This window comes from Equus asinus, chromosome X (genome assembly GCF_041296235.1).
Source record: "Equus asinus isolate D_3611 breed Donkey chromosome X, EquAss-T2T_v2, whole genome shotgun sequence".
Lineage (NCBI taxonomy): Eukaryota > Metazoa > Chordata > Mammalia > Perissodactyla > Equidae > Equus > Equus asinus.
Genome location: NC_091820.1, coordinates 35833221 through 35977399, shown reverse-complemented (window position 1 = coordinate 35977399; position 144179 = coordinate 35833221). Strand labels below are relative to the sequence as shown.

General features: G+C 42.4%; 2 protein-coding genes, 1 long non-coding RNA gene and 1 other non-coding gene across 8 annotated transcripts; 2 read left to right on the top strand and 2 right to left on the bottom strand.

Moving 5' to 3' along the window:
• The first annotated feature begins 44436 nt into the window (after window positions 1–44436).
• LOC139042759 (uncharacterized) lies at window positions 44437–60106 on the top strand. 3 transcript variants are annotated; one of them, XR_011499875.1, is made up of 5 exons: window positions 44437–44791; window positions 45230–45483; window positions 51702–52061; window positions 58292–58353; window positions 58490–60106. It is a non-coding gene; the product is annotated as an uncharacterized lncRNA (long non-coding RNA). The 3 variants fall into 3 exon arrangements; XR_011499876.1 differs by lacking the exon at window positions 45230–45483; XR_011499874.1 differs by having other exon boundaries at window positions 44437–45483.
• Window positions 60107–60248: 142 nt separating this feature from the next.
• MAGED2 (MAGE family member D2) lies at window positions 60249–68666 on the bottom strand. 3 transcript variants are annotated; one of them, XM_044763347.2, is made up of 13 exons: window positions 68470–68666; window positions 66897–66968; window positions 66039–66530; window positions 65099–65407; window positions 64915–64978; window positions 64572–64651; window positions 63925–64019; window positions 63137–63216; window positions 63001–63043; window positions 62626–62688; window positions 61384–61498; window positions 60572–60984; window positions 60249–60383 (listed from the first exon to the last, which is right to left on the bottom strand). In XM_044763347.2, the coding sequence occupies exons 2-12, from the start codon at window positions 66939–66941 to the stop codon at window positions 60580–60582; spliced, it is 1791 nt and encodes a 596-aa protein (XP_044619282.1). In that variant the 5' UTR covers window positions 66942–66968; window positions 68470–68666; the 3' UTR covers window positions 60249–60383; window positions 60572–60579. The 3 variants fall into 3 exon arrangements, with proteins under 3 accessions (XP_044619282.1, XP_044619281.1, XP_070358984.1); XM_044763346.2 differs by lacking the exon at window positions 68470–68666 and adding an exon at window positions 67850–67951; XM_070502883.1 differs by lacking the exon at window positions 68470–68666 and adding an exon at window positions 67095–67185.
• On the bottom strand, window positions 61673–61802 carry LOC123282781 (small nucleolar RNA SNORA11). The gene has a single exon (XR_006523019.1). It is a non-coding gene; the product is annotated as a small nucleolar RNA SNORA11 (small nucleolar RNA).
• A 136-nt stretch (window positions 68667–68802) lies between the features above and the next one.
• ITIH6 (inter-alpha-trypsin inhibitor heavy chain family member 6) lies at window positions 68803–112455 on the top strand. The gene is given in 17 exon segments (XM_044764043.2): window positions 68803–75532; window positions 76634–76785; window positions 81414–81524; window positions 82360–82417; window positions 82419–82608; window positions 82890–82894; window positions 84786–84950; window positions 89654–89770; window positions 95229–95400; window positions 96142–97457; window positions 97460–97803; window positions 97805–98201; window positions 100025–100119; window positions 101174–101205; window positions 101389–101502; window positions 102707–103089; window positions 104014–112455. Coding segments are annotated over 17 exon segments (3963 nt in total). The 5' UTR covers window positions 68803–75430; the 3' UTR covers window positions 104224–112455.
• Window positions 112456–144179: the final 31724 nt, after the last annotated feature.

The following is a 144179-nucleotide window of genomic DNA, read 5'->3' as shown; positions in this document are numbered from 1 at the left end:
AGACATTTTTTCAAAGAAGACATACAAATGGCGAAAAGGTACATGAAAGGTACTCAACATCACTAATCAGCAGGGAAATGCAAATCAAAACCACAATGGGATATCACCTCATACCAGTTAGAAGGGCTATCATCAAAAAGACAAGAGATAAGTGTTGGTGAGGATGTGGAGAAAAGAGAAGCCTCATGCACTGGTGGTGGGAATGTAAATTGGTGCAGCCACTATGGAAAACAGTATGGAAGTTCCTCAAAAAATTAAAAATAGAAATACCATATGATCCAGCAATTCCACTTCTGGGTATATATCCAAAGGAAATGAGAACAGGATCTCAAAAACATATCTGCATTCACATGTTCATCGTAGCATTGTTCACAATAGCCAAGACATGGAAACAACCTAAGGGTTCATCAGTGGATGAATGGATAAAGAAGATGTACTATATATAATATATATATATATAATATATATGTACATATAAATATTATATATGCATACTGTGGAATATTATTCAACCATGAGAAAGAAGGAAATCTTGCTGTTTGTGAAAACATGGATGGACCTGGAAGGCATTATCCTAAGTGAAATAAGTCAGAAAAAGACAAATACTGTATGTTTTTACTCATATGTGGAACCTAAAAAGGCCAAACTCAAATAAATAAGGAGAAGAATAGTGGTTGCCTAGGGTTAGGGTATGGTAGAAATTGGGAGATGCCGGTGAAAGGGTAAACTTCCCATTATAAGATGAATAAGTTTGGGAGATCTAATGTACAGCATAGGGACTATAATTAACAATAGTGTACTATATACTTAAAGTTGTCAAGAAAATAAACATGAAAAGTTATCACCGCAAAAACTGGTAATAATGTGAGGAGATGGAGGTATTAACTAACCTTATTGTGGTAATCATGTCACAACATATACATGTATCAAATCATCATGTTGTACACTTTAAACTTACATAAGTTATATTTCAATAATATCTCAATAAAGCTGGAGAAAAAATTTTTTTAAAGGAAAATGACAGAAAAAGATATACCATCTCAAAACTAGTCAAAGAAAGCTGGAGTTGCTATATTAACATTGGGAAAAATAGACACCTGTCATAGTCCATTCATGCTGCTATAACAAAAATACCATAGACCAGGTGATTTAAACAACAAAAATTCATTTCTCACAATTCTGGAGGTTAGGAAGTCCACTAGATCAATGCACCAGCAGATTTGATGTCTGGTGAGAGCCCACTTCCTGGTTCATAGATGAACATCGTCTCAATGTATCCTTACATAGTGGAAGGGGCAAGGGAGCTCTCCAGAGTCTCTTTTATAAGGGCACTGCTACAGTGTGAATGTTTGTGTCCCCACAAAATTCATATGTTGAACTGCTAAGGCCCAATGTGATGTATTAGGAGGTGGTGCCTTTGGGAAATGATTAGATCATGAGGACAGAGCCTTCATGAATGGAATTAGTGCCCTTATAAAAGAGTACCCAGAGAGATACCCTTACCTAGGTGGAGGCAGCCATGTCCCCTCGACCTGTGAACTCTGCACAGTGGCAGACACAGTACCATGTGGATGCCACCAAAATTTGCTGCCTACACCCTCCAGAGGGGTGGCCGCTGTGGCCCATTCCACTGGGGCTCACTGGAGCTGTACCTGGAGCAGCCAAGGAGTGCAGCACCACAGTTAGGGGAGCAGAGCCCACAATATGAGGTGGTTCCAGGCTGGGCACACTGAAATACCATAGGCGCTGGTGGCCTCTCTTTTGAAACCACTCTGCCTTCTGGGGCCTTGCACTCTGGGCCTGTGATGAGAATGGCAGCTATGATGATCTCTGAATCATCTTTGGGGTCATTATTCCACTGTTGGAGAATAATTCCTGGCTTCTGTTAAGATGGTTTGTCCACATTAATCTCCTTATCAAATGGTCACTTGGCTACATCTTTAGTGTTCTCATTTTTGCAATATGGATAGGCAAAGACTTTTCCAAATATTTAAGTTATGCTTACTTTTTGCTTAACAAATTCATCTTTAAGTCATTTCTCTCTTCTCACATTTTATTATAAACAGTTAGGAGGAGACATGCCACTCCTTCAACGCTTTGTTTAGAAATTGCTTCAGCTAAATATCTGATTTCATTACTCATAAATTGCGCCTTCCACAAAACCCTAGAACACAAACACAATCCAACCAAGTTCTTTGTTGCTTTATAACAAAGATTGCCTTTCCTCCATTGTCTAATAACATATTTCTCATTTCCATCTGAGACCTCATCAGAATGGTCTTTACCATCATATTCCTACCAACATTCTGTTCAGGATTACTTAGGTATTTGCTAAGAAGATTGAGGTTTTCTCTACAGCTTTCTTCTTTTCTTTCTGAGCCTTCACCAGAATTGCCTTGAAAGGGCCATTCGTGGCAATGTCAGCTTTTTCTGGCATGCACCTCAAAACTCTTTTAGCCTCTACCTATTACCTATTTCCAAAGCCACTTCCACATTTTTAGGTATTTGTTACAGCAGCAGCCCACTTCTCAGTACCATTTCTGTCTTAGTCTGTTCTGGCTGCTATAACAAAAACACCATAGACTGGACGGCTTAAACAGCAATCCCCTATTTCTCACAGTTCTCGAGGCTGGGAAGTCCAAAATCAAAGCACTGGCAGATTTGGTGTGTGGTGAGGACCTGCTTCCAGGTTCGTAGATGGCCACCTTCTCACTGTATCCTCACATGGTGGATCTCTCTGGGGTCACTTTTATAAGGGTAGTAATCCCATTCGTGAGGTCTCTGCATTCATTATTTAATCACATCCTAAAGGTCTCCCCTCCAGATACTACCACATTGGGGATTGGATTTTAACACATGAATTTGAAAGGGGAACACAAACATTTAGTCTATAGCAACATCAAAATAAGGAATATTCTCAGGGATAAAGAGACACATTATATAATGTTGAAGGAATCAATTCTTCAAGAAGACCTCACAATACTAAATATATATGTACCTAACAATAGAGCTTTTAAATACGTAAAACAAATTGATAGAACTAAAAGAAGAAATAGACAAATCTATAGTTATAGTTGGAGACCTCAACACTCCTATCTTATTATAGAACAAGTAGAAAATCAGTAAGGGCATAGAAAAAAATGAAAAACACTATCAGTTTACTGGATCTAATTGACATTTTTTTGAACACTCCAACCAACAACAGGAGAATATACACTTTTTCAAGTGCACATGAAATGTGCACCAAGACAAACCATATTCTGGGCCATAAAATGAACTGTAACAAACAAAGCAATTGCTGTTATGCAAAGTATGTTCTCAGACTATAGTGGAATTAAGTTGATGCATTTTATTACCAATTAGGTTATGTTATATGGCACAGTTGATTTTAATAAAAGATGACCCAAGTGAGCTTGACCTAATCATAAGAGCCCTTTAAAAGTAGAGCGTTTTCTCTGACTGGTCAAAGAAGAGGAAGTCAGAGATTGAAAGCACAGGAAGGATTTGACACACTGTTTCTGGCTTGAAGATAGAGGAGGGCATGTGGAAAGGACCTGAGAGTGGCATCTAGGAACTGAAAACAACCCTTAGCCTACAGCCAGCAAGAAAATGGGAACCTCAGTCCTACCACCATAAGAAACTGAATTCTGCCAAAAAGAAAGAGCTTATGGATTTCCAAAAAAATTAAAGATAGAAATACCATATGACCCAGCTATTCCACTACTGGGTATGTATTAAAAGAACATGAAATCAGTAATTCAAAAAGCTATATGCACCCATAAGTTCATCACAGCATTATTCATGATAGCCAAGACTTGGCAGCAACCCAAGTGCCCATCAATGGAAGAATGGATAAAGAAGATGTGGTATATATATACAATGGAATACTACTCAGCCATAAAAAAGATGAAACCGTGCCATTTGCAACAACATGGATGGAACTTGAGGGTATTATGTTAAGCAAAATAAGTCAAACAGGGAAAGACAAATACCGTATGATTTCACTCATATGTGGAAGATAAACACATATATAAAGAGAACAGATTGGTGATTACCAGAAGGGAAGGGAATGGGAGGAGGGCGAAAGGGGTAAAGGGGCACATATATATGCTGATGGATAAAAACTAGATTATTGGTGGTGAACTCAATGCAGTCCATACATAAACTGAAATATAATAATGTAAACCTGAAATTTACACAGTGTTATAAGCCAATATGACTGCAATAAAATAATTTTTTAAAAAGAAGAGATTGGAAGTGGACTATCTCCCCAGAGCCTCTAGATGAGAACTAAGCTGACTGATGACTTCATTTAAATCTTGTAAGATTCTGAGTAGAGAACCCAGCTGCATTGTTTCAGATTTCTGATCTACAGAACTGTGATCTAATAAATAGGTGTTGTTTTAAGCTGCTAAATCTGTGGTAATTTGTTATGCAGTAATAGAAAAGTAATACAATGTAGAAAAAGCCTTCCTCAAAATGGAACCATGCATGATAAAAAAAAAAAAAAACTTCAGCAAGTTAGAAATAGAGGGAAACCACCTCAACCTGATGAAGGTCACCTACAAAAAAAACTAGATCTGACATCATACTTTATGGTGAAGGATTGAATACTTTCTACCATAGGTCAGGGCAAATTCTCAACCCAACAGTCACTGGATACAAGGTCAACATACAAAAATCAGTTATATTTTGATATACCAGCAAGCTACAATTGGAAATGTATTGAAAACAATTGAAATTACTTAGGAACAAATATTTCAAAATACAACTTCTGAATGCTGAAAACTACAAACACTTGAAGAAATGGAAAGATATTTCATGTTCATCAATTGGAATATTCAAAATCGTTAATATATCACTTCTTGCTAAACTGATCTATAAGTTTAATGCCATTCCAATCAAAATCCCAGCAAGATTTTTTGTAGAATTTGACAAGCTGAGTTCTATAATTTATATGGAAAGGCAAATGGGCTAGAATAGTCAAAAGAGTTTTGAAAAAGAACAAAATAGGATTATCACTATCGCATCTCCAGACTTACTATAAAGCTATGGTAATCAAGACATCATGTGTTGTAGAAAGCACAAACAGAAAGATCAGTGAAACAGAATACCGAGTCTGGAAATACATTCGTGCAAATATGGTCAATTAATTTTCAACAAATTTTCTCACACCTTATACAAAATTTAACTCAAAATGGATCATAAACCCAAATCTAAACATAAAATTTCTAGAAGAAAACATAGTAGAAATTCTTTGTTATCTTGGTTAGACAAAGATTTCTTAGATATTACATGAAAGTATGAGCCAAGGAATGCAAGGAGTATAGCTCTAGAAGCTGGAAAAGGCAAGAAAGTGGATTTTCCTCTAAAGCCTCTGGAAGGGCCACAGCCCTGCACATATGTTGATTTCAGCCCAGTGAAACTGATTTCAGACTTATGACCTCCAGAACTGTGAGAGATTATACTTCTGTCCTTTTAAGGCAACAAGTTTGCAGTAATTTGTTACAGTAGCAATAGGAAGCTGATACATTCACGTTCACCAAACCATTTCAGGCCTACTGTAAAAGCTGTGCCTGGGTACTGACCTCAGAGGGTCTGCAAGGAGGCAAACTATAGAGAAATCCAGGACTACAACCCTGGGGGTTTGCCCTGTGGAACCACTGTCCCTATTACCACTATCAAAGCACTATCACTAACCCTGAAAGACAATAAACCAGGATACTAGATGCCCTTGGGCAGGTCAGATCCTGAATATCCCCCAAAATCCAGGGAAAGTACCTAAAACCACATTCATCATGGCCAGCCTGCCCAAAGAGGCTTCCAATGGCTCCTGAGCTCCATGTTACAGTTCCATCCCTGTGAAACAACTCAAATGTATCTGGGAGGGGGATTAGTGAGTTGATGAAATCACCTTTTGGGAACACTCTATGACAGGGAAAAGGGTAGGAATGGAAATGGCTGAGCTGAGCTGATTCTCAGCAGCTAAACATCAATTTAGTTCAGTATGTGGGGAGGGGTTACCATGGCTCATTTCTCCCACTCAGCCTCTCAGGACTCCTCCAAATCTTTCTTAATGTGTCACGGTTTAGCAGCTGCTTCCATGAGCTAGGGGTCCTGCTTATGGTGAGGCAATGACAGTCATACTATGAAAACAACCTTGCACACTCTACAGTTCACTTTAAACACCCAGATTTGGGGATTTCCTGGTGACGTTTCTTAAAACTTTAGTCGGTTGCCTGTGAATTTATTTGAGGGTATTCAGTCTTGCCCTTCGAATCCCAAAGTCAATAAAAGGGGACATCCAGGATGAGACCATCCACTTAAAGCCAGTGTTTCTTTGAAATATTTCTGATAGCTCTCCTTTAGCTCTCAATTTAACATTATGTGCCTTACGATATGAATCAGAAATAATTAGCTAGAGTGGTATTTTTAAAAAATTAGGATCAGATTATAAATGCATTTCTATGTATTGCTTTTTTTTTTACAGTACATCACTGAGATTCTGCCAAACCAACTGATACAGCTTTAACTCACTTTTTAATGATGACATAATATCCTATAAACAACAGCTTATTCCAAATTTACTGATTTTTTTAATCAGGAATTAGTGTTGACTTTTGTCAAAGACTTTTCAGCATATGTAAAGATAAGTATATGATATTTCTCTTTTGCTCTATTAATATGGTATTTTGTATTAACAGATTTCTTAATATTGAACCCAACTTGCATTCCTAGAGTAAATTCAGTTTGGTCACACAGATGTTGGATTCTGTTGTTAATATTTTATTTAGTATTTTTGCATCAATTTTCATGAATGATTTTTTTCTATAATTTTATTTTGCTTTTTGTACTATTTTTATCATGTTTAGGTATAAATGTTATACTTGCTTTGTTAAAACAATGAAGAAGACTTTCTTCCCTTTTTTAGACCTTCTATTTCTCTGCTAAATCTTTCTATCCTTCCATTTGTCCCACAATTTTTTACACTTACTACTTGGATCATGGTTATAATAGCTGCTTTAAAGTTTGTGATAGTTCCAACATCTGTGCCACCTCAGGGTTGATGTCTTGCTTTTTCACCTTGTGAAATGTTGAAATTCTCCTTTGTATGTCAAGTAATTTTGTATTGAATCCTGGACATTTTATATAGTAAAGGACTCTAGGGCTTGTTTAAATCCTATGGAGAATGTTGATTTTTGTTTATATGTTTTAACACAGATTAACCTAATTATTTTCAGGTGGCAAGTTCCTGCCTACATTTTGTAATTCTATGGACTGAATATTTGTGCCCTCCCCGATTTCACATGCTGAAATCTTAATCCCCAGTGTGATAGTATTTGGAGATGTAGCCTTTGGGGGTGATTAGGTCGTGAAGGTAGAGCCCTCATGAACAGGATTTTAGTGCCCTTATAAAAGACATCCCAGAGAGCTCTCTCATCTCTTCTGCCCTATGAAGATACAGAGAAGACAGCCACTTATGAACCAAGAAGCAGGCCTTCACCACACACCAAATCTGCCAGCACCTTGATCTTGCACTTTCCAGGCTCCAGAACTGTGAGAAACAAATGTTTGTTGTTTAAGCCACCCAGTCTATGGTATGTTTGTTATAGCCTCCTGAAGGGATTAAGACATATGATCTGTGCTTCCAATATAAATTTAGCTTTCAAAGTGCTATTCCAACCTGCCCTGCACGTGTGCCATCCAGTGGCCATTCTGGGATGTGGGTGGTGATCTACGGCAGTTTGGTTCTCAAAGTCCTTGGTAAGCTATTTAGGGTCAGAAGTTCAAACACAAATTTATGAGACTCTTTTACTGAGCTCTTTCATCTCCACTATCTCTATGATTCTTTCTGGTTCTCGGGAGACCTTCATCATGGGCTTCTGGCTATAAAACCAGGGCTTTAATTTCCCCCACTCTGCGGTGAACTTCCCATGACTACATCTGCCTCTGGAATCAAGTATCAAGAGGAAAGAGAAATAGTAAAAGCAACTGGGATTACACCTATGTTCTTTGGACAATAGATATTCTGGTCAGAGAGAAGGGTTTACCTCCCTTGGAGTTTTGTTGCCTGGCCAGCCATTGCTACCATTGCTGCTACAGCTGCCACAAAATTTCCTAGGATATAGAGTGGGAGACTATGGAAAAATAAACAGAGGATTTCACCCACTGTCTCTGACCCATAAGGATCCCCTTTCCAATTTTTCAGACCAGAAACAGAGGGCTTCCCTTCAGCCCTTTATTTCCACACCAGTACAGTTTTAGGCTGTCTTTGAGTCCAGGCTGGGAGATACTGAAGGAAAAAAATGGGAAGCTCACTACCAGTTCAGTTATACTTTGAGCTCTGGTTTTCTTCCCCAATCTGCTGCTTACCATTTACTTTAAAAAATCCTTAGATAACTGATAGTTGCATTCACTGGGAGAGACAGGGTGTAGTATGCCTACTCCTTCTTGACTGGAATAGAAACACTCTCCTTTCCTTTGCAATGATCTGAGACAACTTATAGAGAATTTGACCTAGCTGGTCTTTGAAATTTTGATTGAATTCCCCTGTGAAACCATCTGACTTGGTGCTTTTTGCTTTGATACCTTTCTCTATTTCCTCTATGAAAATTGAATGCATTATAACTCTAATGAAGTCAATTTTAATAATCTGTGCTTTCTTGGGAAATTATACATTTCATCTCAGTTTTCTAATTTAGTTGCATACATATATGTAAAGTAGTCTCCAATTTTTTTTACTGAGTTAAAATTCACATGAAATTAATCATTTTAAAGTATACAATACAATAGCATATAGGGCATTCACATTATGCAACCATCACCTCTATCTAGTTCTACATTTTCATCAACCAAAAGGGAAACCCTGAACCAGTTTAGAAGTCACATCCTATACCCTCTCTCCAAGCTCCTGGTGACCACTAATCTGCTTTCTATCTCTAAGGCTTTATCTTTTCAGGACATTTCATATAAAAGGAATTGTGCAATATGTGTCTGCCATCTTTCACTTGGCACAATGTTTATGAGGTTGATACATGTTGTCACACATCAGTACATCATTTTTATGGCTGAAAGAATATACCACATTTTGATGGGCATTTAGATTGTTTCCACATTTTGGCTATTACGAATAGTTCTGCTATGAACATACAGGTACACATTTTTGTTTCTACATCTATTTTCACTTATTTTGGGTATATACCTAGGTGTGGATTTCCTGGATCATGTGATAATTCTATATTTAAATTTTAAGGTCCACTGAACTGTTTCTCACAGCAGCTGCAACATTTTACATTTGTACTAGCTATGTACGAAAGTTCCAATTTCTCCACATCCTTGCCAGCAATTGTTATTTTTCATTAGAGCTATACTAGTAGACGTGAGGTGATAGCTCATTGTGGTTTTGATTTGCATTTCCCTGATGATTACTGATGTTGAGTATCTCTTCATATGCTTGTTGGCCACTTATATATCTTCCTTGGAGAATATTTGAATATGTCTATTCAAGTCCTTTGCTCATTTTTAATCAGATTATTTGTGATTTTTGTTGTTGAGTTGTTCTCATAAACCTTTATATCTCTGTTGGTATAGGTTGGTAGCAATATTCCTACTTTCATTTCTGATCTTGATTATTTTTGTCATCTCTTTTTTTCTCTAAATGTTTGTCAATTTTGTTAAGCTTTTAAAAGAATCAACTTTTGGTTTTATTGATTTTCTCTACTGTTTTCTATTCTCTATTTTGCTTATTTTCAGCTATGTTCAATATTTCTTTCTTTCTGATAGCTTTGGGTTTATGTTTATCTTTTTTTTCTAGTTCCTTAAGGTGAAAGTAGGGTTATTGAGCTGAGATTCTTCTTTTCTTTTTTTTTTTTTCTGCTTTTTCTCTACAAGTCCCCCCAGTAAATAGTTATATTTTATTATATTTATATAGTATATTTTATTATATTATATAGTATATTTTAGTTGTGGGTCCCTCTAGTTGTGGCATGTGGGATGCTACCTCAGCATGGCCTAACGAGCAGTGCCGTGTCCGCACCCAGGATCCAAACCAGTGAAACCCTGGGCCACCAAAGCAGAGCACGTGAACTTAACCACTCTGCCAAAGGGCCGGCTGGAGATTCTTCTTTTTTAATGTAGGCATTTACAGCTATAAATTTTCCCCTCAGCCTTGCTTTTGCTGCATCCCATAAGTTTTGATATGTTGTATTTTTGTTTTCATTTGTGCCTAAGTATTTTCTAGTTTCTTTTATAATTTTGTATTTAACCCTATGGTTATATAAGACTGTGTTGTTTAATTTCCACGTATTCATGAATTTTCAAGTTTTACTTTTGTTATTGATTTCTACTTCTATCCCATGGCGGTCAGAGAAGATATTTTGGTTTTGTTTGTTCTTGTATTTGTTAGTGATTTCTAACTTTGTTTCATTGTGATCAGAGATGTTCAAAATATTTCTACATTATGGAACTTATTGAAGTTTCCTTCCCTAATATATGCTCTAATTCTTTTACACTAGCAAATGTTTTTATACATTTATACATTTATACATTCTTTTAAAGTTAAAGGACAGCTTGCCTGGATATAAAATCCTTGGTTCATAATTCTTTTATTGAATTTTTGAAAAACTCTGCCCAATTGGTGCCCTGCTTTGTATGAAGTTTTTGAAAAGTCTAATACCAGTCTAATCCTTTTCCCTTTATAAGTCATTTGATCATTTTGCCTGCAGGCCCTGGGAATTTTTTCTTAATCTTTGAAATTTAATAGCTTTATTAAGATATGTCTTGCAGGTTGTCATTCATGATTAATTTTCCCAGGTACCCAATGGGCCCTTTAATGTGTAGATTCATGTCCTTTTATATTCCTATCGTTTTCTTTAATTATATTTTAAGTGTTAGTTCTGTCCCATTATTTTGTTTTTCTTCTTCAGCGGCAACAATAACATCAATGTTATATGTTCTCTGTCTCCCATTTTGGAGATTTTTCTCTGACCTTTTTTGGTTTTTACTTCTTTCTTTATCTAATTGTTATCTCTTCGTTATTTCACTGCCTTTATTCAATTTCCCTTATTAAATTTTATCCATTGGGCACCTTGTATTTACTATCATTTCTGAAAAATGTTTTTTTCTTTCATTTTTATCTTGAATTTAATCAATATTTTTTACATTTATTGCTGTCTTTGTCCATTTTTGTTGTTAATTTTTGAATTGATATTTCACAGATGCTTTGCCTAAATTCAAATGCATGTTTGACTATGTATAATATTTTTTAGCATGTTGACATGGTTTTCCCTTTGCTTCATGGCTGCTTATCAAAGGAAATTTTCCTCAGTTGGTGTATGTTGAATTTCATTTCTAGTTATTTTTGTAAAAGCCATTTATGAATTGTTCTTTGCTTTCTTGTTTATTTTGGTGGTAATGGGCTGTTTTAAAAGATTCCTAGATTAAAGGTGTTCTCTTCTGCCGGTATAGCAAAGTCTATATACTTCAGTGGATATTGTTTATTTGTTCTGGGGAAGAGTGGCGTATCCTCTGATTTTTTGTTATTGTTATTTTTAATTTTACAGTAACCTAATTTTGCTTATTTTCCTTCTTTTGCCCTTCACCATCTAATTGCCAAAGGCTGCTTCTCCCTCCTGTTTTTCCTTTCTTTCTTCCACAGAATTGTGTGTTTCTAAGACAGTTCAATTCATGCGTACATTTAACTTCCTTCCATATCGTTTGTACTCTCGTCCATCCATATTTTTTTTTTCAGGCTTAGTGTAGATTTAGAGTATCTGACACTGATTTTAGATCAACCTTAGGCAGTTATTGCTTCTCTCCTTTCTTCCTTAAAGTTGTTCCAACTTGCCTTTGCATGACCAGAAAAAGCCTTGTGGAGGGGTAGAAGTGTGGCAGAAGCATGAATGATCATACACTGGAATTTGGTGACTTTCTTTTTTTATATATATAGTAATTCTTAATTTTAGGCATTTTTTATCTTCAAGTTATGATGAATGTGGGCTTTGTGTAGTTGTATTTTTCCCTTCTTTTTGTTTCTATTGCTTTTGGATGAAATACTGGGAAGCAGGAACCTAGGATGTCATCATTGTTTCCAATGAATGAGAAGTAATTTACACTTAAGGATGTCTTTTTTTTTTAAGACTTTATTTTTCTTTTTTCTCCCAAAGCCCCCCGGTACATAGTTGCGTATTTTTAGCTGTGGGTCCTTCTAGTTGTGGCATGTGGGACACCACCTCAGCATGGCTTGATGAGTGGTGCCATGTCTGCACCCAGGATTCGAACCAATGAAACACTGGGCCGCCACAGTGAAGCCCGCAAACTTAACCACTCGGCCATGGGGCTGGCCCTTAAGGATGTCTTTTGATGCTTAGAAGTTCATTGTTTTATGAATTTGTCCTTTTTAAAATTGTATGATTAGTGATTTATGTATATCTGTAATATTTAAGAATCTTTCCAATACCCAAAGATATTTACTGTTTCCTTCCAGAGGTTTTATAGATTTTAGCCTTTACAGTTGTATCTACGATCCATTTGGAACTAATTTTTGTGCATGAAGTGAGGTAGGGGTCAAGATTCATTTTCTTCCATATAGGTATCCAGTTGCTTTGGCAACATTTGTTGAAAAGGTAATCGTTTCTCCCCACTGAATTATATGCTGCCATTTTCTTAGATAAAGTGACCACATATGGATAAGTCTATTTCTAGACTCTATTTATTTACATTGGTGAATTTGTCTTTCTTCCTACCCATAATAATAGTGTGAGTCCACCAGCTTCTCCTTCTTTGAGATTTCTTTGGCTATTCTAAGTTATTTACATTACTATATAAATTTTAGAATCAAGAAGTTAAGTTTCACCATAAAATAACTGCTTCAAATTTGATTGCAAATACACTGACTTGATAGAACAATCTAGGGAAAATCACATCTTAAAATTGTCAAGTTGACTTCCAGCTTCTAGACAAACAAGTAAAGAGCTTAGAAGTCATCATTCCCATCCTCACAACAAGAAAAAAGCTGAATAAATGGAAAATAATTAACTTCTTACATCCATCAGAGAATTGAGGACATAGGGCAAGCCACTACCCCAAAAAGTGGAAAGACAGGCTAATACAGAGAATCATAACTTACTGAGAGAAGAAGCCTAGGAGCAGAAACCCACTGCTAGAGTCAGAGCAAATAAGAAAACTTAAACTATGATTGAGGAATTTCTGGAGGCTCATTGTGGATGAGCATGACAGTTAAAAACTCTGGACGCTAGAGAGCTGAGTCTTAGGGGTGCCCCCACACTGCTATGAGTTTTACTTCCAAGATCCCCATGAGACTCTTAGGGCAAATATCAGAGAAAAAGTCCCTCATACTTCCAGTAGGGAAAGAAGAAAGGTAGCCATTTTGAAATACATCCAGAACATTATGTTATACTTTATAAAAGCTTGATCTCAAGGTAAACAATTTTACCAGAATCTGTCTTGAGTTTTACCAGATTTTGACCAACCTGAGGGAAAGGAAATACCCACCTAAAACCCCTCCAGCCTTCCATGTGGGGCAAAGGAAATACCCAATTCCAGCATCTTCTAGCCTTCTTGTATCAGCTGAGGGGAAAAAATAAAATTGAGAAGCACATGTGAGGGTCAAGGACAATGGGCACAGGGTGAGTAAAGACTGAGATTTAATAATAGGACTATAGAATGCCTTGCTCCCCCAACAACTTCACCTTATCACCACATCCATTGGGATTCTGTATAAAAGATGACTACTGCTGAAATAACTGCAAGCCTCAAACTCTATTTGAGAACTCTCTCAGATGACCAAAATACAGCAAGAGGGGAAAAAACAAGGATATTAGAGAAAATTTTAGCTTCTGACAAAAACAGCTACAACAAACAGAAAATACAACCTAACTCCTAGCCAAATAAACAGAACATCTCACAGTAAAGGCCTATTTACCTCAGTTACTTTTACCTAATACATTATGTCTAGCTACTAAAAAAAATTATGAGGAATACTAAAAGGCAAAAACCATAGTCTAAAGAGACAAAGCAAGCATCAGAACCTAACTCAGATATGGCAAAGATGTTGGAATTATCAGACCATCAATTTAAAATAACTATGACTAATGTGCTGTGTTATTTGGGATTCTTTAGAGAAACAGAACCAATATGAAGTGAATATATATATATATATATTTGTTCATCATACATTTATTATATCAATTGGGTCACATAATTACGGAGGTTGAGAAGTGCCAAGATCTGCAGTCAGCAAGCTGGAAACTGAGGAGAGCCAATGATGTAGTTCTAACTGAAGTCCAAACGCCTGAGAACCAAGAGAGACAATGGTGTAAGCTCCAATTTGAAAGCTAAAGGACTTAAGACCCAAGAAGAGCTGCTGTTTGAGCTTGAGCCCAAAGGCAGGAAAAGACCAATGTCCCAGCTCAAGGCAATCAAGCAGGAGGAGTTCCCTCTTACTCAGTGTATTTGTTCTATTCAGATCTTCAACTGATTGGATAAGCCCAACACACATTAGGGAAGGCAATCTGCTTTACTCAGTCTAATAGTTCAAATGTTAATCTCATCCAGCAACACCCTCACAGGCACACCTAGAATAATGTTCAACCAAATGACTCACCACCCCATGGTCCAGTCAAGTTGAAACATAAAATTAACCATCATGTATGTTAAGGGCTTTAATGTGAAAAAGGACAACATGCAAGAACAGATGGGTAACCTAAGCAGAGAGCTGGAAATGCTAAGAAAGAATCAAAGAGAAATGCTAGAAATCAAAAACACCGTAGCAGAAATGAAGAATGCCTTTGATGGGCTCATCAGTAGACTGGACACAGCCAAGGAATAATTCAGTGAGCTTGAAGATAAGTCAATAAAAACTTCCCCAACTGAAAAGCAAAGAGAAAAAAGAATTTTTAAAAATGGAACAGATTATCCAAGAACTGTGGGACAATTACAACATTGTAACATATACATAATAAAAATACCAGGAGAAGAAAATAGAAAAGAACATGGCAAATATTGAAGTAATAATGACTGAGAATTCTCCAAAATTAATGACAGACATGAAAGCAGAGGTTCAGGAAACTCAGAGAACACCAAGCAGGATAAATACCAAAAACATCTACACAGGCATATCATATTCAAGCTGCAGAAAATCAAAGACAAAGAGAAAATATTGATAAATGCCAAAGGAAAATAGCACCTTACTTACAGAGGAAAAAGGATAATAATTACATTGGAATTCTCTTCCAAACCATGCAAGCAAGAAGAGAGTGGAGTAAATATTTATAGTGTTGAAGGAAAAAAATCCACCAACTTAGAATTCTGTATCCAGTAAAATTATCCTCCAAAAATGAAGGAAAAGTAAAGACTTTCTCACACAAACAAAAGTTGAGGGACTTTGTTTCCAGTAGACCTGCCTTGCAAGAATGTTAAAAGAAGTTCTTCAGAAAAGGAAAATGATATAGCTCAAATATTTGAATCTGCATAAAGAGCATTACAAAAGGAATACATGAAGATAAAATATTTTGCTTTTTCTTATTCTTAATTCATCTAACAGATGAATGTGTTCAAAATAATAATAACTACAATGTATTTGGTGATTATAGCTTATGAAAAAGTGAAATTAATGACAGCGATGTTATAAGGAATGAGAAGGAGGAATTATAAGGTACTTTCACTACCTATGAAGAAGTATAGTGCTATTTGAAAGTAAGCTTGGATTAGTTGTAAACATATTTTGCAAACCCTAGGGCAACAAATTTTTTTTAAATTAGGAAGCGATGAGTTTTGAGTATTTATTACCTCTGTTAATATAATGTATTTAATTGTAAGCTTATATGATTTAATTTTTTTATTGAGTTAATGATAGGTTACAGTCTTGTGAAATTTCAGTTGTACATTAATGTTTGTCATTCGTGTTGTAGGTGCACCACTTCACCCTTTGTGCCCACCCCCCACCCCACCTTTCCCCTGGTATCCACTAAACTGTTCTCTTAGTCCACATTTTTAAATTCCTCATATGAGTGGAGTCATACACAGATTATCCTTCTCTCGCTGGCTTATTTCACTTAACATAATTCCCTCAAGGTCCATCCATGTTATTGCAAATGGAATAATTTTGTTCTGTTTTGCAGCTGAGTAGTATTCCATGGTATATATGTACCACATCTTCTTTATCCATTCATCTGTTGATGGGCACTTAGGTTGCTTCCATGTCTTGGCTATTGTAAATAATGCTGCAATGAACATTGGGGTACATAGGACTTTTGGGATTGCTGACTTCAAGCTCTTTGGATAAATACCCAGTAGTGGGATGGCTGGATCATATGGTAGTTCTATTTTTAATTTTTTGAGGAATCTCCATACTGTTTTCCATAGTGGCTGCACCAGTTTGCATTCCCACCAGCAGTGTATGAGGGTTCCTTATTCTCCACAACCTCTCCAACATTTGTTACTATTAGTTTTAGATATTTTTGTCATTCTAATGGGTGTAAGGTGATATCTTCGTGTAGTTTTGATTTGCATTTCCCTGATGATCAGCGATGATGAACGTCTTTTCATATGCCTATTGGCTATCCGTATAGCTTCTTTGGAGAAATGTCTGTTCATGTCTCCAGCCCATTTTTTGATTGGGTTGTTTGATATTTTGTCATTGAGTTGTGAGAGTTCTTTATATATTATGGATATTAAGCCTTTGTCAGATATATGACTTGCAAATATTTTTTCCCAGTTAGTGGGTTGGTTTTTGCTTCAATCTTGTTTTCATTTGCCTTGAAGAAGCTCTTTAGTCTGATGAAGTCCCATTTGTTTATTCTTTCTATTGTTTCCCTTCTCTGAGAAGACATGGTGTCCAAAAAGATCCTTTTAATACTGATGTCAAAGAGTGTACTGCCTACCTTTTCTTCCGGAAGCCTTATGGTTTCAGGTCTCACCTTTAGGTCTTTGATCCATTTTGAGTTTATTTTGGTGAATGGTGAAAAAGAATGGTCAATTTTCATTCTTTTACATGTGGCTTTCTAGTTTTCCCAGCACCATTTGTTGAAAAGACTTTCTTTTCTCCATTGTATGCCCTCAGCTCCTTTGTCGAAGATAAGGTGTCCATAGATGTGTGGTTTCATTTCTGGGCTTTCAATTCTGTTCCATTGATCTGTGCACCTGTTTTTGTACCAGTACCATGCAGTTTTGATTACTGTAGCTTTGTAGTATGTTTTGAAGTCAGGGATTGTGATGCCTCCCGTTTTGTTCTTTTTTCTCAGGATTGCTTTAGAAAGTCGTGGTCTTTTGTTGCCCCATATGAATTTTAGGATTCTTTGTTCTAATTCTGTAAAGAACGTCATTGGGATTCTGATTGGGATGGCGTTGAATTTGTATATTGCTTTAGGTAGAACGGACATTTTAACTATGTTTATTCTTCCAATCCATGTACACGGAATGTCTTTCCATCTCCTTATGTCGTCATCCAATTCTCTCAGAAAGGCCTTGTAATTTTCATTATATAGGTCCTTCACTTCCTTAGTTAAATTTACCCTAAGGTATTTTATTCTTTTTGTTGCAATTGTGAATGGTATTGTGTTCTTGAGTTCTTTTTCTGTTAGTTCATTACTAGAATATAGAAATGCTACTCATTTATGCAAATTGATTTTGTACTCTGCAACTTTGCTGTAGTTGTTGATTACTTCTAAGAGTTTTCCAATGGATTCTTTGGGGTTTTCTATATATAAGATCATGTCGTCTGCAAACAGCGAGAGTTTCACTTCTTCCCTCCCTATTTGGATTCCTTTTATTCCTTTTTCTTGCCTGATTGCTCTGGCCAGGACCTCCAGTACTATGTTAAATAAGAGTGGTGATAGAGGGCATCTTTGTCTCATTCCTGTTTTCAGGGGATGGCCTTCAGTTTTTGCCCATGGAGTATGATGTTGGCTATGGGTTTGTCATATATGGCGTTTATTATGTTGAGGTAGTTTCCTTCTAAGCCCATTTTGTTCAGAGTTTTTATCATAAATGGCTGTTGGATCTTGCCAAATGCCTTCTCTGCATCTGTTGAGATGATCATGTGGTTTTTATTCCTCAGTTTGTTGATGTGGTGTATCACGTTGATTGATTTGCGGATGTTGAACCATCCCTGTGTCCCTGGTATGAATCCCACCTGATCATGAAGTATGATCCTTTTGATGAATTGCTGAATTCTGGTTGCCAAAATTTTGTTTAGAATTTTTGCATGTATGTTCATCAGTGATATTGGCCTGTAGTTCTCTTTTTTTTTTTTTTTAAAGATTTTATTTTTTCCTTTTTCTCCCCAAAGCCCCCCTGGTACATAGTTGTGTATTCTTCGTTGTGGGTTCTTCTAGTTGTGGCATGTGGGACGCTGCCTCAGCGTGGTCTGATAAGCAGTGCCATGTCCGCACCCAGGATTTGAACTGACGAAACACTGGGCCGCCTGCAGTGGAGCGCGCGAACTTAACCACTCGGCCACGGGGCCAGCCCCTGTAGTTCTCTTTTTTCGTGGTGTCCTTGTCAGGTTTTGGTATCAGCGTGATGTTGGTCTCATAGATATTGGCATATCAATTATATTTTTTTTAAATTTAAAGAAATATAATTGATATGCCAATAGAGAAGAGAAGATGGAATCATATAAAATTCTCAATTAAACCAGAGAAGACAGAAAAAAGGGGAAAGCAAAAAAGAAACAAATAACAAGGGCTACAGAAAGAAAAGAGGTACAAATATGATGGATGTTAATCTATGTCAATAATCACCTTAAATATCAATGTCTTAAGTATATCAATTAAAATGCAGAGATTTTCAGAGTGGATGAAAAAGTAAAACCCAACCGTATGTTGTCTACAAGAAATGAACTTTAAATGTAAAGACACAGATAGATTCAAAGTAATGGATGGAAAAATATATATCCTGCTAACACTAATCAAAGGAGAGCTGGAGTTGCTATTTAGCTTCAGACAAAGAAGACTTCAGAGCAAAGAAAATTATCAGAGATAAAGAGGGACATTACAGAATGATAAAAAGATTAATTCTCCAAGAATACATAGCAAAACTTAATGTGCATATGCTAACAGAACATTAAAATATATGACACAAAAAATGATAGAACTGCAAGGAGAAGTAGATGGATCCACTATTATAATGAGATTCCAACACACCTCTATTAGGAATTGACAGATCCAGCAGGCAGAAAATCAGCAGTTGAACTGAACATCACCATCAATCAACTGGATCTCATTCACATTTGTCAACACAAATAATCCATTGTCAATCTATAAAACAAAATTGGAGTGAATTTATTATGAATCAGATCTGAGGACTGCCTGGGACCTTCCTTACCCAAAGTGGGGTGTCTAGAGTGGTAATATACCATCTTGGAACAAAGAGTATACACCACATATGACAGGAATGTCCCTTTTACAATTGTCACAAGATGCTTAGCTGGCACAGTAGGTCAGTGGTCACAAGGTGAGCATAGCAGGTTGGTAAGTAATCCTTAGGTTTCAGGAAGAGATGCTTATCCTTAAAGAAATGCTGATATGGGGGAAGCTACATCCTTATCATTAAGGGCATCATTCTTATCTTTGGGACATAGTAAGTATTTAAAGCAGATGTATAATGCAGGCTCAACAGGCCATGTCATGCCCTTTTGGAAAAACAAGTTCAGGCTGAATTAGTTTTACACCAAATGGCTTCCTCATATGCTCCAATATATCATATTGCTTTTCATTGATTTATCACATTTCTAGACTGCTTCATTCAACAACAGCAAAACACACATTCTTCTCAAGCTCACATGGAACATTCATGAAGATAGACCACATTGTGGGCCATAAAACATCTCAACAAATTGTCGACGAAAATAATCCATAACCAATCTATAAATGAAAATTTGGGAGAGTTTATTCTGAGCTAAAATCTGAGGACCATGGCCCGGGGCCTTTCTTCCCGAAGGAAGAAAGGGCACCGAAGAAGTGGGGTGCACAGAGTGGTTATATACCCCCAAACAGGATGTTTCACATATGATTGAAATTTCCCTTTTACAATAGTCACGAGACTGCTCTGTCGTCACAGCGATTGATGGAAACAGCAGGTAGGTCTGCTGTCTTGGTGAACACAGCAAGGTGGCAGGTCTGTTGTCCCGAGCTGGGTGATCACAGGCAGCACAGCAATCAGTTCCTAGCCTAAGGAAAGATTCTTATCCTTAAGGAAATGCCAATGTGGGGGGGAGTTGCACCTTTATCTCAAGGGCCTTTTTCTTGCCATAGGAAATGTTTTAAAGCAGATAGGCAATGCCTGCTCGATGGCCATGTCAGGCCCTTTTGGAAAAAACAAAGTCAGGCTGAATTAGGTTTACACCAAATGGCTTCCTCGTATACTCCAATATATCCTATTGCTTGCCATTTCTATTTGTCAAAATTTAAAAGAATAGAAATCATACAAAGTTCTCAGACCAAATGGAATTTAACTAGGGTTCCAGTCCAAGATGGTGACATAGGAGGCTCCTGAACTCTCCTCTTCCCACAGATGCACCAAATCTACAGCTACATACAGAAAAAAAAATCCTTCTGAAAGAAATCCAGAAACCGAGTGACTCCTACACATCAGGCAAACAAGAAAAAACCCATGTTGAAATGGGTAAGAAAGGCTGAGACACACTCTTACCACAAACCGCACCTTCAGCACAGTGACATACAGTGAGGAGAGAACTCACAACTCCCAGATTCTCCCCGAGGAGCGAAAAGTTTGGATGCAATATCCAGCACCTCAAATCCTAAGACTTCCTCCATAGAATTGGGCCCCCAAAATACCTAGTTCTGAAAGCCAACAAGACTTGTGTCCATGAGATCTACAAGTCTATAGAAAACAAAGAAACAGTCCTTAATGGACTCACTCGTGAGGATTCCCTGTGGCTATGCCCTCAGGGCTCAGGATAGAGGCAACAGACAGAAATGCCCATCTCCCAGTCTTTCCCTGAAAGATGTCTATTTGCATATCTTAAAGGCTGCAGAGTGAGGATAAGGCTCCTAATTTACCACATATCTAGAGGCTAACTGCATCCTCCTTGGAGACCGGGGAGGCTGGTGGGAACCATCTTTGTAATCTCTCTCTGCCCCATGCCAGGTTGCTGGTATCTCCCTGAAAGGAACTTGTGCACACATCTGGCACCTTGGCTTATGCAGCTGTCACCCAGAAGACACACTCCTTGATTGCCTGGCTTTAGTGGCCAGTGGGGCTTACATTCATTTGTGGGTGCCATGCGACTGTAGCAAACAAACAGTTCACCAGCTATCCTCCCAGGGATCAGCACAACACCTGTCTCCCAGTCTTTCCCTGAAAGAAGCCTATTTGCATACTTTAAAAGCTGTTGCCTGAGGATCCAGCTTCTTCTTCTTCTTTTTTTTTTTTTGAGGAAGATTAGCCCTGAGCTAACTACTGCCAATCCTCCTCTTTTTTTCTGAGGAAGGCTGGCCCTGAGCTAACAACCGTGCCCATCTTCCTCTACTTTATATGTGGGATGCCTACCACAGCATGGCTTGCCACATGGTGCCATGTCTGCACCTGGGATCTGAACTAGCAAACCCTGGGCTGCCGAAGCATAATGTGCGAACTTAACTGCTGCACCACCCAACCGGCCCCAAGGATCCAGCTTCTAGTTAAGCACACATCTAGGGACAGACTGTGATTTTCCAAAGACCAAGGAAGCCAGCAAGCACCATCTCCACATTCTCCCCATATACCAGTCCAAATCACCAATATCTCCCTGGGAGGAGCTTGTATACGTGTCTGGTGCCCTAGGTTTTGTGGCTGCGACCCAGAGGATGCAGCCCTTGATCACCTAGCTCTCATGATCAGTAGAGCTTGCATTTGCAGGTCCCACAGGACTAAATAAAACAAACAAACAGTTCTTATCAGCTATCACCCCAAGACTCAGCTGAGAGGGAGCAGACAGAAATGCCCATCACCCACCTTTTTTCCTGAAAGATGCCTATTTGCATACTTTAAAAGTTGCTGCCTAAGGAGCTGACTTCCAATCAGCCTAAATCTAAGTGCCCACTGAGGTCCTCCCCTGTGGGACACTGACAGGTCACGGCACACCCTCAACTACTGGGAGCCACTAAGAACAAAGAAGTAGTTTGGATCATCACAAAGGTTTGAGAGACAGCCAAGAACTTGGGCCAGGCTGAAAAATAAGTTTCATCCCCTACACAAGATCACTTCATAAAGACTGGGAGAGGTGGCTGTTCTATCTAAGGTATAGAAACCAACACAGAGAGCCAAGGAAAATGAAGAAACAAAAGAATATGTTCCAACAAAATAAAACTCCAGAAATAAACCTAATGAAAGGTATTTACCTGATGAAGAGTACAAAACAATGGAGATAAAGATGCTCACAGAGGTCAGGAGAACAATGCATGAACAAAGTGAGAATTTCAACAAAGAGAAAATCTAAGAAAGTATCAAACAGATATCACAGAGCTGAAGAATACAATAACTGAATTGAAAAATTCAGTAGAGGGGTTCAACAGCAGACCATATCAAGCAAAAGAAAGGATCAGCAAACTTAAAGAAAGGGCAATTGAATTCATCCAATCATAGGAACAAAAAGATAAAAGAATGAAAAAGAGTGAAGGCAGCTTAAGGTACTTGTCAACGAAAATAATCATAACCAATCTATAAATGAAAATTTGGGTGAGTTTATTCTGAGCTGAAATCTGAGGACCATGGCCCAGGGCCTTTCTTCCCAAAGGAAGAAAGGGCACCAATGAAGTGGGGTGCACAGAGTGGTTATATACCCCCAAACAGGGTGTTTCACATATGATTGAAATGTCCCTCCCACAATAGTCACGAGGTTGCCCTGTCAGCACAGCACTTGATGGACACAGCAGGTAGTGGGTCTGCTATTTTGGTGGGCGTAGCAGGAGGCAAGTCTATTGTCTCGAGTTGGGCGGTCACAGGTGAGCACAGAAATCAGTTTCTAACCTAAGGAAAGATGCTTAATCCTTAAGGAGACGCCAAGGAGGTGTTGGGAGGGGGAAGGGGCGGGAAGTTGCACCTTTATCTCAAGGGCCTTTGTTCTTGCCATAGGGAATATCTAAAGCAGATATACAATGCATGCTCAACAGCCACAGTCAGGCCCTTTTGGAAAGACAAGGTTAGGCCGAATTAGGTTTATACCAAATGGCTTCCTCATATTCTCCAATATATCCTATGGCTTGCCATTTTTATTTGTCATACCTATGGGACACCATCAAGCACATCAATATTAGCATTATAGAAGTCTGGAAGGGGAAGAGAGAGAAAGGGGCAGAAAGCATATTCAAAGGAATAATGGCTAAATCTTTCCTAACATGGGGAAAGAAGCAGACATCCAGTTCCAGGAAGCCCAGAGACTTCCAAAGAAGAATCATGAGAGATTCACATCAAGATACGTTATAATTAAATTGTCAAAAGTTAAAGACAAGAAGAGAATCTTAAAAGCATTAAGAGAAAAAAATTGTTATATACTAGGGAACCCCTATAAGACAATCAGTTGATTTTTCAGCAGAAACTTTGCAGGCCAGAAGGGAGCTTGATATATTCAAAGTGCTGAAAGAAGAAGAAAACTCACAACCAGAATACTCTACTGGGCAAAGTTGTCCTGCAGAATTGAAGGGGAGATTAAGAGCTTTCCAGAAAGGCAAAAGCTAAGGGAGTTCATCACCACTAAACTGGTCTTACAAGAAATGTTAAAGGAACTTCCTCAAGCAGAAATGAAACGATGCTAATTAATAACAGTGAACATATGAAAGTATAACTCTCATTGGTAAAGGTAAATATATAGTTAAATTCAGAATACTCTAATGTTGTAATGGTGGTGGGTAAATTACTTATAAATCTAGTATGAAGGTTAAAAGTAGTAAAAATAACTATAGCTACAATAATTTGTTATTGAATACACAAGGCAAAGGTGTAAATTTTGACATCTAAACTATAAAACATGGAAGGGGGAGTAAAAATATACATCTTTAATATGTATTCAAAATTAAGTTGTTATCAGCTTAAAATAGACATATAAATATAAGATGTTTTACATAAGCTTCATGGTAATCACAAAGCAAAAACTTATAATAGATACACAAAAGATAAAGAGAAAGGAAACTAAGCATACCACTACAGAAAATCATCAAATCACAAAGGAAGAGACAAAGAGAAGAAAGGAGCAAATGAATTACAAAACAGCCAGAAAACGATTAATACAATGGCAATAGTAAGTCCATACCTATCAATAACTACTTTAAATGTAAATAGACTAAATTCAGTAATCAAAAGACATAGAGTGGCTGAATGGATAAAAAAACAAAACCCAACTATATGCTGACTACAAGGGACCCACTTCAGTTTAAAGGACCCCATACACACACACTGAAAGTAAAGGGACGGAAAAGATATTCCATGCAAATGGAAACCAAAAGAAAGCAAAGGTAGCTATGCTTACATCAGATAAAATAGATGTTAAGCCAGAAACTGTAATAAGAAACAAAAAAGTCATTATATAATCATAAAGAGGTCAATCCAACAAGAGGATATAGGAGTACCTAAATATATAAAGCAAATATTAACAGATCTGCAGGTAGAAATAGACAGCGATGCTATAATAGTAGGAGATTCCAATACCACACTTTCAACAGTGGATAGATTACCAAGACAGAAAATGAATAAGGAAACATTAGACTTAAATTATACGTTATATCGGATGGCCTTAACTGACATTTACAGAACATTCCATCCAACATCAGCAGAATACACATTCTTCTCAAAGGCACATGCAACATTCTCCAGGATATGTCATATGTTAGGCCACAAAATGAGTCTTAATAAATTTAAGAAGATTGAAATTATATCAAGCATCTTTTCCAACCACAGTTGTATAAAACTAGAAACCAATTCCAAGAAGAAAATTGGAAGATTCACAAATATGTGGAGATTAAACAACATGCTACTGAACAATCAATAGGTCAAAGAAGAAATCTAAAGACACTTTGAGACAATGAAAACGGAAATACAATATACAAAAGTTTATTAGATGCAGCAATAGCAGTTCCAAGAGAGACGTTTACAACTGATACCACAGAAATACAAAGGATCGTAAGAACTAAAAACAATTATAAGCCAACAATACGGACTACCTAGAAGAAATGGATAAATTCCTAGAAACATACAACCTATCAAGACTAAATCATGAAGAAATAGCAAATCTGAAAAGACCAATTACCAGAAAGGAGTTGTATCTGTAACCAAAAATCTCCCAAGAAAGAATTCTAGTATCAGATGGCTTCATAGGTGAATTCTATCAAACATTTAAAGAAGAACTAATACCAGTCCTTCTCAAACTCTCCCAAAAAGTACACGAGGAGGGAACACTACCACCTCATTTTACAATGTCAGCATTACCCTGATACCAAAACCAGACACAGACACTACAAGAGAAGAAAATATAGCCCAATACCTCTAATGATATAAATGCAAAAATCTTCAACAAAATATTAGAAAACCAAATTCAACAATATATTGGAAGGATAATACACCATGATCAAGTGGAATTTATTCCAGAGATGCAAGAATAGTTCAATGTCCACAAAGCAATGTGATACATCACATTAACAAAATGGAAGGTAAAAATCACATGATCATTTCAATAAATGCAGAAAAAGCATTTGACAAAATTCAACATTATTCACCATAAAAACTCTCAACAAAATGGGTATAGAGGGAATGTACCTCAGCATAAAAAAGGTCATAAATGGCAAACTCACAGCTAACATTGTACACAATGGTGAAAAACTGAAAGCTTTTCCTCTAAGATTAGGAACAAGATGCCCACTCTCAGCATTTTTATTAAATATAGTATTTGAAGTTCCAGCCAGAGCAATTAGGCAAGAAACATAAACAAAAAGCATCCAATTGAAAAGAAGGACATGAAATAGTCTCCGTTTGTCAATAACATATTATATATAGAAAACCCTAAAGACTCCACCAAAAAACTGTTAGAATTAATAAACAGATTCAGTAAAGTTGCAGGATACAAAATCAACATACAGAAATCTGTTGCATTTCTATACACTAATAATGAATTATAAGGAAGAAAAATTGAGAAAATCCCATTTACGACTGCACCAAAAACGAACAAAATATCTAGAATAAATTTAACCAAGGAGATGAAAGACCTGTACACTGAAAACTAGAAGACATTGATGAAAGAAATTGAAGAAGATACAAATAAATGGGAAAGTATTCATGCTCATGGATTGGAAGAATTAATAATGTTAAAATAGCCACACTACCCCAAACAATCTACAGATTCAATGCAATTCCTATCAAAATCCCAATGGCATTTTTCAAAGAAATAGAACAAAAATTCTAAAATTTGTATGGAACCGCAAAAGACCCTGAATAGCCAAAGCAATCTTGAGAAAGAAGAGCAAAGCTGGAGGCATCATGCTCTCTGATTTCAAACTACATTACAAAGCTATAACGCATCATAATCAAAACAATACGTTACTGGCTTAAAAACAGACACATAGACCAACGGAACAGAATAAAGAGCCTAGAAATAAACCTAAGCATCTACAGCCAACTATTCTTTGACAATGACACCAAGAACACACAATGTGGAAAGGATAGTCTCTTCAATAAATGGTGTTAGGAAAACTGGATATCCACATGCAAAAGAATGAAACTGGACCCTTGTTTAACATCACTCGCAAAAAGTAACTCAAACTGGATTAAATACTTAAACGTAAGACCTGAAACCATAAAATTCCTAGAAGAAAACCTAGGGGAAAACTCCTTGACATTGATCTTGGCAATGATTTTTTAGATATGACGCTAAAAGCACAAGCAACAAAAGTAAAAATAAACAAGTGGGACAATGTCAAACTTAAAAGTTTCTGTATAGCAAAGGAAACAATCAACAAAATAAAAAGACAATGTATGGTATGGGAGAAAATATTTGCAAATCATGTATCTTATAAGGGGCTAATATCTAAAATATACAAGGAACTCATACAACTCAATAGCAAAAAAAAACCAAACAAACCCAAATTATAAAAATGGGAAAAGGAGCTGAATAGACATTTTTCCAAAGAATACATACAGGTGGCCAATAGATACTTTAAAAGGTGTTCAACACCATAAGGGAAATGCAAATCAAAACCACAATGAGGGGCCAGCCCCGTGGCTGAGTGGTAAAGTTCACGCACTCTGCTTCGGTGGCCCAGGGTTTCGCCAGTTCAGATCCTGGGTGTGGACATAGCACCGATTGTCAGGCCATGCTGAGGCAGCATCCCACATGCCACAACTAGAAGGACCCACAACTAAAAATATACGACTATCTACCGGGGGGCTTTGGGGAGAAAAAGGAAAAATAAAATCTTAAAAAAACAACAACAAAACACAGTGAGATATCACCTCACACCTGTTAGGATGGATATTATCAAAAAGACAAAAGATAACAAGTGTTGGCAAAGACATGGAGAAAAGAGAATCCTTGTGCACTGTTGGTGAGAAAGTAAGTTGGTAGAGCCATTATGGAAAACAGTATGAAAGTTCCTCAAAAAATTAAGAATAGAACTACCATATAACCCAGCAACTCCACTTCTAAGTATATATTCAAAGGAAACAAAGTCAGTATCTTGAAGAGACGTCTGCACTCTCATGATCATTGCCGCATTATTCATGATAGCTAAGATATGGAAACAACCAAAGTGTCCATTGATGGATGAATGGATAAAAAATATGTGTGTGTGTGTGTGTGTATATATATACACACACATATATAATAATATTCACATATATACATATATGCATATATACATACATACATAATACATATATAATAATATTCATATAATATATATATGAATATTATTCAGCCATGAGAAAGAAGGAAATCCTGCCATTTGTGACAACATGGATGAACCTGGAACACATCATGCTAAGTGAAATAAGCCAGACAGAGAAGAACAAGTACTCTATGACCTCACTCATAGGTGGAATTTTTTAAAAAGTCAAACACAGAAACAGAGTAGAATTATGATTACCAGCAGTTGGGGAAATGGGGATATGCTGGTCAATGGATACAAGCTTTCAGTTATAAGATTAATAAGCTCTGGGAATTTAATGTACAGCATGGCGACTATAGTTAATAATACTGTATTGTGTACTTGAAATTTGTGAAGACAGATCTTAAGTATTCTCACTACAAAAAGGTAAGTATGTGAGGTGGTGGATGTGTTAACTAACGTTGATTGTGTTAATCATTTCACAATGTATATTTGTATCAGATTGTCACACTGTACACTTTAGATACAGTTTCATTTGTCAATTATACCTCAATAAAGCTGGGGAGGAAATAAAACCCATTTTAACATGAAAAAGAAAGGATTCTAGGTTGACCGTTGTTTTTCTTTCAGCTCTTTAAATATGTCATTCCACTGTCTTCTGGTCTCCAAGGATTCAGCTGAGAAATTGATGATTTTATTGAGGATTCCTTGTATATGATGAGTTGCTTTTATATTGCTACTTTCAAAATTCTCTCTTTGTCTTTAACTTTCAACAATTCAATAATATCTTGCACTATAGATCTCTTTATGTTTATCTAACTTGAAGTTTGTTGAGCTTCTTGGATTTTATACAGTCATGTCTTTCCTCCAATTTGGCAAATTTTTAGCCATAATTTCTTCTAATAATCTTTTTGTCCTTTTCTCCTCTCTCTTCTCCTTCTGTGACTCCCATAATTCTTATATTGGCCTGCTTTATCATGTCCCATAAGTCCCTTAGGCTTTTCTCACTGTTTTCATTCTTTTTTATTTCTGTTCTTCAGACTCACTAATTTAAATGTCCTATCTTCAAGTTTGTTGATTCTTTCTTTTGCCTTCTCACGTCTGTTGTTGAGCTTCTCTAGTGAATTTTTTGTTTAGTTATTGTATTTTTCAGCTCCAGAATTTTGTTTGCTTCCTTTTTATAATTTCTATCTCTTTGTTGATATTCTTATTTTGATCATATATCATTGTCCTGATTTCCTTTAGTTTTTCATCTTTTTTTGTTTTCTTAGCTTTATGAGCATACTTAAGTCAGTTGTTTTAAAGTCTTTGTCCAGTAAGTCTGATACCTGTGTATCTTCAAGGATGGTTCCTATCACTTTATTTCCTCCCTTAGAATCAGTCACGTTTTCCTGAGGTTTTTTGTACATCTTGTAATTTTCTTCTTGAAAATTGGGCATTTGAAAAGACTGCCAACTCTCTGAGTCTTTGCAGACTGGCTCTGCTGGGTAAGTCCTTCACTATTTAGCTGGGCTTCAGTTCTGAGCCTTGGGATCAGCATGAGGAGAAAGCTTAATGTCTTCTCAGGCTTTTTTTGATCATGTTCCTTGCCTGGGCCTGTGTGTGGCTTTTTCAATTTCCCCATATACTTGGTTATTTTTAAATATCACAATTTATGAAAGAGTCTTTCCTTGAAGATTTTGATGGTCTGTTGCATGTCTCCACTCATCAGTGTCCCTGCAGCCTTACCAAGGTTTTCCCACTGCTTCTCTTGCCTAACAACAAAGTTAGGCAAAACAGAGAACAGTCCTTTTGACAGCCTTGAGATGGGTCAAATTGTGCCAAATAAAGTCTGTTCTGATTCCACCAGTTTAAAGGAGGAAATTGGGAACTGGGCTGCTGTTTTCTCTAGACCAGGACATTGCCATGCCAGGGAGGGGGTGGCATACAGGGAAACAAACACACCATGAAATTTCCTGCCATTTTAAATGTGGTTTCTTGATTGGGCAATCACTTGGTTACTGTAGACATTTGAATGTGTTCCAGAGCTCCTATAAAGACATTTTAGCCAGTCTCTAGGGTTTTTTTAGTGTTTCTGTGGGGGAAACCAGGGCCTGGAGCTTCCCAGTCCATTATTTTCTTGACATTACTCAGGCTTATGTCTATTAAGGAAATTGGATGAATAATTCATAACCTACAAGAATAGAAAGCACCAGGCCCAGATGGTTCACTGGTGTATTCTACTAAATATTCAAGGAAGAAATTATACTACTTCTCTATAATCTCTTCCAGAAAATAGAAGCGTAGGACATACTTTTGAATTCATTCTATGAAGCCAGCATTACCGCAATACCAAAACAAATCAGACACTATAAGAAAGGAAAACTATGGGGCCGACCCAGTGGTGCAGCAGTTAAGTTCGCACGTTCCGCTTCTCGGCCGCCCTGGGTTCACCGGTTTGGATCCCAGGTGCAGACATGGCACCGCTTGGCAAAAGCCATGCTGTGGTAGGCATCCCATGTACAAAGTAGAGGAAGATAGGCACGGATGTTAGCTCAGGGACAGCCTTTCTCAGAAAAAAGAGGAGGATTGGCAGTAGTTAGCTCAGGGCTAATCTTCCTCAAAAAAAAAGAAAGAAAAAAAGGAAAACTACAGGGGCCAGCCCCATGGCCGAGTGGTTAAGTTCACGTGCCCTGCTTTGGCGGCCCGGGGTTTCACCGGCTCAGATCCCTGGCATGGACATGGCACTGTTCGTCAGGCCATGCTGAGGCGGCATCCCACATAGCACAATCAGAGGCACTCATAAGTAGAATATACAACTATGTACTGGGGGGCTTTGGGGAGGAGAAAAAAAACAAGAAAGGAAAACTACAGACCAATATATCTCATGAACATAGACTCAAAAATCCTCAACAAAATACTAACAATAGAAACCAACTATGTATAAAAAGAATTATGTGCTGTAACCAATTGGAATTTAAGTATAAAAGGCTTCTTCAACTAAAGAAATCAATTAATGTAATTCATCACATCAACTGGCCAAAAAAGAAAAATCACAATCATATCAATAGACACAGAAAAAGTATTTAACAAACTTCAACTCTAAGCAAACTGGGAATAGAGACTAACTTTCTTAACTTGATAAAGAATATCTCCAAAAACACCTACAGTTAGCATCACATTTAATGGTGAGAAGCTAGATGCTTTCCCCCTAAAAATCAGGAACAAGGCAAGGATGTCCTCACTCACCACTTCTAATCAACATCATATTCGAAGTCCTAGATAATGCAATAAGACAACAAAAATAAAGGTGTACACATTGGAATAGAAGATCTAAAATTGCTTTTGCTTGCTTGTTTGTTGTTTTTGCAGATGGCACAATTGTCTATGTAGAAAAACCCAAAGAATCAACAAAAAAATCCTCCTGAAAATAATAAATGATTATAGCAAGGTTGCAGGACAAAAGGTTAAGATACAAAAGTCAATTGCTTGTCTGTATACCTGCAGTGAACAATTGGAATTTGAAATTAAAAGCACAATACCATTTACATCAGCACCAAAAGAAATGAAATATTTAGGTATAAATCTAACAAAATATGTGCAAGATGTATATGAGGAAAACTACAATACTCTGATAAAAGAAATCAAAGTGAGAAATTAAGATGTAATCTGTAGGTTGTTTATATATATCTTTTATCAGATTGAAATCAAGTTTGCCAATAGCTTTAATCCTGAACAAGTGTTAAACTTTATCAATGCTTTTGGTGCATCCATTGAAAGAGCATTTTTTGCTTTATTCTAGTGATGCAGAGAATTACAATTATTTAGTTTTTAAGACCAACTTTATTGAGTATAATTTGCATACGAAATAATGTAGCCATTTTACATTTACAGTTTAATGAGTTTTGACAATGTACACACCCATAAAAAATCCACCACAATCAAGATATAGAATATTTCTATCACCCAAAAAAGTTCCCTCATGCATCTTTGCAGCCAAACTGCCAGTTCCAAGCCCTAGGCAACAACTTATCTGTTTTCTGTCAAAAAAGGTTATTTTTGTCTTTTCTAGAATTTTATATAGATAGAATCATGCATTATATACTTTTCTGAGAATATCTTTTTAAACTAATCCTAATATATTTTAGATTTTTCTATGATTTTGCACACATAAGTTTAGTCTGTTTATTGCCTAGCAGTATTAACCATATGAATATACCAAAATATGTTTATCCATTCACCTGTCAGTAAGTATTAAACTTGTTTCCAGTTTGGGGCTATTATGAATAAGGCTTCTGTGAACATTCATGTACAAGTCATTTGTGGATATGTTTACTTCTCTTGAGTAAATATCTAAGAATGAGATTGTTGGGTCATATAGTAAGTGTATGTTTAAACTTATGATATTTCCACTGTTTAAACTGTTTGCCAATGTAGCTACAACATTTTGCACTCCCACTAGCAATGTATGAAAGTTCCACTTGTTCTGCATCCTCACCAGCACTTGGAATTTTCAGTCTTTTAATTTTATTCATCCAGTGGTTGTGTAGTGGTCTATTAGTGTGGTTTTAATTTGCATTTACCTGACAAGTGGTGATGTTAAACATCTTTCACATGCTTCCTGAACATTTGTATATCTTCTTTTGTGAAAAGTCTGTTGAAATATTTAGCCCAATTTTTTATTTATTTTTAATTTACATGTGGCAAATTTTATTTTTTGGTATACAGTTCTGTGGATTTTAACAAATGCATAGATTCATATAACCACAGCCAAGATCATGATACAAAACAGTTGTGTCACTCCTAAAAATTCCCTCACACCATCCCTTTGTAGGCAAACTCTCCACACACCCTTAATCCCTGGCAACCCCTAATCTGTTCTCCATCCTGTCATTTTGTTTTCTCAAAATGTCATACTGTATGATTTGGAGTCTGGATTCTTTCACTTAGCATTGCTTATCCCAGTTGTTAGTTGGTTTCATGTGTTCTTATCATTGATTTTAAGAGTTCTTTATATATTCTGGATTCTATTCTTTTATCTAGTACATATTGCAAATATATTCTCCAAGTCTGTGGTTTGCCTTTTCATTTACTTACATTGTCTTTCAAACAGAAGTTTGTAATATTGATGAGGTCTATTTCAGAAAGTTTACCTTTTATAATTTATGCTTTGTCTTTGCATCAATAACTCCAAGTTCCTGAGGATTTTCTCCTGTGTTTTCTGTATAGATGTTTTAGAATTCTAGCTTTTACATTTAAGTCTATGACTCATTTCAAGTTCATTGTGGCAGATTGAGTGAGATAAGGGTCTAAGTCAATTTTTTTTCCAAATGGATACCCAGTTGCTCTGGAACCATTTTTTTTAAAAGACTGCTATCCCCCTCTCATTGAATTACCTTGGCCGTTTTGTTGAAAATCAATTGATGATATATGTGTGGATCTAATTTTCAAATCTCTATTCTATCCTATTGGTCTATATGTCTACCCTTATGTAAATATCACAGTCTCTTGACTATTTTAAGTTTTGAAATAATGTAATGTAAGTTCTTCATCTTTGTTCTTTTTCAATATTGTTCTGAGCCCTTTGAATTTGCATGCAAAATTTTTAATTGGCTTATCAATTTCTATCAAAGACCTAATGGAATTTTGATAAAGTTTGTATCAAATCTATTTATATTAGTTTTGGAGAGTTGTCTTTTTAATTATATTGAGACTTTTGATCAATGGACATGGTATATTTCTGTATTTCTTTCAGCCTTCTCTAATTTCTCTCAATAATATTTTGTAATTTTTAGTGCACAAGTCTCATACATATTTACTAAATTTATCCCTACAATTAACCTATTTTAAGGTGCTATTGTAAATGGCACTTTTAAATTTTGTTTTTAGATGGCTTATTACAGGTATATAGAAATAGTTTATTTTGTATATTAATATTGTTTCTTGCAACATTTCAAGTTCCACTTATTAGTTCTAATTACTTCTTTGTATATTCCTTAGGACTTTCTAGATATATAATTTTGGCATCTTTGAATTAACAATTTTCTTTCTCTTTCCAATCCATATGACTTTTATATTTTTCTTACTTTATTGGACTGGCTAGTACCTATAGAACAATGTTAAGTAGAAGTGGTGACTGTGGACAATCCTGCTTTGTTCTCAATTTTACGGAAAAAAAGAGGAGACATCATCATTACAGTGGTGTGAGAGTATCCCTTTCTCTCTCCCCTTCAATCTACAGTGAGTAAAACATCCATAACCCAAAAAGGCTACATTGTACAACACACTAGGATGCCAGAAAGATCTACATATTGATACATACAAAGGTGGATTAATTGGAGCACACAGAGGAAACTAAATGAAGAAACAGCACAGGCAGAGCCCAGGAGCCTGGATCCCCAGCTGCAGCAACTGAGGCAGCCACCCCAGCCCCAGAGAACTTGGCAGGCAGCAGCAGAGGCACATGTGCAACTCCAGACAAGGGCAACTGAAGCCATGGAAAACAGAGCAGCAGCAAAGGTAAAACTCCATGATCTCCGGCCCCCCAGCCATGGCCTGGAGCCTGGTAGCAGTGGTGAAGGCATGCACAGGACTCCTACATCCCAACTGCAGCACCCTCTGTGACCACTAAGTAACAGGCAACAGCTGAGACAGTACCACATGTACTCAGCTTCCTCCCTCCTCCCTCCCCCACCACAGATGGAGACCTTCCAACCCAGGTGATATCAGACATGGCTAAGGCATCGGCCATCCCTGTGTCCATGGCCATAAAGCCAGTTACCACAGTGATTCCAGCAACAGTAAGGCATCAGTAACCCGCAGAAGTGCAAGTGGCAATGAGGAGGATACCATTAACACCTCAAGAGAGGCAGTGGATGGTGGAACATGCAGATTCTCAAATATAGTCAGAAGTAGAACAGGTAAGAAAAATCATGAACTATCACTATAGCACTACTTACTGAAAATCAAAACAAAGGCTTCTAATCGACAAGCAGTTGAAAAGTTTGAATCAAAAAAACAAAGCTATATGTAAATCCAAAAAGTGTTTGTTACAACAAATGTACTGGCAGAGGAATAATTCAGCAAGCACCACAAAAAGCCCTGGCACCATGGCATCACAAAAAGAAAACAAGTGTCCAGAAACCAAACATAAAGTCATGGAAGATTGTGATCTAACTGATAAAGAATTCAAAATAGTTGTCATGAATAAACTCAATGAGCTACAAGAAAACTCAGAAAGGCAGTACAATGAGCTAAGCAATAAAATCAATGAGCAGAAAGAAAATTTTATCAAAGACATTGAAACTCTAAAAGAGAACCAAACAGAAATTCTGGAGCTGAAGAACTCCATAAATCAGATGAAGAATGCATTAGAAAGTATTGAAAATAGAGCAGACCATATGCAAGAGAGAATTAGTGACCCCAAAGGTAGAAATCTAGAAACCCTGCAGGTAGAAGAAAAGAGAGAACCAAGACAAAAAAATGTAGAAATTCCATTAGAAAGGGCAACATAAGGTTAATGGGTATCTCAGAAGGAGAAGAGAGAGAGAAAGGAGCACAGAGCTCATTTAAAGAAAGAATAGCTGAGAACTTCCCGAACCAGGGAAGGAACTGGATGTACAAATCCATGAAGCTAGTAGAACACCCAATTACATCAATGTAAAAAGACTTTCTCCAAGACACATGATAATAAAATTGTTAAAAATCAATTACAAAGAAAGAATAGTAAGGCATCCAGGGAGAAAAAGAAAATAACCTACAAAGGAATCCCCATTAAGCCATCAGCTTATTTCTCAGCAAAAACCCTACAGGCTAGGAGAGGGTGGAAAGATATTTTCAAAATATTGAAAGATAAAAACTGTCAGCCAAAAATATTCTATCCAGCAAAGTTATCTTTCAAATATGAAGGAGAAATAAAGGCTTGCCAAGACAAACAAAAGTTGAGGGAGTTCATTGCCACTATACTTGCCTTAGAAGAAATGTTGAAAGGAGCTCTCCTACCTGAAACTGAAAAGGCAAAGGTATGCAAAGCTTTGAGCAAGATGATAAATAGATAGACAGAATCAGAAAATTGCAAATCTACATCATAATAGAACAGTATATACTTACTTATAATATAAAGTTTAGAGGGAAAGGAAGCGTTAAAAATAACTATAACCACTTCTTTGGCAATGAACTCACAATACAAAAAGGGATCATTGGTGACAACAGAAAGCATAGAAGGGGAAGAGGAAAAGGATGGAATCTGCAGAGACAAAAAGAGATAAGATGCTATCACCAGAAAAAGAACTAACTCATCTATGAGATCTTTTATACAAACCTCATGGCAACCACAAAACAAAAACCCAGAGCAGAGTCACAAGACACTAAAAAAAGAGGAAACTAATCAACATATCACAGAAAACCACCAAACTGAAATGACAGACAGAAACACAAGGGAAAAGAAACAATAGAAATATACACCAACCAGAAAACAAAAGATAAAATGGCAATATTAAGTCTCATAAATAAATATTACCCTAAACGTAAATGGGTTGAATTCACCAATCAAAAGACACAGAGAGGCTGGACAGATTAAAAACAAGACATGACAATATGATGCCTCCAGGAGACCCATCTCAGCTCTAAAAAGAAACATAGGCTCAAAGTGAAAGGATGGAAGCTAATACTCCAAGCAAATGGCAACCAAAAACAGTGGGTGTAGCCATAATTATATCACACAAAATAGACTTCAAACCTAAAATGATAACAAGAGACAAAGATGCACATTATATAATGATAAAGGGTATAATCCATCAAGAAGACATAACATTTATTAATATATATGTACCTAACATAGGAGCACCAAAGTATATAAAGCAATTATTAACAGATGTAAAGGTAGAAATTGACAGTAACACAACAATAGTAAGGGACTTTAATATCCCACTCACATCAATGGATAGATCATCCAGACAGAAAGCCAACAAGGAAACATCAGCCTTAAATGAAACATTAGACTAGATAAACTTAACAGATATATATAGAACATTCATTCTATCCAAATGCAGCAGAATATACATTCTTCTCAAGTGCACATGGAAGATTCTCAAAGATAGACCATATGGTGGGAAACAAAGCAAGTCTTAACAAATTTAAGAATATTGAAATCTTTTCCAACCACAATGGTATGAAACTAGAAATCAACTACAAAAATAAATCTGGAAAAGTCACAAATATGTGGAGACTAAACAACATGCTACTGAACAACTATTGGATCAACGAAGAAATCAAAAAATACCTGGAGACAAATGAAAATGAAAACACAACATACCAAAACTTATGGGAGGCAGCAAAAGTGATACTAAGAGGAAAATGTATAGCAATACAGGCCTACCTCAAGAAACCAGAACAATCTCAAATAAACAATCTAATATTACACCTAAAGGAACTAGAAAAAGAAGAACAAACAAAGCCCAAAATCAAAAGAAGGAAGGAAATAATAAAAATAAGAGCAAAAATAAACAAAATAGAGGGGCTGGCCCCGTGGCCGAGTGGTTGAGTTCGCGCGCTCCGCCTCAGGTGGCCCAGTGTTTCATTGGTTCGAATCCTGGGCGTGGACGTGGCACTGCTCGTCAGACCACGCTGAAGCAGCATCCCACATACCACAACTAGAAAGACCCACAACGAAGAATACACAACTATGTACCAGGGGGGCTTTGGGGAGAAAAAGGAAAAAATAAAATCTTAAAAAAAAAAGAAATAAAATAAAATAAATAAACAAAATAGAGGCTAAAACAACAATAGAAACTATCAGTGAAAGTAAGAGCTGATTCTTTGAAAAGATAAAAACAAAATTGACAAACATTTAGATAGCCTCATTAAGAAAAAGAGAGAGAGAAGGCTCAAATAAACAAAATCAGAAACAAAAGAGAAACTGCAACAGATACCACAGATATACAAAGGATTATAAGCGAACACTATGAAAACTTTTACACTAACAAATTGGATAACCTTAGAAGAAATGGATAAATTTGTAGAATCATACAACCTTCTAAAACTGAATCAAGAAGAAGCAGAGAATTTGAATAAACCAATCACCAGTAAGGAAATCAAAACAGTAATCAAAAACCTCCCAAAATCAAAAGTTCAAGACCAGAATACTTCTCTGGTGAATTCTACCAAACATTCAAAGAAGATTTAATACCTATCCTTCTCAAACTCTTCCAAAAAATTGAAGAGGAAGGGTTGCTTCCTAACTCATTTTACAAGGCCAGCATTACCCTGATATCAAAACCAGATGACAACACAAAAGGGAAAATTACAGGCCAATATCACTGATGAACATAGATGCAAAAATCCTCAACAAAATATTAACAAATCAAATACAACAATCCATTAAAAGGATCACATACCACTATCAAGTGGGATTTATTCCAGGGGAAAAATATTCAGTTTTTCACTGTTAAGTATGGTGTCACTTGTAGGTTTATTGTAGATGTTCTTTATCAGGTTGAGGAAATTCCCAGCTTGCTGAGCATTGTTGTTACGAATGAGTGGTGACCTTTGCCAAATGCTTTTTCTGTATCTTTTGAGAAGATCATGAGTTTTCTGCTATTAGTCTGTTAATGTTCTGAATTAAGTCTATTTTAGCAATAGTGTGAATTTTAGTCTGTTAATTGTTTCAATTTTGAATGTTAAACCAAACTTGCACTGATGGGATAAACTCCATTTGGACTGATATGTTATCATTCTTATATATTTCTAGAATATGTCTAATATTTTGTTAAGAATTTATGCATCCAGGAAGTGAAAACACTAACTCAGAAAGATATCTGCACTCCCATGTTCATAGCAGCATTATTTACAATAGCCAAGAAATGGAAAAAATATAAATGCCCATCGAGGGATGAATGGATAAAGAGGTTGTGGCATATATATACAATGGAATATTATTCAGCTATAAAAAATGAGGAAATCCTACAATTTATGACAACATAGATGGAGCTTGCAGACATTATGCTAAGTGAAATAAGACAGACAGAGAAAGACAAACACTGTATCATCTCACTTACATGTGGAAGCAAAACAAAAAGAACCCAGTCTCACAGAAAGAGATCAGACTCATGGTTACCAGAGGTGGAGGCTGGGGGGAGGGAGAATTGGAAGAAGGCAGTCCAAAGCCACAACCTTCCAGCTATAAAATAAGTAAGTACTAGGGATGAAATGTACACCGTGATGACTATAGCTAACACTGCTGTATGATATATAGGAAAGCTGTTAAGAGAGTAAATCATGTGAGTTCTCATCACAAGGAGAAATTTCTGTCCTTTTTTCCCTTTCTTTTCTTTTTATTGTATCTGTATGAGAAGATGGATGTTAGTTGAACCTATTGTGGTAAGCATTTCACAATATATGTAAGTTAAATCATCATGCTGTATGCTTTTATCTTATACAGTGACATATGTCAATTATTTCTCAATAAAACTAGAAAAAAAAAAAAGAATCTTCATGTAATGTTCATAAGGAATATTCGCCTCTACTTTCTAAGGTAGTTTGGTAATGCTACCCTTATAAAATGAATTGGAAAGCGTTCCCTCTTCTGATTTTCTGAAGAAGTTTGTGCAGGTTTGGTGTTATTTCTAGGTTAAGTGTTTGATAAATTTACCACTTAATATATCTAGACCAGGAGCTTTCTTTGTGCTTTGAATTTTTTATTAGGAATTTAGTTTTTAGTAGATAAAGGGCATACATATCTTTTACTTCTTTTAGTTCCACTTTGGATAATATATGTCTTTAAACAATGATTAGTTTTTAAAAATTTTATTTGATTGTAGCAAGAATACATAACATGAGATTTACTCTTTTAACAAATTTTTAAGTGCATGTTATTGCTGACCATAGGTACATGTTGTACAGCAGATATCTAGAGCTTATTCATCTTGCTTAACTGAAACTTTATGCCCTTTATTAATGACTCCCCAGTTCCCCCTAATCCCAGCCCCTGGCAACCACTATTCCATTCTCTGATTCTATAAATTTGAGTATTTTAGATATCTCATGTAGGAGAAACCGTGCAGTATTTGTCTGTCTTTGGTTTATTTCACTAGCATAATGCTCACAAGTGTCATCCATGTTATCACATATTTCAGAATTTCCTTCTTTTTTAAGGCTGAGTAGTATTCCATTGTGTGTATTTACCACATTTTCTATATCCATTCACCTGTCAATGTATATTTAGGTTGTTTCCAAATCTTGGTTATTGTGAAGAGTGCTGCAATGAACATGAGAGTGCAAACACCTCTTCAAGATAGCGATTTTTTTTCCTTCAGATGTATACTCAAAAGCGGGATTACTGGATCAAATGGTAATTCCAATTTTAATTTTTGAGTAATCTTTATACGGTTTTTCATAGCAGCTGAAACATTGCATTTGCAATAACAGTATGCAAGGGTTTTAATTTCTCCACATCTTTGCCAACGTTTGTTGCCCTTTTTTGTGATAGCCATTCTGACAGGTGTGAGGTGATATCTCATTGTGGTTTTGATTTGCATTTCCCTGATGATTAGTGATGTTGAGCATTTTTTCATATATCTGTTCGTCATTTGATGTCTTCTTTGGAAAAATGTCTATTCAAGTCCTTGACCCATTTTTTAACCAGTTATTGGCTTTTTTTGCTGTTGAGTTGTAAGAGTTCTTTGTATATTTTGGATATTAACCACTATCAGATATAAGGTTTGAAAACATTTTCTTCCATTCTGTAGGTTGCCTCTTCACTCTGTTGATTGTTTCCTTAACTTGCATTCCTGGAATAAACCTCTCTCAGTCATGATGTATTATCCTTTACATATATCTATCATTGAGGTTCAATTTGCAAATAGTTTATTTACAAGATTTGCATGTTCATGAATCTTAATAACCTGTATTTTCCTTTACTTGTAGCGTTCTTGTCAAGTTTTGATATCGGAGTTAATCTGGCCTTATAAAACAATTTGCAACATGTTTCATCTTTATTGAATTATCTGAAAGAGTTTATGTAACATAGGTAAATATTTCTTAAATGTTTCAAAGAATTTGACAGTGCATCCACCTATATCTGAGTCTTCTTGGTAGAAAAGTATTCAGTTACATATTCAATTTATTTAACATATAAAGAATTATTCACACTTTTAATTTAGTCTTGTATCTGTTTAAGGAAATTGTATTTTTAAAGAAATTTTACCACTTCATTGAAGTCACCAGTTCTAAAAACATAAAATTGCTCATGGTAAGTACTTTTTATTCACTTACTTTATTTGAATTGTGTAAAAGTTATTATTTTTGGTCTATAATTCTATGACTTTGATAAATGCATATAGCCATGTAACCCAAAAACAAAGAAAGATACAAAACTATTCCATCACCTCAAAAAACTCTTTGTTTTGTCCCTTCATAGTCAACTCCTCCATCCCTCACCCCCGGATTCTAACAACCATAGATATATTTTTCAGTAACACTGCCTTTTCTAGAGGGTCATATGTATGGAATCATATAATTTGTAGCCTTTGGAATCTGTAATTTTTTCTCTTAGGATAACACATTGGAGATTCATCCATGTTGCTGCATGTATTAGTAGTTTGTTCCTTTTTGTTGCTGAGTAGCATTCTATTGCATGGGTGTATCACAGCTTGTTTATTTATATCTATCCAGGTTCTGAAAATTATGAATAAACTTGTTATATTTGTGTATACGTTTTCATGTGAACATGAGTTTTCCTTTCTAGGCTAAATACCTAGCATTCCATTGTATGGATCTGTTTATTTAATCATTCAGCAGTTGAAGGACATTTGAGTTTTTTCCTTTTAATTGGTGATTATGAATAGAGCCACGAAAAATATTCCTTTACAAATTTTTGTCTGAATTTAAGTTTTATTTTCTATTGAAAAAAATATCCTAGGAATAGGATTTCTCAGTTATAGAGCAAGTTTATTTCTAAATTTATATGAAACTCCCAAACCCCTTTCCATAGTGGCTGTATTATTTCGCATTCCCAGCAGCAATATATAAGAGTTTCTGTTGTATCCTCACCAGCACTTAGTAGTATGAGTTTTGTTTTGCATTAGTTTTGTTTTGTTTTTATAAATATTCTAATAGATGTGTAATGTATCTCATTGTGATATTAATGTGAATTTCTAAAATGAAAAAACAAATGACGTATGCCAGAATGTGGTCTCTTTTGGTAATTGTTCCCATGTTCACTTAAAAAGAATGTGCATGGGGCCGGCTCTGTGGCCAAGTGGTTAAGTTCACGCGCTCTGCTGTGGCAGCCCAGGGTTTCGCTGGTTCAGATCCTGGGCGCGGACATGGCACTGCTCGTCAGGCCACGTTGAGGCAGCGTCCCACATCCCACAACTAGAAGGACGTGCAACTAAGATATACAACTATGTACAGGGGGGCTTTGGGGAGATAAAGCAGAAAAAAAAAGAACGTGTATTCTGCTATCATTTGGTGTAGTGCTCTATAGATGTAATTTATGTCAAATTGATTAACATTGTTCAAATCACCCATATCCTTCGTATTATTTTTAAAGATTTTATTTTTTTTCCTTTTACTCCCCAAAGCCCCCTGGTACATAGTTGTATATTCTTCGTTGTGGGTCCTTCTAGTTGTGGCATGTGGGACGCCGCCTCAGCATGGCCCGAGGAGCAGTGCCATGTCCACACCCAGGACCCGAACCAACGAAACACTGGACCACCTGCAGCAGAACGCACGAACTTAAACACTCGGCCACAGGGCCAGCACCCAATCCTTCGTATTTTTTAATTAAATGTTTTATTAGTTACTGAGAGAAGTACATTAAAATCTCTACTTATGATTGTGAATTTATGTCTCCTTTTATTTCTATCAATTTTTGTTTTATATATTTCAAACCTGTGATAACAGGTGCATAAAATTCTATGTGTTATATCTTTCAATTGAATGAATCCTGCTATCATTATAAAATATTCTTCTTTACCTTTGGTAATATTTCTTGATTCAAAGTCTGTTTTGTCTGGCAAATGTTTTTGTCCCCATTATTTTTTATCAGTTTTCCCATGTTGTATCCGGGGTAGTTTTCTTTGCATTTTCCCTAAGTGGTACTCTCTGAGCTATTAGAATCCATAGGTTAATATAGTTCATCATTTGACTTTCTGCCACATGTTTCTAATGCTTTACTACATTATTTTCATTACTTTTGGTCTCTTTATCTCAGTTAGGATACTTTCTATTGACCTAACTTGAATTCACTAACACTGCTCTCTAAAACTAAAAAATTCAATACCTGAAATTAAGTACTCACTATATAAATTTAACAGTAGACTGCTTAAAGCCGAAGACAAGCGTAGTCCAAAGATACTAGAGTTCAGGGGCTGAAAAATCGCTATGGCCCTAGGCTACCTAGGCTTAGAGATTTAAGGGTATATGAGGTCAAAGACTCCTGATTTTCCAAATTATTAATGTCCAATGACTTCCTAGGGCTTAAGAATCCAGGTACCCATAATGCTAAAATTCAGTGGATCCTGAATCCTGTACCTTAGCGCCCAAGAGCTCTGTGGTTCAAAGCTTTAACGTGCAAAGGCTACAATGTCTCAGGACACTTGAACCTTATAATTCTAGAGCCCCAGAATACTATGGTTTGAAAATGCTGCTTCCAGAACTTTACGATTCAGGCTCTAAAGTCAAAATCTCCTTGGTCTAAGACTCAAGACCTGTTTCGAGGGTGCTCTAGTAGAAGACCTACAAGATTTAAACCCAGATGGATCCAGGTCTCTATGGTTTCTAAGCACTCTAATGCTAGTGCACCATATTTTTTTGGCTTTGAAGTAAAAACATAAAACATAAAAAACAAAAACCTGTGGCCTCTCAAAGTTTCAGAGTCTGAAACGACTAAGGTTTTATTTTTTTGACACAGCTTTTATGATACCAGAGTACTCTAGCTCAAAGGTTCTATGACTCTGGGCCCCTATGAGACCTGGAGTTTTGGGGCTGAGGGTCTCAATTGTTTCAGGCTCCATTATTCAATGTTTCAATGTTCTTAGGATTCTTCTTCTTTTTTTTTTTTTTTAAGATTGGCACCTGAGCTAACAACTATTACCAATCTATTATGTTTTCTTTCTGTTTTTTTCTCCCCAAATCCCCCCAGTACATAGCTGTATATTTTAGTTGTGGGTCCTTCCAGTTGTGGCACGTGGGACACCACTACAACGTGGCCTGATGAGTGGTGCCATGTCCGCACCCAGGATCCGAACCAGCGAAACCCTGGGCCGCCACAGCGGAGCGCTCAAACTTAACCACTCAGCCACGGGGCCGACCCCTCAATGTTCCAAGGACTCTGTGGCTCCAGGTCTACATGGCTCCTGACAACGAAGGTACCAGGACCCTAAGGTAGGCTCAGGCCTATAAGATCCAAGGGTGATGGTCTCTGTCCCCAGGGAACCACTGTTTCAGCACTTTCTGCTTTCTGAGCCTTCTAGAAAAAGAGTTATGAAAGGTCCCAAAGGTCCTTGTTACCTGTTTCATCTTGATACCAAACATGGAGCCGCCCACGTCAATAACGAACACCACGTTTCTCTCGACAGGTGGGAGGCCTCTGGGAGCAAAGTAATGAATAAAATAGCCAGTGTAAATCTGGACAAAACGAAGTGAAACCAACAAGAACCGTGAAAGCCAGTCTAAATCAGACTCTCTTATTCTCCCGCATAACAGCCTGCTCTTTTCCTTCCTAGGCTTTATCACTGTTTCTAGTTAAACAGGCATTTGTGCAATTGTTTGTTCAACGTCCATCTCCTCCACCAGATCTGTATCTCTGCTGTTCAGGCTGTCAGCCCAGGGCCTGCCTCAGAGCTGTGGAGTGAATGAGACTGGCTGGTGGCCCAAGGCTCCAAGGATCAGGATCTCTGTCATACTTGAGTTCCTGTCCATGAGGGCTGGGCCTGCACAGTCTTGAGGGCCTCTGGGGACATTTTGCCTGGGCTCCAGGAACTGTAAGTATTGTTTTGACCTCCCTCTATAGAGTGAGCCTGGGGCCCAGCTCCACTGCTGCCAGGGGCTGGGAGTTTGCAGGGCCTCCCTCTCCTCCTTAAACCTCCTTTCTGCTGTTGCTGGGCAGAGCAGGGAGGGGAGGAGGGAGTAGAGGCTGGCTGAGCTGTTTGTTCAGAGGGGATTGGTTAGACCAGGTGCAGATGCCTTGGGCCGTCCAGGATGTGATTGGCTGCTGACCCCCTTCCCCACTCCATCTCACCCTCTGCAGAGCCTGGGGGCTGGGACAGCTGAGGGAAGGGGAGGGGGAGCTGGGAGGGCCCCCAGGACCAGTGGCAGCTCAGCCTAGGGAAGTATGGGCTTGCTGAGGGTCTGTGCGGCCTAGTAGCCTGAAGCAGGCTCTGCCCTGCGATAACCAGCTTATTCTCCTCTCTGCCATTCAGGCACTCTCTGATCACAAGGCTGCACACACTCTCTCTTCCTCTCTCGGTGGGGAGAGAAGGAGATGGGAGGGCATCTTTCTCTTCTTCTCGACCCCAGCCTGTGATTTAGTTCACAAGTGCAAGTGCAGCCTCAGTCTCCACTTTCTCCTGGCATTCTACAGCATTTCCCAAAGGCCTGGGTCGAGCATCCTGCCACTGCCCAAGCCAAAGGCAGAGTCCGGCTGCCGTCCTCTGTTCCTCCCACACCTGGGCAGGTGAGAGTTTCTGGGAACATCACATGCCTACCTCTCCATGGTCCCTCCCTCTCGCCGGTGGCCCCAAACCTCATATCCTATAAGCCAGAGGCACGACCCAGGTCACCAACCTCTCACACTCCCCTCAGCTGTCACGCCACCCCACTCTAGGAAATGTCTCTCTTCCTTCTTCATGAAGAAAATTAAGGGCCCCAGGCCCTGTTTCTTGGACTGCCCGCCCCACCCTTGCACAGGGTCCACATCCCCATATACCTCTTCCTCTACTTAAGGACAGCACAGTCCTGCCCTGGACTCCATGCGCTCCGAGCCTCCAGCACCTCCTCCACCAGTCAGGCCCCTTCTCTCCAACCCACGCCACACTACCTACTGGGACTTCCTTAGAATATAAAAATGTTTGTGTCTTTTCCATCCACTAGGGCAGCCGCCATTGATCCCAAGCACACCCAAACTTCAAAACAGCTTCTCTCCTCCCTGTACCATGCCACAGTAATGAAATCGGCACCCGCAGTGGTCTTCTTACCTCCAGTTCACTCCTCCGCCCACCACAGACTGGCTCCCCCCGCCACCACGCACTGACCCTTCTCTCACTAGAGGCAACAATGACTAGTTGGTTTCCAAACTGCATGGGTGTGTTTTGATTGTCACCGGACTGCACCTCCCTCGTGCATTTCACAGCTGGTGGTTGCTTCTGGTCCCCAGGAAATCTTTTCCCCTGGGATTCTGAGATGATGAACTCTCCTTATTCTCCTACCAGCTCTCTGGCCCACCTGATTCAGTTGCTTTTCTGGGTTCCATTTTCTCTCCCTGTCCTTTAAGCAGTGCTTCCCAATATTTTTCAGTCATGGCATGCAGAGAAAATGATCACGTTTTTGTAGCACAATGGAGGGAAGTGGTGGGGATTTAGAGCTCTGAGCAGGCTGTCGGCAGTTGGTGGGGCCAGACAGCCTGAAGGCTGAGGAGCTCCGGCTCCCGCACTGAGAAGCTCTGCCTTAGCAACTGCCATCCTGGATCTGTTCTTCTGGCTCTACACATTGGTCCTGGGTCACCTGCCTGGTTCTCTCGGTTTCAATCCATGGGTCTCCCCTGATGACTCCACATCTCTTTCTCCAGTGCAATGCTCTCCTCTCTTGGCCCTCCACAGCTGCATACCCACTCACTGTTGGACCTGTTCCCTTGGATGTCTGAAGATGCCTCCAACGTATCTTACCCAAACAAGAAATTCATTCTCTTCTCCCCACCCCCCATCCTGGCCTTGTGTGCCTTTGTCATTTAGAGGTACCATCATCCACGTGGCCACTCCAGATACAAACCTGAGTGTCACCCCTGAATCCTCCTGTGCACCTCACTCTCCACATCCAACCAACCACAGATTCCTGCTGGTCTTAGCTGCTGGATATGTCTCAGGTCCATGTCCTCTCCACCCCAAACTAACAAAGCCCAAATTAGGGACTTCTTTCTCTCCAGTTTCCCTGCTTCTATTGCGGCCCCTCCTGTGCATGCATCTTTGCAGCAGCTGCTCAGTCTGGTCTTTCTAAACGCTGACCTCATAACGTCATTCCCTCTCGGGGTTCCCCGGTCACTTTCAAGACAAATTCCACGTTCCTTATCATGCCCCTGCAGCACTCACCGCCTTCAGACTCACCTCTCACCATTTCTTGTGCCTCAAATTAACGCTCTAGGAACTCCAACCCACTGGAAGCTCCCTAGACACCCAGGATATTTCCAGCCTCCATTCCTTGTATCATGCAGCCCCTAGTTTGCTAGAATACCTTTCCCTTCGCACAGCACCCCTCCCAGCTTGGTACGCTTCTTTGCGTTCTCTAACACCCAGGTCGGTCTTTACTTCCTCCAGGGAGTCTTCCCGAAGTTCCTTTCCCCTCGTGATGGCTTCCATCATCCTTTGTGCTGTCACTGAAAGAGCACTTCTCATCTCGTGTCATTATTGCCTCTTTCTGTTTCACCCGGAGATAGTGAATAAAGTCTGTGTGCGATTCACTTCGGGCTGCCCGACATCAGCCAGCACTGGGCACGACACAGATTAGGTGCCCAGGGAGTCCTGACTGAGTGAATGAAGGGGCAAATGTGCTGGGCTTTGAAAGGTGGGCGTACTCACGCAGGAATGGGAGGTGAATTGAGGGGTTCTGGGTGGGAGGACGCAGGAGGCAGGGCACACAGTGGATGGGATTATCGATCATGCTATTTAATGCCTCATTCCATCTGTTCTATCTGTATTTCCACTCCAGGCAAAGGTGGCATAGGTAAACAAACAATGGACAAGCAGACAACTACCTCAACTAACACACACGTGGCAGAACACTAGGTTAAGGCCCCTGCTGCCACCTGCTGGCAGGATACCCTCAGTTCCTATTCTGAGAGGGTGAATTACTTTTATTCCTCCTACGCAACAGGCTGTGCCATACCTCTCTGTCTCTGCACATGCTGTTCCCCCTCTCTCTGCATGCGTTTCCCTTCCCCCTCTTGGCCTAGGTGGAGGTAGAGTCTACTCATTTTTCCCATGCTAATTTAAAGGATGCTCCTTTAGGCAGGCTTTCCTGAACCCTTCCTCAGGGGATCCTCACGTAGCCCGTTACAGATTTGTACACAGCACTTAGAACTTTTTATGACTGCTCGGCCTCTATGTATCTGACTCCTTCAGGACTGGGACATTCCAGAGGGAAATTAGGGGCTGTGTCCCACTCATTTCTGAGTTCTCAGAGTCAATGAGGACAGGAGCGGGCTAGAGTTACTCTGCTCGGTGGAGATGTGTCCATGAATGAATGAATGAGTAAGTGCACCGGGGGAGGTGTAATGAAAGCAGTATACCAGCCCAGAGCAGAGAGAAGAATTGTCAGTGGAGTGGGGTCACCAGGGTGGTGGCATTTGAACAAGGTCTTTAAGGACGAGGAGGACACTGACCAGTGAAGAAAGGAGGGAGAAGACATTCCCAGGGCAGCAGATAGTATGAACAAATGCTGAGACATGGATGAACGGCAGGTTTGGGTATTCGGGGAGAAAGGGGTGTGGTGTGATGTGGTGTGGGACAGCTGGAGGGTGGTTTGTGTGCTCGAGGTGGTGAGAGGTGTGGCGGGAAAGGCAGGCTGGGACCAGACATCTCAGGCTGCCGTGCAGTCACTGCCGTCAAGCCCAGGGTCTTGGACCAGTCCTCTACCCTCCTGGTACAGCGTGGGACCTCGCTATGTTCTCCATGAGTGTGTGAGCTCAGAGTTTAAGGGTTCTCTGTTTAGGCAGATGGCTCACTCAGGCAAAAAGAATTTCTAAAGCTTAGAAACAGCAAAAAAGTCCAAGAGAACGTGAGAATATCAGAGCTGTCGAAAGTGTGAGAGACCAATTACTGGCCATCGGTTCACTTTCCAAAAGGACTGGTTAAGAGTGGGCTATGACCGGATTCAAGCAGGAACGGATTCATTTGGAGCTTGATTCAATTTACAGAGTTCCAGGTCTCTAACCCTTTGAGGGCGCACATGTGCCTCCCAAGGTGTGAAGTCATACGTCGTTACACGTCATCCTGTCCGGGTTCGCTAGTTCTCACTGATCCCTAGGAAGAACCAAATGAGCAACTTGGGGAGGCCAGATTATTGCCCAGGCCGGTCTGACTCCAGAGCCCGTGCTCTTTCCATTCCCCTAGCCCCCTCGCCTGCACATCTCCCGTGACGTCCTCCAGGACTACGTCATACTGGACTGTGAAGTCGGCCGTGATGCCTGAGCTGGAGAAGGCAGACTGGTCTTGCAGTGTCGGGTAGAAAGTGATTCGGACACGGATCTCTGCCCTCTCAGTCCTGGTGGATGGGGGCGAGTCAGCCTCACCCGTGTGGATGCGGAGGGTTAGGGTGGGGTGGCAAGGAGGATTCACCAGGCAGAAAGCCAGGTAAAGGGACCTCAAAGGGGGCAATATCTGGGGAGGGTGAGAAATAACCCCCACACCACCTGCTGCTCCTCCTGCCTACAATGCCCTTCCACTTGCGCAAACGCCACGCTCCTCCGGAAACCCTACAACCACCTCCTCATGCTCTGCCTCTTCCAGCAAGCCCAGCCTGGCAGACCCAGCCCTCCCCTCAGCTCCCAGGCTCTGGCAGTCTGCCCCTCACTCACGACCTCGCCCTGGCTCACTTGCCATCCGTCCTGGGGCCCAGTCTCTGGAGGAGTGTCACATTCCCAGGTCGACCAGGAGCCTGGGTCTCCTCCCAGAAGGGCCGTGTGGGATGTGTTGTGGAGAGATCCAGACACACAGACAGGGCCTAGGTCTCCTCCCATGCCCCCTTACTGCTGTGGGAAACTGCAGTCTAGCAAGGTTCTCCTCTGGGATGGAATTTCATGTGTTCTCTTCCCCCGCTGCCTTCCGACTCTCAGAATCACGTGTGGGAATAGGCCTTTTAGCGCCTCATGAAATCGCAGATGAATTTCTAGTCCCGGATGTTTGCTGAGCTGGCCACAAGATCAACTCCTCTGGAATTTCAGTCCAAGACAAATGTCCATTTAGACATGTCTCTGTGCCTCCTTTTTCCCAGAAAATGGAAACTTGGGAATTCTGCTCCCCTCCCCTTCCTGCTACAGCTGTCAGGAAGCTTAGGGGCAAACTGAGCCCCCATACTCTCTGAGGCGCCTGCTTCCATACGTTCCCTTGGCTTCCTTCCTTTCAGAGGTCTTTGTTCTGTTTTATCCCCACAGGATTGGCTGTACCCTCTGTTTTAACCTTTAAGGAGAAGGGGGAGGGAGCTGCCATTTATAGCTTAGGGCTTAAGCGTGCGGGCTCCAAGGACTCAGATGCTGCCTGAGGACAAGTTACCCACACTCTAAGCCTCAGTCTCCTCGTCTGTAGCACAGACATGATAATCGCTCCTACTTCATAGACAGTGTTTGTGCGGATTAAATGAGACCATTCATGTAAAGCATTTGGAACCATACTTGGCTCTGTCCACTTAGTAAGTGCTCGATCATGCTCATGATTACAGGTACCATCTAATCTTCATTACTCTCTACCACTGATTCGCAGGGAGGAATTTTCTCAAATTCTCACAATGGTCCTGAGCCATGGATGGCATCTCCCCATTGTACGGATGGGAAAAGTGAAGCAGAGGATTGAGTGATTTGCCTGTGGTCCCACCTTAGGAGAAAGTCAAAGCTGGGATTTGAACCCAGATCTGTGTGTCTGTTTCTCTCCTCTACGTGCACCGCACTGTCTCTCTGGGCCAGCAGGGTCAAATTAGGCAGGACCTCCAAAGCAAAACAGTTTGGCGAGGGTGGCCACGTGACATGAGTGATTTCTCTGTGCCTGTCCACTCATCTCTCAGAGGAGGTGGGTAGGCCAGCTCAGTGGTTCTCCAATCTGGCTGGACATTGCCCTCTCCTGCAAACTGGTCAGAAACAGATTCTTGGGCGCCTCCCCAAGGTACCGAACCAGAAGACTCCAGAAGGGTCGGGTCCAGGAATCTACATTTCCAACAGTTCACATAGTGAGCCTGATGTGGCCACTCTGGCCTTCAAACACCTCTAGAAGAAAATTTGAAGCACGGCTGACAGACAGGACATCTCTCCGGCCTACAGGGCCTGAGATGGCATCCTCCAGGGCAGCCTGAACTTCACACTGTCCTCCCATTGCCCTTCCATTCTCAGTGGTGATTCCAGAGGAAAGCAAGATTTGGCCAGTGTGGCTTCTACAACCCTTAGCAGAATAAATAGGGCAAGTTTACAGATCAACTCATTCAGTCATTAATTAACTCACACTTACCTACTGATTCATTCATGCATTTACTCCCATTCTATTCACCCACTCTTTCCTTTACTCACACATTCACTCATTCCCTTTTTCACTCACATTCACTCTGTGTCAATCAGAATATTGTCAAAAAGCAGATGGCACACTCAATGTGCAAACTTAAGAAAAATTAGTGAAGAAACTATTTTCAGAGGTGTGGGCAGGGTTAAGGGAACCCACAAGAGATGGTCAGCTACCCAAGGACTGCATCAGCTCGAAGCGATTACCACCCCAAGAATGGAAGGGTCAAGGAGACAGAGCAGTTATAAGAAAGTGGTGAGATTTATAACCATGGAAGAGGGGCTGCCCACAGGAGCTTATGGCCATGGTTAGGGAATTTAGACACGGCCAAAGCACAACCCAGCAGATAGGGAGGCACGGGAACAAGTACCCAAACTCTCCCTCTGACCACCCTCCATCTCATGCCAATGTCTCTTGTTTTCAGAACTGGGGAGCCCAGAGGATGCAATCAATGAAAGTCAGCGTCCTGGGGAACACCGTGGGATGGACATGGGTCTAGAGGTGCAAATGGGGAATAACAAAGAGAGCTCCCCACCAGCCCCTGAGCTGCCCTGGTTCCTGCTTGGGCCGGCCCAGCTGCCCGTCCTACATCAAGATCTTCAATGTGGGCACGTGCTACATGGTGAACCGAGTGCAGGATCACATCCAGAGTCGCACAGTCTACTACCTCATGAACTTCCACATCACACCCCGCTCCATCTACCTATGCCAGCACGGTGAGAGTGGGCTCAACCTCAGAGGCCACATCGGAGGTGACTCTGGCCTCTCAGCTCAAGTCAAGCAGGTAGGGAGGGCCGCATGCACCCAGAGGAGCTGGTGGAGTGGGTCCAGGTTGGCTGCTGGTGGGCGGGCAGCCGCTGCCTGGGTCCTGAGAATGGGGGAACTCACCAACAGGGTAAGAGCAGGTTCTGGTCACGCCTGCTCTTCCACCCCATCAGCCACTCAGTCTTAGCCTGTCCTTGAATGGCTCCTGTGTGCCAACAGCATCTCCAGTCTGATAGCTTGGTCCTGGCACTCCAGGCCTGCCCAGATCTGGCTGCCCCTTCAACCTCATTACAGTGAGCACCCTTCGCCCGTGCTTGACTGGTCCCCTCATCTTTCTCACTACTCTATGCCTGCGCTTGTGCAGTTTTCCCCACCTAGGCTGGCCTCCTCTGTCAGCTGGTGGGCAGGTATCAGTTGCACAGACAGCTGCCCTGAAGCGCCCCACCCTTGAATCCACCATTTCCTCCCTTACTCAGGGCTGATGCTACACCCCTCACCCCCACTGCAGGTCATCGTAGTGTCAGCACTCGTCCCCCACCAGTTACAGCTTCTTTCCTGCTCCCCCTCCCCTATCCCTTACTGGGGCCCAGCTTCTGCTCCACGGTCTGGTCCAGGAAGCCTTCCCCTGTCCTCTCCTGCCCTCCCAGGCAGGTCATCATGCCCTGGGCTCCATCTCTCCCAGTTCTGGTCCCTCTCTGACTCTATGGCATGGGTCTCTTCTCTCCAGCCAAACATAGTAAACTGCACATTGTGGGTCCTGGCTAAACAAAGGGACACATTTTCCCCTGTGTTTGGCCCTGTGCCTGGGCTTGTTAGTACAGGTATTGTTCTTTCTGGGAGGATGGCTTGCAGTGAGACAAGTGGGAAATGGGGTGCAGGTGGGAAGGAGCACCCTCATTTATTGGACATCTGTGCACAGTCATGGCACCATCTGCTTCCACGTGTGTGGCCTCATTTAATCTTCACAATAGCTCTGAGGGGTGGGTATTACCGTCACCAGTTTATGGATGAGGAAGCTGAGGCCAAGACAGGAGCAGAGGGAGGCCCCAGGTCACACAGCTGGTAAAGGACAGAGCCAGGACTGAAAACCAGGCCTTCCTGATGCCCCTCAGCATCCCCCACTGCGGAGGTGGTGGAGTTCCAGGCAAGGCAGCCCGCTGGAAGGCCCAGTTCTTGTGGCTCCCTTTCTGTTACCTTCAGACTGCCAGCCTGCTCTCGGGGTGGACTCTGACCTCTGACTTCCACTTCTCTTGCTCCTCAGAGCAGGGTCAGAGGCCGCTGGAGGTGTGACCCCCTCCCCATGGCACCACCTGCAGCCAGGGGTCTCCCCGTTGGAGCTGGCCACAGCCCTGCCCGCACAGCTCAGTGCCCAGTTTGAAAATGTGGCCATCTCCACATAGCAGGCCTCCCTTGCACACAAATGTGCACATTTACACACTCATGCCTGGCCCCAACCTTCACACTCATGAGCACAGTGCAACATGCATGGTTTACAAAGCACTTTCCCACTGACTGTAACCCACAATCAATCAAAATAGCTCTCACCTACTTTGTGCCAGGGAGCACTCTGGGTGCTCTCCATCCGCTATCTAACGTGACATTCAGAGAGACCAGGCTGGGTGAGCTAATGCTGTTCGCATCTTACAGGCAGGAGATGGGGCCAGAGAGGGGCAAGGGCTTGTCCCGGGATACAGAGGGACCATGTAAAGGAGCTGGGGCAGTTTAACCCCTCTTGCCTACCTCTTAGTCAAGGGTTCCTTCCACCAGAGCACTCGCGCTCATCATAACTGGTGCTCACACTGACTGCTGACTCATAATCCATAATTAGAATGTGTGTATGAAATGTCTGTGTTTGTACATAAAATAGCGTGCCTGTATCTACACATTTGTGCAGATATTCCTCACACACCATCTGTGATTAATAACATGCCTCTATGCAGAAGAAGAGCCAATCACTTGCTCATCTGGGCTCCCCCAGCCCTTCATGGTTCCTACCAGTGCTGTCATTGTTTCCCTCACTGGACAGGCTGTGTCTTGAGAACAGGCCACCCCGGTACCCAGCACAGGGCCAGGAACACTGTAGTCACTAATACATGTTTGCTGAATGAACAAGTAAATGTCTTAATGAGTTGAGTGTCTGTGGCAGATTGGGACGCTGTGTGGGGCCTCTGACAGAGAATCAAAGCACAAGCCTCTGGAGTTTTGGAGCAAAAGCCATGCTCTTTGTCAAATAAGCACCCTCCTTTAGAGAAACAGCTCCTGGCACCTGATGATTAATTTAACGAAGTCAAATCACTGGCCCTGGTAGAGTTTGAATGCCTAACCACGTGACCCCAAGTGACCATGCAACCTGAGCTGGCCATCCTGGCCTTTGTGCCATCTGATCCACCAAGCTCTGAAGTTGGCCAGGCAATAACAACACTCCATCACCAAAGGGCAGTGGTATAAACAAAATCAGTCTGGAGCAGGTCCTGAAAGCACAAGTGAGTTACAGGGACTCACACTCCCACAGCACCTACCCCCACTACATTGCTTGCTCTCCCTCAGCTCACACCTAGGTTCTTGTGGGCAGTTCCCAATTACCAGCTTAGTGAAGAAGAAAAAAACCCCAGGAGCATGATTTGTAAATGATGCTGCATAATAAGCAGGAATTAGCTGGAAGTTGACAGCTGTGGTGTTACAGCCCCACTCAGGTGTGACCCTGATGGGAAGTAAGGAAGGGAAATCCTCCTGGGAGGCAAAACTCGGAGTCGCGCATCTGGTTGATCTCTTTATCCAAAAAGTGACCTGCCCAGGGGCACTGATCAGTACCGATTAACAGTCTGGCCAGGTGGTCAGAGGCTGGGAAGGAACAAGATTGGAGAAGTGATAGCAATAACAATAATGCAACAAAATATTTAGAGAGTGCTTATTATGTGCAAGGCACAGTCGAGTTACTTTGCCTACAGATATCTGAAGAGTAAGTGAACAGATCTCTCAGAATGTGCTGAGTGTGAGAATATTTGTGTCCCATGTGAATGCCTACTGAAAGGAGCATGATGATCCGGCCTCTGGAAATCTGTCAGCCTTTTTCTCCAGACATCCCAGTGCTTGTTTGGTGAGCCAATGAACAAAACTGCCATAGTGGAAGGGATGGATGTTATGCAGGGGTTCAATATGGATTTACCTTCACTTGGGTCGACTTGGCTATCAACACTGTTGACTGTCCACTTTCTCAACCGCAGAAACCCCAATATGTCACCATTCCCTGCGGGGACCAACAAGTCCTTGGGTGACAGAGGAATTACGTTGGACCCCTTCCGTCATGGAGTGGGCATCAATCTATCCTTACTGAAATAATCACATGTTCTGGCATGGATTTGCCTTCCCTGCCTGTAGTGCTTTTACCAGCACCACCATCCTTGGATTTTCTAATTACTTTATATACTTTACACACCGTGGAAATATCTTATACAATATTTTTTCTAGTAAGGGAACACATTTCACAGTGAAAGAGGTAAGACAATGGTCTAACAACTACAGGCTTCCCTGTTCTTGTCACATGCACCATCACTCGTAACAACTGCCCTTCCAAGAAGGGCAGGATGGTCTATGGAAGATTTAGTTATGGCGACAGTTAGGAAGCACCACTTTGTGAGGTCTGAGGGCCATCCTACAGAATTCAGTGTATTCTTTGCATCAACAACCAGTATGTGACACTCTTTCTCCCATAAACAGAATACACAGGCCTAGGAACCAAAGGGTGGAAATGGGAGCGACACCTCTCTTAGTCTCACTTCACTTAGTGAAACTCTTCCAAAAATTTGATTCACAAGAAGTTGAGACTTCCACCTGGCCATTTGGAGCTCCTCGTGACATTGAACCGACAGGTAAAAGGGCTGGGATGAGTGATCCTAATTATCAAGGGGAAATAGAGAATCTGCTACACGATGGGGTAGGGAAGAGCATGTCTGGAGCCCAGGAGAGTCACTGCACGACTCTAGCACTGCCATGTCCAGTGGCAAAAGTTCAAAGCAGATTACAGCAAACCAATAAAGATAGGACATCTGAGAGCTCGGATTCCACACAGTCATTGTGGAGGCACCCTCTAGGGTCCTTTAGGAACCTAATGCACAACTTGCTCCTACAAGGCACGCTCAGGATTGCTGGAACCCCTGGAGCAGGGCTTAATCTACCTTCTATATATGAGTCCCAGGAAATCCCCTGGATGCTTTCATCCACATCATGTCCAGTGATAACGGTTAGCCAAAAAATACAATAGCCATATACACACAGGACCACCAAGGGCCTTGCACTACCAAGCAAATAACCATGAGCAGTTCGGGTACTTGTTAAAGGCAGGGGGCACACATAGATTCAAAAGAGAGAAAAGGAAGTCAGAAATACCAGCTCTGGTCTCTGGACTAGTTTCAGTAACAAAGACTATAACCATTCTCCTTATTTCCTGCCATGACCTGTGTGTGTGTGTGTAAGTTATTTCCATCCTCTTCCTTCATCTTCACCCCATTGTAGAATATAGTGTGTGAGTTGTGGTTCAATGTACAATTTAGCTCATTTCTTATAGCATATCTAGCAGGGATTGCAAGGTAACTAGACAAGTAAAGGATATCACCTCGAAATTCCTGGACTTGGAGTTAGAGATAGTAGGTGATAAGATTTGGAGTAATCTCCTTTTGGAGAAGGGGTGGTTGGAACTTATACTTGGATTAGTAGCATTATGTTGGACCAACATACACTTGCATTTTTGCAAGCGTAAGTTTGGAGAAAAGCTTGTTACTCATTCTGTTCTCACAAATGGTTGGTCTCCAGTAAACATTTCTTGCTTTCTCTCTCTCTCGGCTACCCAGCACTCTCATTCTACCTTGTTTTGTTCAGTCCAAGTGAAATATTACTCTAGGGCTTACATTCTCAAGGCGGAGGTGGGGGGCGGATGGGGTGATGGGTAATCACTCCAAAGAGTGTAAAAATTGTCCTTGGGGGGGGCAAATAAATCAGCTATTCCAATAGTTTGTGGCTCTCTAAGGCTCAACTTTACCCAAGAAAATCTTATTCCTTAGTTTTTAATTTCTCTTACTGAGTTTTTCTTGGGTATCACATGAACAGCAAAGATGCTGAGGTCATAGGAGATACACAAAATGTATGCAAGATCAGTGCTATAAAACCATGGTCAATAGATGGCTACATTTGGAGGACTTTCAACCCATCACTCATTCTCACAGTCATATTGCAAGAAGTGGCCTGTGTGTGCCTATTGGCTGCCATTGACTGCCTTCATACTTGATCTTCAGTGCCTCTGTGTGTTATTTGTGCTTTGAGAATTAAATTTAAAAAGCTTCTATTTAATTCTACAAAAGTTATTCAATCCATCATTAATTATGTCAAGTACTGAAAAGAAAAAATGTTGACAAGATCTGAATGAATATTGAGCAGCTAGTTAAAAGTTATTTTTTCATATCAAGTAAAACTTGTCAACTAAAAATAATTAAGAAATTAATTTAAATTTTCAAGTGTTTTACTTTTGCTAGGAAAATAAGTTTTGAATAATTTTTTAAAAATCTGATTATACTATCATCACATATTTCTGTAAATTGCCAATTTTCATTATGTAATTTGACACAGTGTAATGTAAATAAATTACATTTAAAGTTGCTCAGCAAAGAGTTATAAAGGTAAATGTTAATAGCTTTTTAAATTTTTAAACCTTTAACTTCAACATTTTATCTTTAACTTAAACCTTTAACTTTAACATTTTAGTCATTATCAACCCTGTATTGAATAAAAAATCTTACGTATAAAGCACAAACACACATGGTTATTAAATATACAGTATATCTGTGGTACTCAAATTTCATGGGGGGGGCAATTCAGTCAAAAATGTCTAAAAAGGCTTCTTAGGGGGTGATAATGAAAAATAGGTGGAGAAACTGCTCTAGGGGTCCTTCTCCCTCCTAGCCAAGAGGAAGATAAATGGTACAATCTAGAATTATTTGGAATTTAATTAATGATATATTGAAGGAGAGACTGAAAATTGTGGTTCATTCATTACAGTAGTGGTCTCCAAGCTGGTAAAGGTGGCAAAAACATGAACCAGAGTCTGTCCCCATTTCCTCTGCCACTCTCTCTTCCCAGCTCTGGCCACCCCCACTTGCCTGGAGTCAGACTTGATCTCTTCTTCCCTGCCTTCTCTGTCTTCAGTCCTTACACTTAAGAAGTGAGGAAAAGCCAACCTTTTGTCCTGTCACATTGTAGGCCTTGTAGAAAAGGAAGAAGAGGAGGGGATCCCTGCAAGCCCAGTGGTCTGCAGAGGGAAGGTAAGCGGGAATGGCAATTCTTCATGTCTATGATTCACCATTATCTCTATTAAGCACTTTAAACTCAGTTTTTATTAGAATCACAGCCCCCAAGTTCCTTGCCACCCCCCACCATCCCTATCTATTCCATTTTCAGATGGACATCACCTGGGAATCTGAAGAGGCCCTGGACACAGTACCCACTCACTAGAGTCCTTCCTAGGCCTAAGCCACCTCTGCCCTTGTCTACCTCTCCCAGGTACTACTCATCCCCTGCGTAGACCATGGCCTATAGAATCAACAGAAGAACTTCTGCTTCCAGTGAAAAACGCCTCAGCAGGGAAAGATGGTCTCAATTCACGGCCACAGGCAAGGAACTACCTTGCTCTGGATGGAGCTTTCTCTTTTCTTCTTTAGATGCTGTTCCCTAAGCAATAAACATTGTTCCTTTATAGTTTATAGTCTACAGGAGGGGAGAGGCAGCCATTACTAGGGTCTCACCCATTAAGACTCTGTACCAGTGACTAGAGGCCTGGTAATGTGGGGATTAGATGGTAAAGGATTCCTGAAGAGAAAGGTCCAGGGAAATACTCCCCAAAACAGGGTGAAAGTGGATCTCTAAGTGGCTGAGGGCCCTGTGCCTTAGTGGGCAGTGTAGCTGGGAAGACACCTTCAACCACACGACGGGATTTTGGCACCTGGCTCACAGCACTCCTCTCTACCCCAACTCCTGCCACCATCCTGGGTCATTTCACTGTCCACATGGATAATACAACTAACACCTTGGCCTCCCAGGCCATTCACCCCTCATCTCCAGGAACCATCATCTTCTCTACCCATTCCTTGGACCTTATCATAACCCAGAGCTCTCTCTGCTGTTTTCTTAAATACAATCATCTCACTGTCTGACCATCTGACTAATCTCCCAGTTCATCCTTCCTGTTCTCTCGATACCCCTTCCCAGTCACCTAGAACACTGCCAGACATATAGCAGGCACTTGGTATATTCATCTAACATTCTGCCCTGTTCATAGACTTCACTGAGACTCCTATGCACACACCCCTACACTGCCTCTCAGTCTGTCACACAATCTCCTCATCTTCCACCTCAAGCCTGCCTGGGTCCCGTGGTCCATCTCTTCCACCACTCTGTGTACCTACTATGTGTCAGGCACTGTGGACACAGTAAGGAAGATACAGATTCATCCACTCACTGCCCTTGGTCTTGTGTCCTTATTCCAGAACCAAAACCTTGGAATAAACCAACACTCATTTTGATTCCTACAAGATTACTGAGCACCTTGCCATGGGGAAGGGGTCTCCCAAAACTCGTGGACTCCATCCTCTACTGGGGCCTCCTCACTGCCTGACATCCTTCTACAGTCCCCTCTTCAAGTCCTTTCTGGACAGTTCCTTCTCCCAGGCCTTCCACTCCCACTTCCTCAGGGACTGGACTGCATGAGTCAGTCTTCAAAGTCTCCTTCTGTATTGGCTGTTGCCTGCTCAAGTCTCTCTCTTCTTTCTCAAGAAAATCCTCACTTGTTCTTGTATCTCCCTTAGCTACCTACCTCTCTCTCCTTCCTGTCTCATCCAAATTTCTCAAAAGGTGAGTGTACACTTGATGTCCAGTCTCCTCTACGTCTGCTTTCTGCTCCAGACTTGCCCACCTCAGGGCTCTCCTTCAAAGTGTGTCCTCTGTGCCTACAATCCCCATGACTTCCCACCCCACTGCAATCCTGCCTGCCCTGTATGCTAGAGATGGGGCTCAACCTATCCCAGAGAGACGTGCTAATTCTGCTCCCCTGAATCCAACAATGTCACCTCAAACTAAACAGATTGAGGTGGAAACTTTCCTAATCCATTTTTAAATGTGATACCAAAATGTGAGAGCCCACCACAAAAAAAAAGCAATAAACTCAGAAATGGCAAATAGATTTAATGTAGAGTGTCAACTTCAATTGATTGATAGTGGCTGCCTAGAGTGCTGTGTTGAGTAGGTTTCTGAGGATGCACCCTGGCTCGAAGAGAAAGACTGCTGGGATTAGCAACATCTGAAAACACAAGTGAAAGAAAATCAAAAAGTCAAATACATCAACCAAATAGGAAGGAATAAAATGTCAAAAGCAGTGTTTTTCCCACACTCTCCACATGGTCCTCCAACGGTGGCCTTCCTATAACCACCTAGCTCCTCATCCCATCCCAAGAGCCCTGGCTACCCCCACTAAATCCAAGTAGATACCTGAAATCTCACTTGTAGGAGAAACCACAAGCACCAGAGCTGCCACTGGCGCTGGCACCAGCTCCACCAAGGCCTGCAAAGAGCCCAAACGTGAGGGTAGCAGTCAGGCTGGCGCTGGCACCAAAGCCACCACTGGCACTGGCACTGGCACCAGCAGTGGCACCACCACTCTCCTGGGCTTTGGCTTTAGCTTCAGCTCCTGCCTGGATCCGGGCTTTGGCCCAGGGTCCAATATCAGCCTCATCCCAGTTGCAGGGCCCAGCAGCATTCTCAGAGCCGAGCCCAATGCCCATTCGAGCTCTAATCTCGGCCCTCGCCTTGGCTTCAGCTGCAGCCTCAGCTGCGGCCTTCATATCTGCTTCCATCGCCTCTCGGTACTGAGCTGCCCATTCCTTGGGATCCTTCTTTTGTACCTGAAATGGAAACAATAATCATCAGAAGGATCAGAATCCAAGAACTGAGCACCTACCATACGCTAAGCACCATGCTACATGTTGTATACAATATTAATAATACAATAAATACTACTAGTAATCACACACCTAATAGTCTATCCCTGCTCTGAGACTGACTAGCTCCGTGACCTTGGACATATCACCCAACAACCTCTCTGGCCCTGAGTCTTCCCATCTGCAGCAGGGCAATGACATGTTAGTTCTAAGGATTAAGTGATTCAGATAAAAGTATCTGGCACATTAACAGAGGCTTCAGAATGTTCACATTTAAGCTGCACGCTGCTCTGCACCCAGCCTGCCCCAGGCAGCACTATCCCATGCTCTTGATATGCCAAGCTTGGACCGCTCTCCAATTACCTTGCAGGCAAACTTGAGGACTTTCATCTTGCTCGTCTCATAGTAGGAGCGCAGGCCCCAGAAGAATTCATACTCAGGGGGATTGCTGTTAGGGACTCTGGCATAGTCCAGATACCTTGAAAAGAGAGGTTCAAAGCCTTTATGTCTAAGACATCCCTGGTCCACCCCATGCATGAACTGGACAGACTCTAGGTGGCAACCTCCCCACCAAATACTGCAGCTTTTTTTCCAATATTGAGTCCTGTCCTATTGATTGTGCCCAGTAGCCACATGGAGGTATAGGGGGAACACATGTAGGGTATTTGCTCATAGGAAGGCCACAAGTTTTGTGCCCCTTGTCACAATGAACCCAGATTCCTGTTGGGTGTGTTGTAAACAGAGGAGCCATTTCTTCAGGTCCCCTGCTCTGAGCACACCCCACCACAGGGGCCTTGATCATGGTCTGGCTAAGTTCTGGGACAGTCAACCATAGACAACGACTGTGAAGGGAAGACACAGTCAACCAAGAGCAGTCTTCTCTGTGCCTACTCCCGACCGTGTGTGTGTAGGTGTGCGCGTGTGTACATGCTGCTGCACCTGTGTGAGTGCACGTGTTCTCCCACAACCAAGGATAGGGTGACCTTGGCCAGAAAATAAGGAGGGCTGGGCTTCAGGCCCAAATGGGCTCCTTACCAGCTGGGGCCATGCTCAGGCTTCCGCTATCTGAGCCCCAGGTCCCTTAACTGAGAATGGGGATGGGATGACACCACTTATCCTGCAGAGTAGTTATGAAAATGAAATGAGATGTACAAGTCAAGTCCCCAGTATGGTACCTGGCTACCCAAAGCTACCATTCTATGTCATTTCTTTATGGAAATTAATTTCTATGAAGCCCTTGTTAGCATAGTAAAAAGAACCAAGGCACTGGGGCCAAGATCTAAACATAGACTCTTCATTTTCTACCTGTGTAACACCCTGAGCAAATGACTTCACTTCTCTGAGCCTCAGTTTCCTTACACGTACAAATGTTGATAATGACAATCCCTCCCTTGCAGAATGGTTCTGAAGGTAAATGTGAGAGTACATATAATAGGTCAGGAAATGTGTGCTCCTGTTTCTGGTCACTACCTCAGGAATAAGCTACCACCTGCATACACACACATCCACATGCACAAGCACACACACACACATACCACAGTGTTATAACTCAGTTCTGAAACAGGCAAAATGCATGGAACACATCAACACCAGACAGACACCTACTTCTGCTTCACAAACTCATCAGTAATGAGCTTCTTCACATCCCCAAAAAGCGAGTGATGTATCCTGACAGCAGAGAAAGAAAAACAAATACAATCAGGACTGCGGCACTTCCCAGATGTGGGCAGAGCTATTTCCAACATGGATAAGAAGTTTGCAGCATAAGAAGGAAGCTCCATAGAAGCCCAAAAGACAGTGAGACAGGGAGCAGAGAGTTCAGGACCATTTCCCCATCCACCAGGTCAGAACCCTGGGCCCTCTACCCAGTCCAGCACTCCCGCCCACTCCACCAGACCACCAGGCTGATGCAATCCTGGGACCATCCTCTCTTGCCAAAGGACAACATGGACAGCAAGCACGGAGAGAGCCCAATCATACCCAGGGCGCAGCCCCAACTTGCGCAGCACCTCCCAGATGACAGCTGCAAGGGGAGGCAAGAGGAGACAGGGACAGAAAATGAACACATGGAATTCTGACCATGGCCACCCACTCAGCTGCGCACCCAGCCACTCACCCTCACTGGACCGATTTCCATTCATGAAGATGATGCTAAGAAGCACCATGAGGAGACCCAACTTTGGTGAGTCCTTGGTCCTAGGGGAATAATAGGACATAGAGAAGGTTTACATCCAGTAGCTATCTACAAAAAACACACTAGCCAGCTCACTAGGCTAGCCTCTCCAGATTCCTCAGATAAGGGAGACTTCTGCCCAGTCTATGCTTCAAGCTCTATGTGACCCTGGGCAAAGCACGTAGACTCTTGAGCCTCAGCCTCCTATTCAGTAGAATGGGAAAATCACATCCTTCCCTCCCTGGGTTGCCAAGAGAATGGAAGAATTCTCTCAACCTGGTACAACCCAGGCACTTAGTCGATGTGAGTCCCTTCTTTCTCTCCCACATCCTTTAGCCCCAAGAGAATTTAGGCACAGCCCCACTGATGCCCCTGCCCTTACAGCATCATGATGCACCCAGACCAGGAAGCCCTCCCTTGAGAACCACTCAACCAAGGCTAGTAGGAAGAGACAAGCAACAAGAGGCGTTCTTTCCTGGGAAACTTCTGGAGAAACAGAAAACCTGACAGTAGGAATGCCCCACCTCAGGCTTCTATGCCTTTCAGCCAATCATAAATCAGGTACCACTATTGTGTGCAGGGCTCCAACTACAGTCGGGAGCTGCAACAGGAGCTTTATAGGCCGTCTTTCCTGGCTCTCTAAGGGGATGTGGGGAGAGAGAACAGGGATGGGGTAGTACCATGGAAAAGAGCAGAAGCCTCCCTCCCACCCCAGCCCTTTCCCAGCTTACGTTCCCAGTATGCCTGCATCAGTGGGCTCTAAGGTGCTGAGAAGAATGTACAAGTGGTCAGTCTTATCAATTTCCTTCAATTGGATCCCAAATACCTGTGGATGGGGAGAACAGCTTGTGAGATCACAAAATTCACCCTTCCTGAGCATCCCACAGTTCCCCATGTACCTAGGGGTGTGTGCATGTGTATGTATGTGTGTATGTGTGTGTGTGTGTGTGTGTGTGTGTGTGAAATCAGTGAGATAATGCATGTAAAGCACTTAGCTAAGTGGCCAGCACACAGCATACAGGTAACAAACGTACTATTGTTATCAACATCATCTTCGTGATTAGTGGGAACCTAGGGAGACAGAGAAGGGGGGAACGGAAGGGAGAGGTGAGCATCTGAAATACATTACAGGACGTGTCCAGCAGTGGACAGAAGCCTGGACTAAGTCAGGCGGCTTGGATCCAAGCTGTGCTTTTACGACTGACTTGCTCTGTGACTCTGGGCTAGTCTGTGCCCCTCCCTGAGCCACCATCTACCCATCTTCACAGGGACGGGGCTGGATTAGGGAGTCTCTGTGTTCCCCCCAGAAGGGACATGTACACCTTTGTTCAATTCAAGGCTTCCCCATTGCGCCCATCCCCCAGGACTGCCCCTTCACCTTCTCCAAGGAATAGCCTGCTCGTTCAATGATCTCTGGGTACACATCAGTGTATTCTTTGATGATGTCCTTCAGCATGTCTGCAAGGGGAGAGTGCTGTGAGCAACTGGTCTGAGGCGAAGCCAGGTGGCCCCCATACCCAAGCTATAGACCCTTTGCCAACCCTGCTGTGGGTGATACAACATGTTCTGAGCTAATGAATAGAGATGCTAGTGCTACCAAATTAGAACTTTGGGAGGACAGAGGTAGAAGCAAGGAATAAGAACAAGGAATGTCCCTAGCACATGGCGGAGAGAGTAATGGAGGGCAGAACTAGGGGTAGGGAGGGCTAGCAGGACTCTACCTGAGCGTTTGATGGGAATCTTTGTCTGGTCTTTAACCAACAGGTACTTCACCAAATCATTTGCCTGGGAGAGGAGGAAGAGATGGAAAGATCAAGATATGTTCACAGAAGACTTGAGAGGATGGCAGAGAAGAGGGCAGGCAAGGTGGTGGATAAGGCAGAGTTCAGCGAATAGCATTCTTACCCTCCCTTGCAAAAGGGCCACATCTCGAGGTGGTGGTGCTTCAGGCTCTTGGGATGACTGGAGCTTGGCAGCTCTGCGGCGAGCCTTGCCCCTACGGGCCTTAGGTGACCTCAGGGAGAGCAAAGCTCTCCGGGCCCAAGCAGCCAACCGAGTCCTTGATGCCCTGCGGGCCCAAAAGGCTATGGGACCCCTTGAAGCCCTGCGGGCCATTGAGGCCATTAGGGCCTTCGAGACTCTTCGGCCACCTGTGGTTCCAGAAGCCTGACTCTGATCACTGCTGCCATCCTCTTCCCCATTCAGATGCTTCACCTGCATCAAGGGAAAGAGAAGGACAACATCGTCAGATGAAGCAAATGGTCCTTTTTCCCCTCATCCTATCTCTTCCAGGAAGGCCCCTCTAATCCCACCTCTGTAGTAACAGCCTGACTAACTAGACATTGGCCATGTTTGGTCTTGGGTTTGTCTTTCCACAGGCTTCCAAGTAGGAGTTTCATCTCCCCACCAGGCCAGGAGCAACCCAAGGGTAGGGTCAGAGGCTTCTTCTCTTCCTATCTCCACCACTAGCTCTGATTATACCACTCTAGATAAATCACTCAAGTCACTTTACTTCTCTGGGACTCAGCTTCCTTCTCTATAAAACTGGATTGCTTTCAGTATTTAACGAGATAACCTGTGTGAATGTGCCCAGTTAAAGGCCAAACACATGGTAGCTACTACGTAAATATAAACTGTATTACATTCAGACTGCAGCTATACATGTTCCTGTCTCATCTCCCTGCCAGTCTGTGGGCTCTCTGAAGACAGGAATTCTATCATATTCCTCTTAGTGTCTCCCACAACCTTGAAGAACACAGTAAACTGTCTAGATGTTTGCAGAATAAATGAACCAACTAAAAGAAGAGAAGTGGAAAGGCAAGGGTGATGATTGCAGAGGTCTTACCTTTCGGGCTTTCTTGGTCTTGACCTTGGGCCGAGTATCCTGATTCTCTCGAGCCTGGGCAGCTGCACCCTCAGGCTCAGGTTCATCTGCTGGAGCCTGAGAGGCAGCAGCCTCAGTCTCCAGGGCCTTTGTATTGACCTTCGTATCAGCCACACAGCTGACCTTTTTGGTCTCAGTGGCAGGCACTGTCACAGCCTCAGGGTCAGCATTCTGCATCTTGGTGTCAGCTGCTGGACTCTTCTTTTCAGCTGCCAGAACCTGGGTATCAGTCAGCTTAGTGGTAGGTGAGGCCTGGGTGGCAGCTGCCTCCTGGGCCTCTGGAGCCTTTGAGACCTCTGTGGCCTTTGAGACCCCGGCAGCATTCAAAACCTTCACAGCCTCTGAGACCTCTGGTGCCTTTGGGGCCTTCGGTGTCTCTGAGACCTCCAAGTTCTGGGTTACTGTCAACAGGGTCTGCATCTTCAAGCCACTGTCCTTTTCTGAGGCTTCAGCCTGCAAGAGAAAGCAGGGAAGCTCACAGACATTCCCCCAACCCCCAACTAGGCAACCGGCTTCAAAATTCCAGATCCTCACTTCTCTGACCTATACTAACTCCTCGCAGCATGCTCTGACCACCTCGGCCCTCCCCTTCCTCAGAGCAGGAACTGATGGCAGAAGAGGGGCGGGCCTTCCCTCCCTCCCTTCCTCTTTCCTTCCTCCCTCCCTCTCTTTCTCCTTTTCTCTACTAGGGGAGGGGGTACCCAGGCAGGGAAGTGGGTGGAGAAGGACAAGAATGGGAGGGGAGGTGCCAACGGATTTGGGGCAGCAACAGGGGCTGGAGAGGAAAAGAGCTAAGAAGAGGGCAGAAGGAGGCCTTACCTGGAAGCCGGTTGGGCCCGTACCACTCTCACTCGTGTCAGACATGTCTCGTTGGCCTGGCAAGCGCTGAACCTGAAGGAGAGAAGGCCTGGGTCAAGCAAAGAGCCCACTGAACGTCCTCTCTTCTGTTCTAACTGGAGGCTGATCTTTACTTTCCCCAGGGCCCCAATCCCAAACCCCTCCCCCACCCCCACCGACTCCGTTCACAGATTCAGTAATCCAGAGCGTCTAGGTCTCAATTCTGTGCAACCGCACCCTCCCCTCCTCCAAGAAGATGTGCCAGCGCGGCAGCTCTAGGGACCCCGCCCCTTTTCCCAGTGCACTCCCCCCAGCCGCAGGTCTACACTGCGCATGCGCGTCCGCTGCAGAGCCCATCTCAGCCCCGCCCGCTTTCCCAGCACAAGCCTTTTCTTTGATGTTCACTGTGCACATGCGCATTCAGCAGCTGGCCCGCCCCTCTGCTGGCCCTTCTCTACACGCCCCTTTCTACCGATCCATAGTACGCATGCGCAATAGTCACGGACTCAGTCCAGCACCAGCTCACAACACACGCCCCTCTCCAGGTTCGCAGCACCGCTGGGTCCCGCCCCCTCCCCAACAAGCCTCCCTCTCAAACTGTCGCAGTGTCTGGTGGTCCTGGCCCCTCCCCTACTCACACCCACCCTACCAAGTCCAGAGTACTCGCCCGGTCCCGCCCCTTTTCATAACACGCCCCCCTCCAAACAGGGGCAAAGCGCATCTTGGTTCCGCCCCTTCCCTAATACACCCCCGCCTCAAATCAGTATTGAGCTAGTGATTCCATCTTGGGCCCAGCCAAGCCGGGTCCAGTCCCCTCCCTTTCCAGCCGGATGGATCCGGTACGATCCGGTCGCTACAGCAGGTTTTCTCCAGATCCCAGAGGGTGGGGCCGACCCCTACTGGGCTCTGATCCAGAGCTGGGGCCTGCTGCTCACCTCGTCCTTCTACAATTCCCGAGTGCGTTCACTCTCTCCAAGCCCCTCCGAAACTCGAAGACTACCCTCCCCGGTCCAGGCCGGAAGTGGTCCCGCCCCTTTCCGCCTCCCTAGGGGGCCTCCGTCCCAGCAAGTCTGCCCTTCCCCCGCTCCCTGCTCCTCATTCCTTATCCCCGCCCCCCTCCGTATTCCCTCAGTCTTGCTCCCTACTCTCTCTTCCCCCATCGCATTTCCTATTTACCCCACCGAATTCCCTATTCCCCTTCCTTACATCCTCCTTCCCTTTACCTCTGCACGCCCTCCTCCAATATTCCTTAACCCTTCTCTCCATCCCGTATTTTCTTCTCTGGATTTCCACTTCCCTTCAGTATTCCCCTTCCCCCTCATATTCCTCGTCTGCCACCCAACATGCCCGGTTGCCCATTTTTCTCCCCCTCCTCCTCCACTAGTCTCTGCTCCCCAGTACTCTAAGTCGTCCTCCTTGCCTACATCCCACTCCAGGTCACCTCTCCCTCAGCTGCAGTGGTGCAGTAAGAGTTGCCCCCTTGCCTGGCTATAGGTTCGAGGGGGCTGGAACCACTATCTGGCTGCGAGGAAGCCCCAATCTTAACGCCCCTCACCTTCTTCTCGAGTGAGTCCGGGCTGCGTCTGCCCTCTCTCAGTCCCTCTGGAAGTCTCAGCCTCCTGGACTAGAGCTGCAGCCAGCCCAGCCCAGCCCATCCCCTTTCCGCAGCCCCCTGCCACCCCTCCTCCTTCCTTGGGGGTGGGGCAATGGGGCCCCGCTCAGGGCCGTCTGACGCCAAAGTCCGTGTTTATGCCACTGTACCAGACTCGGTCTGAAGCCCTTCCAACCAAAACCACCCCCTCAAAGCGATTTATTCATTGAATTTATTTATTTTTATATCTTTATTTTTTCGTATTACAAAGGTAATGTGTTGTGAAAATTCAAATAATGCAGAAATATGTAACATACCAATGAAAGGCCACCCTTATCTCATCCCCCAGAAATAACCACTATTAACATTTTGACATACATTCCTCCAGAATTTTTTGTATTCATAAACTGATTATTCGGGTTTTCTCCCCACCAATGGTACACTATACCTACTGTTCTGCAACCTGGTCCAGTTATATAATCTAAACAGCTTTCCATAGTGCATATTTTTCTGAACAGCTGCATTGTGTTTTCTTGTGTAGATGTCCCATAATTTATTTAACCAGTCCAGGATACATGGATATTTAGCATTGTTTCCATTTTTTTTTTACTATTAGTGTCCAAACAATATTACAAGGAGCATCCTTGTATCTGTATTGGGCTTTTTGTTGTTGTTGTTATTTGTTGTCTTTTTTGCTGACTCAAATGCTACAAAAAAGCCTTCCGTTTTGATACAAAATTTGTCAGCTTACTCTCAAAAGGTATATGGAATAACATTCCCACCAACAATGCATCTCAAACGTTTGTGTGGCATATATTACAAATATTTTTCACGTTATTTATTATAATCTTTGCTATACAAAAGGATTTCATTATTATGTAGCTAAATGTATCAGGTTTGCCTTTATCATGACTGGATTCCGCCTCATGCTTAGCGATGCTTTCCACATTACTATGCTATAACAATCCCTGGCTTTTTTCTAAGCACTTTTATGGCTTTATCATTTACATTTAAATGTTTGATCATTCCAAAATTTCTTTTGTATAAGGATTCAGCTTAATTATTTTCCAAAATCGTAGTCTCTTATCCTTACACCATGTGCAAGTTAATCCATCTTTTCCCCCACTGATTTGAAATGTCACCTTTATCATAATAAATTCACATAAGTAATTGGGTCTATTAAAGAAAACAAAATAAGATGTATAAATAATGGAAAGTAGACAAAATTATCATTAATTACAGAGTATATTAATGTAGACTTGGACAACCCAAGAGCATCAAGTAAAAATTATTAGAAACCATAATAAAATTCAGTACAGTGGTCAGTTACAGAAATTATATTCAATACCTTTCCTACATCCAAAAGTAATTCAAGTGGTCATAAGTCTTCTGCTTTATGAGGTCACCTTTTCCTTTACTGAGCAAATAAAATATCATGAATCCGTATGGTCTATAGATAACTCAGTGCACACACACACACACACACACACACATTACACACACTTCGTAGATATTCAAAGTGGGTTTCTGTTCTCCTGACTCCTCTCTTTGTCTGAACTGTTGCTTCCTCTAAGTTTGTGATATCAGCTCAACACTTTCTTGCCTCCTAGGTTCTCTCTCTCATCTGTAGGGCTTTATTTCATGCTAAACACAGCCTCTCCTTTTCTTCTACTTCTAGCGCCCCAAATTCCCATCCCTTCCAAATCATGGCACGCCTTGAATGCCAAGATAAGGACTTTGGTCTTGATCCTGAGAGAACTGAGAAGTTATTGAAGGGTTCTATGGTTGGATACAACATACATTTGTGTTTTAGAAAGAACGCCCTGGCTGCCTAATCCATAAGGAGTATGGAATAGATGTCTTCCTGCAGACAGAGTAGTCATCCAGGAAAGCAATGATTGTGGTTTAGTCTAGAGAGGGAGCAGTGGAGATGGTGAGAAGTGACTGAATTCAGAAGATATTAAAGAAATAAAAAGCAACAAGACTTTATGAATAATTGGATGTGGGGAAGGGGTGAGGAGGAGGAAAGTGTCAAAGGAAACTCTTGGGGATCTGATTTGAGAGATCAAATATGTAGATGGTAACCCCTTTCACTGAGATATGGAATACTAATGGAGGGGAACTGAGCATCAATTTTGAGGTACTTGTTGGACATCCAAATGGAAATGTCTCACAGGCATTTGGATATACACATCTGAAGTTCAGGAGGGAAGTCTGGGCTGGGGTTATAGATCTAGGAGTCATCAGTGTGTGAATGGTTCTTCAATCCATGGGAAAGGGCAAGAGCACCTGGGAGGAAGGTCAAGTCTTAGAAGAGACGAGGCCCAGGGAAGAACCCTAGAGACCAGTGACTATGGGTATAGGTGGAAGAAAAGGAGACCATGAGAGAGACGAATAAGTAGTGACCAAGGAGACAGGGAGAAAAGCGAGAGAAAGTAGTGTCACAAAACAAAGGGAAGAGAATGTTTCAAGAGGAGGGAGGGGTCAATAGTGTTGAATGCTACCAAGAGGTCAATAAAAGGCCTGAAAAAATGTCTAGGGATTTTAATAATCAGGTAGTGGTCTGGTCCCTGGTGACCTCAGAGGGGATAATTTCAGTATAGACATTTGTGGCATAGATTACTAATTGCTTATACCGATATCCATTCTCTTCTTCTTCCTTAGTAATAGACCATCTGATTTTTAGCTGGACACATAGCCTCCTGGAATAAAGGTCATAAGGACAAGGGTCACACCCTAAGGATAGTGGAGCAGTAAACTAAAAAGAACTTGGATCTCTAAGAATGTCATAGTGCCACGATAGCAACTTTGGACTGCATACCTCCGGATTTCTTTTAAGTGAAATAAATACATGTATGTCTTATTTAAGCCACTGTTATTTGGAAGTCTATGCCATGCAGCAGTTTCAAGATTGTAGCGAGATGAGATGTGAGTGGCAGGTGAGGTATTCATGACATGATTACATGACAATGACTACTCTTTCAAGAAACGCCTGAGCCTGATTTCGAGGCTCTCCCAAAATTTAGCTCTAATTACTTTTCCAGCCTTTTTCTTGCTATTTTTCTGAGCACTTTCTGTATTCCAACCAAACAAAACACTTCACTATTACCAGATGTGCCCTGCTTTCTCCTGCTTAGGGGCCTTGGCTCATACAATTTCTCCCCCATGGAACACCCTCTGTTACAACCTCAACCGTTTTAAATTCTACAACGTTTTAAGTCCAATTTGTGGCCTTTGGGATCCTGGAGTAACTTTAAAGGAATACAGGGTCAGAACCATAGGAGATTCAAGGGACTATGGAAAAATCTCATTCCAAATCCATCAGAGGCATTCCCAAAGATTTTCAAAGCCCAACTTCCCCAGTCCCCTCTCAATACCACCACCTTCATAACACAATACCATAACCACCCTTTCATAAGACCTGGGGATCAGAGGACAAGAGAAAACCTTATCAGGAAAGAAAAGACAAATTCGTTCACAATCTTCACCCTTTGACCAGACAGATTTCCTCTCACCTTCTTCTTGTGAACTCTTGGAATCTTTTGTTCTTTAACATCTACCCATAAACTCTGAAGAACCTAGGTCACTGGGTCCCAGACCAGTTTCCATCATCTGTAGATCAGCAGGTAAATACCTGAGATCATGTAGATCCTGCATATCAACTAAGGGTAAAGATGAAAAGCTGAGTTATCATCAGGCATATCTGTTCAGGAGATGAGGAAAGGCCGAAAGCACTAAAGATTGCTTTTAGTGCAGAACGTCAGGGGATAAAACTGCCTAATCCCAGAACATCCAAGATTTCAGACCCCTGAAGCTTAAATGGGAAGCCCAGAATATCCCCACCACCAATTTTGTCCTAGCACATTTCCCTTCCCCTAAACTATACAAAATCAGTACCTCTGAATTTTACAAAATTTCCAAAATTTGGAAAATTCAGAGGTAAGGCTGAGAGTAGGTGGCAAAGGTTTCCTTCCAAAGCCACCTATCACCTCTTTAGCCGTCTAAGTCGCACAGCACAGCATAGCAAACAACTTAAAATTGGACATCAGACGTTCCTGTTCTTCACGCTTCCACAGCCATTCTCACCACTGGGAAAAGCCTTATCCTGGGGCCCTACTCCCCACCGCTGTTGGGCCCTTTCTGTCCCCCAACATACAGAGGGGGCAGCTCCTCTCCTTTCCATTTCCAGGTTCCTATCCTATATCCTCTCTCTTGAGCTGCTAGTGGAATACGATTTTTTCTTCCTCTTATTTACAGGGCAATTTAATTCATTTTGTACCACTCTAAGCCCTGAGGGCTATCTTTCCACAACCAAAGTAACCAAATTTTGTTAAACCAAAGCAAATTTCCCATAGATGAGGAAACCAGCTACCCAAGTGGATACCTGGGGAAAGAACATTTCAAACAGAAAGAACAATCAGTGCAAAGCCTCTGGAGTAGGACCATGCCTGGCATTTTTCTTCTCATGCCTGCTTTTTTTTTTTTTTTTTTTTTTGAGGAAGATTAGCTCTGAGCTAACATCTGCTGCCAGTCCTCCTCTTTTTGCTGAGGAAGACTGGCCCTGAGCTAACATCCGTACCCATCTTCCTCCACTTTATATATGGGACGCCTGCCACAGCATGGCTTGCCAAGCCATGTGTATGTCCGCACCGGGATCCGGACCAGTTAACCCCGGGCCGCCAAAGCAGACCGAGTGAACTTAACTGCTGCACCACCAGGCCAGCCCTCATGCCTGCCATTTTTGAAGGTCAGTGTTGCTAGACTGGTAGAGGAAGGTGGGGAGGGAAGTAATAGGAAATGAGGTCAGATAGGTAATAGAGGCCTAATCTTATAGGGCCCTGTAAGCCACAGTGGGATCCACAGGAGGGTTTTGAGCAGAGGTGGGAGAGGATCTGACTTGGTTTTAAAAGGATCCCTCTGGCCATCGTGAAAATATATTGGTGGGGGATGAGGTGCAGATGATAAAGGGGGAAGCAGGAGAACAGTGAGGAGGCTGCTGCAGTAATCACTTGAGTTGGATTCACTGTTTCCTGGGTTCACTGTTCTGGGCATCCTTCTTCAGCTTTGGAAAATTAACTTCTAATACGTTTTTGATAAATTTTTCTTCATTTTTTTCTGTTCTTTCTGTCTAGGACTCCTATTATGCAGATATTGAACGTTCTGGATTAATCTCTCTCTCTTAAATTTTCTCTCATACTTTGTGTTTCTTTGGGGTTTTTTGCCCTACATTCTGGGAAATTTCCTCAATTTTATTTCCCAGTCCTTCTGTTGAGTTTTTTTTAATTTCAGCCACCTATTTTTCCATTTCTAAGGAGTCCCTCTTTCTTCTGATTGTTCCTGTTTTGTGTCATCTAGGTCTTGTTTTACTCATGTTACATCTTCTTGAATTTTGCTGAGAATATTACCATTTTTTTCTGAAATTCTCTTTTGTTTCCAAATTTTCCAGATTGCTCTGGTGTCATTGTTCCATTTGTTTATTTTAGGTTTTCTCTTTCATGATGCAGTTTCCCTTAATTTGCTTGAGGATCTTTGGTTATCCATTCTTAGTGAAGGGAAAAGGACTGGTATCTGATGTGGGTTTCTCTGTTGTTATATAAGCAGGGCTATTTTCTAGCTAGGGCTCTCCTCCATAAGGAAATTCTGACAGGAAACTTCATGTGGACTTGGGGGAGGTGGCAACCAACAGGCTATGGGTTGCCCAAATACTGAAATCAGAAAGCTTTTTTCTGTAGTACCAAATGCCATAAGACAAGTCTAAGTGTTCCCTACACAGTTCGTAAAACACCGTGAGAGATTTTGCCTAAAGGTAAGTGCTGGAGCTGCATGTGCTCTATGTGGGTGGAAAGGGCAGAGAGATAGGGGTTCTGAGTGATGCCGATATCCCATGAGCAGACCTTCAAGTAATTTCCTTTTTCTCAGCTCCACTCCTCACTCTCGCCCTCCACAGTACCTGCAGACACAGTCCAGAGCATCTGCGGGTTCCCACAGACAGAATGACAGCCATCAACTTGGCATCTCCCCAGCCCTCCCACACAGGTCTTTGGAGGGACAGGAAGCTTCCCATACTTTTGATCTCAGTCAGGCCTCATCCCGCTCTGGTTCTAGCAGCTGATATTTCCTGAATTCTTACCATATGCCAAGCATTCCAAAAGTACAACCTCACTCAATCTTCATAGCAACTTTATGAAGCAGGTACTATTATTATTCATTTTATAGATGAGGAAACTGAGGCTACAGAGTGATTAATTAACTTGCTCGATATTACACTGTCAGTAAGTGGCAGAGCTGAGATTCAAACCCAGATGGTCTGAATCCAGTAGTTCTATTTTGAACCGCTATGTTATATTTTCAGTCCTGCCCTAGCCTGTCTTGGCCTCTGACTATTCTGGAGATTGTCTCATATCTGTGGGACTCCTAATTTGTTCTGGAACCCTAAGTAAGTCTCTCCTGTCTCAAGGCTAAAAAGTCAGTGCCAGAAAGGACCAGGATTGGGCCCTTGTCCCACCAACCCCTCTCTCATATCTGCTACCTCTTTAAGATGATCAATGCTAAGTGACCTTTCTTTGGCTTCAGTTACTGGGCTCCTGTGGATGTTTATAGGAAAGAAAAGCCCCACCCTGAGCCAACATAGCAAACAGACAGACCCAGCACTCTAGTATGTTTGGTTTCCATTCATTTTACAGCTGGATGAGGGGAAAACGGGAGGCATGGAACTGGCCCCTCTCCAGGCAAGATGCCACCCCCAGCTCTTGGACAATCTTGGCTTGTGTGGGCCTCAATGCCACATTCAGAGCCTTCTCCACCCTTAAGGATAGTCCCTCCCTCTCAAGAGAAGGGATACCTCGAGGTTTAAAAGAGCAAGAGTTTGGAGATCGGGCTCAGACCTTCTGGACGCAAACAACAGACCCAGGCCAAAGGCGGCATCATGTCTGAGTGGAGGTGCCTCATCTGTGTCAGCTTTTTGCTGACCATTCTACTTGAACTGACATACCAGGGACCTCCAGGCTGCCCCTGATCAAGCACAAAGGTCAGTTCTGGGATGAGGGAACAAAGCTCTAGGATTTGTGAAAAAATTAGCTCCTTGGGGGGAATAGGGGAAGGTTATTTGGTCTGTTTCCTCAGTCCCATGACTGAGAAGCTAGGGCCAAAGAAAAGAGTTACTGTTTGCTGAGCACATGTTAGGTGCTGCACCAGGGATTGTAGAGTTATTGTTCCATTTAGTCCTCAAAGCATCCCTGTGAGCTAGGCTCTATTATTATCCTCATCACATAGGGAGGAAACAGAGGCTCAGAGGTTAAGACACAATTAAGTGGGAGAACTAGAATTTGAACCTAGGTCCATCTGATCCAAAATGCCCTCATTTCCCACTGCCCCACACTGAGATTGAACTAGATGTACATTATGTGTGGGTAAATGGAGGGATCATGGCTTCAGAAAAGGTGAGGAAGAAGATTGATATCTTGCTGTGTGACCTCAGGCTCTGGGTCCAGTTAACACGTCCATAAAATGTGGACAATAATAGTATCTAGCTCATGGAGCTGATGTGAGGATTCAATAAGATCATGGATGCCAAATGGTTACCGTGCTTTCAGTGCATGATTGCACTTATCAAGTGCAATTCTGTACACTTGAGATCCTAAAGAGGAAAAAATATGTATATTTATCACAATGCCTTGTGCAAAGTAGGGCTCAGTGAATGACAGGCACTCTGTTATATTCTAAAGCCTTGCTGCTCAAAGTAAAATCTGTGGACCAGCAGCATCAGCATTACCTGGGAGCTTGTTAGAAAGGCACAATTTCAGGCCACACCCAAGACTTGCAGAATCAGAATCTGCATTTTAATAAGATCTCCAGGTGATTTGTGTGCATTTGGAAGTTGGAGGAGCACTTGTCCAAAGTTCCCTTGATTTGTGATCTTCTGTGAGTCTTTGGTTCTGAGACTTGGTAAAACTCACTAAAATATTAGGCAGATCCATGTAACGGATGATGGAGTCTGTTTTCCCTCTGTGGGCCTCAGTTACTCCACCTGTAGCCTGAGGCCTATCCAGGAGTCCTGGGTTCCCAAGTACTAGCCCATCTAAGTGAAGGATAGAGTCTACCTAACCCACTTCCCTATGTTTTCTCTCAGCTGTTGATGACAAACTATTCACAGTGTTCTACTGTGGTTTCCCGCTATGCCCACACCTTGGTCACCTCTGTCTTGTTTAATCCACATTCTGAGGCCCATGAAACTGTCTTTGACCTGGATCTGGCTCGCCTTGCCTTTATCGCAATTTCACTGTGTAGGTCTGCTTCCAAACTTACGGCTTCATCCATGCGTGCATACATTCATTCATTCTTTTGCTCGTTCTTTCAACAGAACATAGTGTTGAAGAACATGCACTCTGAGATCAGACTTCTTGAGTTTGAAACCCGGCTCTGCCAGTTATGGGACTCAGGACAAGTCACTTCACTTCTCAGTCTCATTTTACACATCTGTAAAATGGGGATAAAATTAGAACCCATCTGCAAGGATTAAATTAGTTAATGTATGTGATGATATATGCTAAAATCAGTGTCTGGCACATAGTAAGTCCTTGATAATGTTAACTTGATTATTTCTTTAAGAAACATTTCCTGATGCTGACTGTGTGACTTACACTGTGCTTGGTACTACAGAAAGAGGAAGATGAATCGCACAAAGGTCCCTGCTCCCAAAGAGATCACAGTCTAATGGGGGACATAAAAAAAGAAACAGATAATTTTTAAAAAGTATGCTTGGAGGAAAGAGAAGTGTGTGGGGGGAGGGGGTGGTGGGAATGGTGAGGCCTACCAGGAGACATTGGTCAGTTCCCACCCCTAGTCAGCATGAGAAAACCTCACAGAGATGACACCGCAACTGAAATATAAGATGTTCACCAGGCAAGCAGGATGAGGGCAGGGCTGGGGAATCTGGGCAAAAGGAGTACAGGAGCCAGTGTTCCCTCATTAGGGGAACTGCAGGTACTTCAGTGTCACTGGAGTGTAAAGTACAAGCAGGGGTAGAAGAGTGGTCAGAAATGAGGCTGGAGAGATAGGGAAGGACTGAGAAGTAGAGGGCTGCCAATGCCAGGGCACGAACCTGGCCCTTACTTGATGGTCTCCAAATCATCTTAAGGGTTTGCACACCCAGGAGGAAAAACTTGACCATGTACTCCCAAAATATGGCTATTTATTAATTTATAAATTATATAAATATACTACTGAACAAGTATATGAGGTACAGTATGAAGCATATGCAAAAATATAAATAAAGGATGAGGAAAAAACTCCTATAATTACAGTGTTAATATTCTTTCCACACTTCTTCAGGATTTGTCTCCAGCACCCCCTGGAGAAAATACATCCTACTTTAGAAATAACTGTGGCCATAATAAAGAGACATGGCAAGGTTTTAAGCAAGGAGTGACAATAATGAAGTGGGGGTGGGCTGAAAGGGCCAGCCAGGAAGCAGGAAGAGCAGTAAGGAACTTGGGGCAGCATCCATATGAGGGATGCTGAGGGTTGGAGGAGTCCAGTGGCGGTGGGATTTGAGAGACTATAAAGAAGGATGTGGGGAGTAAGTACATATGGAGGATGCCATCATGGCTTGTCTGACCTGGTGGATGAGAGGCCTTCTTTGAGATGGTGAACGTGGGAGGAGGAGAAGATAAGGGAAAGCTTAGCGGGGGCCTCATTAACCCATATAACACCTTAGTCTGAGTTAGAAAAACACCCCTGGCTTTGGGGAGAGGGACTCAGATTCAGCAGATGAGTGAGGATGGCACAGGCAGAGTTTCAGCCTTTGCTCAGACCCCCTCACTGGAGTGGGGCCTTGTGCTGTAAACAACCTGTAAGCCTTGGAAAAGCAGTCCTAGAGCCTGGGCTTCGTCATCAGAACCCTTCCTGGCCTTGATGGGCAGATGGCACTCCCCTGGAAAGAGGAAAGGCTAGAGGAGATAAGAGGTGTGCTCCTGGCCAAGGAGTTCAGGGGAGAGGTGCTGAGGTAGTCAAGGAGGGCTTTCTGGAAGCAGGATTTCCATATGGGTAAGTTTTGAAGGGGCCAGGCCCACTTCATGTGGGAAGCCCAGGGAGACCAAAGGCAAAAGAGCAGGCATGGGTTTGGAGTACAGGGGCTAACCAGAGAGGTTGTTGGTCAAATGATCCAAGGGCCAAGCAGTCAGACAGAATTTGGATTTTTATTTCAATAGAAAAAACACCAAAAGAAATTTTTTTTTAAAAATTAAGCAAAGCAGGCTGGAGGAAATGTTCTTGGGCAGACTCTGTGGAAAGTATGCTGGCTGGAGGCAGCACACACACAGAGGCCCCAGTGTGCTGCTGCCAGACCAGCTCCACCCTAAACCCCTACACCCCCTAGGAGATTTTGGGGCAGTGCCAGCTCGGCCCACCCCCACACTAGCCCAGCCACAGTAATAGTCTGTTTCAGCTGCCTAGAAACACTTCTCACCTGAGTGGTCTCTTCTTGCAGGCTGCATATCCTCAAGTGTTCCTGGAAGCTGCTGCTTTGGTCAAGTAACTCCCTTCCCCCAATATTTATGCCTCAGTTTCTCAATTTGTAAAATAGAGACTTGTTCCTGCCTCTTACAGAGTTGCACTCACGTCCCCTAGGACACCGAGCTATCACTCCCTTCAAAGGCCAGCTGTGACCCATCCCTGCACTTTTCAAGATTTCTCCATGACTCCCCATTCTCCATAGGAAAAGTCTTCACTGCCATATGAGCTCATTGAGTCTGGTCTTCAAAGCCCTTTATTCTCCTTTATTCTACCCAACCACTCCAAGCTTCTCTCTATACCTCCTTGTCCCTGCCCCTCTGCTCCAGCCCAATCTAACTAACTACTTGCAGTTTCCTGAAATGCATTCTGTGTTTTCCTGCTGTGTGTCTGGAACGCACACTCCACACATAATTGTTGAGTGTCTGCTGTGTGCCAGGCCATAGTCCAGACACTGAGGACATAGCAGCAAATAGGGCAGAACAGCTCCCTGCCCTCAAGGAGCTCACAGTCCATTGGAGACGACAGGCAAGGAAAAAGCAAACAAGGAAGCATATGTCAGTTTGTGTATAAGAAGTGCTACCAAAAAATAGAAAGTAGAGTAAGGGGGGTAGAAAGTGAGTGGGCAGGTGCTATTTTAGAGTGATCAAGTATATCTCTCTGAGTCAATGACATTTGAGCAAAGACCTGAAAGAAGAGGGGGTATAAGTCTTGAAAGATCTGGAGGAAGAGTGTTCCAGGAAAAGAGAACAGTAATTGCAAAGGCTCTGAGACAGGAGTGCACTGAACAAATTCAAGAAACAACAAGGTCAGTGTGGCTGGAGCAGAATGAATGTGGGAAGAGTAGGAGATGGGGTTAAAGAGGTGACAGTGAGCCAGACTGTGTATGGCCATGGGGGCCCTGGTAAGGACTTTGGCTTTTACTCTGAGTTGAGATGGAAGCCACAGAGTTTTAAGCAAGAATGGGACATAGCATGACTTAGGATTTAACATGACTGCTCTGACTTCTATGAAGAGAACAGATAATAAGGAGGCAAGGCTTTACAGAGGGAAGTTAGTAGGCTACTGCATTTATCTGAACAAGAAATGTTGGTAGTTTGGACCAGGGTAGCAATTGTGGGAGTGGTGAGAAGGAGTCAGATGGTGGATGTATCTAAAGATAGAGCCAAAATTCCCAGATGGATTAAATGTGGAGTGTGAGAGGAAGAAGGGAGTCAAGCATGACTTTAAGATTTTCAGCTGAACAACTATGTCCTGAGATAAGGACAACTAGGGAAGGAGCACATTGGAGAAGTGGGGGAGATACCAGGAACTTAGTTTTGGATATATTAAGCCTTAGGTGCCCTTATTGGACATTCTAGTGGAAATGTCAAGTGAGCAACTGGATATATAGACCTGGATTTCAGGGGACAAGTTCACATTGAAGATACAGATTTGGGCATCATATGTGTACAAATGATATTGTAGCCATGGGGATAGATGACCACACCTAGGGAGTCACTACAAAGAGGAGAGGAAGGAGATGTTGAAAACAGAGCCTCGGAGTGTCTCAAAGATTTAGAAGTCAGGAAGGGAAGGAGACTGAGAAGGCATGGCCACTGAGGATCATGTATCCAAATCCTCCCTGTCTTTCAGGTCCAGCACAAAAGCCACCTCCTCTAGGACCCTTTCCTGAAGACTTGGGCAAAAGTGCTCCCTCCCTTCTTTGAACTCCTTTGCCTTTTATTACCTTCCTTAGAGCAATGGAAAAATGGGTGTTAGCAAATCTGAATTAGCATCCCATAAGTCTCTGAGCTCTCTGAGGTCACGGCCCCCACCTAATCAAGCTCAGGTGCTTTTTGCATTCTGCTTTCACAATTTTTATCACCTGTACCACCCACCATGTTATTTACTTAATATGGTTTCTTTAAATAGGTACACTTTTTAAGATTACCTAAGTTAGTCTTATCCTAAGCAACAATATCTGTGAGTTCATGGGTTCAATGTGCTAGTTATATTTTTAATACACATTACTTACTGTAATGTTTTCACTAAACATAACAATTATAATAAAAACGTTCAGTTGTGTCCCACCTAAAATTATTTTATATTCCAAAACATGGAATTCATTCAACACTTGGGAAACATAAAGTCCTAACACAAGGTCTACCATATGCCAACTGTGTGGTCTCTATCTCCCATCTTACAAATGGAGATAATGATAACTGCTTCACTTGGTTTTATCTCCCTCACCTCTCCTCTCTTCTCTTGTTCCTTCTCTAACTCTGGCTTTATGGTACTATTTTGCTCTTTCTCCCCATCTCCCATCCTCCTCCTCCTTCTTTGTATGTCTCTTTCTCTCTGTCTCTGACCATCTTCTTTTTCTCTGTCTCTGTCTTTCCTCTTTGCTGTTCCATCAGGACCATCAACAATGAAGTCTACATTGCAGAAGTCAAAGAGAAGCATCAGGCAAAGAAAATCTATAAGGAAGCCCATCAGCAGGGAAAGATAGCTGCTCATGTAGGCATCATGTAAGGCTCCATCCAGTCTGAAACACAACAAGTTCATCTTAGCCCTGTGATCAGGGGCTTACACATTGTTTTCTCTGGGCCTCAGTCCCTATCTCTGTAAAGTGGGGACAATGATCTCTACTTCATAAGATTACATGAAGATGATGTGGTTAATGAATATAAGAGAGTAGGTGCTCAACAAATGGGAGTTTACTTCCCCATTTCCACTTTCCTCCTCCTAGCAGGATGAGGCTTATTTGAGAATTGGTACCTTCTGGTAAGGTTATGTTCAAGGGAGGTTTTTCTAAATCAAATATTTTTTACTACCTGAGTTCCATTCTGCTGGCAGAAATGTATTGTCTTCTTTCAGTGTTTTCTCCCAGCTTCCAAGAATTTCATTAAGCACATAAACTTTAGGTTTGGGTACTGCATGCTGAGGAATTAATGCCACATAAACAAGGTTAATCTAAAGCATGGGGGAGGGGTGGGCGTGAGGGACTATTTGAAGGGGAAAAGGCATTGTGTATAAATTGAAAACCCTTTTTGTAAAACAAATCATTAGCCCCTTATTTTTCTATTCTGGATTCAGATTTTCACCAACAGAGTTTCTTTATGGGTAAGCTGCCTGTAATAGAGTTTCTCAGGCAAAACATTTAGGAAGGTGAAAGAGGAAGAGAGAGAGATTAATGAGTGGATGAGTGGATGACCAACTGTGGGCGAGAGACTTAGTTGAACTAGAAACCTGGTCAGATCTGGTGGGGCCAGGGTCAGGGTGGGAAGAACTAGGTAATCTAGCAGCTCCCCTCCCCTTTAAAATATCCCATCCCCTTCCCACTCTCCTCCCTTTCATGCCCAGGGACCCGGAATCCGAGAAGTTCCACATGTCCACCAGCCCAGCAGCAGGCACAGAGGTGAGAATTTTCCCTGGCCTATGAAGAGCTGCTACAAAGGCACCAGGGTCAGTATCAGCTGATGGTGAGCCTGAGGCCCAGCCAATTGATGAAAAGGCTGAGTGTAGAGGTCACACTGTCAGAAAGGATGGGCACTGGCTATGTTCACAAACCACCTTTGAGGACCAGTCGCCTGCACACCAACATCCATACCAGTATGTGGACAGCACTAGGGGTGAACCATCAAACTGACCTTCCCTGAATGGAAACCTACCTGTTTTCCCTGAGCTTCCCTCCGGTACTACTTCTGCCCTGTGCTCACTGCCAAGATCATTCCCCATTCAAACAATGGAAAGAGGACATGTTTGGAGTTGAAGATATTTGGTTTACAAACTTGGTCTGATCCTGGCAAGCTGTATGAAACCAGCAGTTCAATAACTTCCCAGAGTCATGATTTCCCTCAGGAAAAAATAAGGATTTGGGGAGGGATTACTAGGTGAGGTCCATGAAATCATGTGTTGAGAATGCAGCAGGTTTCAGAAGCCACACTGGCCAAATCTTGCTTTCCTCTGGAATCACCACTGAGAATGGAAGGGCAATGGGAGGACAGTGTGAAGTTCAGGCTGCCCTGGAGGATGCCATCTCAGGCCCTGTAGGCCGGAGAGATGTCCTGTCTGTCAGCCGTGCTTCAAATTTTCTTCTAGAGGTGTTTGAAGGCCAGAGTGGCCACATCAGGCTCACTATGTGAACTGTTGGAAATGTAGATTCCTGGACCCGACCCTTCTGGAGTCTTCTGGTTCGGTACCTTGGGGAGGCGCCCAAGAATCTGTTTCTGACCAGTTTGCAGGAGAGGGCAATGTCCAGCCAGATTGGAGAACCACTGAGCTGGCCTACCCACCTCCTCTGAGAGATGAGTGGACAGGCACAGAGAAATCACTCATGTCACGTGGCCACCCTCGCCAAACTGTTTTGCTTTGGAGGTCCTGCCTAATTTGACCCTGCTGGCCCAGAGAGACAGTGCGGTGCACGTAGAGGAGAGAAACAGACACACAGATCTGGGTTCAAATCCCAGCTTTGACTTTCTCCTAAGGTGGGACCACAGGCAAATCACTCAATCCTCTGCTTCACTTTTCCCATCCGTACAATGGGGAGATGCCATCCATGGCTCAGGACCATTGTGAGAATTTGAGAAAATTCCTCCCTGCGAATCAGTGGTAGAGAGTAATGAAGATTAGATGGTACCTGTAATCATGAGCATGATCGAGCACTTACTAAGTGGACAGAGCCAAGTATGGTTCCAAATGCTTTACATGAATGGTCTCATTTAATCCACACAAACACTGTCTATGAAGTAGGAGCGATTATCATGTCTGTGCTACAGACGAGGAGACTGAGGCTTAGAGTGTGGGTAACTTGTCCTCAGGCAGCATCTGAGTCCTTGGAGCCCGCACGCTTAAGCCCTAAGCTATAAATGGCAGCTCCCTCCCCCTTCTCCTTAAAGGTTAAAACAGAGGGTACAGCCAATCCTGTGGGGATAAAACAGAACAAAGACCTCTGAAAGGAAGGAAGCCAAGGGAACGTATGGAAGCAGGCGCCTCAGAGAGTATGGGGGCTCAGTTTGCCCCTAAGCTTCCTGACAGCTGTAGCAGGAAGGGGAGGGGAGCAGAATTCCCAAGTTTCCATTTTCTGGGAAAAAGGAGGCACAGAGACATGTCTAAATGGACATTTGTCTTGGACTGAAATTCCAGAGGAGTTGATCTTGTGGCCAGCTCAGCAAACATCCGGGACTAGAAATTCATCTGCGATTTCATGAGGCGCTAAAAGGCCTATTCCCACACGTGATTCTGAGAGTCGGAAGGCAGCGGGGGAAGAGAACACATGAAATTCCATCCCAGAGGAGAACCTTGCTAGACTGCAGTTTCCCACAGCAGTAAGGGGGCATGGGAGGAGACCTAGGCCCTGTCTGTGTGTCTGGATCTCTCCACAACACATCCCACACGGCCCTTCTGGGAGGAGACCCAGGCTCCTGGTCGACCTGGGAATGTGACACTCCTCCAGAGACTGGGCCCCAGGACGGATGGCAAGTGAGCCAGGGCGAGGTCGTGAGTGAGGGGCAGACTGCCAGAGCCTGGGAGCTGAGGGGAGGGCTGGGTCTGCCAGGCTGGGCTTGCTGGAAGAGGCAGAGCATGAGGAGGTGGTTGTAGGGTTTCCGGAGGAGCGTGGCGTTTGCGCAAGTGGAAGGGCATTGTAGGCAGGAGGAGCAGCAGGTGGTGTGGGGGTTATTTCTCACCCTCCCCAGATATTGCCCCCTTTGAGGTCCCTTTACCTGGCTTTCTGCCTGGTGAATCCTCCTTGCCACCCCACCCTAACCCTCCGCATCCACACGGGTGAGGCTGACTCGCCCCCATCCACCAGGACTGAGAGGGCAGAGATCCGTGTCCGAATCACTTTCTACCCGACACTGCAAGACCAGTCTGCCTTCTCCAGCTCAGGCATCACGGCCGACTTCACAGTCCAGTATGACGTAGTCCTGGAGGACGTCACGGGAGATGTGCAGGCGAGGGGGCTAGGGGAATGGAAAGAGCACGGGCTCTGGAGTCAGACCGGCCTGGGCAATAATCTGGCCTCCCCAAGTTGCTCATTTGGTTCTTCCTAGGGATCAGTGAGAACTAGCGAACCCGGACAGGATGACGTGTAACGACGTATGACTTCACACCTTGGGAGGCACATGTGCGCCCTCAAAGGGTTAGAGACCTGGAACTCTGTAAATTGAATCAAGCTCCAAATGAATCCGTTCCTGCTTGAATCCGGTCATAGCCCACTCTTAACCAGTCCTTTTGGAAAGTGAACCGATGGCCAGTAATTGGTCTCTCACACTTTCGACAGCTCTGATATTCTCACGTTCTCTTGGACTTTTTTGCTGTTTCTAAGCTTTAGAAATTCTTTTTGCCTGAGTGAGCCATCTGCCTAAACAGAGAACCCTTAAACTCTGAGCTCACACACTCATGGAGAACATAGCGAGGTCCCACGCTGTACCAGGAGGGTAGAGGACTGGTCCAAGACCCTGGGCTTGACGGCAGTGACTGCACGGCAGCCTGAGATGTCTGGTCCCAGCCTGCCTTTCCCGCCACACCTCTCACCACCTCGAGCACACAAACCACCCTCCAGCTGTCCCACACCACATCACACCACACCCCTTTCTCCCCGAATACCCAAACCTGCCGTTCATCCATGTCTCAGCATTTGTTCATACTATCTGCTGCCCTGGGAATGTCTTCTCCCTCCTTTCTTCACTGGTCAGTGTCCTCCTCGTCCTTAAAGACCTTGTTCAAATGCCACCACCCTGGTGACCCCACTCCACTGACAATTCTTCTCTCTGCTCTGGGCTGGTATACTGCTTTCATTACACCTCCCCCGGTGCACTTACTCATTCATTCATTCATGGACACATCTCCACCGAGCAGAGTAACTCTAGCCCGCTCCTGTCCTCATTGACTCTGAGAACTCAGAAATGAGTGGGACACAGCCCCTAATTTCCCTCTGGAATGTCCCAGTCCTGAAGGAGTCAGATACATAGAGGCCGAGCAGTCATAAAAAGTTCTAAGTGCTGTGTACAAATCTGTAACGGGCTACGTGAGGATCCCCTGAGGAAGGGTTCAGGAAAGCCTGCCTAAAGGAGCATCCTTTAAATTAGCATGGGAAAAATGAGTAGACTCTACCTCCACCTAGGCCAAGAGGGGGAAGGGAAACGCATGCAGAGAGAGGGGGAACAGCATGTGCAGAGACAGAGAGGTATGGCACAGCCTGTTGCGTAGGAGGAATAAAAGTAATTCACCCTCTCAGAATAGGAACTGAGGGTATCCTGCCAGCAGGTGGCAGCAGGGGCCTTAACCTAGTGTTCTGCCACGTGTGTGTTAGTTGAGGTAGTTGTCTGCTTGTCCATTGTTTGTTTACCTATGCCACCTTTGCCTGGAGTGGAAATACAGATAGAACAGATGGAATGAGGCATTAAATAGCATGATCGATAATCCCATCCACTGTGTGCCCTGCCTCCTGCGTCCTCCCACCCAGAACCCCTCAATTCACCTCCCATTCCTGCGTGAGTACGCCCACCTTTCAAAGCCCAGCACATTTGCCCCTTCATTCACTCAGTCAGGACTCCCTGGGCACCTAATCTGTGTCGTGCCCAGTGCTGGCTGATGTCGGGCAGCCCGAAGTGAATCGCACACAGACTTTATTCACTATCTCCGGGTGAAACAGAAAGAGGCAATAATGACACGAGATGAGAAGTGCTCTTTCAGTGACAGCACAAAGGATGATGGAAGCCATCACGAGGGGAAAGGAACTTCGGGAAGACTCCCTGGAGGAAGTAAAGACCGACCTGGGTGTTAGAGAACGCAAAGAAGCGTACCAAGCTGGGAGGGGTGCTGTGCGAAGGGAAAGGTGTTCTAGCAAACTAGGGGCTGCATGATACAAGGAATGGAGGCTGGAAATATCCTGGGTGTCTAGGGAGCTTCCAGTGAGTTGGAGTTCCTAGAGCGTTAATTTGAGGCACAAGAAATGGTGAGAGGTGAGTCTGAAGGCGGTGAGTGCTGCAGGGGCATGATAAGGAACGTGGAATTTGTCTTGAAAGTGACCGGGGAACCCCGAGAGGGAATGACGTTATGAGGTCAGCGTTTAGAAAGACCAGACTGAGCAGCTGCTGCAAAGATGCATGCACAGGAGGGGCCGCAATAGAAGCAGGGAAACTGGAGAGAAAGAAGTCCCTAATTTGGGCTTTGTTAGTTTGGGGTGGAGAGGACATGGACCTGAGACATATCCAGCAGCTAAGACCAGCAGGAATCTGTGGCTGGTTGGATGTGGAGAGTGAGGTGCACAGGAGGATTCAGGGGTGACACTCAGGTTTGTATCTGGAGTGGCCACGTGGATGATGGTACCTCTAAATGACAAAGGCACACAAGGCCAGGATGGGGGGTGGGGAGAAGAGAATGAATTTCTTGTTTGGGTAAGATACGTTGGAGGCATCTTCAGACATCCAAGGGAACAGGTCCAACAGTGAGTGGGTATGCAGCTGTGGAGGGCCAAGAGAGGAGAGCATTGCACTGGAGAAAGAGATGTGGAGTCATCAGGGGAGACCCATGGATTGAAACCGAGAGAACCAGGCAGGTGACCCAGGACCAATGTGTAGAGCCAGAAGAACAGATCCAGGATGGCAGTTGCTAAGGCAGAGCTTCTCAGTGCGGGAGCCGGAGCTCCTCAGCCTTCAGGCTGTCTGGCCCCACCAACTGCCGACAGCCTGCTCAGAGCTCTAAATCCCCACCACTTCCCTCCATTGTGCTACAAAAACGTGATCATTTTCTCTGCATGCCATGACTGAAAAATATTGGGAAGCACTGCTTAAAGGACAGGGAGAGAAAATGGAACCCAGAAAAGCAACTGAATCAGGTGGGCCAGAGAGCTGGTAGGAGAATAAGGAGAGTTCATCATCTCAGAATCCCAGGGGAAAAGATTTCCTGGGGACCAGAAGCAACCACCAGCTGTGAAATGCACGAGGGAGGTGCAGTCCGGTGACAATCAAAACACACCCATGCAGTTTGGAAACCAACTAGTCATTGTTGCCTCTAGTGAGAGAAGGGTCAGTGCGTGGTGGCGGGGGGAGCCAGTCTGTGGTGGGCGGAGGAGTGAACTGGAGGTAAGAAGACCACTGCGGGTGCCGATTTCATTACTGTGGCATGGTACAGGGAGGAGAGAAGCTGTTTTGAAGTTTGGGTGTGCTTGGGATCAATGGCGGCTGCCCTAGTGGATGGAAAAGACACAAACATTTTTATATTCTAAGGAAGTCCCAGTAGGTAGTGTGGCGTGGGTTGGAGAGAAGGGGCCTGACTGGTGGAGGAGGTGCTGGAGGCTCGGAGCGCATGGAGTCCAGGGCAGGACTGTGCTGTCCTTAAGTAGAGGAAGAGGTATATGGGGATGTGGACCCTGTGCAAGGGTGGGGCGGGCAGTCCAAGAAACAGGGCCTGGGGCCCTTAATTTTCTTCATGAAGAAGGAAGAGAGACATTTCCTAGAGTGGGGTGGCGTGACAGCTGAGGGGAGTGTGAGAGGTTGGTGACCTGGGTCGTGCCTCTGGCTTATAGGATATGAGGTTTGGGGCCACCGGCGAGAGGGAGGGACCATGGAGAGGTAGGCATGTGATGTTCCCAGAAACTCTCACCTGCCCAGGTGTGGGAGGAACAGAGGACGGCAGCCGGACTCTGCCTTTGGCTTGGGCAGTGGCAGGATGCTCGACCCAGGCCTTTGGGAAATGCTGTAGAATGCCAGGAGAAAGTGGAGACTGAGGCTGCACTTGCACTTGTGAACTAAATCACAGGCTGGGGTCGAGAAGAAGAGAAAGATGCCCTCCCATCTCCTTCTCTCCCCACCGAGAGAGGAAGAGAGAGTGTGTGCAGCCTTGTGATCAGAGAGTGCCTGAATGGCAGAGAGGAGAATAAGCTGGTTATCGCAGGGCAGAGCCTGCTTCAGGCTACTAGGCCGCACAGACCCTCAGCAAGCCCATACTTCCCTAGGCTGAGCTGCCACTGGTCCTGGGGGCCCTCCCAGCTCCCCCTCCCCTTCCCTCAGCTGTCCCAGCCCCCAGGCTCTGCAGAGGGTGAGATGGAGTGGGGAAGGGGGTCAGCAGCCAATCACATCCTGGACGGCCCAAGGCATCTGCACCTGGTCTAACCAATCCCCTCTGAACAAACAGCTCAGCCAGCCTCTACTCCCTCCTCCCCTCCCTGCTCTGCCCAGCAACAGCAGAAAGGAGGTTTAAGGAGGAGAGGGAGGCCCTGCAAACTCCCAGCCCCTGGCAGCAGTGGAGCTGGGCCCCAGGCTCACTCTATAGAGGGAGGTCAAAACAATACTTACAGTTCCTGGAGCCCAGGCAAAATGTCCCCAGAGGCCCTCAAGACTGTGCAGGCCCAGCCCTCATGGACAGGAACTCAAGTATGACAGAGATCCTGATCCTTGGAGCCTTGGGCCACCAGCCAGTCTCATTCACTCCACAGCTCTGAGGCAGGCCCTGGGCTGACAGCCTGAACAGCAGAGATACAGATCTGGTGGAGGAGATGGACGTTGAACAAACAATTGCACAAATGCCTGTTTAACTAGAAACAGTGATAAAGCCTAGGAAGGAAAAGAGCAGGCTGTTATGCGGGAGAATAAGAGAGTCTGATTTAGACTGGCTTTCACGGTTCTTGTTGGTTTCACTTCGTTTTGTCCAGATTTACGCTGGCTATTTTATTCATTACTTTGCTCCCAGAGGCCTCCCACCTGTCGAGAGAAACGTGGTGTTCGTTATTGACGTGGGCGGCTCCATGTTTGGTATCAAGATGAAACAGGTAACAAGGACCTTTGGGACCTTTCATAACTCTTTTTCTAGAAGGCTCAGAAAGCAGAAAGTGCTGAAACAGTGGTTCCCTGGGGACAGAGACCATCACCCTTGGATCTTATAGGCCTGAGCCTACCTTAGGGTCCTGGTACCTTCGTTGTCAGGAGCCATGTAGACCTGGAGCCACAGAGTCCTTGGAACATTGAGGGGTCGGCCCCGTGGCTGAGTGGTTAAGTTTGAGCGCTCCGCTGTGGCGGCCCAGGGTTTCGCTGGTTCGGATCCTGGGTGCGGACATGGCACCACTCATCAGGCCACGTTGTAGTGGTGTCCCACGTGCCACAACTGGAAGGACCCACAACTAAAATATACAGCTATGTACTGGGGGGATTTGGGGAGAAAAAAACAGAAAGAAAACATAATAGATTGGTAATAGTTGTTAGCTCAGGTGCCAATCTTAAAAAAAAAAAAAAAGAAGAAGAATCCTAAGAACATTGAAACATTGAATAATGGAGCCTGAAACAATTGAGACCCTCAGCCCCAAAACTCCAGGTCTCATAGGGGCCCAGAGTCATAGAACCTTTGAGCTAGAGTACTCTGGTATCATAAAAGCTGTGTCAAAAAAATAAAACCTTAGTCGTTTCAGACTCTGAAACTTTGAGAGGCCACAGGTTTTTGTTTTTTATGTTTTATGTTTTTACTTCAAAGCCAAAAAAATACGGTGCACTAGCATTAGAGTGCTTAGAAACCATAGAGACCTGGATCCATCTGGGTTTAAATCTTGTAGGTCTTCTACTAGAGCACCCTCGAAACAGGTCTTGAGTCTTAGACCAAGGAGATTTTGACTTTAGAGCCTGAATCGTAAAGTTCTGGAAGCAGCATTTTCAAAACATAGTACTCTGTGGCTCTAGAATTGTAAGGTTCATGTGTTCTAGGCAGTGTAGGCTTTTTACCTTGAAGTTCTGAACCACAGAGCCCATGGAACCTAAGGCTCACTGACTTGTTTTACCCGAGTGTAACCTAACTGGGGGAAGGGAAATATTGAAAACTGTCTCCCTCTAGCCTTCAGTGTAGGGGAAGGCATATATCCAATTCCAAATTTTTCTAACATTTCCATCTCATCTAAGGTGAGAAAGAAGCTGGGGAGCACTCGTGAAGGTCATATTCCAGGGGCACAGGCACCCTAAAAGACTGAGACCTAATTATAGATCTAAGGAATGCTTCCCCTCCCCCTACACATTACCACCACATCAACTGGCCTCCTGTTTAACCAGGAGGTTACAGCTGAAAGAACTGGAAGCCTAGATTCCGTTTAAGAAAGAGTCTCTAGGGAAACCCAAGACAATAGAGGAGACAAAAACAAGGACCCTAGAAGAAATTTAACTTCTGACACCTGCAACTGCAGCAGCCAGCAAACACAACCTAACTCCTAGGCTGATAAACATAAAACCTCACACTAAAGCCTACTTACCTCAGTTACTTTTACCTCATACACCATGTCTGGCTTTCAACAAAAATTTACAAGGCATGCTAAAGGGAAAAATCACAGTCTGAAGAGATAAATCAAGCATCAGAACAAGACTTATATGGCATAGATATTGGAATTATCAGACTAGGAATTTAAAATAACCATATGCTAAAGGCTCTAATGGGAAAAGTGAACAACGTGCAAGCATAGATAGGTAATGTAAGCAAAGATGGACACACTAAGAAAATCAAAAGGAAATGGAAGAAATATAAAACACTACAACAGGAATGAAGAATAGCTTTTTTGGGCTCATTAGGACACTAAACACGGGCAGAGAAAGAATGAATGAGCTTGAAGATATGTCAATAGAAACTTCCCAAACTGAAAAGCAAAGAGAACAAAGGAATGAAAAAAAAAACACAAGAGAGTATCCAAGAACTGTGTACAATTACAAAAGTGTAACATACGTGTAATGGGAATACCAAAAGGAGAAGAAAGAGAAAGTAACAGAAGAAATATTTGAAGGAATAATGGATACAAATTTTCCAAAATAAATGACACCCACCAAACCACAGATACAGGTAGCTCAGAGAACACTACGCAGGATAAATACCAAAAAAATCTACACATAGTCGTATCCTATTCAAACTACAGAAAATCAAAGACAGAAAATCCTGAAAAAAAATCCAGTAGCAAATAACACCTTACTTATAGAAGAACAGAGATGAGTTACATGGGACTTCTCTTAAGAAATAACGCAAGCAAAAAGAGAGTGGAGTGAAATTTTTAGAGTGTTGAAGGAAAAAGCCACCAGCCTAGAATTCTGTATAGCAAAATTATCCTTCCAAAGTGAAAGAGAAATAAAGACCTTATTAGCCAAACAAAAATTGAGGGACTTGTCAGTAGACTTGCCTTGCACATGTAAATGTTAAAAGAAATTCTTCAGAGAGAAGGAAAATGGTTAGTTCAGATACTTGGAACTACATAAAGAAACGAGCAGTGTTAGAGAAGGAATAAATGAAGGTAAAATAAAATATTTTATTTTTTAATTACTTTATGTAACAAATAATTTGTGCAAAATAGTAATAGCAGCAATGTATTCAGTGACTATAGCTTATCGATCAGTGAAATTAATGACAGCAACGTTATAAGGGACAGCAGGGAGGAATTGGGAGATTCTGTTACAAGGTATTTGTACTCCGCATGAAGCTGTATAGTGTTATTTGAAAATGGGCTTGGATTAGTTGTAAAAGCATATTGCAAACTCTAGGGCAACCACTAAGAAAAGTTTTTTTAACAAAATGGATATGCTAAGAGACGAGGGAAATGAGATCACATAAAACACTCAACTGAAACCAGAGAAGGCAGAAAAAGAGTGGAAGATAAAAAAAAAAAAAAAGAAAGGACAACAAATAGAAAACAGTTAAATATGGCAAATTAGTAATCACTTTAACCATGAATGGTCTAAATACACCGACTGAAAAACAGAAACTGTCAGTGTTGATTAAAACAAAACAAAACATAAACAAGACCCAAGTATATGTTGTCTACAAGAAGCCCATTTTAAATATAAAGACACAGATTAAAAGTAATGGGATGGAAAAAAAATATACCATGCTAACACTAATCAAAAGAAAGCTGGAGGGGCCCGCCCCGTGGCCGAGTGGTTAAGTTCTCGGGCTCCGCTTCAGCGGCCCAGGGTTTCACTGGTTTGGATCCTGGGCGCAGACATAGCACTGCTCATCAGGCCATGCTGAAGCAGCATCCTACACAGCAGAACCAGGGGCAGTCACAACTAAAATATACAATTATGTGCCAGGGGGCTTTGGGGATAAGAAAAAGAACCATAAAAAGAAGATTGGCAACAGATGTTAGCTCAGGTGCCAATCTTAAGAAGAAAGAAGGAAGGAAGGAAAGCAAGCAAGCAAGCAAGCTGGAACAGCTATATTAATTTTAGACAAAGTAGACTTCAGAGAAAGTAAATTATCAAGGATAAAGAGGTGCATTATATAATGATAAAGGGGTCAATTCTCCAAGAAGACATAACAATCCTTAATGCGTATTCACCTAACAACAGAGTCTCAAAATACATGAGGCAAAAACTGATAGAACTGCAAGGAGAAATAGATGAATCCGCTATTATAGTTAGAGGCTTCAATTCCCCTCTATCAGAAATAGACAGATCTAGCAGGCAGAAAATCCATAAGGACATAGTTGAACTGAACAGCACTATCAATCAATTGGATGTAATTGACATCTACACAATACTTCATCCAACAACAGCACAATACGCATTCATCTCAAGCTCACATGGAACATTTGCCAAGATAGACTACATTGTGGATCGTAAAACACATCTTAACAAATTTAAAAGAATATAAATCATACAAAGTATGTTCTCAGACCAAACAGAATTAAACTAGAAGTCAATAACAGAGAGATAGCTGGGAAATCTCAAAATAATAGGAGATTAAACAACATGCTTCTAAAAACCTAATCTGTCCCTGGTTAACAGGAGCTTCTCAGGAAAGGCCATCCTCTATGTCTCAGCCCTCTCAATGAAAACAAAAATATGGTGCTTAGCTACCTATCCTAGAATGTGCGGCCTATCCCTGAGTTCATCCTATGGCAGGAAAGACTCTGATCCACTTAGAAGCATTTGAAGCATTTTCTATCAGTTTCAGATATAGAGAAAGGTGGGCCACAAGTGCCCTTCCTGTGGTCTCTGGAACTCATACCTATAAAAAGGGTTGAAAGTATAATATTGTGCTTAAAATAACTGGATTTAATATCTCTAAAATATGGATTTCAGTCCCTGAGCCATCAGTGACTAGCTGTGTGACCTTGAACAAGTCATTCCACCTGTCTGAGCCTCAGTGTCATCACCTGCAAAATGGGGATAATATCAGTACCTTCTTCATTGTGTTACTGTGAGGATTAAATGAGCCGATGCATCTAAAGTATTTAGCACAGTGCCTGGAATATAGCAAGTGTCCTATAAATAATGTTCTAATACTAGAACCTATATACCCTATTCTTGGAACCTCCTACATGTCTAGCCCTATGCTAAGTATTGTCATGGAGCAGGGAGCCAAGAGGAAGAAGCTTTCTAAGTTCTGTTCTCAGAGAGCTCAATACCTGGATGGAGAATGAAAATATTCTACATAAGACAGTCAGTGAACAGCTTGGGAATGGGAATGTGTGGGTGCAAAGGGCATGGGTCAGAGTAGGCAATGAAGGAGGGTCTGCCCAGAGAAGGAGCAACTGAAGGAACAGTGAAGACATGAACAAATAAAAAGGAAGTAGGAAAGTCTGTTATCTACAGGACACAATAAGAGTAAAGTTGTGGAGACGAAATGGAATCTGGGTTATCTGGGGGCTGGTAACAAGACCAGCCTGCAAGAAACGTACGGTGAGTAGAAGAACAGATTAGATAGAACAGAACCAATGCATGCAAAGTCATTGAAAGGCAGCTATAAAGATCCGGAATCATAAAGCTCTTAAACTTTAGAGATTTGGAATCATTGAATCCTGAGTCATGGGTTCCAGGAACCATGGAACACATAGAGCCTACTGCTCTGAAAGCATAGAGCTTGAACCTTCTAAACCACTACTGTCCAAGAGAACTTTCTTGATGATGGAAAGGTTCTAAAATTCTGAGGTCTCCAATACAATAGCCACTGGCCACATGTGGTTATCGTACACTTGAAATGTGGCTACTGCAAGTGAAGAAACAGAATTTTAAAATTTTAACTAACTTACATTAATATTTAAATAGCTATAGTTAGCAGCTCCCATTGGACAAATGCAGTTCTAGGCTTTGGGCCATAGAGCCTCTAGAGCATTTTGATTTGAGAATCCTAGACTTATAGAGTGCTGGAGTCAGAGAGTCTTAAAATCATATAATGCTTAGACTTTAGTCCCGTATATACAAAGAGCCTTTCAGTCTTCAACAAGACCTCAAGTCTTGGTCCATCTCCTTCACTTCATCCAAATCCCACAGACTAAAACGGCCATGAATGTGATCCTTGGTGACCTGCAGGCCAATGACTACTTCAACATCATCTCCTTTTCTGACACAGTTAGTGTCTGGAAAGCTGGAGGCTCCATCCAGGCCACCATCCAGAATGTTTATGATGCCAAGGACTACCTGGGCCACATGGAAGCTGGTGGCTGTAAGTGTCAGACCTACCTACCCAAATGAGCAGACTGTGGTTATATGGGAAATTCTTGAAATGCTCCCTCCATTCCCCCATCCACCTCACTTATCACAATGCCTGAAATATCACTATTACATTTTATACAAATATGTCCCTTCATCTGTGTTCCTTTTCCTAGTGGAAAGAGCACAGCTGATTCTCCATGTATTTTTGGTCACACTTCTCTTTGGGCCTGAGTTTCCTCTTCTTTAAAGCACATACTCAGAAGAATTTGTTAAGAGTTTTTCAAAATCAATAATCCAGATATTTATTTCCAAGATCTGTTTCCTAGATATTTATTTATTTGAGCAAGCTACTGCCCTGATTCTGGTTTTTGATCAATCCTCTCTCAGACAATTACTGAAATCTTCCCCACCCACCACCTCTTGTCAACTCAGCCCTTTCTTCCCCTGTAGCATGGAGGTGGGGGTGCTATCTTTGGGGAGCTGCCATTCTGACTAGAGAATGAGACTTTCCCCCAGGAAACTGGCAAAACACAGTCTGAGACAGGGAGTGCTAAAAGCTAAGGACATATGGGCCCCACTGTTAGATCTCTGTGTGGGGGTAAGGGAGTTGGGAAGGATGAGCAGTGGAAATAGTCTGAGCAAAGATGAGGAGATATGACTGAGCCTGGGAGGTTGGTGAGATGCCCAGTGTGTCTGCAATGGGGATAGAAGTAACTAGAAAAGATGGTCTCACAGTCTACTCCCCAGTTAGGGACCGACATCAACACAGCTCTGCTGGCAGCTGCTTCAGTGCTGTACCCTAGCAACTAGGAGCCTGGGAGGGGCCCCAGTGTGGGGAGAATCTCTCTTATCATCTTCCTGACAGATGGGGAGCCCACAGCCGACATGATGACCCCCAGTGTGATCCTCTCCAACATCCTTCAGGCACTGGGCAACAGGGTGAATCTTTTCAGCTTAGTTTTTTGGGATGATGCTGACTTCCCACTGCTACGTCACCTGTCCCTGGAGAACTGGGGAGCAGCCTGGCACATATACAAGGACACTGATGCAGCCCTACATCTGGAGGGCCTCTACAAGGAGATCTTCATGCCTCTGCTGACAGATGTGCGTCTGGACTACCTGCGGGACTTAGTTGGAGCCTCCCCTTGGGTCCTTTTCCCCAACTACTTTGGTGGCTCAGAGCTGGTGGTGGCAGAACAGGTGCAACCAGGTGAGCAGAAACTAGGCATCTACCTGGCAACCCATGGCCCCAGGGGTCAGCTTCTCATGTCCCGCCACAGTGAGGTGGCCACCAACAGCAGCCAGAAGGCCTTTGTTTTCCCAGGGGAGCCAGTCCCCAGTGTAGCCCACTTCATCTGCCACCTCTGGGCATAGGTCACCATTGGAAAACTGCTGGAGGCACGCTTCCAAGCCTGTGATGCCACCACTTACCTGTTGGCTGCCGAAGTCCTCAACCTGTCACTTGAATACAACTTTGTCACACCTCTGACTTCACTGGTCACGGTGCAGCCCAAGGAGGCTGGTGAGAAGGCCAGGAGACAGACTCCCACCACAGGTGGACCAGGCACCATCATGCCCTCATCCACCAGCAGGCATGGCCTAGGGGCAGGCACAGCCTGACCAGCTTTGGCAGCTAAGTTCTCTCCCAAATCAAGTCTTGTGAAACCAAAGTCCTACTTATCCTCAACTACTCCTGCCTCTACAAAGAAGATGCCTAGTTCCAAGGAGTTGGAGCCACTGGGTCAGAGCCGTAGTACTCTATCCACTCTAGCACAGTCAAAGCCCAAAATTTCAACACAACAGGATTCTGGAACCTTGGCTCAGCCAACTCTCAGGATGAAACTGGCTGCCCTTGTGCCTTCAAATTCTGGTGCTCTATTGCTTCTGAAGCCTAGTACATCACCACACCAGAATCCTGGTACCCTATTACCCATGAATTCTAAGACACAAGTCCCACCTCTGAATCCTGGCACTCCATCCCAACCCAAAGCTGGCATTATGAAACATGTTTCTCCACTGCACTGCAAACATGGTGCTCCATCACAATCTAAACTGGATGCCCCAACACACCCCAACCTGGGGTATTCACATCACAGTCACCCAAAAGGCTGCCACAGCCCAGGCCTGAAGTCTCCACACTTCAGATCCCCAAATACCCACCACACACCAAACCAAGAGTTCCTCCTTCCAAGAGCCCAAATAACCTGCCGCACTCTAGACCTGGGATCCTCTTACCCAAGACCTCTAAAATTCTGTCACCTCTTAAATCTAGTGCCCCACCTCACCAAACTTCCCTCAGTTTATCACTTTCCAAACCTAGGACCTCAATCCCCAACAAACCCAAAACCCCATTACCCACTAGACCTACCAGATCCAGGCCCCTACCTCCTCAGAGCCTAAGCACATTCCCAAGCAGTCTCAAGTCCTACAAGTCTCAGCAGTACCATAACCACCTCTGTTCTTAGAGAACCCCTCCCTACTCCCTTTCACCCCACTCTGCCCTCTCTCCTGCCCCCTGGAAGGCTCTGGCATCAGCATAACCTGCTGCCATAACTCCAAAACACCAGGCAAATTCTGAGACCATCTGTGTCAGGAGTCCCAACAATGGGCCTACCCAACAGCTCCAGCCCTATGCCAGAAGGCAGCCCCTCAAACCTGCCAGTCTTGACTTCTAGCATCCTCCCTGAGGCAGTCAGCCTGCTTCTTCTCCCTGAGGAGCTAGAGCTGCTCTCTGAGTCAATGGTGGAATCCAAGTTTGTGGAATCCTTGAACCCACCAGCTTTCTATATTTTCCTCACTCCTGACAAAGATGGTGAGTGCCATGGGCAAGAGGTTAAGCCACGATGGGGAGATATGAATGGAGAGCACCAGGAACTGGGCATGTACAAGACTTGTGCAGATTCTAGTGATAGTACAGCTGCTTGCTTACCTGCTTTGAGACTTTAAACCAGCTACTTAACTTCTCTGGACTTCAGTACATAGGCACAGAATTAGAGACCCTTGGAGGGGAGGAATGTTAAGACTGGGAAGGCTGAACAGATACAAACCGGCCAAGCTGTGGCTTTGACATTCACTTTGTTGGACAAGAGAATTACTCATGCTTCCCAAACAGGGGAAAGATATGGGGTTATAAATGGGAGCATCACTGGGCAAGGCAAGTCTGCTTGATTCTTTTGTGCTCTGTGAACAGCCCTACTTAATGAGAGAAGTATAAAAATTAGGGAAGATGATGACAGTTATCTTTAAATTTCCCAAAGACTGAAATAACAACAGTAAACAGTTTTCAGCTCTTCCTATGTGCAGGAACTTCTCTATATATTGTAGTTGTAGTCCCTCATTTAATCCATTCAAGAAACTGTTAATATCTGCATTTTATACATGAGGAAACTGAAGCACAGAGAAGAAACTTGTTCCATGTCACACAGCTAGTAAGAGATTTGAACCTACATAATCTGGTCCCAGACTGAATGTGGTTCACCAGTCCACTATTCCGCCTTCCTGAAAGGAGCAACATTTTGGGAATGACCTTATAGGGCAGGATTAGAACCAGTTGGCCGTGGCAGTAAGTCACAGGGATACACATTTGGGCATGACATCCTGGACATGCGCCTCTCCCTTACCACCTCCCCTCCCAATATCCCATCCATCTTCAATTCCTAATAATGTTACCTCTAATATATTTTCCCAATGCACTCACTTCTCACCACCCCAACTGTTATTATCCTAGGGCATACTACCATTGTGTCTCACCTAGAAAACCGTTCCAGCCTCCTCACTGGTCTCCCTGCTTCCTCTCTTAAGAGATTCTCTTGGCCATTCTCCCCCAGCAGCCAAAGGGATCACTTAAAAACATAGATCTCTTCATGTCCTTTCCCTACTTAAGTACCCTCAAGGGTTTCCCATCATACCTAGAATGAAGTTCAAAGTCCTCTTTATGGCCTACCATCTATCCCATACCTCTCTGACCTCACCTTCTCCCAGTCACTCTCTGAACTCTAGCCCCAGTGGTCTCCTCTCTGTTTCTTCAATGGGCCCTTCCCCCACACCCACCCCCACTCAGGGACCTCTGTCAATCTATTCTCTCTGCTTGATAATTGCTCTGACCTGCCTTGCCCTGCCCTCTTCCTACCACCTTCATCTCTTCCACTGCCACTGAAACTCCAGCTCATAACTTAGATCTCAGCTCAGATGTCCTTCCTACCCTCCCCCCTCACTGCCCAAGACTACCTCAAGTATCTGTAACTCCCTCAGTCACTCTATTATTTTTTTCTTATAGCATTTGTCACCATTGGTAATTATGATTTCATTCATGTCTGCCTCCCTGACTGAAATACAAGCTTCATCAGGTCAGAAATCACGACTGCCATTTTCACCACCATATCCCTGATGTTTAAACAGTACCTGAATGAATGAATGAACAAATGAATGTGTGCATAAATGCTATTAGGAAGAACTTTGAACATAACTGAGCTTGAAAGACTAAGATACTGCAGAGAGCATAAGGTCCCAGTCTTGGAAATATGCAGGTTAGATTGGGAAGCCAAAGAGAACTCTCCTGGTCAGAAGGAAGGTGGGCCAGGGCATCTTTGCCCTGGGAGTGTGAAGGATTTTTCTTATTTCTTTTGTGCTTGGTGGGGAATCCACACTGGGATGGCAATTCTAAAGACATCCTGGGAGGAGCTGGAAGTAGGATGGACTCTCAGGAAAGCTCTACTGGACTAGCAAAATGGTGAACAAGGAGCTCCCCTGACAAAGATCCCTAAGTTTTTATTTCCATTCAATTAGAATTCTCATAGGTGTTGTGTGAGCACAGAGGAGGGGCAATGTATTAGTTTTCCATTGCTGCACAGCAAATTACCACAAACTTAATAGCTTAAAACGACACCTATTAATTTTCTCACATTTCTGGAGATCGGAAGTCTAGGCACAGGTTAATTAGGTTCTCTGCTCAGGGTTTCAGAAGACTGAAATCAAGGCGTCTGTAAGACTGAGTTCTTGTCCTCTTCCACGCTCATTCATGTTTTTCGCAGAATTCAGTTCTTTCTGTTTGTAGGACTGAAATCCCTATTTCCTTGATGGCTATTGGCCGGCAGTCACTCCTAGCTTCTAGAGGGCATCTGGGCCACTTTCAGATCCTAAGGGGTTTTTTGCATTCCTTGCCACCCAGTTCATTCTATCTTCAAAGACAGCTATGGAGAACTCCTTCATGTCAAATCCTTCTCACACTTAAAATCTCTCTGACTTCTCTGTCTCTGACCTCTAGACTCAGATTCAAAGGGCCCATGTGATTAGATCAGGCCCACTTGGATAATCTTCCTATTTTAATGTCAACTGTACCACATAATATAACCTATTTATGGGAGTGATATCTCAGTCCTGGGGATTTTACAGGGTGTGTACACTGGGGCATCATGAAAGCCATCTTAGAATTCTAACTACCACAGGCAGAGAGCAAGAGAAAAAAGCATTAGAGTTGGCCTCAAAAGATAACTAGAAATTGATCTTTGGTCGCTAAGGAAAAGGAAAACATTCCAGGTGGAAGAAAAAAAAGGGTTACTAGCAAGAGAAGGCAGAGCACTCATAAGAATAGTCAGTTCAGTTAGGCTGGAGCATGAAGAGGAGACTGGAGAGCTAGGCAGGGGATAGATTTGAGAAAAGACTTAAATGCTAAGCTCAGGAATTTGGCCTTTATCTGGGAGGAGGTGACTCAGAGGCCGGGGGTGGGTCCCAGAGTTTTAGAACTATGATAGATCAGTCACTAACACACTCTCCTTTGTAGGCAGGTTTCCAAACGGCTCCACCTTCTCATCCTCAGGTAAGACAGCCACCCTCACTTTCCTGTTTGAGTGTAGGAGAGCTTGTGCATGGGCACTGGGGCTGGGCTCTCTCTCTGGGGAAGTAGACATGGCCTCCTACTGTCCTCTTCTCTCCCCTTCCCTCTCTCCCCTCCCATGCCTTCTAGGGCCATAACTTCAGAGTTGCATCTCCTACCTTGCAGTGGATGGGGACACCCACTTTGTAATTCACATGCCACGCTCAGAAGAGAGGATCTGCTTCACAGTGGATGGGCATCCAGGGGACCTGCTACAGCTCATAGATGACCCGAAGGCAGGTGAGAGGTCCAAGGACTCTACCCCACATAACACCACAGCCGGATATATTCATGTCAACACCCCCAGACATTTGTGGACTGATACTTAAAAACATATAGCAGTGGCCCTCACTAACACAAAAGTACACACTCAGACACATGAAAACACACATGAATACACTGTAACACCAAGACACTCACAGATATGGACACACACACACCAGAGCATATAGTAAACTCACACAAAGACATACCCACGCACACATATTTTGACACTCTCCACACCCACACACAGTAACATACAAATATGCACCCAGATACACAGTGACACACCACATATGCCCAGATATATACAATGACACATACATCAACACACTCAGACACACATCACAGATACCCCCAGATTCACCCCAATATCCAAGAATTCAACACACATGGGCACACATACTCTGCTAGTCTAGACATACAAAACTCACTGATGCACACAAATACTCACCGTGACACACACTCACATGCATTCACACTGACACCCCCAGATACACATCAATATGTACCAACACACAACCAGACACACACAACATAAACTATTCATCAAGATGTATAACACAGGGGCTGGGCCCGTAGCCCAGTGGTTGGGTCCACATGCTCCGCTGTGGCAGTCCAGGGTTTTGCCAGTTCGGATCCTGGGCGCAGACATGGCACTGCTCGTCAGGCCACGCTGAGGCAGCATCCTACAGGCCACAACTAGAAGGACATGCAACTAAGATATACAACTATGTACCGGGGGGATTTGGGGAGATAAAGCAGGAAAAAAAAAAAAGACATATAACACCAACATATCCAGAGACACATATAAACATAAAAAAATATGCTAGCATAGCAACTTCTCCAAATATGCAGATGCACTGATATGCCCAGAGATACTCATATGAACATGATCAAACACACACATTTACACACTCAGAGGCAAACACATACATGCAAATAGCCCCACTAGGGTGAGCACGCACACACATACACACATGCCCACACACTGCACAGGAAGGAGCAGCTGGATGGGCTGTGGTAGAAGCACTTTCCTCAGGAGCTAGCTCTCTGACCACAAACCTGCACTACTTCATCTGGACCCTGAGCCCTGAGACCTCACCCCTGTCAGTGCTATGGGTGACCATGTGAATAACCATGTGAAAGCCTGTGCTCCAGGCATGCACTTTCTTCCTTCCAGGGCTGCATGTACATGGACAGTTGCTTAGGGCACCACCAAGGCCAGGCCACAAGGACCAGACCCGTACCTACTTTCAGATCATCACAGTTACTGCAGACAAACCCCAGGCCTACACTATGATCATCACTTGCAGTTCTATATCTGTGCAAGGCAAGTGTACCTTGCTCCTGTCCTGGGACCAGCCTGCCCTACTGAGGAGGCCCCAGTTGGAGCTCCACGTGGCTGCTGCAGCCTGCCTCACCATCCACCTTGGGCCCCACCTCAAGCTCCTAGTCCTCTGGCACCACTACAGGCACCCCAGCACTCTGAACCTACCCCATCTGGGGTTCTATGTGGTCAATGGCTCAGGTCTCATCCCCTCGGCCTGTGGCCTGCTTGAGTAAGTGCTGCTGAGGATGAGAGGGGCCAGGGAGAACCAGTCCAAGAGAGACCCTGCCAGGCTGAAAGGCCAGTGAACTCCCAGCACCTCAACCCCCCAATCCACAAAGAGGAATAAGAGTCAATCTCTGCCCTTGGAGAGTTCCTGGTCTTGGGAGAGGATAGACTCAGACATGGATAGTGATCACAGGAAGTTATCAGTGCTAGAAAGTAGCCCAGGGAGCTGGAGGAACCCAGGATGGCACACCTCACTCAGCCTTGAAATTCAAGAAAGATCTCCTGGAGGAGAGAGATCCACACTGAATCTAGAAGGCTGAGCAAAAGTGTAGAGTAAAGGAATGGAGATTGTAGGAGATGGAGCTGGAGTGGTCAGAGTAGAATTCCAAGATGAGAAATTAGACTTTATCCTAAAGACAATGGGGAATCATGAAAGGTTATAAGCAGGGGAAAGACACAGTCATATATGGGTATTATGAAGATCCCTCTGGAAGCTGCTATAAAGGGGGATTGCAGGAAGCCAGATTGTAGGTCAAGAGATACTAGCAGAACTTGAGGCAGAGGCCCACACCAAAGAGTTTGGGCAGTGATGGTGGATTGGACAGATATTTTTACTTCCTCTGGGCCTACCCACTCCTCTCCTCTCCTTCCCTCCAATCTACCCTGTCTTCTCCTCCAAGCAAAGCCTGAATGTCCCCCTTCTGCTGCCATCTCATCTACTTTGGCTCTCTACTTCCATACTATACTCCTGTCCCATCTGGCTCCTCCACATTTTCTACAATGTCCAGCCTCTCGCCTCCTCCAGGTCTTTGCTGCCCCTCCTCTCTTCCACTTTTTCTTCTAGGTTTCCTGCTTTAGGATCTTCTCAGAGAACTCACTGGGGACTCAGGCCACTACTCTGACTGGCACTGAATCTTTCTCCCTCAGGGAAGTTCCAGCACACAGACATCCGGTTGGTGGCAGGGCCCACGGGACCAAGACTGCAGAGGCACCAAGGCCCAGATGTGCCTGTGGTTCTAGGCAAGAGGCTGCTGAAGGATTCACCAGGGATGCTGCCCTGCTGGGCTTCCTGCTGGCTGGTGAAGTGCTCTCATGTACAGCAGCTGCTGGGCCACCCTTACCTTGCCTATGTCCTGTTATAGTCCCTGAACCTCAGAGCCAGGAGATCTGAGCTTGGGAGATCCAGAGGCCAGGGCAAGAAGTGAGCCAGAAGCAAAGACTTAAGGACATGGAGACCGACACAGGGATACACACTCTCAGACATGTGCTAAGTGACATATATACAAGGACACACAGACATGCAGACCTATCCACCTAGAGGCTTAGGGACTTCTGCCTCCTCACAGTCCTTCCTGTCTCCAGTCTCCACTCTCTTCAACATACTCCATACCAGCCTTAGAAGTGACTTTTTTAAAACAAAAAACTGACTGAGTCACCAGTCATACTCACAACCTTCTCTGGCTCCCATGGTATATTTAAGGGTCTTGGAGTTCCTCTAACAAACCGTGCTCTCTACCACTGCTAGGCCTTTCCTTCTACATGGGATGCCCTTTTTTGGTTTCATGTAGGTAGATTTTATGCATCCTTCAAGTCTTACATGTCACTTCCTCTAGAAGGCCTTCCCTGACCTTTCTCCTAGATTGAGTTCAGTTCCCTCTGTGTTCCAATAGTCCACCACACCCCATCCAAACTCACAGAATGTATCATACTGTGTAGTAGTCATCTATTTATTTGTCTGGATCTCTGGCTTAGATTGAGCTTTTTGAGGGCAAGGACCTTTACTGAATCATTTATGTATCTCCAGTACCTGGTACATAGTAGGTGCTTAGTAAATATTTGCTGAATGAATGAACAAAAAAAGGAACATCAGCAGACACACATGTATACATACTTACAACCAAAGATACAGGACCATACACAGAAAGACAGCAACAAGGACACAGACGTGGATGGGGAAATAGAGCAATAGAGACACATGAAAACACAAGGCAGAGGGATCTCAAAACAAAGAAAATGGATGTAGGGACATGTAGACATACAAAGAGGGGTTCAGGGAGCCAGAGTGACAGCATCAGGGACATACACCCAGAGAAACAGATGCTCTCTTGCTGGGCTTCTGTATCCCCATTGTAAGGTAGTGTCTCTGTCACAAAGAGGCAGGGAGACAAAAACAAGGTCACCAAGAGACAGTCACACAATGACTAATGTGAAGACACTGAGACATAACAACGTACAAACTAAGAGATAGATATGCACAAAGATTCAGACACAGGAGCAAAAGGGTCAAGACACATAATGACACACAGAGACACAGGGACACAGAGGTAACCAGGGAGATATTAGTCAAGACTAGAGTCCAAGACACTAAGGACAGAGAGTTAGAAACACAGAGACATACTCACATGCTGACTTGCAGACATTGAGTGGGAGATGAGAGGAGAACACAAAGACACAGGACCAGACACCTATAAGGATATAGAAACAGAGACGTTACACAGACCCAGACTTGGTGACAAAGACCCAAGGACACAGGCACATGCGGAGGAACACACTAAGAGTGACACAGGAGCACAGACTTATATATTTAGAGATCCAGTGATGAAGACATGCGGATACAGGCACCTGAATGGTGACAAACACCAGCAAAGAGATAGGGGTCAGGTCAGGTAACAGAAACATAAGGACAAGCAAGGTAGAGGCCCAGGTGTAATGGGGACATTGTGACACAGTGACAAGGACACAGGAATTCAGAGACAGAGATCCCAAAACAAGTAGACATAGGGATATGAACCCACAAATACAGTCATATAGATACAGGCTAGACATAGGGACAGAAACACAGGGACACATCTGGAAGGATCAAGATAGGAACAAAGAAACCTAGACACATAGAAACAGACACACAGCCATAAGCAAATGGGAAGAGACATGGTCACAAGGAAATATATCCAGAGAGGCAGGGATGAAAAAACACAGAATCAAGATACACCTGGGGACACCCAGAAATAGAGACACACAAATAGGCAACCAAGACCACAAAGGAAGGGATGGGGACAGTGAATCAGACCCAGGGACACAGAGATAGTGGCTCAAAAATAAAAAGACATGGATCTAGAGACCAGACACAAACAGAGAGACAGGGACACAGAAATGGTGAGTCAGATCAAAATAAAACCAGGGACAGAGGAAGACAAAAAGAGAAACAGATGCAGAGAGACACTCTGACAAGCGGACCCATAGAAGCAGCACCCCCCCCCACCGCCATCGTGGGGACCCAGAGAAAAAGACCTAGGGACTGAGAAAGAGAGTTATTGAGTCACAGGACAATTTATGACACAGCCACACCAACATTAAGAAACAATAATATAGAGACATTCGTAAAAGCTGGGGAAAATAGAGAAGTAGGATAAATACCAAATGCTCACCAACAAAGGGCACATGGAAGGAGGCGTATGCAGATTCATGAGCACAGACACTGAAACACAGAGGCTCAGAGAGAGACACTCAGACCCAGGGAACACAGAGAATCTGGGACAAAAATTAGATCACAGAGGTTCAGGGACATGCAAAGACTTGGGGATACACAGAGATAGGAACACACAGACACTGGAACACAAAAGTTAATGGGCGCCCAGATGCAGAAATGAACAGACACTAGATCACATGCAAAGACTCAGGGACCTTTAAAGGTTCAGGGACATGCAGACTCTGAGATGGACAATGACTCAAGGACACATAAAGACTCAGGAACATGCAAAGATTCAGGAACATGTAAAGAATCAGGAACACACAAAGTCTGAACAATGCACAGAAAAAGAGATGCACAGACACTTGAACACAGAGGCTTATTGGATGCCCAGATGCTGAAACATGGAGATCCATGGGAACACAGAGAGAGGGAGACACAGATTCCAGATTGCAAAGGCTCAGGATGTGTAAATATTCAAGTACATTCAAGGACAAGTATTCACAGGCACTCAAACACACAGATCAGGGACACAGAAAAACAAGGACATAGAAGCAGGGGAATACAGATAGAGACTTAGGGACACCCAGAGATAGGGATATACATACGCTGAAACACAGAGACTAATAGGATGTACAACACAGGGATGCATAAAGAATGGAACACAGAAACTCACAGACTAACAGGGGGCCAAGGACATGCAGATACTGACCACATTATCCAATGGAAACCACAGACACCAGAACATAGAGACATTGGGACACAGAAACTTTGGGAAACTGAAATATGCAGACACTGAAACATAGCCAGAAACTTGCTCATACAGATATTAAGATACATACAGCCATTGGGAAACATAGGCAACCAGTAATACACACGGAGACACTGACACATACAAACACTTAACACACATAGGCACTAGAACAGACGTCAGAATACATAGGGACACAGAGACAATGGGATCACACACTACTACACAGACACTGGGATACAGAGGGACACATAGAACCTACGTACACACACACACACACACACACACTGGGATACACACACCACTGGGGCACAAGGAAACTGGGTTACAGAGACTGAAGCACACAAAAACTAAAACTCAGACACACACAATGATATGTTGACCCTGGGACACACAGACAATAGGATACAGACATTGAGGCACACAGACACAAAGACATAGAAAAACACTGAGACACACAGACACTTTGACTCACAAGTAGTGGAACATGCAAATACTGGAATATACATACAATGAGGTACACTGGCATTGGGACACACAGAAAATGGGATACAACCTGTGACATACAATTATTGAAGTTTATAGAGACAGTGGCACATACAAACACAGGACTATACAGAACTGGACCATACAGACACTGGGTCAAACAGACATTGTGACACACAGATACTGGGCTACAGATACTGAGGTATACCGAAACTAAGAGACACATGCAACATGCAAATGGCCACTGGGTACACAAATGTTGGGACACATAGAAACTGAGGAACATACTGGGATATACACAGACACCAAGACTCACAGACACTAGAACATACAACCATTAGGACATAAACAGATATTGGGATACCCAGGCATTAGAGTACAGAGAGGCTGTGATCTACAGACACTGGGAAATATACAGATACTGTGACACACAGTCATTTTGACACAAAGACTCTGGTGCACAGTCAGAGGTAGGGACAGAAGTTAGGACTTATAGACACTGAGGTTCACAGACACTGGGATAGATAAACATTGAGACACATAGACACTTGGCTGTATAGACACTGGGACACAGCCCCTGAGACACATAGACACTTGGATGTACAGAGACACTTATGGATGTAGTCACTGGGACACTCAGGCACTGGGAAACAGGGTGCACAGACATTGAGACAAATAACCACTGGGATATACAGACACTGAGACACATACACACTGACACATACAGATGTTGCAGTACACAGATATTGGAATACACAAACACTGGGGTCTTCTGAAACTGGGACATACAGACACTGGGATACACAGACTTTGGTAGCAAACACTTAAACCTACAAATATTGGGACACACAAACACTGGGACATACAGACACTGGGATATAACTTCTAAGGCACACAGAAGCATTTGGAACTTAGACACACTACAACATGCTGACACAGGGACGCAGTCACTGAAACATACACACACTGGGATATGCAGACTCAAACACACAGAAATTAGGGTGCAGACACAAAAGCACAGAAAATACCAAAACATATAGACACACTGAAAACACGCTTACTCTGGAACACAGTCACTGGAACACACAAACACTGGGACATACAGACATTGACACAGACCCTGGAACATAGTCATTGGGACATGCACAGACACTAGGATACATAGACACAGGAACTTACAGACATGGGGATACACTGACACTGAGACATGCAGACACTCTTTTCAGAGATATTGAGACACACAAACACTGGCACAAAAAACTAGGGCACACAGACTTGGATACAGACGCTGAGGCACACAGAAATACTGAGACTGAGATACACAACTAGCATGCTAACACTGTGACACACAGACACTGGGGGTACAGACACTAATGCATTTACAGAGATAAAGAGAAGTTGATATACACAGACATTGTGGTAAATAAACACTGAGACACATAGACATTAAGACACACAGACACTTGGATATACAGAGACACAGAGACATACAGCGATTGAGACACTCAGACACTGGGACACATAAATACTGGTGCACAGTCACTAGGACACACAGACACTGAGATATACAGGCACTGGAACACATAGATACTGGTGCACACATATGGGGTACACAGACATTGGGACACACCAACACTGGGACATTCACAGAGTATGTGACATACAGACACTAGAAAAAACAGGCATTGGGATGCACAAACACTAGCACATACAGACATGGGGACACACAGACAGTAAGACACATAAACACTGAGATGTACAGACACTGGGTTACATAGGCACTGGGACAGAGAAACTGAGACACAAACACACACACACTGGGACTTACAGAGACATCAAGACACATAGACACTGAGATATACAAACATCAAGAAATACACAACATTGGAACATACAGACAATAAGATGTACAGACTGGGAAATAGGCATTAGTATATACAAGGACACATTGGGATGCACAAACAAAAGCACACTTGGTCAGTGGGACACACAGAAACATTGTAACACACACAGTCACTAGGACACACAGACCATGGAGCACACAGACTGGGATAAACAGTCATTAGCACATATACCCAGACCCTGCAACACACAGACATTAGGAAACACAGACAGTGAGATGTACAGCCACTGGGACATATTGAAACAGAAGAAACAAAGACGCTGAGATATACACACATACTAAGACACACTAACACTGTTCAATACAGTCATTGGGACATGTACAGACACTGGAACACAGAAACAGTGTCAGCTACACATAGGAGGAAATACCAACACCAGGAAATACACATATTGGGATATACAAACACTGACCCTAAGACACATAGACACTTGGGCATAGAGAAAAGCTAAGACATACAGTCACTGAGACACTCAACCTCTGGAACACAAAGACACTAGGATATAAAGACATTAGGACACACAGGAGCTGAAGTATATTGACACTTGGACACACTATCACTGGGATAGACATAAACACTGTGACACTCAGACATTGGGACACAAAGACACTGGGATACACAAACAATGGGACATATGGACAGTAGAATATACAGACAATGAGACACAAAGAATCTAAGAAACGCAAAGAATCTGAGGTGTTTTGGATGCTAGGTCTTGCAGGACCAGAGTGCTTTACCATCAGCAAAGAGGAGAAAAGGCAAGAATAGGGGACAGAGGGGCCTCATCCTGAGTCTTGAGACAGGGGTAAGCACGAGAGTGCTCTATGTGAGGAGAGTGCCGACTAGAGAGGAAGCTGGATGGCAAGGGGAAACAAGTGAAGTGGAGTGAGGGAGTGTGGATGAGAAATGTGAGCTTTCTCCTATGGCCAAAAGAACTAGTGCAGCCCGTGGCAAGAGGTGGAGGTGTTTGGAGCCAGCCTTGAGGAGCTTGGTCTGATAGGATGGGAGAAAGAGTAAAGGGGAGAAGAACAGGCCTTGTTGAGGTGTTAGTAAGTGGGAATGAACAAACACAAAGGCTCTATCCTTGGCACACATTCACACTCTTCATTCATTCATTCAATAAACTTTTTATCACAGGCTTCCTCTGTGCTGGACCTTGTGCTGGGCCGTAGGAATAAAACAGATAATGTGACCCAGGCCCTGTCTTTCAGGAACATTGAGGCTGCTTGAGGATACACATGTTGCAGCAGACAATAATGACACAATATGAACAATGCTAGAAGAGAGGTAAGCCTAGGGGTCTGTGGGAACCCAAGGAGCTCAGGGAATCCAGACTGGGGGTCAGGACAGGTTTCCAGATGAGGCAATATCAAGGCCTAGTCTAGAGGTAGAAAGAATAATTAGTCAAAAAGGAGGCAGTGGCAAGGAAGAACATTGCGTACAGAGGGGTTATCTTGAACAAAGCCTGAAAGATTCATTCTTTTATTCATTCATTAATTCCACTAACATTATTGATCACCTAGTATATACCAACCACTGTGGTAGGTGTTGGGAATTCATAAGTAAACAACTGGACATAGTTTATGTACTCATAGAGCTTACCTTCTATAAGGAAAAAAAAGAAACTACTAAATATGTGCAGGGAACACTTCAGCATAGCAGGAACAGAGAGATCAAGGCGGGAAGAGGAACATCAAATGAGATGTGAGAGGGAGGCAGGAGCCAGATCATGGAGGTTCTTGTGGGCTGTGGTATTTGGACTAGTACAGTGGCAATGAGTTGGAGATATAAGGGCAGATTTCAAAGATAATAAAGAGGTAGGAGGGAGGAATTATGATGACTGATTTGATTGGAGGTGAGAGAGAGAAAGGAGTCTAGCGTGGCTTCTATGTTTATTTCTAGCTTGGGCAACTGGGTGAATGATGGAGCCATTTCTTAGCATAGAGGGACATAGAAGAAGTAGGCTTTTATGGGGAGCCTACATTAGTTTAAGGTGACTGTGGGCCTCCCAAAACATTTATTCATTAATTAATCACACCTCTTTCTCCGAACGTCTTGATATTTCATAAATCTCTTTGTTAGGATGATTTTGGTTGCAAGCAATAGAAAATCCAACTCAAACTGCCTTAATAAAGGGAATTCATTGGCTCATGCAACTGAAAAAAATTCAGAAGTAGGGTGGGTCTCAGATGAATACTGAATCAGTTCAGCTCAATGATGTCAATGACGTCAACACAGTGACATCCAGCTTCTTTCTATCTCTCCACTCTGCCTTCCACAGAGTTGCTGTATCCTAAGCTTGGCTCTCCTAATCACAGGGTGACTGCCAGCAGCAACAACAACTGAGCAAAACTCCTGAGCTTTCATTCTAACTTGGGTCCATGCCCACTTTAGAACCAATTATTGCGTCCCTGGATATAGGGTTGTGCTAACTGGCTTAGGCCAAATCTGGGCCCATTCTTGGATGTAAGGGTTGGGTCAGCCCCACTCGAGTACATGGCTGATACATATTAGGTGAGGGGTGAAATGTATGCTGGATAGACCACCGAGCCTGTTACTACATTGGAATAAATGGCTCGGCTGCAGTAAACACTGTAAACCAGGCCAAAGGAATAAGTACCCAGTAATTATGGAGTAGTAATTGTACCAGAAGACTCACACAAGATAAAACTACTGCAATGCATCCAAAAACCTTGAGCTTCCTAGAAGCCATGGCACAAAATGACAACACAGTGATGAGTTCTGAAGGTGATCTTCATGTAGCTGTTTCTTCATAGTAGCAAATGACCACTGTCATAACAGTCACAACCCCCTCTATCCTTTATATAAGTTGAGTTGAATCTACAATATGGCAATGCTACTATTAACAGAGGATAAAAGTGAAGCCAGGAGTGTACATGATTTACTTTGGAGGACAAAGCAAGTCAATGGCAGAGCCAGGACCGAAACCGTCAATGTGTCTTAGCTGAAAGCAATAGAAATAAACTCTGGCTGATTTAAATAGAAAGGAATTTGTTAAACAGGTATTATATAGCTCACAGAGTCTGGGAGAGCTGTAAAACCAGATCCAGAGACAACATAGCCAGGTTGATGCCCAGAATCCCACTTCAGAATCTTCCCAGAGGAGACACTACTTGTGACACCACTGGAAACTAGATGCCACCATTTGCAGTTCTCAGCTACTGACCCTTCCATTGCCTCTGGACCCAGATGTAGCTGCTACAGCTGCATTCACCCATCACCCGAATGAATTCCATGCAATCCCTGCTTCCTTGAGCATTAACTTCTGATAAGAAGTCTAGGATAAGTTATTCTAACTGGTGGAGTCTAGTCATGTGTCCAAGCCCTAGTTGCAAAGGAGGCTGGGAAAGTGAGTAAGTGGTCTTTTCAGCTTCTATTGTGGCAGGTGGGCTCTGCCTCATAAAGCAGGGTATTACCAAGGACAGGAAAGGAATTGGTAACCAAGAATAGTGGTAAATATCCACTATACCTGGCTTATTGCTACCCTACCCGTGGTTTTTACAATGAAGGTCCTTATTGTTCAACTAGATGCTCAAAAACTATTTCCTGAGTATAGTCAGCTATCAACACTAGGAGGAAAATGTTGGGGGTGGGAGAGAGATGTCTCCCTGTCCTCCTCCCAGGCTGGTTGGAGTGTTCCAACCACACAGGGGCCCTTTGGAAAATATCAGCAAATACTCTGGGACAAGGTTTAAGACTGAGAGAGCTTCCAGAGGAAGTGAGGCTTGGTCTGGACTTTTGAAGATGGGTAGACTTCAGAGAGGAAAAGAAGAAGAAGAGAACATTGCATCTAGTCTCCACTCTTAACTCTCCTCTTTCTTATCTGGTCCTTACCTGGTCACTGGCTGTCTGAATACCTGTTCACATTGGAGCCAGAAAACCCTTAGGATGCCTAGAGGGTGGTTGAACATCACTGGTACCTCGAAGTCCCAGGGCTAGAGCTTAAGGGCCACTCTAGAGCCATCAGCAAACAGACACATGGTACAAATGGCTAGATGGTGCAAACTGAATGAGATCCAGCAGTGGTCTCCTCCACTGTCACTCACTTGAGTTAGGTGATTGCACACATCATTTCCTTCTCCCCTGCTATGTGACCTCAAGTCAGTCAGTTCCTCCCTCTAAGCCTCAGGCTTTGCTCTGTAAAATGGAGAGAATCAACCCTATTTTTCAGGGATATGAGATTGAAATAAAAGAATATATGTGCATGTATGTATATATTTACATGCACATATACACACATTTATAGTGCCCAGCTCAAAGTCTGACACATAAATGGTACCTGATGTTATTATTACTCCTCACAGAAAGTCAGAGGTAGAAAGAACTTTAAAAATTACCCATTCCAATACTGTCATTTCTCAGATGGAGTAGCTGGGGCCCAGAGAGGGAAAAAAAAACTTTGCCTGGGCTCTCACAACAAGTTAGTGGCAGAAAAAAACTAGAACATTCTTTTCCCAACTCCTTATTCAAGACTGTTTTTCACCCTGTCTAGCTAAGCCATTCTGGGGACAATCCACACTGTGGGGGGTAAAGTCAATGGGTCACCCTTCTATTGGGTGTTCACCTGTCTTCCCCAGCTGGAGGATTCAATTATCTAAGACTTTAGAAAGCTTCTCTGTGCCAGGTTATGCTGGACAAGCTTGGGGATGAGAGAGCACTCAGACCTGGCCTAAGACCTGAGAAGAGGTGGTTATAAACACAGACAATTGCAAACAAACAAAAAATAGGGATTTATGTGTATACAAGTAGTGAGGGAACTAAAGAATAGCTTTGGGGGATATTAGCCTTTCCCTCTATAAACTTCATCAACCTCTCCACATCTACTCCAAATATACTGAATGACAATGATATGGATAACTGCAGTTTCTCAATCTTATGTAAAGTGTGACAAAAATAATCCTGAGAGACTTCCAGCTATGGTTCAATGAGGAGATCAGAAAATCCTCCTCTCAAAAAGTAACCACAAAGCAGACAAAATTGATAAAAACAACCATTTTGAATCCAAAGGCTCACAACAATCTAAGAAGTGTTTATACTTTTTAAAACTGCCGAACTTGGAATAAGAACAGCAGGACTCTATGGCATTCTCGCCTGGGGCTGCTCCCACCCTCACCTCTCAGCTAGATGAGTGAGGAAGTTCTTCCAGGGTGGTGCAGGCCATAAGTACCCAGAAGTTTCCTTACTGCTGTCAAAGGTGGCTCACTTGATTTGGAGCAGCGAGTGATACTCATGATCAGCAGCACTGTCAGTGGAAGAGACTGCTTAACAGTGGGTAAGTGGGTGAGAACCTATCAGCTGAGGCTCTGCTATCCTGAGGTTGTGGTCATGGTTAGGGTAAGCATATTCCTGGGCAGAGCCTAATAGGCCACAGGCCTCCTGCCCAGCCCTGAGGCTCTGTGCATACACATAGGTGACTCAAAAGAGAAAGTAAAATCTGGAGCAGATTTGGAAACAGGCTGAACTCTGAATTCACTCCTCTACCCACACCCAGATCCATTGGCAAAGTATGCAGGCCTTACTGGCTCAAGATGATTCAGCACAACCTCTTTCCAATCATTGACTGACCAATAAGCTATGCAGAAACAGGGGCAACCATTAGGAAGCCAGGCTTATAGGAATATTTAAAAAAGAAAACAGAGGGGCTGGCCCTGTGGTGGAGTGGTTAAGTTAACACACTCCACTTCGGTGGCCCAGGGTTTCACTGGTTTGGATCCTGGACGTGGAAATGGTACCACTCATCAAGCCATGCTGAGGTGGTGTCCCACATAGCTCAACCAGAAGGGCCTACAACTGGAATATACAACTATGTACTGGGGGGCTTTTGGAAAAAGAAAAAGGGGAAAAAAACCCACTAGATTGAAAATGTCTATAAAAAAATAAAATAGATACATTTCTGTCTGCATACCACAGGGGAGACAAGTCACTAAACAGAGAAATTTTTTTTAAAAGCAACAACAACAATCTTCATGGAGAAAATATCATAATCCAGAATTGCTACAAAAGTTTTTAAAAGAATCATATGGAAACTGGCATTAAAGAGCACAATAACTATAATGAAAAATTCACTAGAGGAATTCAACAACAAATTCAAGATGGAAGAAAGGATCTGAACCTGAAGATAAATCAATAGAAATATAATTTGAAGAACAGAGAGAATAATAGATTGAAAAATAATTAATAGATCCTCAGAAACCCATGGGACAACATCAAGCATTCTAAGACATGTATAATAGGAGTCCCAGAAGAAGAGGAGAGAGAGAAGGTGGCAGAAAAAAAATTTGAAGAAATAATGAAAATTTCCCAAATTTGATGTAAAGCATTAATCTATAGATTCAAGAAAATCAAGTAAGACAAATTCAAAGAGATCCACAGAAAAATACATCATAGTCAAACTTCTGAAGGCCAAAGACAGAGAGAAAATCATGAAAGCAGCAAAAAAAGGAAACATCATGGAAAGAAGAGAATCAATATTAACAACTGACTTTTCGTCAGAAAGAATGGAGGTCAGAATGAAGTAGAATGACACATTCAAAGTACTGGATTAAGACTAGAATTATCAAACAACGATGGTGAAATAAAGACATTCACAGATAAATAAAGACTGAGAATTTTTGACTAGCTAACCAGTTTTACCAGAAATATTAAAGGAAGTTCTTCCGGCCGAAAAGAATGACACCAGATGATAACTCAAATCCACAAGAAGAATTGATAAATATGTAGGTAAATATATGATTCTAAAATTACTTTTGCTTATTTCTTCTATTAACTTCTCAAAAAATCTTAAGATTAACTAAAGCAATAACTATGACATTATATTATTGAATTTATAACATGTAAATGTAATAGATATGAAAATAATAGCAAAAAGGAGGAGGGTGAATATATACATATATGTGTATGTGTTTGATATAAATAGATAGATATCTAGATAGCTATCTACCAATCTATATCTACTGATTTCCAGATACTTATCTACCTATCTATCTATCCCAAATAATTGCAAAATGCACATTCTTTTCAAGTACATAGGGAACATTCTTCAAGACAGACCATTTTGTAGGTCATCAAACAAGTCTCAGTAAATATAAAAGGATATGTGCTCTGACCAAAATAAAATTAACTTAGAAATCAACAACAGAAAGAAATATGGGAAATCCCTCAAATATTTGTTAAACAAAAACCCCCCCACAATTCAAAACAAACAAACGAATTTAAAAATGGGCAAAAGACTTTAATAGGCATTTCTCCAAAGAAGATATATGAATAACCAAAAGCACATGAAAAGATGCTCAACATCACTAATAATTAGGGAAATGCAAATCCAAACCACAATGAGATACTACTTTAGATCCATTAGGGTGGCTACTATCAAAAGGGGGAAAAAACAGAAAATAACAATTGTTGGCAAGGATGTGGAGAAGTTGGAACCCTTGTGCACTGTTGGTGGGAATGTAAAATAATGCAGCCACTATGAAAAACAGTATGGTAGTTCCACAAAAATTTAAAAATAGAATTACCATATGATCTAGCAATTCCACTTCTGGGTATACGTATCTAAAAGAATTGAAAGTAGGGTCTCAGAGAGACATTTGTACACACATGTTCATAACAGAATTATTTACAATAGCCAAAAGATGGAAGCAACCCAAGTGTCCATTGATGGATGAATCAATGAACAAAATGTGGCATAATACATACAATGAAATACTACTTAGCAATAAAAAGAAATGAAGTACTGATATATGCTATAACGTGGGAGAACCTCAAAAACATAAGTGAAAGAAGCCAGATACAAAAGATTGCATATTATACGATGCCATTTATAATGTGCAGAAAGGGAAGATTTTGAGACAGAAAACAGATCAATAATTGCCTAGGACTGGAGGTGGGAGTTCAGATCAATTGTAAATGGGCAGGAAGGAATTTTTAGAGATGATGGGAATATTCTAAAACTGGATTGCCATGATGATTACACAACCCTATAAATTTACTAAAATCTTTGAATTGTACATTTATAATGCGTGATTCTTATGGTGCATGAATTATATCCCAGTATAGCTATTTCTTAAAAATCATCCTGAGAAGACTTAGATGAATTTTAAAATCAATAACATCTCAAGTGAGTAAATCCAGTGGGTTTGCTGTACATATATAGCTGCAAGACAAGTCCTAGCACCTCTCTTTTCAACCAGATTGCTGCTCATAAGCCACACTGTTCTCTCCAGGTAAAGGAAACACCATGTCGTCTTTAAAACGCCTGTAGTTTTCAGGAACTATATGTAGTTCGCTACATCTGAATTAGAGAGTTCAAGTTGGGGAGAAAGGGAGAGAAGTCAGAAATTAGCTGTGGATTGTCCATATCTGCACTTCCTAGACAGCCTTGAATGCTGGGCTGAGGAAGTCTGAATTTATCCCAGGGGCAGCAGGAAGCTGTGAAGATTTTAGGCAGAAGATTGACACGTTCAGATTTGCAGATTAAGAAGAGCTCTATGAAGGCTGCTGTAGAAGATAGATTGGAGGGGACTAGCCTGGAAGCTCCTATTATGTTCTGGGCACTGTGAAAGCCTCTGGAGATGGAATAGTGAACTAGGTAGGCAAAAGTCCTTGCTTTCATAGAGCTAGTAAGGGAGGAGAACTGATAGTTAACACATAAGAATAACAAAAATAATTTCAGAGGGTAACAGATGCTATGGAGAAAATAAAATAGGGCAAATGAAGAGTGACTGGTGGGGCTCCTTTGGCTTGGTAGGTCAGAAAAGGCTTCCTGAGGAGGTGAAATTTCAGCTGAGACCTAAATGAAATGATGGGCCCAGTCATAGGAAGATCTGGGGACAAAATGTTCCAGACAAGAAGGAACAACTAAAGCAAAAACTCTGAAGCTGGAACCAAATTGGAGTGTGATGAATCTGGTCTGTTTTAAGAGTCAGTGCTCTAGAGGCGATAAGGCTAAAGCTAGGACAAGGGCAATGGGGTTTAGAGGAGGAGATGTATACAAGAGATATTAAGGAGGTAGCATTGCCAGGATAAACAGCTAAAAATGACAGAATGGAGCTTAAGCCAAATGTAATTAAATGATGAACAAGTCTAAGCAGGACACCTGGCAGAGTGAGTGATCGCCAGTGGCCATGACAGTTAGCCTTGGAGTTCAGTGATTTTTAAAAACAAAAGTATCTCAAGCTTTCTAGAGGCAAACTAGATGAATTTCATGCAACAGTGAGCAGTGATTACTTGCTACATGTCAGGTACTGTTCTATGTGTTACAGATACAGCAGTCACAAAACAAAAGCCCCTGCCTTCATAGAACTTATGTTGTAGTTGGAAGAGACTTAAAAGTAAACAGAGCTGAGATGAAAAATAAAGCAGAGTAAGGCAATAGAGATTGTGGGGAAAGGAGCATGCATTATTTTAGACAGGGTGGTTGGTCAGAAAAGGTCTCAAAGTGACAGAAGCATGATGGCAGAGTGAATTGTTCCCTTTGTCTCTCCCCTCTAAGTTACAACCAAACGGACATTCATTGACCAACAGAGGATCCTCTACACAGCAAACAGGATGCCTAAGACATCCATGCAGCTATACATCTGAAGGTGGGTGGACTGGACCACTAGGAAGTGGTGGAACCAGGGGAGCAGACCATTCCCCCTCCCTCAGTGGCAGCCATCTAGGGCACAGATCCTCATACAGCAGCCCACATGACTGTGAGTGGAGGCAAGGGCAGCCTGGCCCATGTGTCACTGCCAGCAGAGAGGCAGTGGTGGCCTGGATCATGCAACATTGCCAGCAGATTGGGCTGGAGAAGAAAAAAGAGACCCTGACCACACCCAGTGATGGAAGGCTGAACCTATGACAAAAAGCAACAGGAACTACATCAGCTCTTGTCTCCCAGCCTCCAGTGGCAGCACTCCCAACACCAGCTCCACCAGCACAAGGGGGTACATACAAGTCCTTGGCTCCCCAGGTCCCCACCTGTGACAGCAACACCCATGAACCCAGCACCTCTGTCAGCAATGCAACCAGCACCCCAGACAACTCAGGAACAGCAGCACAGGTGGTGTGTGGGGTAACAGCATCCAAGCCTGCAGAAAGCCAGTGGAGGAACACAAGATCCACATGAGCCCAGAAGCAGCAGAAGTGCTCACAGCCTGGTGACTCCAGTGGTGTCACCTGAGACTGCAGTGACATTGTAAGCAGCAAGGCAACAGCAACCACAGAGGTACAAGCAGCACAAGGAGGGCACTGATGACAGCTCTAGCAGAGGCAGTGAAGAGTAGAAAGTGCAGGCTCTCAAAAACAATCAGAAGCACCTCAGAACCAAAGTAGCCAAAGCTGTACCAAAATAAAAAATGGTGGTTACCACCACAAATGCACCAGCAGAGGATCAACTCATCAAACACCATAGAGAACTATAGTAACACAGCACAACAGAAGGAAAATGAGAACTCTCCAGAGACCAAACCTGAAGTCACAGAAGATTGCAATCTAAATGAAGAGAATACAAAATAGCTGTCATAAAGAAACTCAACAAGTGACAAGAAAACTCAGAAAGACAGTTCAATGAGCTCAGGAATAAAATTAATGAACAGAAGAAGTACTTCACCAAAGAGTGAAGCTCTAAAAAAAATCCAAACAGGAGCAGGCCCTGTGCCTGAGTGGTTAAGTTCCTGCACTCCACTTTGGCGGCCCAGGGTTTCACTAGTTTGGATCCTGGATGCAGACCTAGCACCACTTATCAAGCCATGCTAAGGTGGATCCCACATAGCACAACTAGAATATACAACTACGTAAAGGGAGGTTTGGGGAGAAAAAGAAAAAAAAGATTGGCAAGATGTTAGCTCAGGTGCCAATCTTTGAAAACAAACAAACAAACACACAGAAATTCTGGAGATGAAGAATGCAATTAATGAAATTAAAAAAATAATATAGAAAGCATTACAAATAGAGCAGAACTTATAGAGGAGAGAATTTGTGAGCTTGAAGATAGAAACCTAGAAACAACTCAGTCAGAGAAGGAGAGAGAATTGAAATTTTTAAAAACTGAAGAAATGCTTTGAGAAATATGCAACTCAATTAGGAAAAGTAATATAAGGATTATAGATATCCCAGAGGGAGAAAGGAGCAGAGAACTTATTAAAAGAAATGATAGCTGAAAATTTCCCAAACCTGGGGAAAGAACTTGACATGCAAGTACATGAAAGTAATAGAAATCCTAATTACATCAATGCAAAAAGACTTTCTCCAAGGCATATAATATTAAAACCGTCAAAAGTCAATGACAAAGAAAAAATACTAAGGGCAGCAAGACAAAAGAAAATAACCTACAAAGGAATCCCTATCAGGCTTTCAGCAGATTTCTCAGCAGAAACTGTGCAGGCTAGGACAGAGTGGAATGATGTATTCAAAATACTGAAAGACAAAAACTATCAGCCAAGAATACTCTAACCAGAAAAATTATCTTTCAGATATGACAGAGAAATAAAAGCTTTCCCAGACAAACAAAAGCTGAGAAAGTTTATTGCCACTAGAACTGCCTTACAAGAAATGTTGAAGGGAGCTCTCCTACCCCAAACAAAAAGCAAAGGTTTACAAAGCTTAGAGCAAGGAGATAGACAGATGAAATCAGAAAATCGTAGCTCTATATCAGAATAGGTTAGCACATACTTTATAACATAAAGGATGAAGGGAATGAAAGCATCAAAAATAATTATAAACACTCCAAGTGGGCTACAAACTCACAACACAAATAAGAATAATTTGTGACAACAAAAACATAGAAGGGGAAGAGGAAAGGAATGGAACCTACATAGGCTAATGGAGACAAGAGGCTATCAGAAAAAGGACTATCACATCTATGAGATCTTTTATACAAACCTCACATGTAACCACAAAACAAAAACTCAGAGCAGAGTCACAAATCATAAATAAAGAGGCAACTGAGAAAACCACCAAACTGAAATGGTGGACAGAAATAGAAGGAAAAAGAAACAATGGGAATATAGAACAACCAGATAACAAAAGATAAAATGGCAGTACTATGCCCTCATATATCAATAATCACTCTAAGTGTAAATGGATTGGATTCATCAATCAAAATACACAGAATAGCTGGATGGATTAAAAACAAGACCCAACAATATGCTGCCTCCAGGAAACACATCAGCTCTAAAGAAAAATAGGCTCAGAGTCAAAGGATGGAAGATGACACTCCAAGCAAATGGCAAGCAAAAGAAAGCATGTGTTGCCATGCTTAAATTAGACAAAGCAGACTTCAAGATAAAAAAAGGCAATGAGAGACAAAGAAGGGCACTATATAATGATAAAAGGGACATTCCATCAAGAAGACATAACACTTATGAATATATATGCACCTAACACAGGAGCACCAAAGTATATAAAGCAACTATTAACAGACTTACAGGGAAAGATTGACAGCAACACAATAATAGTAGGTGACTGTAACACCCCACTTACACCAATGGATAGATCATCTAGACAGAAAATCAACAAGGAAACAGTGGCCTCAAATGAAACACTAGTCCTGATGGATTTAATAGATATATAGAGAACATTCAATCCAAAAACAGCAGAATACACGTTCTTCTCAAGTGCACGTGGAACATTCTCAAAGCTAGACCATATGTTGGGAAACAAATAAATCTCAATAAATTTAAGAATATTGAAATCATATGAAGAATCTTTTCTGACCACAATGCCATGAAACTATAAATCAACTACAAGAAGAAAGCTTCAAAAGTCACAAATATGTGGAGACTAAACAACATGCTACTGAACAACTATTGGATCAATGAAGAAGCCAAAAGAGACATAAAAATATACTGGAGTCAAATGAAAATGAACACACAACATACAAAAACCTATGAGATGCAGCAAAAGTGGTATCAAGGGGGAAATTTATAGCAATACAAGCCTACTTCAAAAAAAAACAAGAAAAATCTCAAAAAAATAAGCTTACACTATACAAAGAACTAGAAAAAGAAGAACAAACAAAGCCCACAGTAAGTAGAAGGAAGGAAGTAATAAAAATCAGAGCAGAAATAAACAAAAGAGACTGAAAAAACAGTAGAAAGTATCAATGAAACCAAGAACTGACTCTGAGAAAACAAACAAAATTGACAAACCCTTACCTGGACTCACTAAGAAAAGAACAGTGAAGACTCAAATAAAATCAGAAATGAAAGAGGAAAGATTACAACAGACACCACAGAAATACAAAGGATTATAATATAATGCTATGAAAAGTTATACGCCAACAAACCAGATAACCTAGAAGAACTGGATAAATTCTTAGAATCATAACCCCCCCCCAAAACTGAATCAAGAAGAGATGGAGAATCTGAACACACCAATCACAAGTAAATAGCTTGAAACAGTAATCAAAAACCTCTCCAAAAATAAAAGTCCAGGACCAGATAGCTTCTCTGGAGAATTCTACCAAACATTTAAAGAAAATTTAATACCTATCCTCAAACTATTCCAAAAAATTGAGAAAGAAGGAACACTTCCTAACTCATTCTATGAAGCCAATATCACCCTGATACGAAAGTCATAGAAGGACAACAAAGAAGGAAAATTACAGGCCAATATCACTGATGAACATAGATGCAACAATCCTCAACAAAATATTGGCAAACTGAATACAGCAATACATTAAAAAGATCATACACATGATCAAGTGGGATTTGTACCAGGGACACAGGGATGGTTCAACATCTGCAAATCAATCAATGTGATACACCACATTAACAAGATGAGGGAAAAAAAACCCACATGATCATCTCAATAGACACAGAGAAAGCATTTGACAAGATCCAACATCCATTTATGATAAAAACTCTCAATAAAATGCGTATAGAAGGAAAGTACCTCAACATAATAAAGGCCACATATGACAAACCCACAGTCAACATCATACTCAATGGGGAAAAACTGAAAGCCATCCCTCTGAGAACAGGAACTAGATAAGGGTGCCCACTCTCACCACTTTTATCTGGCATAGTACTGGAGGTTTTGGCCAGAGCAATTGGGCAAGAAAAAGAAATAAAAGGAATACAAATAGGCAATGAAGAAGTGAAACTCTTGCTGTTTGCAGATGACATGATGTTATATATAGAAAACCCTAAAAAATCCATCAGAAAACTATTAGAAACAATCCACCATTACACCAAGTTGCAGGGTATAAAATCAACTTACAAAAATCAGTGCATTTCTATATTCTAATAATGAACTAACAGAAAGAGGACTCAAGAACACCACCCCATTCATAATCACAACAAAAAGAATAAAATATCTTGGACTAAATTTGACAATGGAAGTGAAAGACTTGTACACTGAAATCTATAAAACATTACTGAAAGAAATTGATGATGATGTAAATAAATGGAAAGATATTCCATGCACATGGATTGGAAGAATAAACATAGTCAAAATGTCCATACTACCTAAAGCATCTACAGATTCAATACAATCCCAATCAGAATCCCAATGATATTCTTCACTAAAATAGAACAAAGAATCCTAAAATTCACATGGGGCAACAAAAGACCCCGAACTGCTAAAACAATCCTGAGAAAAAAGAACAAAGCTGGAGGCATCACAATCCCTGACTTCAAAATATACTACAAAGCTATAGTAATCAAAACAGCATGGTACTGTTACAAAAACAGGTACATAGATCAATGGAACAGAATTGAAAGCCCGGAACTAAACCCACACATCTATGGATAGCTAATCTTTGACAAAGGAGCTAAGAACATACAATGGAGAAAGGAAAGTCTCTTCAATAAATGGTGTTGGGAAAACTGGAAAGCCACATGTAAAAGAATGAAAGTAGACCATTATCTTATGCCATACACAAAAATAAACTCAAAATGGATCAAAGACTTGAAGGTAAGACCTGAAACCATAAAACTTCTAGAAGAAAATATAGGCAGTACACTCTTTGACATTGGTCTTAAAAGGATCTTTTCGAATACCATGTCTACTCGGACAAGGGAAACAAAAAAAAAAATAAACAAGTGGGACTTCATCAGACTAAAGAGCTTCTACAAGGCAAGGGAAACCAAGATCAAAACAAAAAGACAAACCACCAATTGGGAGAAAATATTTGCAAATCATATATCTGACAAGGAATTAATCTCCATAATATATAAAGAACTCGCACAACTCAACAATAAAAAATCAAACAACCTGATCAAAAAATGAGCAGAGGAAATGAATAGACATTTCTCCAAAGAAGATATACAGATGGGCGCTAGGCACATGAAAAGATGCTCAGCATCACTAATCATCAGTGAAATGCAAATCAAAACTACACTAACCATATGATCTCACTCATAAGTAGAAGATAAAAACGACAAAAAAAACCACACATAGCATTGGAGATTGGACTGGTGGTTACCATTGGGGGAGGGGGGAGGGCAAAAGGGGTGATTAGGGTCACATGTGAGGGGATGCACTATAATTAGTGTTCGGGTGGTGAACATGATGTAATGTATACAGAATTCGAAATATGATGTACATCTGAAAAAAAAAACTACGCTAAGATATCACCTTACACCCATTAGAATGGGTATAATAGCCAAGACAAAAAATAACAAATGTTGAAGAGGATGTGGAGAAAAGAGAACCCTCATACACTGCTGGTGGGAATGCAAACTGGTGTAGCCACTGTGGAAAACAGTATGGAGATTTCTCAAAAAACTAAAAATAGAAATACCATACGATCCACCTATCCCACTACTGGGTATTTATCCAAAGAACTTGAAATCAACAATACAAAGAGACTTATGCACCTCTATGTTCATTGAAGCATTATTCACAATAGCCTAGACGTGGAAGCACCCCAAGTGCCCATCAAGTGATGATTGGATAAAGAAGATATGGTATATTATATACAATGGAATGCTACTCAGCCATAAAAAATACAAAATTGTCCCATTTGAAACAACATAGATGAACCTTGACGGTATTATGTTAAGTGAAACAAGCCAGACATAGAAAGACAACATTGTATGATTTCACTCATATGTGGAAGATAAACAAACACATGGACAAAGAGAACCATTTAGTGGTTACTAGGGGGAAGAGGGGGAAGGGAGGGAAGGGGTGGGCCCAAAGGGTGAATGAGTGCACCTATATGGTGACTGACAAATAATAATGTACAATTGAAATTTCACAATGTTGTATACTATCATAACCTTAATTTAAAAAAAAGTTTAGGATGATATCTGGAAAAAAAAAAAACCTCTCAAAAAACAAAAGTCCAGGACCAGACGTCTTCTCTGGTGAATTCTAACAAACATTCAAGGAAGATTTAATTCTTATATTCCTATCCTTCTCAAACTGTTCTGAAAAATTGAACAGGAAGGACACTTCCTAACTTATTTTACAAGGCCTACATTACGGTGATACTAAAACCAGACAAGGACAACACAGAAAAGGAAAATTATAGGCCAATATTGCTGATGCACATAGATGTAAAAATCATCAACAAAATGCTTGCAAATCGAATACAACAATACGTTAAAAGGATCATACACCACAATTGAGTGGGATTTATTCCAGGGATGCAGAGATGGTTCAACATCCACAAATCAATGTGATATAGCACATTAACAAAATGAGGAATAAAAATGACATGAGCATCTCAATAGACACAGAGAAAGCATTTGACAAGATCCCTCATCCATTTATGATAAACGCTCTCAATAAAATGGGTAAAGATGTACCTCAACATAATAAAGGCTATATATGACAAACCCACAGCCAATATCATACTTAGTGAAAAACTGGAAGCCATTCCTCTGAGAACAGGAACAAGACAAGGGTGTCCACTCTCTCCATTCTTATTTGACATAGTACTGGAAGTTTTAGCCAGAGCAATTAGGCAAGAAAAAGAAATAAAAAGGGATCCAAATTGGAAAGGAAGAAGTAAAACTGTCACTATTTGTGGATGACATGATTATATATATAGAAAACCCTAAATAATCCACCAAAAATACTACTAGAAATAATGAACAAATACAGTAAAGTTGCAGAGTACAAAGTCAACATACAAAAATCAGATGCATTCGATGCACTAATAACAAACTAGCAGAAAAAGAAGTCACGAATACAATCCCATTTACAACTGCAACAAAAAGAATAAAATACCTGGGAATAAATTTAATGAAGGATGTGAAAGACTTGTACCCTGTCTCAGTTTAGCACTGAACACCCCACATCCTAGGAAACCCTTCAGTTCTAGGCAAATTAGGGCAACTGGTCACCCTAAGAATAGAAGGAGGTAAGGGAGGATCCGTGCAATTATCTGGAAGAACAGTAGTCCAGATAAAAGGAACAGCTTCACCTCAGGAAGCTGACACATTTCCCTCTTCCAGTGCAACAGGATAGGAAAACATCTTTTCCCTTATAACACTTCCACCTACACACAGCCCAGCTAGAAGGGAAGGAAACTGGAAGGAGTGAGAGGGTCTGGAAACATTGGGGAGGGCAAATAGGGCCTGAGCTCAATGTAACGTGATTGTGCCCTCTCTCCTTACACAGGTGCTAGAATAGCTTAGAACTGAATAAATACATAGCAAAACTAAAGTGTGTTCACACATTTAATTTTCAAATCTAAAGATACTTAATTCCATTTTGAAATAAATTCTTGGTTGGCATCTTCGTGGCATAAATTTGCACCCAAGGACCTATGTCCTCCATTTGCTATGCCCTTCCATGAGTGCCAGGCTCAGGATTGTGGATCTTACTCTGTTGGTAATGAGTCAACACTGAATGGTTCTGAACAAGGATGGATTATGATGGCATAGGATGGTTTTAAAGGGAATTAGGTGGTATTATGGAGGAAAGGAGGAGGTTAAGGCTCAAAGAAGACAGATCAAACAGGAAGACCCTTTAGAAGCAGCTCTCAGCTGGCAGCCTGCATTACTGGATCTAACTAAAGGCAAAATTGGAAACCACTTCCATGTTAGCCTGGGGCCCTGGCCCCTGGAATGATGGATGCTGGAACAGAGACTCTGCAGATTGAGGGAATCTGCCAAGTTTAAGCTGAATAGGTGCCTCCTGCCCTTTCCTCCTGTAAATCAATCTCCATCTTGGAAAGGGATTGGAGAAATTCATTCACAAGGAGGCTGACAAGTCTTAGTAGAGTGTGCCTTCCTGGAGGATTAGTCTTAACCAGCCTTACCCCAAAGAAATGCCTCTCACAAATGGTATTTCAGGCATCATGAAAAAAGGACAGTTAGAGAAATTTTCTGTTTAGTTGGAGGGAAGGGATAGCATTTATTGCCAACCTACTCAAACTAGTCCTAATCTATCTCAAATTGATGCAGAGGGAAGTCATAGTCAGCATTTAGAATGAGTTTTCCATCCATGGAGCTGTTCAAAGTGTGGCATATTCCTTGACAGGCACCTTGGGAGAGAGTGGAGGTCAGTCCTTCTTTTGGCAGACAGTTGGTTTCAGATAAATTCCAAGGTCTTTTCCAGTCCTGAGATGCTGGCCTAATAAATTAGCAATGAGTCTTTCCTCCTGCCGGCCTCTAAAAAAAAAACTGGAAGCTCTACTCTTAGTCTTGATGGAGTATGTTAACCTGCAGGATTTGGCCCAGGTTTTGAGTGTTATTCCCACTGGGCTATATCCTATTTAGGCCCTGGACTCATCCTTCCAACCTGTAGGCTGCCTTGAGGGCCATGGGAATTATTATGGATAAAACCCAAAACTATAATCTTGAATGAAAAACAAGGTACAGAATGATGAATTTACTATGATACTATTTATATATAATTATAAAACTTGTAGAACAATACTTTACATTGTTTATGGATGGATTAATATGTAGTGAAAGTATAAAAACTTGAATGGAAATCATAAAACTCAATTTAGAATAGTGGTGATCACTAGGGAGAGAGGAAGAGAAATGAGGAAACCAATTGGGAGGGGCACACAGGGGTTTAACTGTGTGTAATATTTTATTTCCTATAAAGAAAAAAATATGAAGCAAATTAGGCAAATGCTAAGATTTGACAAATCTGAGTGGTGAGTGTAATATTATTCTCTATGTTTTTTGTGTGCTTGAAATATTACCTTGAACAACAATGACGAAAAGAACACGAAGAGGGGGCCAGCCTGGCCCAGTGGCATAGTGGTTAAGTTCACAAGCTCCACTTCGGTGGCCTGGGGTTCACGGGTTTGGATCCCAGGTGCACACCTACACACTGCTCATTAAGCCATGTGGTGGCATCCCATGTACAAAATAGAGGAAGAGTGGCACAGATGTTAGTTCAGTGACAATTTTCCTCAAGCAAAAAGAGGAAGATTGGCAACAGATGTTAGCTCAGGGCCAATCTTCCTCACCAAAAAACAAAACAAAACAAAACCATGAACAAGGAGGTTAAGGGAAGAGATTATTCTGGGAAGCTTCATCTTCTCAAAGAATCAGCATTTCTTCCTCTCTTTCCCAGGAGAATTTCATTTTCTCAAACCAGTTAGCTGGCTGGTCTTTCTTTACTCACTGTTCAGTACAGGCTCCCACAATTACTTGATCCATCTGGCTTTGAGCTTAACCCCTAGTGAGAGTAGTGGTGAGCCCCTACTGACTCCCACTAAGACAATGTCAGGTGACAGCTAAATAAAACAGGTCTCAGAAGACGCTGGTTTCTAGATCACTGTTTCATCACTAATAATTCATATTCACACTAGTCTCACATACTCACACAGAAAGTTATGTACAAAAATTTTTATTGATTTCTTCTCTATTTTCCATTTGTCTTACTCAGAGACCTATTTAACACTACTCTCTTTTGCTAACTCCCTTTCAGCTATCACAAAGCTTCCTAGTGGAAATGTTGTGTTCCTTCCTTGGTGGCATCTCACATGCCCAACAGCTTTACCTCCACTTTCCAATATATACTTTTCAGTGAACAAGCATCTCACACTTGTCCTTAAAATTGTTAATATAAACGGGGCTGGCCCCGTGGCCGAGTGGTTAAGTTCGCGTGCTCCGCTGCAGGCGGCCCAGTGTTTCGTCGGTTCGAATCCTGGCGCGGACATGGCACTGCTCGTCAGACCACGCTGAGGCAGCGTCCCACATGCCACAACTAGAGGAACCCACAACGAAGAATACACAACTATGTACTGGGGGGCTTTGGGGAGAAAAAGGAAAAAATAAAATCTTTAAAAAAAATAAAAAAAAATTGTTAATATAAACAAATTCACATTGGACTGTGAGTTTCTCTTTTCTATTTTCACAGTGACAAATCTTGAAATATTCCTTAGAGGTGGAGAATCAGTCTATTGGTTGTTTCCTTTGATGCCATGCTCTGGTCATCCCGCATTCCTCTGCCCTTCCAACAAAAGTCCACTAATGAGGTCAGTCCTATATCACATGGTGCCATCACCCAAATTGACTCATGCCAGAATGGTCTTCAACTATTCCCTGATACATGGCTCAAGAGAGAGGAGAAGAAGACTTCAATGCAAAGCTAAGAAAGATTGGTGTGTTACAGTGCTTTCAATAGAGGTTTGACTTTTCCAATCCCATTTATGTGAGTCCTGAAAATCTTAGCTATAATGCTCATTATCAGCCTATGTTTTCAATACAAGCCATGGTGAATTATAGCACAACATAAAGCTTGAGAAACATGCCCATTTAAAGGCCAACTATTGGCTGTTTTTTTCCAATGATTCTAATTAATATTATGCCACACCAAATTTCCTAGTAACAAATGCTCATAATTGTCAGTATATCTTTGAGCCAATGCATCTACATTTTCATGGCTCTTGAATTTAACTTCTCTATTTTAATCAACTTATTGGTATCTAGTATATTTAGAATTATAGACCAGTGCAGTTTCTACCCAGTGTCTTTGTCTTCATCTGATAGGTTCAGATTTTGACCCATTGTCTCATAAAGCAGCACTCCACTGACTTGATAACAGAAACTTTTACATTTTTAGGTTTGCATTAAGTATCATTTTCCACATAATTATAGAAGGTAAACCTTGGATTGCCTCAAAAGACTTACGCTTTTGGGAGTGATTATCATAAATTAGTTGTGTTCTTGGCAGAGCAAAGTATATCATATCAAGAACAAGTTTGAACAGTATTGTCGCTAGAAGGTCTTCATTCTGGATCCTTGTCTGCTTTAGAACTGACTCTTGATCTTGATTTTGTACTTCTGTATCTATAATGTTCTCTATTTGTGGCATTTAGCTTCTATGCCTATGTCCACTTCCCTACTCAGGCCAACTGATAAATCCAGTACAGAAACTTCCTTTGAATGTAATCAATGTCAATAGAGATAACCAAGGGAGGATCTGTTTTTAAATATTTTTTTTTCCTTCTTCTCCCCAAAGCCCCCTGGTACATAGTTGTATATTTTTAGCAGTGGGTCCTTCCAGTTGTGGCACATGGGACACCGCCCCAGCGTGGCCCGATGAGCAGTGCCAGGTCCACACCCAGGATCCCAACCGGTAAAACCCCAGGCCGCCAAAGCAGACTGCACGAACTCAACCACTCAGCCACGAGGCCGGCCCCCACAAGAGAGGATCTGCAAAGGCTGCTGAATCAAGGTTGAAATTCTGCCTCTTGGATTGGATCCTTTTTACTTATTCTCCACTCTTCTTATATCTGCTCACTGGATAATGCAGAAAGGTTTGGAATGCTAAAAAATGCTGAATATATCCCATTACCACAGGAAATCAGAGTAAAGAGCCAAATAGACTAGCTTAAGAAATTAAATCTATCCTAGATAGCATAAAGTTGTTTAACATTAATATGTCTCAATATAACAATATTCTTCCCATTAATCACAAATATTGATGATACACTCAAAACTCTTTTCCAGTTAAAATATTCACATGTATCATATGTTCAAGACTCTCCACGTACTATTCCACAGTTACTTGCACAGTAAGTAACATTTGCATAGCAAGAGTACTCCACAACAAGCTCCCAGTGGATAAAGCTGAACTCAATTACACCTGAAGAACAACAAAATTTTATATAATTTTTTACTTAGTTTGACTTATAGGCTCACTTTATTTTTATCAGGCTTACACCAACCAGATATGAGAATGCAAATGCAGGTAGAACTTATAAAATAGAAAATCTAACAACCGCTAAGTTCAGAGAAACAATAAATTCCCAATTCAGCCTTTTCCCCACTATGACTATATTTCTATTTTCCCAACATTTCTGTGATCTCTTTGGGAAATAGCTTCATTCCTTGATTCAATAAATCTTAGTCACCTATCCTTGCCAGGCACTCTGCTAGGCACTGGAGTTGCAGAGGCTGATTAGACCCACTTCCTATCCAAGCCGATTGGCCCAATGGGCATGACAAACATCATGCCCAGGGCCACTAGGCTCTTCAAAGGGCCCTGAGAGTGTTTGAGTCCTGAAAATAAGTGTATTGGTTCCAACACATGGAAAAGAAAACTGCAAAATTGAAGGTAGTAAATGTGAACTTGAACATCTACAAAATGTAGTACTAGGTCAATTTTATTGTTTAATTTAGAAATCATAAAATTTGAAGTATCCATTATATTTGAAAACAATTTGTAGATTTTTTCACACCACAAAAGTTTCCAAGCAAGCAGACTTTCTTATTGCTGAGAAATCTAAGCCAATTATAAATTGAATGAAGTACTTGTAGCCAAATATTTTCAAAAAGCAAAGTTATAAAAATCTTTTCAAAATATTTTACAGCAGGAAGACTATATTTAATGAGAGATGTGAAAGAATTTTAGTTTGTTTGAAAAATTGTGGAGTGGAGTCTCCAAAAGTAAGAGAGCCCAGAGTTTTCTGTAGAGATCTTAGTGTGGTCTGGCTCTAACCTTGAAGAGAATCAGGGGCCTCGGGCAAGCATGATGCTCTTCTAATTTTTTGCTTACATACCCTTTAAAAGGATCTTGAAAAGCTGTGTACTGCCTTGTGTATTTCTAATTCACAGCTGAAATTTTTCATCACGTTTAGTTTCAAAGGATATCACTTTCAGCTCACTGTAAACATTTCAATTCAACTGTCAAATCATTCTTTCAAATCTATCCAATGGAATCTACACACCATAGCCATGTGACCATCAGAAATTTTATAGCATTTCTCCTTGAACTGGATTTATATTTCACTTCCCCCACAGAATTTTATCTTAATGAAATATCTTTTTATGTTTGACATCATTTCTTGATCACCCTATCATACTTCTCAGCAACAAAAAATATATACATAAACTGAAAATAACACTTTTTAATCTCTTGAGACCATATCTGTAAGTATTGAATTATTGAATTTTTTCTTCAAGATTGAGTTATCATAATAAGTAGAAGTATGTAATTGATAAAAATAACAAATTACAAATTTGAAAAAAGATAACATAAGAGGCAAAATTTTTTTGGAAATGTATCCCTTAATGAGATAAATGGAGCTTTTAAAGAGTTAGTTCATGTATCCATGGATCAACATAACTTACTGCTAGAATGGGATAGCATTAAATAACACTTCTATTCCTGTTTCTCATTTATATAGATTTAAGCACTGAGAAGTAAGCAAGTAGATGGGAATGAGAAAAGGTTTTGTTATAGTAATGTCACTCCATTCTTTGAACTCCCTATGAATTGTATGCTAAAGATTACATACTGATCCATGATCAAAATTATTCATAATGATTTACCAGCATACAACTCCATTAGGTTCCTCTTTTCCATTTAGTTGAAAGCAAAGAATTGGAAAGCATCTGGTTCACAAAAGGATTTGTTTCCTAGTAATACACTCACTAAGTTTCTCAACACTAAAGTATTTGGAATTTCCCTTTTGTTGGATACCCAGAGGTTTTTGACACTACAGGGGTAGGGCACTAGGGTAAGATTTTGGATTGGTGTGAGGTCTGCCCTTCTTTTGTAAAGAGGGAGAAAGAAGATTGTGAAAGGGGAGGTGGTGAAAGAGAACCATACTCAGGCAGATCAGTTTTAGAAAAGCATAAACATTGAAGTTGAGGATCTGGGAGCTATTGATGGCTGAAGGATTGTGATTGCCTGTGGTGGATTAAAAAAAAAATTCTGTGGCCCAGAGAAAAGGAAGAGTTATTTGTCTGAAAAAAACACAGCCAATGATTCAAGTTCCCTGTCTCCAGGGTCAGAGTTTTTGGGGCTACTCCACATTGCTTCTCAAGCTCCTGTCCTAATCAGGCAACAGCAAGTACTTATTAAAGGCTTATTGGGTGCTCAACATGCCAGGCAGCCTCATCCTCTGTCTTTTCCTTTTCCACCAAACCTTTCACTCTAGTTGTCTAACTCCCCCTAAGTTAATTTGCTGACATTTATTGAGCATTCAGTGCCAGTCAATAGTGCTTTATGTAGCATATCTCATTGAATCCTCACAAATCCAAAGTGGGGTAGGTGCTATTTTTACACTGTTTTCAGGATCTGCCCTTAAAATTGTGGCTGTCTATCCACGCTACATGAGATAATATTCTTATTTTGTCACCACGGTGGAATGGAAATTACAAGATACCAGGAGACCAAGGCTGGGTAGTGGATTTTACTCCACCTTTGTTCTCTAATTTTGGTAATTCCAGGTATTACTCCTATGCAAGCCCTTAGCCTTGAGACACTCAATCTCAGGCCCCAGACCTGATTGTGTAGGTCATTCTGGATTGGGGACAGAGAGCATAGTTTCACATTCAATCTGTGTCTGAGCCCCAGCTGACCCAAGGGGGAAATGTTCAGGGCAGCCACTTAGGGTTGCAAAATTTGTGCACAGCACAAAGTTGCCAAGTCAAAAGGGCAAGTTGGGGGTGAAATCCAGGATATGGTCCACTTGGCAAGTTCTACACACGCAGGGCTGCAGCCACCCAGAAGGGAGGCACTTTCCTTATTCATCTGCCTCAATGGATCACCTTTCTCTCATGTACACAAGAGCCTCCTATAGGCTGCCAGATGTCCTAGGAATTTTGTCTGTTGATTCACTTTGTCACAACAATGTAAATAATGTGTATTGATTTTGAGTTTTAGAATCAACCTATAGACAAAGCCTGGTAGATTTAGTAATGCTTATGGAACAGAATAGAAATGTTATCAGTGTTGACAATGTAACACCAAAAGAATGACTGTCAAAAGGTCAGAGGTGGGAAAAAACCCCCGAGTATCCTCATCTTATGTGGATGGAGTTGAAATACTGATTACAAGTGATGGAACAAACATAATCAAATTACAAAAGAAAATACCTCTCCCTGGACTGTGCATACCTCCCTCTGCTCAATCTACTCTGGGACAGCTAGTAAGGGCTTCTTGCTCTCATTCCCAGTAATTCTCCCTGAGTGATCCTCTCCTCCTACCCCTTTTCCTCTTTCTCCCTAACTCTCCTCCCACCTCCCCTCCATCTCCACTTTTTACCTACTCCTCCCAGCTCTGTCTCCCCAGCCCCTCACATCTGCCCAGCCCCTCTGCTGAAGTTCTTCAGGGCCAAGCCCAGAGCCCCCTTTTCTTTTTTGCTCTCCTTACTCTGCACAATTCCCCTGGGTAACCTCATTTGCCTATGTTGTCTCAACCACTAGCCCCAGTCATATTCTTACTCCTTCAGAATTTGAGGAAGTTACAGCCCTAGGCCCCCAAAAATGCACACCGCATGACATTCTCCCCACAATTTGGGGGAATCACAACCCTTGGAGGCCTGTCCATGGTCACAGGACCACTTTACCAGCTCCTCCCTTGAAGCCCTGTCTTCCTGTGGTTGCTGGAACACCATTCACTCCTGTCTTTCTCCTACTTCTCTGGCAGCTCCTTCTCAGACTCCTTGCTGGCACACTCCTCTGCCTCTGTATTCCCATAAACACCTGCCTCCTCAGGCCCCTGACCTCTCCCTCTCCAAACATTCTCTGAGAGAGGTCTTGCCATCTATCTCCCTGTCTTGGTAGAAGAGGAGCCCCTGGGATGGGTCTTGGGAGATGAGCAGGAAATTCCGTGGCAGCTGTACGACTCAGGGGCATGGGGCAGATGACCTTGCTGGAGACAAGGCCTGGTTGACACCTTCTGGGCCCAGAGAAATGGCTGCATACACAGGACATTAAATATATGTTCTGCACTTAATGGTTTTATATCATTCATCCTGTACTGACTTTATCAGGATGTCCTAAATGGGCCATATTCCACTTCTTTCAATAAATTACAAAAATTTAGCAGTTGGACTTTTCTGCAATAGTAATTGGCTCTTAAATCACTTAAATGGTACTACTACTAAAAATTCTACCAACACAGATAAAGACAAATCCACAAATTGTCCAGAAAATTCCTTATGGTCTCTTTGTGCAGGCTTGGCTGAGGGAGGTCAAGAAAGGGTGACTGAGAACTGAGTACTTATTTTTCATCTTCAAGAAAGGAAAAGACTGTTCTTTGGCCAAAATCTCAAGCTGTGAACAACCACCATTAATTAGTGATAACTTTGGATCTATATACATGCCCTGAAAATGAGCCAATCAGCTATAGCCTCATTCCCGTGAGTATACTTCTGAGAATTAGCAAATCACCAACGCATCCAAGCTTCAGAAAGTCAATCAGAAACGCCGAGTCCTGAAACAAAGCCAATCTCCTGAAAGTCAGCCAATTAATAAAAACCCTATGCTTCTAGGCAACAGCCGATCAGCCAGAGCTCGCTCCAGCCACCTATTATGAAAGGTGGGTTGCAGGTCGACAGCAGCCTTACTCCAACGTGCACAGGAACACGCCAGAAGTATCCCCACACTCCCGCTTCTCTTTCTCCCAGCAATTCTTGCACAGACAGGAATTGCCTAGCTGCCCCAGCCATTCCCAAAGCTCTGGCTTCATTCTGGAAAACTGTGCCTTGTAAGTACAGCTCTTCCTTGCAGGCAAACATGAAGTTCACCTTTTTGCATCAGATTCAAGTTCAATTTGTTAGTTCACAAATGCATAACCCTTTCAACAGCTCAACCTCTATTTACAGTTAGTTATGAGTTTGGACTTAGAGTGACACATACTTTTCAATTCTTGTGGCAATTGCTATTATCGTTTTTAAAAATTTTGTGTATATTTTGAATCCCAAAATGCCAAAACACAAGTGTAAATTTCATGATAGATTTTGTGAACAGTGGACATTTATTAAATGAGGAAAAAGTGCTTTTGAAGATCTTTGTGCACTATGCAATTGTTTATTCAATATCAAAAATGATGGAAAATCAGATATAAACCAGCATATAACAGCCAAGTATGAGGGATGTATGATTTCCTCAACTAGTACCAAAGAAAGTCATAAAATAATAGATATTTGAGTAAGAGAAATTAAAATGAAGATAAATAATCACAGAAGAAATAACAGTCTTCTACTCTGTATATCATCATCAATCTTTAAGCTCTAATGATGTTTTGCACATACTGCTACCAGAATTATTTTCTGATTCCAAAATTGAAAGCAAATTTTCAAGTGCCAGTATGAAATATATTGCAATGATCTAAAATGTAATGGTTCTATTTAATATTACAGAGATTATCAAAGATCTAAATTTCTCACTTTTTTACAGCAGAGCCACTTATGCACAGACTCATAATACAGAAAAACTTTCCTTTGCTTGTGCGATATTTTTCTTGGGATAAAGGCTTCTGAGTAAAATCCCTTCCAGATCAAATTTCAGAAACAAGACCAAATTTTTGAAGAGACCCTCTTATTGAGTTAGGAGTTAATGAAAGAAACTGTACTACGTTTGGTGGAGATAATACAAATACAAACATGGTGAGTGTTTGCATACAGGTGCAGGCGATATTTATTCAAAGTTGGAGCGAAGCATGAGTGATTCTAGGGAAGTTGTTCTGCCCATATTCTGCATAACGATGTTCAAGTAGCACCTGCTGTCCTTTCTGTTGACATTGAAGTAATTATCATGAAATCATTCTCTTACTTAGGCATTTATACTGTTCAAATTGAGCAATTTAAGGATTTTAAAAATTTTGTTGGCATCTAGTATTCTTCAATTCTTCTGCATTCGAAAATCTGTTGGCTCTCTTTAACAAAAGCAGTTGAGAGAATCCTCAGTTTATTTGAAGCACTTAAATCATACTTTAATTCTGAATAAAACACTCCCCCAAATTTCCTCTGACTATCTTAACAACCCGTTAGAGTGAAGCCTACTTATTTCTTGTTCGTAGTTGTCAATATCTTTTTAGTAACAGGGCTAAAAATGGAGAGAAGAGCAAAGTATCATTGTTGCATTAAAGAAAAAATTGATGAAAAATTTATCCCTTTAAGCATCAAGGCTATTCTTTTTTTTTCTTTTAAAGATTGGCACCTGAGCTAACAACTGTTGCCAATCTTCTTTTTTTTTCTGCTCTATCTCCTCAACCCGCCTCCCCCCCACACACACATTGTTGTATATGTTAGTTGCAGGTCCTTCTAGTTGTGGGATGTGGGACGCCGCCTCAACATGGCCTGATGAGCAGTGCCGTGTCCGCACCCAGGATCCAAACCCTAGGCCCCACAGCGGAGCACGTGAACTTAACCACTCGGCCACGGAGCCGGCCCAAGGCTATTCTTAAAAAAGACAACATTACTTATAAATAGGAAAATAAATTCTGACTTGGAGTGGATAATTATGGCACTTGCCATGACTATCTTTTGAAATGGATTTCACCCCTTGAAGAATTTGATTCTTTTACATGGATGTTACTAAATATTCTTTTAGCATGGCAACAAGTGGGATCACTATGTATAGTTTGGAGAAGGGAATAAAAATTGATGATAATGCTCTTTTTGTCATTGGACAACATTTAAAAAATAATTGATCAAGAAATACAGTGTAATCATGAAGAATGGAAAAGCAAGTTATTCAGTGAAAGATGGTTTCTATGTGCTTCAGCAAATGAAATTTGAATAGCAATTTTCAAAGTCGTCTTGCCAGTAGATGTTCAGTATACCAGCTCATAATGCTAACATTTAAGATGTTTTCTCATTTAACACTGTTATGTGGGCAAAAGAACAAAATAAATTAGATATGATCAGTGTAGAAGATCTGTTATATGTACATAGAACTCAGACTGTAACTGCATGGAATTTTATAAGCAAATTCTTCAAAAATAGGAACTGTTAAGGAAAGTCGAATCATCACAGAAATATAAAGAAAAAGGTATGTAATTTAGATACTTATAATTTACTGCCGATAAACAACAAATAATTTTTTAGTATAATATGTCCCATGCAATATTTTTCTTTTATTTCAGTATAGATATTCACAGGCAATTAGAAAGCAAATTTAACTGATTGTCCTGTATTTTTATTTTCTAAATCTGGCAATCCTATTCATAAGGAGAGTGTGTCCCAGATCTAGCAATTGAAGCTTTGAAACACACATACACATTTGGAAAACTTTGGTGTAAAAATAGCTCTAAGAAATCCCTTTCTATGACTATCTTGGAATTATGAAAGTGCAGTAGGTTCAAAATGAGCCTAGTGTACTAATGTAGAAGTCTCAACTTTAAGGCAGTGGAGAGCCTAATTGAATCAAAAAGAGTCACTCTGCTCGTGGAGGCATGAATGAAGTGATGAGAAAACTGGCCTGGGCAGCACCAAGGAAAAGACACTAGTGTGGGGATGGCTGAGAAGGACATTGGCTCTATACAGAGGCAAAGGGGCATAAGGAAGAGAGATGAAGAGAAGCAGGGTTTGAACAACAAAGCATTGTTTTACTCCTACTGAATTAAACATATCTATAGGACATTCAAACAGAGATGTGTAGCAGGTGGTTGAATATGTGGATTTGGAGCTGGAGAAAAGGTTTTGTCTGAAGATATATGGTATCATTCTTAATGAGGATGTAGATGATAATTCAGGAAAGCTGAAGAGCAGTAGCCAAGAAGGGAGAGAAAAGTCAGAGTGTAGAGAATTTAATATAGTGCAAGAGATTTCAGAGAGTTCAAGTAAAATGAGGAATGATAAATGTCTTAAGGACTTTTCATGAAGTAGGTCACTGGCGGTGCCTAGAGTTGTTTTAGTGAGATATTTGGGTCAGCGGCTTGAGTGTGGTAAGGAATGGCTGGTAAGAAAGGCCAGGTGGAAGCACCATCTGTTCTCTCAAGGTCAGCTATGAGGAAGAGAACAAAACAGCAGCTACCTGGCAGGAGGAATGCAGGAGGAGATTATTGTACTGAAATGTACATTCATCTGTTCATTATTGACTTTCCCCAGCAGAATATCAGCTCTATGAGTGAGGGGTTTTATTGTTAATTCCCTAGAACTTATAGGAGTGCTTGACACATAGTAAATACTCAGTATATATTTGTTGACTACCAGAATTGATACCAAGAACAGGGAAATGTTTCAACTCCATGAGATTCTGTACTATGCAAGAGTTAAACAGAATGAGATAGAACTACACATACTGACAAGATTAGAACTCAAGCCTACTGAGTGAAGCTGCAGATAGATATGTAAAGTGGGATTTCTGTAATGAGAAGGAACTGAGGAGGGTGGAGCATATAGAAAACAGAAGAATACAGTTGTGGAAGGGACTGAGTAGTGGGCAGCCTATAGAGAACACAGAGAGATTTAGGTGTGGATAGGCCTTCTTAGATTGGCCTTTTGGGAGAAGAAGGTCCCTGATGTGGGTAAGACTCGGCAGGGTGTAGGCCTATGGCGCAGAAGCTCCCTAGTGGAGGTGGAACTGAGCATAAGTCTGAGGATAACAAAGTGAGAGACCCCTTTGTCTGATTTGAAGCTTGCTTACAAAGAACAGAAGGACCCTGTGTTAAGAAGAAGTAGTGAGAAAAGTATTGTAGAGAAGATCACTGGTATAGGCAATGCTGAATATAAAACTGCTTGTATAGACTAGAAGGACTTGTACTTCTGTGTTCCAGGTCTTAGTGTGTAACTGCCTATATTTTGGAAAGGTCCCTGACCTAGTCATAGTGGATTCCGAGCCAGATTCTAAGTACGGGAAGGATCCTGATGTGGGTCAAGGTAACTAGATTTGTTTCTATTCTACCTGTTGGGCAGAGAAGGATCTGGGCCAAAGTATGGCTGACCAGAAGCTTGCAGTAATGAGGAAGACCCTGGGATATGGGTAGGACTTTCTGCTTAAATAAATGGGGAGTGGCAAGTTATGCCTTGTGTGGCCTGGGACGAGCCAAGCAGGATCAGGTTGGGGCTTGTCCTCACATGTACTGGGCAGAGTAAGGACCTTGGCATGTGACAGGCCTGAACAAGGAGTGTGTGCCTCTCTGGGTGTGACTAGGATAAGCATAGAAATGAGCTGAGCAGAAGTGAGAGGCTCCTGATAGTAAGGGCTGTCCTGATGCATGTGGGGAGTACTTTAGGGCCAGATTTGTATTGGTGTGAACTTGCTCAGGGATTGAAGAGTAAGAAGAAGGGTCCTGTCTTGGGTAAGGCATCATTACAAACTTCTGTCTAGATTCTAGATTTTTCAAAAATCTCTGTGGGTCGATGATACTGTGTAAGCCTCAACAGTAACCAAAGCCAAGAAATTCATCTCCATCAGGTTTCACCTGCACTACCTATAAATGTATGGATTTCTCTCTCCAGAGTCCCCTATTTTACTAAAGTTTCTGGCCTGACAGAGACCTTTCTTGCTACCTATAGGGCTGAATTTCTGTGATCCAACGCTCCTCAAACTGTCTGAAGTAAAGGATTCTTTGTGATAGGATTTAGCAAATATTACATAATATTTTGCCAAGAAGATAAACATTTTTATTCAAGCTGGGTTTTCAAAAGTGATTGAATACTGTTGATTATGGGTAATCATATTAATATGGTACTAAATCTCTTGTGGGTGAAACAATTCTGTGTCAGTATCATCCAACCTGGTGGAAAGCGAGGAACCATATCTGGCTCAGCCCTAGTTACAAGCAGCTCAAAGATGCATATTTAAAACATCATGGCAATGATCACAATGCAGCAAATTTAACTTTCTGTGCAAAGGAGGTTGATATCAACACAGCCATGTGATTAGTTTCCATAGAAACACAGGATGTCAGAGTAGCAAAGAACCATCAAGTTGAACTCCCTCAGTCTTCAGATGAAGGGACATGCCTGGTCCAGCTTTGCTTTGCAAGCATTTACTGATACCTACTGTGTTCTAGGTGGTGTTCACAATGTATGGGTGATACACATAACGCAGACAAGCTCTCTGTCCTTGAGCATCTCACAGTGTTGAGAGGGAACACACGCACAGAAAATATCAATCACAGCCTTGATTGAATCTGTAACTAGTGCTGGACCCTTTACATTTGTCACTCCACAAAGACCCCAAGAGGTAGGTCAAACTTCTTTATACAGATACATACACAGCTGATGGTGATTTGGTAACTCATCTAATAAGTGAGAGAGCTTGGAATACACACTCAGGTCTCTTTGACTCTAAAGCAGTCCTCTTCCCACCTCATGGCAACACTTCACTTGTTTTATAGATGCTGAGTTGTAGGCATCATTCCTGATGACACAGCCACCCCCTCCCACCATGGTCCACAGCAGGACAACCCAGGCACCCAGCAGGGCAGAGCATCCCTGTGAAGTGGTAGGACAGAGCACTGGGTTAGATCTCAGAGCATCTGTGCTGAAACCAATGGAACTGGGGTCCTGCTTTCTGACCATTTATGAGTCTATATGGACAGGATACTTGGAAAATGACAGATTCATGGAAGATAAGACCTTTTACAGATTTAAGGGTTAACCTTACTGTCCCTGCCCTCTAACTGAGATCTATGCCTAAGACAATACAAGCCCCCAGAAACCGCTGTTACCTTGAAAGAAGAAGTGAAAGGCCTGCCTTAGAGCCCTGTTCCTCTCTCAGCTGAGCAGTTTCACCTCTAGGGTTCCCTTGTGGGGAGGAAAATACTAAAAAACTTCTAGTTATCTTTCCCTAGATGTTGTCTCCTAGTCATGTTCTATACAGTACTTCACAGATTTTAAGAATACAGGAGCGAGCAGAGCCATGAGAAAAGAAGGTGGAGCCTGTGAAATAAAATTAAAAGATGGCAGCATAGGCAGACTCTGAACTCACCTCCTCCAACAGACACAACCAATTTACAAATACTCTTGGAACAATTACCCATGAGAGAGAACTGAAAACTGGATAAAAAGAACTCCCACAACAGAAGACAGTCCTGACTGAGGTGGAAGAGTCAGAAATTCCTTTCTGGAGAAAAAAAAATCCACCTTCACAAGCTGTAGTGCTTCATGGTCAGCCAGGAGAAATCCTAAGGTATGCAGCCTTCTCTGGAGGAGTGGGGGAACTGAGTAGGGCAGCGTTACCACTATAAGCAGCCTTTGGACTCAGCACAACCAAGACAAGTCTCATAATATCTGGTTTTGCTGGCTACTAACCACAACAGGGAATACCCCCAGAAAAGCTATCCAACATAAAGGAAAAAAAAGGCAGCTCTTAAAGGGCCCATGAACAAATTCACCTGTTTTGGAAAGCAACCTAAAATCGCCAGAAAGAAAAGTGGACAGTCCTTTGGTGAAAAGAGACTCACCTGAAAGACTCTGAGTGCATCTCGGTGAGGTGAGATCTCTCCAGCGACTGAGACAATGGCAGCAGCCATTATTGTGACCTAGTAAAGGCATGCTGACACAGATGCTGGCAGGCACCATTGGAGTTCTTCCCCTGGCCTGTTAGCCCAAGGTCTGCCCCACCCACTAAAGCACTGATTTAATCCAGCTCAGCCAGGGCAGGCAGCCTGCCCTAGGGACTGGCCCTACCCAACAGCAAGCCCTCAGGCAACTTGTGGCCCTGCATAGGCTAAGTACCTGGATCCTCTGCAGGCAGGTGACTGGGTCCGCCTCTGCAGGGCAGAGCATGCCTGAGAAGTGGGTGGAGTGTGTGGGGTGTGGTGGAGCGTGCGGGGCCTCTGCAGTGGGGCAACTGGTTCTGCTTCGGGGGTCAGGATGTGGGCATGGGGAAGGACTGTGTTGACAGTGTGTGTGGCCCTGTGGATGGTGGGACTTGTCAGCTGGAGAAGACTTGTGCTTCTCAAACAGCCACACAAGGGATTGGACTCACCTTCTCAAGCCTGAAACAGTTGGGTGCTCCTATTCTTGGGGCCAGCCCCACTCAGCTGCAATCCTGAGAGAGCTGACAACAGCCTCGCAGGCTGGAGGCCTACAGCACTTGTAAGCCCCTGAACCTAGCAACCAGCCACAATGGGGGCCTGCTCACTTAACAGAAAAACTGCAACAGGAATGTGCTGTCAGATATTGCAGCCAACTGTTCTGGGGCTTCCCACACCCAATAAAGTGACTGAAGGGTCCATAGCAGCCACATGCAGCTGAGAGTTACAACCAGCCAGCCATGGGGACAGCCTAGCCTCCCTGAGGACCTGCAGCAAGAGAAACCCTGCTACAACAGAATGACACATGTAACCCACATAAGGGTCACTTCTGGAACATTTGAAACCAGTGATGAGAGGGAAGCACACAGCTGGGCTTCATAAGGCATTACTTAC

Bases quoted from the DNA above. Each gene is read 5' to 3' on its own strand.
- MAGED2 (XM_044763347.2), bottom strand. From the start codon at position 66,941: ATGTCTGACACGAGTGAGAGTGGTACGGGCCCAACCGGCTTCCAG. The intron at 65,408-66,038 runs GTAAGACCTCTG...CCCTTGATGCAG, and splicing joins AGACCAAGAAAGCCCGAAAG to GTGAAGCATCTGAATGGGGA. The intron at 61,499-62,625 runs GTAGGTGTCTGT...TCTCTTTTCAAG, and splicing joins GATGAGTTTGTGAAGCAGAA to GTATCTGGACTATGCCAGAG.